General features: G+C 50.3%; 1 protein-coding gene and 3 long non-coding RNA genes across 15 annotated transcripts, besides 2 other annotated features; 1 reads left to right on the forward strand and 3 right to left on the reverse strand.

Annotated features, from left to right (window-relative positions):
• Positions 1-18,113: 18,113 nt before the first annotated feature.
• Gm36033 lies at positions 18,114-26,307 on the reverse strand. Of its 11 annotated transcripts, none has more exons than XR_870858.2 (4): positions 25,992-26,307; positions 23,478-23,669; positions 19,505-20,108; positions 18,114-19,395 (listed from the first exon to the last, which is right to left on the reverse strand). It is a non-coding gene; the product is annotated as a predicted gene, 36033 (long non-coding RNA). The 11 variants fall into 11 exon arrangements; XR_870859.3 differs by lacking the exon at positions 25,992-26,307 and adding an exon at positions 24,283-24,460; XR_870860.1 differs by lacking the exon at positions 25,992-26,307 and adding an exon at positions 23,736-24,270 and having other exon boundaries at positions 23,478-23,600.
• Positions 26,308-35,281: 8,974 nt separating this feature from the next.
• Smad6 (SMAD family member 6) lies at positions 35,282-104,291 on the reverse strand. Of its 2 annotated transcripts, XM_006510822.3 has the most exons (5): positions 103,838-104,291; positions 102,411-103,753; positions 94,421-94,477; positions 89,737-89,814; positions 35,449-36,262 (listed from the first exon to the last, which is right to left on the reverse strand). In XM_006510822.3, the coding sequence occupies exons 2-5, from the start codon at positions 103,228-103,230 to the stop codon at positions 35,730-35,732; spliced, it is 1,488 nt and encodes a 495-aa protein (XP_006510885.1). In that variant the 5' UTR covers positions 103,231-103,753; positions 103,838-104,291; the 3' UTR covers positions 35,449-35,729. The 2 variants fall into 2 exon arrangements, with proteins under 2 accessions (NP_032568.3, XP_006510885.1); NM_008542.3 differs by having other exon boundaries at positions 35,282-36,262; positions 102,411-104,265.
• Positions 40,521-43,757: an enhancer, noted in NCBI's record as "VISTA enhancer mm1518". NCBI's record gives its function as "enhancer in: limb[6/8]" and the evidence as "EXISTENCE:transgenic organism evidence [ECO:0001131][PMID:17130149]".
• Positions 104,292-120,670: 16,379 nt separating the features above from the next.
• On the reverse strand, positions 120,671-123,671 carry 1700055C04Rik (RIKEN cDNA 1700055C04 gene). Its single transcript, NR_040726.1, has 3 exons — positions 123,513-123,671; positions 121,086-121,125; positions 120,671-120,826 (listed from the first exon to the last, which is right to left on the reverse strand). It is a non-coding gene; the product is annotated as an RIKEN cDNA 1700055C04 gene (long non-coding RNA).
• Positions 126,990-129,155: an enhancer, noted in NCBI's record as "VISTA enhancer mm69". NCBI's record gives its function as "enhancer in: heart[17/17]" and the evidence as "EXISTENCE:transgenic organism evidence [ECO:0001131][PMID:17130149]".
• 1110036E04Rik (RIKEN cDNA 1110036E04 gene) lies at positions 132,035-136,306 on the forward strand. Its single transcript, NR_040713.1, has 3 exons — positions 132,035-132,101; positions 135,395-135,500; positions 135,703-136,306. It is a non-coding gene; the product is annotated as an RIKEN cDNA 1110036E04 gene (long non-coding RNA).
• The last annotated feature ends 6,231 nt before the right edge of the window (positions 136,307-142,537 follow it).

A 142,537-nucleotide genomic window follows, 5' to 3' on the forward strand; every position in this document is an offset into this window, starting at 1 on the left:
GGAAGGAAGGAAGGAAGGAAGGAAGGAAGGAAGGAAGGAACAAGGAAAGAAGGAAGGAAGGAAGGAAGGAAGGAAGGAAGGAAGGAAGGAAGGAAGGAGAGATCTGGCTCATGAAAACTGTCCTCTGATTTCCACACAAGCACTTGGGCATAAGTGAGCATGCACGAGTGCCCAAACACACGTGTGTGCTCACGAGCATACACACACTAATTAATTAATTTTTAAAAACAAGCATAGGAATTGGACAAATGGCTCAGTGGTTAAGAGCACTGGCTCCTCTTCCAGAGGTCCTGAGTTCAAATCCCAGCAACCACATGGTGGCTCACAACCATCTGTAATAAGATCAGATGCCCTCTTCTGGTGTATCTGAAGACAGCTACAGAGTACTTATATACATAAAATAGATACATCTTTTTTTTTTTTAATAAAATAAAAGCTGTAAATGTGAGTGGATCAGAAGTTCAAGGTCAGCCTCAGCTACACAGAAGCTTGGAGGCAAGCCTGGGCTCCTTGAAACTCTGTCTCAAAAACAGTTCATAAGTCCACACACAGCCCCCAGCCAGTGGCCTCCAAAGTGTGGCACAGGCTCAAGCCTTTCTGGTGGCTAGCCTGATCTCCACATGACCACCAGAGGGAGCCCTGGACAGTGTCAGACCTTGCAGCCTGGCTCACCCTTGCTTGGTACCAGTTCACCACAAGACAGGCCCATAGACTATCTTCTTCATCCGGCCTCCATGCTGGGCTGCCACAACCAGCCCCACAACACTTTAAGCACTGCAGTGCTGTAAAGGCCATAGTTACATTGGATAACGCGCATCTATTGCTTCGCTGGAACTCAGACTTAACTGAACAATCTCTATCATATCTGGAAGATGACCTCTACCTATCTTACCAAAAGAGACATGCCATCTCAATGTCCCCCAGGGCCCCCACTATACAGAGGTGCCCCTTCCCAGCAGAGACGCAACCTCTGACTGAGTTTATACCATTGCCTGCCAGCAAGGATTTTAAGCTTGCTTTAGAGGACAGATGTCGGTGTGTGGTATGCAACCTGCCCAGCTCTCCATGACAGTCCCACAAGAGGCCAGACAAGCAGGTACTTCCTGAATGAGGAGGCAGCCTTCAAGCGAGTGCTTGCTTCTCCTCAGCAGGGTGCTGGGACTGGAAGTGTACGGCCATGTCCAGGCCTCAGCTGGCAATCTGCTCTGGGTGTTTTTGGACTTGGGCCCTATCTGCTATGCGTCCCATGGTAGTGGGGAGAGGAACCCGGTGCCAGGCGCCGGCTGCCCCATGGCCCGAGGGTGTCCACTGCAATTATTACAAGTAATCAGTTGACCAGCCCGGCCCCGGCCCTCCTCCCACGCCAACACTTGGCCCTTGTTCCTGGACAGGCCCCTCTGTGTCCCGTCCTTTGTGGCTGACATTTCATTAGGATCATGCAGCACTGGGGTAACCCCGAGCCCCAAGCCCATTCTAGGGAGAGGGGGGCTGGTCCTGGCCATGTAGATACTTGGCCTGGGGAGTCTAGGCAGACTGGCTGTCGCCAGCCAGGCAGCCGCCCCCTCCCGCCCCCAAATATCCAGTGTGGGCCACTGGCTGATGTGGAGCCACGGGGACGCCAGCTGACTTGGATGCTTTTGTTCTGGGCCTGGAGTGGTCTAAGCATGGTGGCTCTTTCACTGAGGAGACACAGATAACAGGCGGCAGGGCCTGATAAGGTGTCTGCCGGTGGTTTCCTCCCAGACGGGTCCCACTGCTCTCACAGGCCCAAGAGGACTTGGCCCACGCCTGTCACCAAAGAAAAGTTACCCCTCCCCAGGGTTTCAGCCTCCCCACACAGGCCAAAATAAAACCCAAAGGGGGTTTGTATGGAAAAGTCAGCAGAGTCCCCAGAGGCGCCAGGCCCAGAGCAGGCTGGGCTGCCTCAGTTTCCTTCCCATGAAGAGAATGCCAGGGAAGGCATTCTCCCTGGGTCTATAATGCACTTATAATAAACTGGAGATCCTGGGCTGGGGTTGGGGATCCCTGGACTTGTCTAGGTCCCCTCAAATGGCATTGCCAAGGATACACACAGCCTCCTCTATGTCAGACTCCGTGAGAGGGCTTAGGAAGAGATAAGACACGGCCCAGGGCTCCTGCCAGGAGGAATCGCCTGAAAGATCTATCACCACTCACCAACCTAACCCAGACCAGGCCTCCAGCCCCAGGCTCACAGACTGGAGGGGCTCTGGGGTGAATGTCAGTACAAAAAGACCACAGCCCTGAGAGCTGAGGTGCCCAGGAGCAAGGGGTCTCTAGTCTGATGGAGGAGGCCTGCCTGGCTTCTTGCTTACTCCTTGCTACTGCCTAACGAAGGCAATGTAAGACAGGAAGGGCTCATTTTTGACTCAGAGTTTGAGGAAGCAGTCCACCGTGGTGGGAAAGACGTGGCAGCGAGGCACGTGGACTGTGCCACAAGAGGACCTGACACGGAACTGGCAAGGTAGAGCACGGTCAGACCCCAGACATCTCTAAACTTGAGACCAGCAGGAGCAGACATAGCCCCATCCCTGTTTCTGTGCCTGTCTCGGAAGGAGCACATGACCTGGAGACACCCCCTCTGGCCTCCCCCACCCCCCAGCAACCAGGTAGGTACAGGCAGTCACAGTAGCACAGCCTCTGGAATTCTTCCCCATGCAAATGAGGCATCTCTGTAGGCTTAGCCATCAGCCAGTGACTTTTTCCCTCCCTGAATATCCTCAACCCAAAACCTATATAACCTTTGGCTCACCCCAAATAAAGTGTATGCATCCAAAACAAGCTATGATTCCCTCAGAAAGCTGCTTCACCAAAGCTCGTCTGAGAAGGCCTTTGTCTAAAAGAGCCGTAACACTAAGATTCTCAATGAAGGTCCCCATCCCCCATCACTCGTTCCCAACCTGACCCGGATCCCGCAGACCCCACCGGTTCCTCCAACTTGAGTCCAGACACCCCCCAAGAGGGGAGGTGAACCCCAGAACTACAGCTGATCTCTGTGCATCTGCAATCAGGAAGCAGAGACACAAACGCTGGGACTCAGCCCAAATCCCCCTCCCCCACACCTCCCCACCCTATCCCCAAGGAATCCCCAGCCCATGGAATGACAGACACCTCGCTCATTTAGAGTGGGTCTTCCCAACGTAGTTAACCCAATCTAAAAACTCCCTCACAGGTGCACCCGGAAAGTCTGGGTGGTTCTCCATCACATCAAGTGTCAATCAATATTAGCCATCCTAAGGACTCAAGGAATTCTTGAGAAGACTGTTGGAGTGATCAGGCAGCCTCAGGAATTACTGGGAAAGGCTTTCTGACAGTAGTGGGTGTTCCCCTCAGCCTGCATCAGAACCTTGAGCTCCAAATTTACCTATAGTAAGCGGAGGTCAGAGCTGGCCAATTGTCATGTGGCAGCCAGCATGGACATGAGGTGTGGGAATGAGGTTAGGCAGCGGAGGGTCCAGGTTTTCCCTCACCCTGACGCGTGTGGCTTTGGGCACACACATGCTCTCTCTCTCTCCTCTCTCTTTGGCTTACAGGCTTTCAGGAGCTTCTTAGGGGTGAAAGCCACGGATCAGTGCTCTGGATGATTGGAGAGAGTGGCCTGGGCTTCTCCCTGCCAAAAAGTCCCAGGGGGAATGAACACCCAAGTCCCTGCACCTGTAGTCTCTCCAAGGGACCTGACAGTCCCACAGCCAGGCCCCACGACCTCTTCTCCAGCTCAGAAAAGAAGGCCTGGAATTCTAGAATTCCACTGCCCTAGAGAAGCACATGAGGCCTTATGCTCTGACCTTCAAATTCACCCACCCAGCTCTCAGAGGCCTCCCCAAGCCAAGCCCAAACCAGGATCCCGCCTCACCCACCCCATGTGCCTCTTCCTTCATAATCAAAGCCCACTTTTGTCCCTGGCACCATCACACCCTTACTAGAGCAGTTCTTACAATGCATTCATCAGCCGCCACCATACACCTAAGTACCACAAGCCAGGATGGCGGTGACAGAGCCAGCTTCTGCCCCAGATACATATATAGCTCTGTGAAAGGCAGAGAGAGCCATAGAGCCACAGGAACAAGGAAGGAAGGTCAGGTCTTGGGCTAGACCAGTGTCATGGAGTACGAATTCTAGAATTTTGATTTCCTTAAAAAACACAGAACGACTATAAGAATATGCTTTGTTTTAATCCCAGGTGTGAGAATGTGGGGCTGTGTTGCACTGTCCGCAGCAGCTGACTATGATTTGTCTCATGCTCTAGCAGAGGCATGGTTTTGCCAGCTGCAGAGAGTTTCTGTGATTATGTGACGTTTGGAATTCTGGGAACTTTTCAGGGGGTACATAAATACTAGAGCCGGGGCTGGAGAGATGGCTCAGCGGTTAAGAGCACTGACTGTTCTTCCAGAGGTCCTGAGTTCAAATCCCAGCAACCACGTGGTGTCTCACAACATCTGTAATAAGATCCTACCCTTTTCTGTAGTGTCTGAAGACAGCTGCAGTGTACTCGCATATAATAAATAAACAAATCTTTAAAATAAATAAATAAATAAATACTAGAGTCCTGATAGGTGGGGTTGGTGGTTGTTGGGTGGATGTGGGGCTTGTGGTTTGTTAGTAGTTGTACTCAAAGAAGAAATAAAAGGAAAGAAATTAGATTCAGATCTGTCCCTCGGTCTCCTTCTGTCTTTCTGTGTCTCTGACTCTCTTTCCACTATCCTTTCTCTACTATCTAGTGATGGGAGTGAAACTGGGGGAATCGGGGAGTGGGAAAAAGAAGAATCCTCAAAGTAGCTAAGTCAAGCTCCATTGTTATCTCTGATCCTTTCCCCAGGCCACCTCCTCACTCCTAGTAGAGCACCAGGCTACTCATACCAAGACGATACTAGGATACAGGGAGACTGTGGAGATAAAACAGGGGGCTAGGCGAGGAGGTGGAGCTGGACTGTGAGCCTGAGGGAGGGCTGGGGTGGCAGGGTTCACCCTCTACAGCACCTGGTAGGTCATCATTAATCCACCGGGCGTCCCCTTCAGAGCAGGGGATGCAGACAGACGCCAGCCTGCTCACAGGATGGGCCTGACTTGGCCTCTTGCCCTCCCAGCCACCCAGAGCTTGACCTGAATCTGCTGCATACGACTCCTCTGACCTTGGTCAAGTCACTCTTCCACTCTGGGCTTGGAACATTAATAGGGAAGGATGGATGGGTAGTGAAGGTACCTTGCAGTCACATGGGTAGGGTTTGGCAACTCCTTGCTTGGCCAGCCTGAGACATGCACACCCTTCCCCCGGCCTAGCTTTGGGGAACTCTGACCAAAGTGTCACCCCTAATTCCGAGATCTTTACTGCCCACCAAGCCTGGAGACCTGATGCCAGTGGATGGTGACATATGATTTTAAGTACTTTGTGCTCAGCAGGAAGCAAAACAACAACAGAAGAAAACAAAATCAAAGGAACCCAAAGCCCAACAGCACAGCACCGGGCAACCCAGAGCCACTCAGCTGCCAGCAGCCATAGCAGCGACAGCAGCTAATGGGAGAGTGGACAGGGCAAGGGACAGCTTTCTGGAAGACAGTGTGGAGTTACTCTGGAGTGGTGCCAGGAGGCAGGAACGTTCACAAGCACCCATCCTGAGGAAGGCATAGCCGCAGCCTCCCTCACGCTTACCCGCCCACACGGGTTTTCTGGATTATCCTCTTGTTCAGCCTTTGTATGAACTCCACTGTGTATACAGCAGGCATGCAAATGTGTACGTGCATATCCATTAAGCCATTACATGATGCCAATCAAGATAAAACACTTCCAGTGTGCCTGACGCTTCTCTTGAGCCTCCTTCCAAGCAGCTCCCTAGAGGAGAACCACAGACTCAGCTCTCACCATAAACTGCCTTGTCTGCTCTGGAAAACACTGATGGAGGCTTGCTACCTAGTCCTGTGTCTCTGGTTCCTTCACTCAGCAAAATGTCAGACTACTGGCTCATACTGCTGAGTCTATGCTAGTGTCTTTCATTTATTTATTTGCTTGGGTTTTTGGTTTGGTTTGGTTTGTTTTTTTGATACAGAGTTTCTCTACTTAGCCCTGGCTGTCCTGGAACTGGACCAGCCTGGCCTCAAACTCACAGAGATCCATCTGCCTTTGCCTCCTGCATGCTGGGATTAAAGGTGTGTGCCACAGCACCCGACTTGGTGGTTTCTTTTAAAATGTTGACTCTGTTTAATATTCTGTTTCGGGACCTAACTTCTGATATGACCTTTCTGGTTTCTTCCTTCTCATTTTTCTCCCCCCTCCTGCTTCTCCCTCCCCCTCCTCAGTTACTCCCCCCTCACCTCTTGTTTGTTTTGGTTTGAGAAAGGGTCTTTCTAGCCTAGCCTAACCTCAAGCTAGGTAGCCAAGGATGACTGAACTTTTGACCCAGCTGCCTCCACGTCCTGAATGCTGGGATCAGAAGCATGTGACAACACGTCTGATTTATCCAATGCTGGGGATTGAACCTGGAACCTTGTGCATGCTAGGCAAACTGAGCTGTTTCTCCAGCAACTTGATTTTGTGTTTTCAGGGTCTTACTTTGTATCCTTGCCTGGCCTGGAACAACTCATTAAACAAACCACTCTGGCCTCAAACTTGTGACAAGTCTTCTGCATCAGCTTTCTTGATGCTGGAATTATAGGCATGAACACAGCACACTAAGCTCTGTATATGTATGTGAGTGTGTGTATATGTGTGAGAGTGTATGTGTATGAGTGTGTATGTGTGCTTATGTGTGAGTGAATGTATATGTGAGAGTGTGTGCGTGTGTGTGTGTGTGTGTGTGTGTGTGTGTGTGTGTGTGTGTGTGTTTAGACAGTGAGACAGTGTCTCCCATGTAGCCCTGACTCTCCTGGCACTTCCTATGTGGCCCAGGCTAGCTTCAAACTCACAGTAATATACCTGCCTTAGCCTCGTGGGAGCTGGGATTACAGATATGTACCATAATATCCTTTCTTTTGCTGAGAGGCACCAGGGTGGATCCCACTGGGAGCTGTTGTGAACACTGTCAACACCCTGCCTGAGCCTCTGGGCCATGTGCATCTCAGTCCTTCAACTCACATGGCACCCGAGTGCATGCAGGCTGTCCTGGATCCAGAGATTTCTGCTTCTAGCATCCGTTGGGATCGTTGGCTCACTTATCCACCTTTCTGATTCTATTGTGTTAAACAGCTGGAGAAGCCCCAGATGGTGGGGGTACAGGAGTACCTTTAGCGGCCACTCCATTTGGAGTAAGTGGAGCTATCATCTGGCTCCTTCACTCTAGCCACAGAGTCTCCCCTTTTCCCCCTGCCCTTGCCACAGCACTAGGCATGCTCCTGCCTCTAAGCCCAGACCCTTGCAGAGCCTTCTTTCTGAACTTGTCATCCCTGACATCCACATTTCGAACCAATTGGCTGTGGCGCTTGCCTGACCCAGCCTGGCAGATAGCTTACCCGCAACATACACAGTCCCTTTCTGTCCCCTTACTTTTGTCCCACCGTGTCTGACTGGCCAGCCGGCTTTGTGTTTTGTACATGTTCACTTATTGCCTGTTCCCACTCAGTGATATGAACTGTGAGGCTGGGCAGGGCCCCTTTCTGCTGCTCCACTCCCACAGGATGACATCTGGCAGCTGGCACATGCTTCAGAAGTAACTTCTGAGTGCAAGAATGGATAAATAAAAGCACCAGGCACGGGCACTCAGTGCAGGCACACACTAGAGAGGTAGAGGTAGGAAGATCAGGAGTTCAAGGTCACCCTCAGCTACAGAACAAGTTCCAGGCCAGCCTGGGCTACATAAGACTGTCACTGGGGTTAGGGGTGGGGGTGGAAAGCTGCCCTGTGGAGCTGGGTGGCAAGCATCACCAGTCAAAACAATCTCTGGAGGCCATTCTTAGTATTCTTGGTTACTGACATCCACGTCTCAAGGAAAGACTCCAGAACACTGGTGTATGGCCCTGGGGTAAAGTCAGGAACTACCCCGGTGACCTCTACGTACTGTCACAACTCGGACATCACAGTAGGCTCTCAGGAGACCCAGAGCAGCACCTGGCCCCCATGAGCTGACTCTTTATGATAGGGTCTTCAGGATTCCTAGGTGAGAAGAGGAACCTAGGCTCCCCCAAATGACTTTCACTTATAGGGGAATAGACGCCTTAGTTTCCCCCACTTATGAAGTGGGTGGAGTTAAGTCATATAATACACAGAGAAATGGTCCCAGATCCAACACCTCCTAGCCCAGCTGGTAAAACCCTGCCCTCTCTGGTCTTCAAATTTCCCAGAGGTCGAGGATCGAGCATAACCCATGACTGAAGGATTGAACAGTCCCTTAGTTGTAAAGTCAAGTCACAGATTCCCCATGTCTTCTCTTCAGGGCTTTCTGTCTGCTGGAGTGGCTAGCTTGTGTTTGGTATTTTGAGACGGTGTCACGCTCCAGGTTGTCCTTGAACTTATGATCCTCTTGTTCCCACTTCCCGAGTGCTTGGTTTACAGGTGTGCCTTCCATATCCAGACCCCTGTCTTTTTTTTTTTTTTTTTCTCAAGAAAAGCCATATTTCCTGCAGGGTCTAGGGAGAGTTTGCCAAGGGAGGAGGTTCAGGGTATGAAATATTAGCTTGGCCAGTGTGCCAGGTTCCAGCCAGCACAGGTTTACTGGAGAGCCCCTCTGAACTACACTAAATGCTGGCTGAGACATAGAAGCCTGGTTGAAAAGGAAGGGAGCTGGCGTTACAGCTGCGGCACACTCCTCTTACAGACTTGGCGCTGAGCACCAGAGGGTGACCAGCGGCTGGCTCCAGCTGGGCCTGTCTCCCACAGTTTGTCCAAGTTGCTCAGATTTCCTCCAGCGATCTCCCCATCACCACAGAGTAAGGAAAGGTGACTCCGCCCATGACTTCTAGTCAGGGAGACACAGAAACTGGGATCCTTCGGGGAACCCCACAGTGCATTCTTTTTTTCTTCTAATTTTAATTTTTTAAATTTTATTTGTTTGATTGTTTGCATTGTTGTTGCTTGTCTGTGTGTTTGGAGACAGTGTTTCTCCCTGTAGCCCAGGCTGTCATGGAATTGGCTCAGTAGAAGGGGGCTGACCTTGAAATTACAGAGATCCACCTGCCTGGGTGTCCCAAGTGCTGGGAAGGAAGGTGTGCGCGGTCACTGGGCAGCCATTCCACATCAAGCATGCCTGAGTTCCAGCCTACAACAGGCAGTACTGCCTCACTAAGCGCAAGGATCGCAGAGCTCAAGGATCGCTTTGCCTAAGCATCACTCTCCTGCCCACCAGTCAGATGTGAGACTTATTTCATAAAGGCAAATGATTTGTGCAAGGTCACAAGGCTGATGAATCGCGGAGCCGGAGTCTGAAGCCGGGTCTAGGGCTGAAGGTACAGCCAAGTATTGTGTTCAATTTGCCAACCTAAAATAAAAGAAATAGGAAGCAAATGAGGACTGCTTTGCATGCTACGCTCTGAAGCTGAGGGTGACCTTCATCTCTCTCCCTGCCTCCCAAGTGCTGAGATCATAAACATGCCACCACAGTCTGTTTTATGCAGTGTTGGGAGATAGAACCTGGAGCTTTGTGTAGGTCAGGCAAGCACTCTATCAACTGAGCTACATCCCTGGCCCCTTCTTCTGGCTTGCCACACCATTCTAACCTCAAAGCTGGACTCAAGGCCTGGCCTGTGTCCCTGCTGGGTCCCACGGTCATTTTGGCAGAAGGCATGAACAATCAATCGCCCGTTGACCTTGACCAGTCAGAAATCTGAGCATCAGCTCCCTGAGAGACGCACTGGTCCTTGGAGTCGGGGGCGGTCTGGCTCTCAGCCCAGCGGGGACCGCGAGCTGCCCTGACCCCCGCCGCGGGCCCCCAGACTCGGGGCGCCGCAGGCCCCGCGGGCCAAGGGAACCGGCAATTTCCAGGGCCGCTCTGTACTTATCCTGATGAAGGGTTCCGTGGCCCTAATGGCCGGGCGGGCTTGGGTTCAGGGCGGGCACAGCCGGCCCAGCCGGTCCCGTGCTTCTCTCGCAGGCGGCCGCCTGGCCTGTGTCATCCACCAGGAATTTCTGTTTTCCCCTCCGCGGGGTTGGAAGAAAAAACAATAATTAGGTCACTGGGCAGGCGGCAGAGAGGGTGTGGGACAGGCCAGTGGCGCCCTGTTGGGCAGGGAAAGGGTCTGGGAAGCCCCAGGGTGCTGCCTCACCCCCTCCAGCACAGCGGGATGCAGGAGGGAGCCCTGCTGTCCCCACCCCATTCTCTGGCAGCTTCCACCGCTCCCCACTGCATTAACCTGCTACTTTCTGCACCAGCCTTTCTGACCCTGGAATGAAAGAAAAGGGAAGTGGGGTGAGGTAGAAGAGCCAGAGAGCCAGAGACTGATAGTAGCTAGCCATCCTTAGGTAAACAAGCCAAGGAATTTCCTGGGAAGGGGGATTTGGTCCAGGGGCACTGGAATTGTAAGACCTGGAAGAGGAATGAGCCTGGGCAGTCCACGAGAGGCTGGTGGGAAGCAGGTAGGGTGCTGTGATGGAAAGAACACAAATGATGGGGGGCTGGAGGAGAAAAGGTAGGTGTGGGGCAGACACGGATGCCCACCAGAGATACACAGCAGGTACAGTTGAGTGTGGCTGCACTGACTAAAGACAGAGTTTTGGTGTGACGAGTCCCTTAAATACAAGCCAGATACTTTAGCTGGTGCCCAACCAAAGAGAGACACACTAGAGGCAGTCAGTGTGGACTGGTAGGGAAGTTGGTCTCAGCAGTGTGCCTGTAAGGAACTGAAGGACCTTGTGAGAGGGAGTCTGGATTTAGCTGAGTCCTCTGCTGTGTGTGCCATTCTCTGAGCTCAGAACCTCCCCTTAGACGGGAGATCAGAATGTCTTCATCTGCCACATTGTTGCAAGCGCTGAGCTGAGGCTAGGAGGTGGGCAGGCTGGGACAGGAAGGGTCGTACAGGTTACTTCAAGGAGTTCTTCAGACTTCAGCTGAAGGGACCATGAGGAGCAGTGGTTTAAAGCAGGGTGGAGGGACAGGATTTCTGAAAGCTCATTAACTGGATAATAGCTGCCATTTCCTTAGCACTCGTTAAAAGCAGGTGCTGGCCCAGGTGTTACACTGGAGCTGATAGCAATCCTGTAAGAGTATTGCCAGCCCTCATCACCGGAAGGGGAAGTAGGCAGGGTCTGGGAAGCTCACCTACCAATCTCAGAGCCAGATCTCTGATATCCTGGGCTCTGCCTTGCCTGGAGGCTCTGGGGAACTTATCTGCAGGTGAAGACTCACTCCAGTCATCGCAGCCAGCTCTTGTTTGCTGTTATCTCCTGGCTATATCTCCCAGATAGAGATTGTTCCAGGCTGGAACAGGGCTCTTACTTGGGGAGGTCCTCAGGGCATCTGGTCAGCTTTTGCCATCTTGGGGTACTCAATGGATTCCCCTCTGTGTTTATGTTCTGGGCAGAGAAATAGTGATGGAGAGAACAGGGGTTCTCTCCACTTAGAGTATATCGCCTCTGCTCACAATTCACTGGTATAATTTAATCACATGGTCACACTTTGGTGCAGAGGACATTGGGCAATGTAGTTTTTAAGCTCATGTGCCCACCAAAAACAAAACATTGAAGGCTGAGGTAGCTCAGACTACCATGCCTGAGGCCCTGGGTTCCTCCCCTGGGAGGGAGGGAACAAGGACATTAGACACCACAGGAACAGGAATTGCTAAGCCTTTTCTCTGTGAGGCAGTTTTTGTGGGCTGTAGTGTTCTCTTAGCCTTGCTGGCTTTTACACCATGAGCCCCAAAATATATTTCTCTGGTGTTTCTCTCTCTCTCTCTCTCTCTCTCTCTCTCAGATTCATTTATTTATTATGTGAGTACACTGTAGCTGTCTTCAGACACACCAGAAGAGGGCGTCAGATCTCATTACAGATGGTTATGAGCCACCATGTGGTCACTGGAATTTGAACTCAGGACCTTTGGAAGAGCAGTCAGTGCTCTTAACCGCTGAGCCATCTCTGCAGCCCATGTTTTCCAGTTACTTAAAATGGAAAAATAGTGTCTAATAGCCGGCTGCTCTATCTAGTAAGACCAGCAAGGGCTATATAGCAAAACCCTGTTTCAAAAAAATTTTTTTAAATAAAATAAAATGTAACTGCAGCCTGGAAGATGGCTCGATGGTTAAGAGCACTGGCTACTCTTGCAGAGGACCCAGCTTGTACATGGAAGCCCACAACCCTCTGTAACTTAGTTCCAGGAGAGCTGTGGTAGTTTAAATAAGAATGGCCTCCATGGGGTCATATACTTGAGTGTTAGCCATCAGGAACTAGAACTACTTGAGAAAAATTAGAAGGATTAGGAGATGTGGCCTTGTTGGAGGAAGTATGGCACTGGACGATGGGCTTTCAAAGTTTTAAAAGCTTCGTCAGACCAATCAATCTCCCTCCCTCTCCCCTTGCAGAAGACCAGGTTTCAGTTCCTACTATGCACATGGCAGCTCACAACCAACCTGGAACTGTATCTCCAGTTCCAGGAGATCTGTGGTGGCTTGAACATAGGTTTATACATTTGAATGTATGTACTAGTGAGTGTGTGCGGAAGTGTTATACCCTAAGGAGAGAGAACCTGTCCTCTCCTTCCCCATTCCTCTGCCCAGAACATAAACATGGAGGGGAGTCTATTGAATACCCCAAGATGGCAAAAGTCTCCTAGGTGCCCTGATGAGCTTACCAAGCACTTGCATGCCATCCCGGTGTGAGAAAATCTACATCTAGGAGCTACATTCAGAAGAGAAAACTCAAACAAGAGCTGGCATGGGGGCTGAGACATCTTGAGAATGCCTCCCATTCCCCAACCCCCAAACGACTAAGTTCCCCAGAGCCCCTAGGTAATGCAGGCAGGCCCAGGGTATCAGAGATCTGTTTCTGACCTTTGGTGGCAGATGAGATTCCCCACCCAGCCTGCAATCAGGAAGTTGTTCTCAGCTACCACTCTAGAGCCATGCCTGGGGTCATGCTCTCTGCTGTGATGGACTAAACCTCTGAATAGCAAACTCCTGGCCAAATGCTTTCTTTTATAAGAAAGAGATGCCTTGGTCATGGTGTCTCTTCACAGCACTAGGACAGTGACTAAGAAAAAAATCCAAATTCTTCTACTGGTTTCTGCCCACTCTGCAGATATGGTGCATATATACACATGTAGATAAAATATAAAATAAGCAAATTAAATAGTTAAAATATATTTGGGGGACTAAGAGCTAGCCAGTGGTGAAGAGTATTTGCTGTTCTTACAGAGGAACCAAGCTTGGTTCCCAGCATCTGTATCAGGAAGCTCACAATTGCCTATAACTGTCACTTCAAGAGATCTGACACCCTCTTTTGAAAACCGTCTGCCTAGCTTGTCCTGACAGGGACTCATGTCTCTCCAACTGGGAGTCTCAGCACAGTCCTAAGGACAAGGGACCTTGGATTAAGCTTAGCAAGGAAATAACAAGAATTATTATCTCTACCCCCTTCCAAGACTTTTTAGATTTCATAGTTCTGGCTCAAACCCTTGTACCCCCAAAGAGCAGTCTTTAGCTGATCAAGCGTCTTCTGACAGTGCTTTCCCAAGTCTTGAAAAGGCCTAGACAGGGGCTGGAGAGATGGCTCAGAGGTTAAGAGCACTGACTGCTCTTCCAGAGGTCCTGAGTTCAAATCCCAGCAACCACATGGTGGTTGACACCTATCTGTGATAGGATCCTGCCCTTTTCTGGTGTGTCTGAAGACAGCTATAGTGTACTCATATACATAAAATAAATCTTTAAAAGAAAAAAAAAGGCTAGATAGTAGCCTTTGTGGTCATGTGTGCCTGCCTTTCATGCATCCCCTGTCCCAGGCAGACTAGGTGGAGGAGCATATGGTGGCTGTGAAGACTCTGAGCATTAAACTTGACTCTGAACCTTGGATTTCAGCCATGGCTTGGAGCTTCCATATTCTCCTGAGAAAACAGAACCCTGCCACCTGCCTGACTTAAGAGCTGAAAGCAGAGGGCTGGCGAGATGGCTCAGTGGGTAAGAGCACTGACTGATCTTCCAAAGGTCCTGAGTTCAAATCCCAGCAACCACATGGTGGCTCACAACCACCTGTAATTAGATCTGGTGTGTCTGAAATCAGCTAAGAAATCAGCTACAGTGTACTTACATATAATAATAAATAAATCTTAAAAAAAAAAAAGAAAGAAAGAAAGAGCTGAAAACAAAGTAGGTAGGTCTCAGGCAAGTGTCTCCCAGTTTTAGTAGGGACTTTGGTCAAAGAGACCCAGTCTGGGGATTTCTTCTATTTCTACTTCCTTTATCTTGTCTCTCATGAGCTGACCCTCCATAGACAGATTAGAAAGGATGACAGAAAGGGGGCCAAGCCACAGGGAAGGCACTTGGCTGACATGCTCTGTATTAGCAATCAGTTTTACTTAACACATTGCCCCAGAGGTCAACAACAGTCACTATTTATCATGGCGCTTTTGTGTTTCAAGGGTCTGGGCATTGCCTGGCAGGGTCCTCTGCCCCAAACTGAAGCTGCCATCAGGCTGTGGCCAAGCCTGCAGTCTGAGACAGCTGTCTTAAGAATGGAGACTTTCCCAACGCTCCCTCACAGGTCACTGGCCTGGAAGCCTGGAAGCTTCTCTCTGGCCTTATTGGCCTAAAGAATCTTGGCTGCAGACCTCTTCTTTCCCCAGACCCTTACCACTTGATCGTCACTGTGCAACTTACAACTCTGGTTTCACTCAGAGAGAACAAGAGAGTACCTCATATGAAAGCCATGGTACCTTCCCAGTGGCCCACTGGGAGAAGCCGATACTTTTGCTGTGTTCTTGGTGTCAGAAGCAGGCAGGTACCAGGTTCTGCCTATCTCAATTGAAGAAGGACTACACTAGGCACTAGGACCAGAAGTGGGGTTATCGGGATCCATCTGAGATGTTCCATAACACAACAGCCCTAGAAGCCTTCCAACGTGGAAGGGGGGCACATGGGGAGGAAGGAGCCACAAGCATGACATTGGTGAACAGAGGACCACAGAGGGCAAAGTCCAAAGCCTGTCCACCCGATCTTTATCACTGCTGTGTCTGTTTGATGGCCAGGGAATTTGCAGCCAGCAGGGGCTGCCTTCCAGAGCTGGCACTTAACATTCCAGAGGCCTTCAGCTAATTAGTGCTTTGCCTGTCCCAGGCCTGGACCTCCCAGCTCCCCCAGAGTTCCCATGGTTTGCCCCCAGGGACATCAACCCCCACCCTATCCCTTCTTCCCCATTTGACAGCTTGGGACCACGATGACAGGCTCCTGGGTGGGCAATCTGGGTCACACGGTCATGAGTCAGCGGTAAGGTTGTAACTGAATTGTAGGGTTATCTCACCCATCGATTATTGCCAGAACCTGGGGACTGGCCCTCCGGGGTGAGGGGTACTCCAACAGACCTCAAATAAGTGAATCTCCACTTCCTCACTGGTAGAAAGGGGAACTCTCTCAGATCCTAGAGCCTATGACAGAGTCACTTTTCCTGACCAAACTTAAGGCAGGCTCCTCTAAGCTCTTTCTCACTGGGTTTCATTCTGTGGCCTTCTGATCCTCAGCCTGCCTGGGCAGTTTTAGAAGAAATGCCCCTCTAGGACTCTGGAATTTTCAGCCTCTTTTTATTCACTGGCTACCAAAGCCCCAGTTGGTCTGCGCTGAGTGGGGGTTGAAAGGAAGCCCTCCGTTCTAGTTTGCTTTCACGATAAACATCATGACCAATAGCAACTTGGGGATTTATTTCAGGGTATCGCTTATAACCATAATGAAGAGAAGTTGGCGCAGGAGCCTGGAGGCAGGGACCGGTACAGAGGCCATAGAGGCGTGCTGCTTACTAGTTTGCTCCCCTTGGTTTGTTCAGCCTGCTTTCTTAAACAACCCAGAGGTGCATATGCACCACAGGCTGGGTCATCCCACATCTATCATCCATCAAGGAAAGGCACCACCGACTTGCCTACGGGCCGATCTGAGGGAGGCATTTTCTCAACCAAGGTTCTTCTTCCCAGATGATGCTAGTGAGGCAGGTTGGCAAACAAACAAATAAGACACAACCAAAACCAAACCCCTAACCATTGCATCTGCTCAGAAGTGCCTGCTTCTCCCACGGGTGACAGCGGGTAGGAGGGAGACCAGAAGAATAGGAGAGTTGAGGATGAGGTGTGTCTACGTAGTGAAAGTCCACATATCTGTAGAGCATGTCTACAGAGTGGCTGGGCTGAGCCAGCTGAGGTCCCAAGAGAGGAGTGGAGGCCTTCAAAGGCACCAAAGAGAGCAGCCACCACTGTGTTTCAGATCCTGCCTGTGCACAGGGCTGTCTCTTCCCCTGGGACCACTGTTTCCACCTTTCCTCAATGTGGCCAGTTTTCCAGGCTCTGTTCCCATCCTCACAATTAAAAAATGTATTTCTACAGGATGAGGCCTTGCCATAGCTTGCAAGTGGAGTGTATATGTCAAGGTGTCCCATCAAGGGAAGACAGAAGCTGGGGCCCCAGCAGCCACCCTGAACATAGAAGGTCATGGCACGGACAATGGAGAAACAATGGAGTCCAGATACCAGTCACTGTGGCATCCTCTGTTAGCCCTGGGCCTCTTGGAGGCCAGATTTCTATCCCCGTCAAAAATAAGCTTCCACATAGTGAAACTATTGTAATTTTTGTGTTTGATGTTTTTTATTTTGTCACTACTGCTTTTTCTCAGAGATGAAACCAGGAAGTGTCCTGTCAGGCTACAAAAATGTGGCATCCCCAGGTGTAGCATCCCCAGGTGTAGCATCCCCAGGTGTAGCATCCCCAGGTGTAGCATCCCCAGGTGTAGCATCCCCAGGTGTAGCATCCCTAGGTGATAATTCCCAGCTTCTCAGCTTCCCACTAGATAAACTGACCATTCTGCTCTCTCTCTCTCTCTCTCTCTCTCTCTCTCTCTCAAGAATGGATGAGGAAACTGGGGTACAGAGAAGCAGTAACCCAAGGTTACTAGATTGTCTAATATGTTCACCCAGAAATTTCATCATTATGTTTTTACATTTGAATGTGTTTTTCTTTTTCATAAAAGATGGCCCACTCCTTTAATCCCTGCTGGAGAGGCAGAGAGGCAAGCTGATTTCTGTGAATTTGAAGTCAGCCTGGTCTACAGAGCCAGTTCCACAACACCCAGGACTACATGGAGACACCAAAAAACAAACAAAAGGTATAACATCTGTTTGTCTGCACATTTTTGTGAACATAGATGCCCAATTCTCCTGGTACCATCTGTGGAAAGTATTATCTTGTCTTTTCTCCCCTGGGAATGTCAGAGAGAATCACGTGGGTCTATTTCTAGGTCTCTCCTTTCTCTTTCTACTCTGTGGGTCTATTCCGTCACCAGTATCACAGAATACTGACAGCTGCCACTTCACAGTGTGCTCCAAGGCTGATAATATCAACCTTCTTTGTTCCTTGCTTTTAGGATTTTATTGGCCTTTCTTTCCATATCCACAAAGTAATTCTCTGGGTTTAATTGGGGTGTGTTGAACTTTCAGGACAAACCCAAAAGAAATGACATCGCAGCTTAGAGACGCAGCTCAGGGCATAAAACCCTGGATTGATCCACATGAATGGAGTGTGGTGTCGCACACCTCTAATTCCAGCACTCAGGAGGTGGAGGGAAGAGGGTATTAAAGTTCAAGGTCATTCTCAGCTACATAGGGAGTTTGAGACCGGCCTGGAAGACATGAGACCCTGTGTGAAAAAATAAAGTCTAAACAAGGCAGAAGGTTCCTATCTGTGAACTTGGAAAAAAACTAGAACAGCTTGTGTGTGTGTGTGTGTGTGTGTGTGTGTGTGTGTGTGTTTGTGTGTGTGCATGTGTGTGGGTGTTTGTTTGTATGTGTATGTGGTTTTGTGTGTGTGTGTGTGGTTTTGTGTGTGTGCATTTGTATGTATGTGTATATGTATGTGTGCATGTGTATGTTTGTGTGTGTGCTTGTGTGTATGTGTATATGTATGTGTGTGTTTGTGTGTATGTGTGTATGAGTGTGTTTGTATGTGTGTTTGAGTGTGTTTATGTGCATACATGCTTGTGAAGCTCAAGTGCACTTGTCTTAATCCAAGTTTGATATTTATTCCAGATGAAACATTAGACTTACAGCTAAGAATATCTCGAAGCCATAACTGTCATTGTCATTGCTACAGCAGCTGAGCAGCAGAAGGAAGCAGACACATGGAGTCGCCAGCATACTTGGGAGCTGGGGCTAGCCCCAGCCTTCACTCCTGCAGCCCTCTTCTTATCTTCTCCCCATCTCACACCTTTTCTTCCTTTCCTGGCATCGCCACAGTCCCCACCTGGACCAGCCTAGGTCTATGAGACCCTGAGGGAGTCCTTCGTGTTAATCGTACAGTCTCTGCAGGTGTGAAGGTCAAAATGATCAGCCCGCTTTTCTGGAATGTGCTTGGTTTGTTTCATGGCCTTGATGCTCTCTGTGATACTGCCACCACTGTCCCCTACAGGTGAACCTTCAGCTAAGCCCAGTTTGCCTCTGGAATGAATCCAGTCACAGATAAGCTATTTGCCCAATCACCTACAGCGCTTCCTCTGTGAGCTTCTGGCTGGCGTTGGATTCTTCCATGTACAGTCTTGGCCAGCTCAGTCTTGATCTCTTGCCAGTCCTCCCTGTGTCCTGCATGGCCCCCTCAGCTGCAGTTCCTCCTTCTCCTTAGGGACTCCTGCCGCCTCTGCTTAGAACACACACAAGCATCACTGAGATGTCACCTTCCTTTTTCGGTCCCTTCTTCTTCCTTTAGGATCACGGAGGGCAGGGTCCTTCAGATATGCTTACAGATCACCTCCCAGGGGCAGCTTCTGCCATTGGGAGGGTGTCTGCAGTTCCCTCTTTAGAGGCTCTCTCTGGGTGGCCTCCTGCAGTTGGGACTCCAGTTTCATCCTGCTAGCCACCTCACGTTACCCTCAACCTGGCTCCTGTTCACCGTGGCTCTCCTCAGCAGCCCCTGAAATGTTCTGAATGTGAACGTGAGCTAGCGGGCAGGCCAGAAGGTTAGGAAGTGAGAGGTTTAGGACAGCAAGGACAGTACTGTGGGCACCTCCCAGTGTGGGTGAACAGCTAGCCAGTACGTCAGATGTCCCTGTGGCACCAGCGTGGCCCACTGATGGGCTGAGTAGAATTCTTAGACTTTCAGGCTGTTCCCTGTTCCCTCATCAGTCCCCTTGATACCTTACCTTTATGGCCCTTGGTTTCATGCAGAGCTAGAAGCACAGGGAACTGGCGGTGCCGATGACCCAAAGCTTCATGGCTTACACAGTACCCTCGCTATGGCCCTCAGCCGCGCTGTTTAAGATCAGCCAGGGGCCAGCTCGTTCTCCAACACCTTGGAAAAAACGCAGGCTTTCCTCATTGCTGCCTCCACCCTTCTTGAACCCTCTGGGGAAACAAGGAAAAGCCTTGAGCAGCACTCCTCCTGCCTGCCTTGTTCTTACCAGGCAACGCCTCGCAGTGCCCTGTGGGAACCCAACCAGCTCCCCGGTTCAGGTATCCTCTGCAGCCTCTCTCTCCTCTTCAGCTGGCTCTCAATCTGTGAAGACAGCGTGGTGAGGGAGCACAGGCAGAGGTGACGACAAGATCATCCCTGCCACAGAGGCCAAGGGCAGGGCCACAGGACAGCGCCCTCCATTCCTGGTGGCCATGGAGGATCTCTGCTTTGCCATCCTGGTGTCCACAGGAGGAGGAGGAAGCTGCTGAAAACTTCAGCACCCCCTCCTTTGGGGACCTGGCCCTGAGAGTCTTTTCCTCCAGCGTTTTGATCTGGTTGGTGTTCATATAGCCCACCAGTGTTACACTGCCCTCTGGGATGGTGTGAACAGGCAGACACTCAGCAGTGAATAGTGCCATAGCAAGATAATGCCACGTGCCTCCTGTGGCTGTCTCTCCCTTTGCTCCCTACCTTTGCTTCCTTAGAGTCCCTGTGGCTCCGGAGCCTGCTGACAGAGAGCAGCTGACAGTAAATAGTTCCCAGTGTAGGCTCAGCTTTCAGGCCCTGCGCTGGTGGCTGGGTAGTGGCTGTCACTGGGTATAAACATCTTTCTGCAGGAAGACAGAGGAAAGGTAAAGGCTCACCTCCAACCCTGAGCCCCAGGGGCGTGATGCTGTTGTCTCTGTAACTCGAACCCAGAGCCTTCCACACGCTAAGCAAACCTCTATGGCCAGGTCCGACCCCAGGCTCTCCCTTTTCTTTGTGTTTGTGGCAGGGTTCCTGGTAAGTGCTCAAGCTGGCCTGAAACTTGTTCGACAGTACAGGCAGGCCTTGAACTTGGGCTCCTCCTGTATAAATATACAGGCTTCTCCCACTAGCAATGTCTTCAAAGCTTCCATGTCCTCTATTCTTTGCACACAGTTATGTTCGTATCTAATTCTTTCTTTTTTAATATCTGCCTGGGCGTGTATGTCTACCTGTTTGTGGTGAGGTAGAAGGTCAGAGGTCAGCCACATATGTCAGGATGCCATCTGTGTTCTAGTTTTACAAGCCAGGGCCTTTCACTGTCTGGAACTGGCTTACTCGGGTCTGGCTGTATTTGCTGGCCATGGAGCTCTAGGAGGTCTTGTCTCTCCATTCCTGGCTTATAAGAGTTTGTAACCACACTAAACTTTTAAAAGTTATTTTAACTTTTCATTAGTATGTATGTATATCTATACGTGTGTGTGCATGTATGTACCTACTATGTGTGAGTATGTATAATGTGTGTATGTGTGCGTGCGTGTGCGTAGCACTTCATACCACACATTTCTGTGGAAGTCAAAGGACGTCTCTTTGTATTTGGTTCTCGCCTTCTCCTGTGAACCCTGAGAGTTGAACCTAAGTTGCCAGACTTGCTGCTGCAAGCCCCTCTACCTGTTGCACTCACCAGCACATTTTTTTTTTTTTAATGTCAGGTTTGAGGGATTGAACTCAGGTCTTTTGTGCTTGCCTGGCAAACGCTTGACTAACTGAGCTATCTCCCCAGTCCTTTCCCCTCAATCTTCTCTTTCATGTAAGGTCTCAATACAAAGGCCAAGCTAGTTCTGAAATTCCTCTGATCCTTCTGCGTCTGCCTCTCCAGTGCCTGGAGTCCAGTCATGGTACCATGCAAGGCTTACTCCATATTTCTTGAATTTGAGTGTGCACAAACTCTACATGTCTTGTTGACATGTAGATTATTCTAACTCACTGAATTTTGGTGAGGTTCCAAGACTGCATTCTCTAACAGGCTTCCAGCCTTTATCAATGCTATCAATAAAGAATCTCATAGGGGCTGGTGAGATGGCTCAGTGGGTAAGAGCACCCGACTGCTCTTCCAAAGGTCCAGAGTTCAAATCCCAGCAACCACATGGTGGCTCACAACCATCTGCAACAAGATCTGACTCCCTCTTCTGGAGTGTCTGAAGACAGCTACAGTGTACTTACATGTAATAAATAAATAAATAAATCTAAAAAAAAAAAAGACAGCTACAGTGTACTTACATATAGTAAATAAATAAATCTTAAAAAAAAAAAAAAAAAAAAAGAATCTCATAGTTGGGTCCAGCCAGTGGACCAGGATCGCTATGAGTACAGCCCAACACAAAGTCACAAACTTAAAGCATTACCAGGGACTTTGTTGTTGTTGGTTTTTGTTTTGTTTTGTTTTGAAAAAACAATGTTTTAAGCTCCTCCATTGGGTGGTCCTTCAGTGTGAACCTGTGTTGCAGTATCACGAGGCTGCACATGCCTGGAGCGCGCATCTTTTCTCGGGCTTTGCAATGCTCCATTTCTCCTCTTACCTCTACTTTCCTTCTTATCCCTCCAGTTCTAAGAGAGCACTGCCTACTAGAGGCCTGTGAGGTGACAGACGCTCCTCTGAAAGGCATTCTAAGAAAAGCTACCCAAGGGCCATTGAGATGGCTTAGTGGTTAAAGGTGCTTGCCACCAAGCCAGATGACCTAAGTTCAATCCCTGGGCTGCAGATGGTAGAGGACAGAATGGATTCCCACAATCTCTGTCTCTCCGTCTTTCTCTCTTTCTCTCTTTCTCTCTTTCTCTCTTTCTCTCTTTCTCTCTCTCTCTCTCTCTCTCTCTCTCTCTCACACACACACACACACACACAAGAGAATTCAGGTGCCATATATCTCCAGCACTTCTTAGGACCGAGTAGCACGTATGTCCCTTGTACAACACAGGAGTGACCACAGCAGCTGACCTGGAAGGTGGACCCATGGACTGAGTATAAACACATAAAGCAGGCAGCTGGGGACTGGAGACCTGACACATAGCATCAGGACTTAAGTATCACATCTTACATTGTTGAATATATTACCAGCAGATGCAGGTTAGAAGATATGGTGGTTTGAATAGGAGTGGCCCCACAGACTTATGTGTTTCAATGCTTGGCTGTAGGGAGTGGCACTATCAGGATGTGTGGTCTTATTGAAGGAAGTGTGCTACTATGAAGGTAGGCTTTGTGGAACACACACACACACACACACACACACACACACACACACACACGCTCAAGCTAGGTCCAGTGTTAAACAAGTTTCCTCCTTGATGCCTATGGATCAAGATGCAGAACTCTCAGCTCTGTCTCTAGTACCATGCCTGCCTGCACGTTGCCATGCTTCCCATCATGGTGATAATGGACCAAATCTCTGAAACTATAAGCCAGCCCCAAACTAAATGTTTTCTTTTGTGAGAGTTTCCTTGGTCATTGTGTCTCTTCATAGCAATAAAACCCCAACTAAGACAGAAGTTGGTACCAGTGACTGGGATATTGTTGTGATAGGCCTGACACGGTTTTTGTTTAGAGAAATGTAGATTTTGGGATGCTGGATTAGGAAAGCAGTGGAATGCTTTAAGCGGGGTTTAATGGACAGTCCTAGTAGGAATATGGAAGACACTGGTGTTGTGTGTGATTTGAACTGTGGGGTCCTGGCTCAAGAGGTCCAGAGGAGAAAAATTTTAGTATGTTGCCTAGAGATCATTCTTGTGATATTTTGGTGAAGAATGTGGCTGCTTTTTGCCTTGCCCTGTTTGAGGCTAAAGTGAAGAGATTCAGATTAATTGCATTGGCAAAGGAACTCTCAAAACAGCCTAGTAGAGACTCTGCCCTGTAGTTCACTCTTCTCAAGAGTGTTTTGATGAAACTTAGCAAGAAAAATAGAAAATGTCTGGTTCAAAGGTAAAAGGGGCACCAGACCTATTCAAACCACCACATCCCACTCCCTCATTTCCATAGGTTTGTAGCCATAACATAGTACAAAATGCATTTAGTCCAACCTTAAAAGTCCCTATAGTCTATCACAGTCTCAACAATGTTTAAAAAAATCTAAAGTTCAAATCTCTACTGAGACTTAGGCAATCTCTTAACTGTAATCCCCTAGAAAATAAAAATAAAAAAACAGACCACATACTTTGAACATATGGCGCAGAATATACATTACCATAAGGAATGGCACTATTAGAAAGTATGGCCTTGTTGGAGGAAGTGTCACCGTGGGTGGGCTTGAGGTCTCATATATACGCTCCAGATATGCCCAGTGCTGAGCCAGTCTCCTCATGGCTGCCTGTAGGTCAAGATGCAGAACTCTCAGCTCCATCTCCAGCACCATGTGTCTCTTCACAACGCTAAAACCCTAACAAGACAGAAGGTGACTTATTAAGCATTGTTGTCCCCCAAAGTGAGCATTGCATATAACTACTTGCTAAGGTACTAGGCTCCAACTCCGTTAGAGCCAATATCCAGGCACGTGTGCTACCACTGAGGCATGTATGGCCAGCCTCTGCTTTTCCCAGGACATCAGGGCTTCTGATCCTTTCTCAGGTGTCACGGATGATGCTGGCTCAGGGATCAGCTTTGAGAATCTCTGATCCGGGGAACTTCCTTCCCAGAAAATCCTGAAGACCAGAGCTGGCAGCTCCGGCTCTCCTCACATCAGGAGGCAGGAGCCTTATCAGGCAGCCGGGGTGGCAACAACATGACATTGTCCAAGGCCCAAGGCCCCTGTGCAGGCCTCTCCCACAGGCCTGCCGCCTCCTGCCTGGCCCAGCACCCTGGCCCTCAGGAGGTCCCTCCACCCAGCTCTGTTTGCATTCCTGGAGCCTGTGTCAGCCTGGACAGCAGGCGTGTCGATTGGGGCCTGGCCTAGCCTGGCCTGGTGAGGCCTTGATGGCTGGCGCTGCAATCCAGGCCTCCTGGGCCAGGCGAAGGTGGCCACACAGGACTCCCTTAGCAGGCTAATGACTCACGCTTCCTCCCAGATTCCAGGAAATGCTTTCCTGCCACCACTGCCACTTTCTTCTCATTTAATGAAAAATTATCTCGTTTCCATGGCAACCAAGGATGGGGAAGATAAGGGCAGGGATGGCCAAATCTATTCCTTAGAAGGGTTCCTGCCACAGAGTGTACACACACACACCACACACTCATACATATTCACACACACACTCACACACACTTACAACACACACTCATACACATTCGTGCACACACTCATACATGCACATTCACACAGGCACATTCACATAACCACACACTCCACACACATACACACACACACACACCCTCCCATCCTCATACCAGCCCTAGCCTTAGTCCCCAACCCACTATAGACCTCTGGTTCAGGAAGGCCAGTCCCAGAAATGCTTGCTTTTATTGAAAAGGAATGGTTTCACAAAGGCACAACTGTAGGAAAGGTTGTAATTTGCCCAAATAAAACTTAATTCGATCCATGAAATAGCTGTGGTCTATTGTGTAATCAATGTGCTATGTGTTTCGATTTAAAAGAAGCCAATATAATAGGGGTAGGCAGGCACCTCTGGGGGTCCACCTCTCCCCTTTATACACAGTAGGGCCATATAGCCTGCCCTGATAGTCGACCTTGCCCCAGGACAGAGTAGTCTAAGACCTCTGGCCAGAACCACAGAGGCTCATGGGAGACACAGCCTGGAGATATCAGTGAGAACACTTGAAGCTGGTGTGTGGGGGAGGGAAGAAATGAAAACCATCCCCCTTTTCCAGAGTGAGTCTGTGCTGGGTGCCTGAGGAGGGGGCTGGGCTGAGTCGCCTTCCTGTCTTCTGAGGGGCTGGGTAGGGCTGTGGGAGAAAGAAGCTGGCCCTGTCACCTCCTATTCAGAGAAATCCCTCTGGAGGCTCTGGAAGAATGCAGTGATACCAGAGTGACAGACTGTGAGTGGCCTCTGCCCATTTGTGCCCTGGCTCAGAGTGAAGGAAGTATAAGCTGGGAGTAGGAGTGGAGCTCAAAGCCGGAATGCACTCTGATCTGGGGAGGACTCTTGTAATGATGCATGCCTGCATCCCTGCCTGCATCCCTGCCTTCCCCTGCCCTGGCCATCTAGATGAAGACACTGAGAGGTTGTCTTAGTTGGGCTTCATTCTAGAAACAAACAAACAAACAAACAGTATCTCAAATAGACCACATACCCAAGGGTGACCTTAACCTCCCAATCTTCTGCGTCCACCATCTGGCTGTTAGGATTGCAGATGTGTAGCACCATGGCCAGTTTTATGCAGTCCTGGGGACCAAATCCAGGCACTCTACTGGCTGAGCCACATCCCCTGCTCACTCTAGAATCTTAATGTTATTACCCTGACAGGGAGGTTTGGTACCGGTAGGATGCCAGGCCAGATTTATAGTCACATCTCCTTGGGAACAGACTGACAGACACCACTGAGAAATGAAAGTATTCTTGCTCCGAGCATGCCCTGTGTAGCCTGTGCATCTAGCAGCCCCACCCCATTTCTCCTCTCTCCTCTGATTACGGAGTCATGGTTCAGCATGGCTTTCTGTGACTCAGTGTCACCTTGGACAAGCCTTGAGCCTCAGTTTTCTCAACTTTTCAACATGAGGACAATTACCCCCCCCCAACACACAGTCAGAGACCATCCTGAAGATTAAAAGAGAGCACCTGAGACATAGCTCCAGTAGAGCACTTACCTCATCTGTGCAGGGCCCAAGGTTCAATTCCCAGCACCACATGTTCAGACAGAAGAGTCCTCATTGAGAATGCAAGCCATGAAAGAGCTTCTAGGTATTATCTTGAAGGTAGAACACCTCAGATTTGAACTTCCAGTTTGCCACCAACTCACTGGGTATCTGGATAGGAATGGATTTTTGTCTTACATGGCTGAATCTCACTTTTACCATCTGTAAAATGGGTATAATAGGGATGGTGAAACAGAAGAATGCAATGACAGACACGACGGGAGCTTCATAAGCAGTCACTGTTTATCACCATCTTTACCACCACCACCGCTGCCGCCACCACCACTGCTCTTTTGAAACATTTTTGTAGGGTTTGGTCTCAGGTGTTAGGACAATTTGTGAGACTTGCCTCACACACTTGTTTGTGCTGTTCTACTCTCCCAAACAACTTGTTGTTGTTGTTGTTGTTTTGAGACAGGGTTTCTCTGTGTAGCCCTGGCTGTCCTGGAACTCACTCTGTAGACCAGGCTGGCCTCAAACCCACAGAGATCTGCCTGCCTCTGCCTCCCAAGTGCTGGGATTAAAGGTGTGTATTAAGGTTATATATGCCCATCCCGTGCTTTTCCTCTGAGTCAGGTCTGGAGTGGACCCAGAGTATCTGTGCTGTGGTTCATTCTCGGGTGCTACTGATATTGTTGGCTCAGGAACCAGCTTTGAGAACCTCTGATCCAGGAAACCTCCTGCCCAGAGAAGCCTCCTGGCTCTCCCAACTTCTTAATCTACACTGTGCTTCCGTCCTCTGCATACTGCCTCTGAAGCCAACCACTTATGGGTCCAGTGACCAAAAGGCTGGAGAGCAACTACCCACAAGCACAGGCCTCGCCTTACTTCTTCCAAGAAGGTGTCAAGTCATGGCCAGCTCCACTGCTGGCTGAGAAGGGCAGGCTGCGGGGCACTGGGAAAAACACCACCTCATTTTTCAGGACACCGTGTCCCAGACAGAGCAGCCAGGAGGCTTCCTGTGAAAGTTGGAGATCTGCTGTGCTTTCTACCACCCCACATGGATTGTGGAGGCTTTTGTCCCCTGTTGTCTGGTCAGATCCCCTGATGTCCACTGAACCACAGAGCAGAAGGTCAGATGAAAAGCCACGCTGTGGCCTGTGCTTTCAAGGATGTCACATACAGCCCTGGAGGACAGAGACGCACCTAAAGCCACAACAGGTGTGCACGGACTGGACTGTCCCCGTTCTGTTTGACTGATATCCAGGAGTCTCAGAGCCTCAAAAGAGTGCTGCAGGGAACACATGTGTTCCATCGTATGTTATTCAGTGTCACCCACGGGAGGATTGTTTATCATCACTTCACACAATAAACGTCAATTAAGCAGAAGAGTGGCAGTTAAAAGTGTTTAATTGAGGTTCAACACCAGCGCTTCTTGGTTGGCATTTCTCACAGAGAATCTCTGCTTATGATTATGATGTATAAGGAAGATTATTGTGATAAAGATAATACACGGTTTGTGCGGGAAATTTGAAAGAAGCGATGAAGCATGAGAGGAATGGATCTAGCCATGCTCTCTCACTGCAGATGACACGCAAGCTCACGAGTTCCACACTACATTCCAATACTCAAGCCTTAACGTAATGAAGACATTTTACAAACAGTTAACACAAGTGACAAGCAAGAAAAGCATACAGTCTCAGGGCTGGAGAGATAGCTCAGGGGTTAGAGCACTTGCTGTTCTTGCAGAGGGCCTGGATTCAGCTTCTATAGGCACATACACACACAAACACACACACACAAATGCATACACAGGCACTCATAACCACACAAGCACCAGCATTCGCACTCACACACACATACATACACATGAACATACACAGGCTTTCTCACACACACCTATGCAATGTGCCCGCACAACTTACATGCATACAACTCTCACACTCTCTGCCTCTCTATCTCTGGCTGTCTTTCTCTCATACACACAACGGATAATTAAAATAAATCTTAAAAAAAAACCAACAATATCCCCATTTCAACGGATACTTATGTTCTTAAAAAAGTAAAATTTTCCATTTAGCTACTTACTTTTTTTTTCACTTGCTGATTTTTTTCTTTCTTTCTTATTTTATGTAGTTCTAGCTGCCCTGAAACTCACTCTGTAGACCAGGCTGGTCTTGAACCCACAGAGATCTACCTGCTTCTGCCTCCTGAGTCCTGGGACTAGAGGTGTGTGCTACCATGTCCAACTGATGTTTATTTTTATAAAAGTTGCATTTATGCTGACTCTCTATAAAGGCTGTACCCAGGGCAGGTAAGAGGGCTTAGCAGATAAGGTAGTGCTGCTAATGTCTGGCCCTCTTTTTTATGTCCCACAAACAGATCAGAACATGATTCCACTAAAATTCACTCTGCTCTGTAAGACACCTGGGAAGTCTACCCAACAGGGACGAGAGCTTCCCATATCCCTCGGAGATGGTATAACATAACCCTATCCCCTCCCCAGGCTTCTTGCAATAGGCAGAGTTGCATTCTGTAGGTGTCAGGGAGCGGCTGGAAGACCAGATGACGGTTTTCTAACCTTCTCCACTGTCCACAAGGGGATATAAACAGTCAAGAAAGCTCGTGACTGTTCTTTTGCACAGGCACAGCCAAGCTCTCCAAGGCTGTGGTTGTCTGGCTCAGTATAAGCACGTAGGACGGATTCCTCCGTCATGGTTCCTGACGTCAAGGGCCTGAGTCGGATTCCCCAGAACCCGTGTAAAGATGGGAGGAGAGAATCAACTCCACAGAGCTGTCCTCTTTACCCCCACAAGCACTTCATGCCAGCCCCGATCATGCACACAATAATGATAATTTTTAAATATTATGTTTTTTTTTTTTTTTCTAAAAAGTTTGAGACAAGGCCTCAACTTGCCGTGCAGTTGAAGATGACCTTGAAGTCCTGATCTTCCTGCCTTTCTCTCCCAAATGCCAGGATTACCGCTGCGCACCACCACATCCAGTTACGCAGTGCTTGGTACCTATGAAACCCAGGGTTTTCTTACAGTAAGCAGATACTCTACCAACTGTGCTACCCCCCAGCCCAAGGATCTTGGTTTTTAAATGACAGAAAGAAGTTAGTTAGGAGAGGCACCTCACTGTCTGCCACTTGGGTATTCTATGCTTGGTGGAAGATTCTGGGGTCACTTCTGCTCAGGTCCAGCCTCAAAGTCTTGGCTTCCCTGGAGACAAAGAGTTATTGTATAAAAACTTTAGGAGCTGAAAAAGAAGTCATGCCAAAAGAGCGCTGCCTCTGCCCCTCACCTCCTTAAGCAAGCTTCAGCAGCCTGAGTGAGCCTCCTCTCTCCCCATCTGTAGAAGAAGGTAAGTCTGGTGTCAGTATTCCCTTTGAGAACGGCCTCATGCCTTCTGCTAACTAACATACGTGCAAAGCCCAGCGCTGTTTGTCTAATGCGTTTTTTCTAGCCTGCAGGGAACCTGGGCCCAGGCTGTCACGTTGCTCACTCCAGGCCTCTCAGGGACCTCTCATTCCCTCCCGGGTCAGCCTCAGGAGCCTTCTATCCCTCGGTTCGTTTGTTCTTCACAGCCAGGCTGCTGAAGCAGGCAGGCGTCAGACCTCAACCCTCTTAGCCACCAAGTGTACAGTCCAGATCCAAGGTCAAGGCTGAGCACAGAGCAAGTGCTCCCTCAAGGCAAAATAATTGTCCTCATGGCCAGGACTTGTTAAACTCTCTGTTCTCCCTTAGAGAAAAGGGCCTGCCTCCAACACGTAAAAAAGACTTGATTTAGAGCAGCGGTCCTCAACCTTCCTAATGCTGTGACCCTCTAATACAATTCCTCATGTTGTGACCCCAACCATAAAGTTATTTTCATTGCTACTTCATAACCACAATTTTGCTACTGTTATGAATCACAATGTAAATAAAAACCTGTGCTTTCCAATGGTCTTAGGTGACCCTGTGAAAAGATCACTCAAACCCCTAATGGGGTCTCGACCCACAGGCTGAGAACCACTGACTGAGACCATCTATGAGGTCCACAGCGAATGGGCTCTTCTGGAAGGTTTTAGTTTTCTGCCATACAAATTTATGAGCAAATGTATTTCCATTAAAGTGTTAATGAAAGTGTATGTTGGGCCATTGACAAGTACATACGTGGTGGAGGTAGGGCATGGTGTGTGTGTTGTGTATGTGTGTGTCTGTGAGTATGTCTGAGTGTGTGTTGTATGGGTATGTTTGTGTGTGTGTATGTGTGTTGTGTGTGTGTGTTTGTGTGTGGGTTGTATGTGTGTGTGCTTGAGTGTACATTTCTTGACATTCCAAGAGCAGCATTTTGTTTGTTGCTCATTGATGGGAAACCGAAAGCAAAACTGTTAAAAATAAACATTTACAATAAATATGCTATTTAAACAGAACTAGCAAAAACAAAACCCTGACGGTAAACAAAAACTTTAAAAACAAATACTAATCACTGTTTGCTGTGGCCAGGACTGTCTCAGCTCTTCCCAAACACCCACTCTGGTAAGCACGCCCCTTCCGAGCTGCCCTGGGCACGAGGCTCTGCTCTTCTCCCTCTGAGGAGATAGGAAACTGAGGCTCAGGATCTTGAGTGACTCGCTGAAGGTCGCCTGGCTGGAGGCAGAGCTTGGCCTGGAGTCCCAGGGCCTGAACCAGAAGGCCTGAATATTTAGCAACAGCAGAAAGTGGAGTTCAGAAGTGGAGTTGCAGGGAAGAGATAAAGGGCGGAGCAGCAGTCTCGGGACCACTATGATGCGGCTGTGAGTCCTCTGCTGCTCCCAAGCTATGTAAGATTCTCCTGGCATCACACTCTAAGGCTGTCTAGGACAGGCCCCACAGTGCGTCCTCTGACCTCCACATTCCCTACCTGAAAAGCAGAGCCTGTGCACACATAGGGTGATGATTACCTTAAAAATAAAGCGGATGGCTCCTGAGAAATCACACCTGAGACTGACCTCTGACCTCCACAAATACATGTATGCATACCTGCCTGCACAAGTGCACATACACACACATGTGTACACACACACACATGTATGCAGGCATATGCACAGTCACACATATATGCATGTATGCATGTACATACATGCACAAATGCACAGACACCATATACATACACATACATATGCATGCATACACCCACACAGAGAAAGATTTGCTACATATATTTTACTAAAAGTAAAACTCAAACACCTGACCTGCCTTCCTTGCCTTCCTTGTTGGTCCAAGGCCCTGCTTAGGTTGGTGCTGGTCTCACCTGTGCTCCAGGTTTGGCCTTCCTCTGTCACTGCCCTGCTGTGTGGTCCCTGTGAGCACTTCACCCTCTCTGATTCTCAGTTCTGTCATGGGAATAGAACTGGAAGACCCTGGGGACCTTCCCAGCACTGGCATGACCCAACCTGCATTCTAGAGTCCCATCTCCACGGACTTCTAAAAAGCCAGAAGGTTCTGAGTCCCTAAGCCGGGGGCAGGGTGAGTAGCCTTAGTAACTATAGGGAGAGCCAGCTGGGGGCTGTCACCATCTTAGTAAACAGACCCCTCTGGAAGCTGCATGTTCTCATAGAGTTTATTAAATACACCCACACCCATGCTCTCTGTGACCCTTTCGTTCTATAAACATCCCAGATTTGTCCCCTGTGCCCAGGACTGGGCTAGCCTTGAGCCATGGGGGAAGGGAGATGCTTAGAGCCAATGGTCAGAGCATTGGATGGGGTAGGCTGGCTGGAGAGATGAGGACAGGGCCTGAGGAGCAGGCAGCAGCTGGTGATGGGGGAATGTGAGAGGCAGGTAGTGCCAGGTTCCCTCCCCCAGCAAGCCACTGTAAAGGCTGCTCGACATCTTTAGGGAAGGGAATCAGCCCTGAACCACGGAGGAAGCACACTCTGGCTGCTGGTGGGACCTGGGCATTCTGGGTAGAGAATGGACTGGAGGAAAAACAGGCTTGCGTATCCATGAGTAGGCACTGGCTGGGGTCACCAGAAAGTGACAGATCTGGCTTCAAGTTCTCCCACTTGCTGAGTAACTAAACCCAGGCTTTCCTTACCCCCTTGGGTTGACACTCATGTTCCCTGGTAACACCAATGAACCCTCAATGTGTGCTGGCTCTGACTGTCACTAGCATGAATTCACGTCCCCCTCACAGTCCCCATCCCCACCCCTGTACTAGCCAAGCCCACCTTTACAGATGAGGCAACCAAAGCAGGGACACTATGTCACTTGCTCCAAGGTCACTTAGAATAAGGCAGCTACAGCCAGAGGCAGCTGGAGTGTTTAGGCCCCTGTGTAGGCTGGAGGAGGGTTGGCTGGGGGACTGAGAGCTTTGCAGTACTAGCAACTCCCTAGAGATGAATGAAGTGTGCATATGCTGTGTGACCTCAGGCCACTCATACTCCCTCTCTGAACCTCCCACTGACTCACTTAGGACACAAAAATATTCACAATGGCCACTACTCCCCATACCCGCCTCCAGTGTGCTCTTCTCATTCCTAGTGGTCTAACCTTAACTCTCACATATATCCAAAGACAGAGGCAGATGAAGAGCCAGACATGATGAAGGGGTGTGCTAAGCAGAAAGAACCCTCTGAAGGTATTAGCCCTTTTCAAAAACCTAGTCCATTTCAGACGTGCCCTTGGGGCATAGGCTGCCTGAGCTTCTGCTTGCAGACAGTACCTCCCACCTACCTCACTTCCTAGGGCCAGCAGAGACCAGGCTCCCAGTGCTCCCGAGGACTTGGGCTTTGTTTACAAGTGTCTCCTTGGAGCATGCGTCACCAGATCCTGGGTGGTCTGGGGTGGGGGTGGGGCAAGCAGGATGTCACTGCTGGGTACTGAGCTAGAGGGAGCTGCTGCCCAAGATGGCCAACCTAACAACTCAACCAGCTTCAGGACCCTCACCGGGAACCTGAGGGGCAGGAGCAGAACCCAGACCCTCAGGAAGAAAGGCAGGCAAAGAGCAGGTGAGATGGCTCAGCTGGTTGACAATACAGTTGTCAGCCTTATGACCTGGAACCTGAATGGCCAAAGATGAGTCCTGGGCCTCCACACATATGCACATACACAAAACAGACAGATGTAGTTCAAAAGGAAAAGGCAGCTATCGGGCCTCCTTGATCTTTAAAGCCACTGAGGACTTAGGCACTGTGTGAGCTCAGCTTCCTCAGCCATGACACGGAGGTGTCAGTGTGCCTTTTGTCCCCAGAGGATGGAGAACAGTGACCGTCATGTCCATTTCCTAGCATGGGGAGTAACCAACTCCTATTTTCTCTGAAAGCCCGAATGTGATGGGTTGGACTCAGTCCCCTCCTGCAGCTGGGTGCCTACCAATGATCTTTAAGAAAGCCCAGTTCAGCTGGGCGTGGTGGCACACGCCTTTAATCCCAGCACTCAGGAGGCAGAGGCAGGCGGATTTCTGAGTTCGAGGCCAGCCTGGTCTACAAAGTGAGTTCCAGGACAGCCAAGGGCTATACAGAGAAACCGTTTCGGAAAAAAAAAGAAAGAAAGAAAGTCCAGTTCAGGGCCAATGAGATGGTTCAGTAGGTAAAGGCCCTTGCTGCCAAGGCCGATAACTCAGATGGCTGGGATCCATATGACAGAAGCAGAGAACCTCCTCCTGAGAGTTGACCTCTGACCTCTACATGGATGCCTCAATTGATACACTGAGAGGCACACACACCAAGGTAAAGAAATGCATCGAAAAAATTAAGTCCGGTGCTGATTACCTAATGGATCTATTTAGAACCCAGCCACCTTCCCACTATCCATAGAGTATCAACCTGGTACTTTGTGTCATTGTCCCAGCCTCCCTTTCCAGGTTTGCTGTCTTAGTTACCCTGGCTATGAGCCGGCAGCCTCTCTCCAGAGTACAAGCCTATGAAAATGCCCCTTCCCTGCTTCCTGATCTCACCCACTCCAAAGTCTTGGCTCCACCTCTCACTGCTATCTTGGCATTTGTAGAGCTGAAAGGAGTGTCCGATTTTATCTCGGCACCCCACAGAAATCATTCCTGGATTCACTAATGGCCTACACTAAGCAACATCAGGTCAGGGCAGCACATGAGAGAGAGAGGCTGGAGTCTCTAAGACAGGGCCTCAGCTGAGAGATCCTGGAAGAATCATCTGTGGTCAGCCTAGGGGCACGGGTGTGATCTTTGACATGGGGACAGGATTACAAGAGGTAGAGACAGTCAATGGGCAAATAACACTGGGAAACAAAGTTAAGTGATCTATGACACCTGTTACCTGCCCTGTGCCACCTGCATCCTCTGGCAGCCACCACACGTACAAGTAGAAAGGGTTTATGTGATCAGTAGGAAGTGTAAGAGGCCTGGTGATTGTGCAAGTCAGGAGCTTCCAGCTAGGTCAGTCCCAGGAACGGTGGGCTCTGGGAATGCCTTGTCATGAGAATTCCGAGGGGCAGACCCTTTATAGAGGAATCGGCCCTGTGGGTGGACATGGAACAGATCTCGTAGCCCACAGCCATAGTGGGCAGTGAGGAACAGTAGTGACTTAAAGCTTGATGCAGTGTGTTAAGTTACAGAGGTCTCAGAGCCCTTCTGTGAGGGTATCTTTCAGAAAATTGCTCTCATATAACTCTGGTCCTAAAGTGTGATGGATCACTGGACCACCAGCTCTATCATGACTTAGCCATTCCTCCATCTAGAATGGCAACATGTCCCATTTTTGAATCAGAAATATACTCCCTGCCTTTCATATACCTTTAACACAGCTCGTGTGGCAGATTCTTGAGTGTGGTATGTGCAGGTGTATGCGTTTGTATCCTATTAAGGTCCTAAAAGAAGCCTCACTCCTGGGTGTGAGATTGGAAAGTAGGCCTCCATTCTTTCTTCCCCAGACTGTGGGGAGACATGGTATTTTCTAGTTTGCTCAGAGCTCTGAGATGGGCTGCAGGGACCAGAGCCTCCCTAATCCAACTGGCATGCACTTCCTCACCCCTCCCCCATCTAGTGGACACACCCCAGCCATGGGCAAGGAAGAACAAACCCTTATCTGGTTCTTATGTATAAATATATCCCCCACCCCCACATCTCTCCTTTGTTTTGTAGCCCAGAACTCTGACATAGCTGGGATAGTCTTGACCCTACTGGTCCTCCAGTCCCCGCTTCCCAACCAGTTCTGGGATTACAGGCGTATCCCACCATACCCTGTCAGCTCCCTTTCCTGCTGACTCCCTCTGCTTCAGACTCAATAAATACTGAAACCAAGTTCAGTTTGGCCCCAAAAGCCCACTGAAGCCCTGAAGGTTCTTTGTAAGAAAGAAAAAAACTATAATGCAAACACTTTATTATCAAGAGTGACTGGTATTAGTTTTTTTGTTTTTTGTTTTGTTTTTTTTTGGTCTGGGCATTAATATTTTTTAAAAAAGCCATACACCAAACCTAGGCTTTCCACCTAGTTCTACTGTATAATTCTCTTTAAAAAAGGAAAGAGGGAAAGAAAGAAAAAAATATATCTGTATTGAAAGAATTACAAGCCAAAGTGCGTCTTTCTTGTTTCTCCATATACACACATTGCACCATATATAAATAATTACGTTGTAAAAATGACTCCATAATTACAAGTATAATATATATTTCCATATAATATATAAAACTTTATATTAAATCTAGGTAGATGATATCTGGGGGGAGGGCGAGGTTGTCCCTGGGGTGGTGTCTCTGGGCGCTGGCCCCCCAGAGGTTGGGGGACGCTGCGGCACAGTGGCAGCCGCATTGCTATCTGTGGTTGTTGAGTAGGATCTCCAGCCAACAGGGGCAGGAGGTGATGAACTGTCGCGAGTAGCAGGGTCCCCAGCCCTTGGCGAAGCTGATGCGCACACTGTGCGGGTCGTAGGGGCCGTGAGCGGCGTCTGCGTGCTGCAGCAGCCCTGAGCGCTCAAAGTCGAACACCTTGATGGAGTAACCCGGTGGCACCTTGCGCACGACCAGGGCGCGGCCTCCGGGCGCATCCAGCGTCGGGGAGTTGACGAAGATGGGGTGCTCGCCCCGGTTGTAGGCCCACACGCCGTCTGGCTCCTTGCTGAGCAGTATGCCAAAACCGATCTTGCTGCGCGTGCGCCGCACCGACTCACTGCGCTGCTCCAGGTTGAGCTGGCCCAGGCAGAAGCCGCTGCCCTGAGGTAGGTCGTAGAAAATGCTGACAGCCTGGTCGTACACCGCATAGAGGCGGCCCACGCGTGTCCGGTGCTCCCAGTACGCCACGCTGCACCAGTGGCTCGGCTTGGTGGCATCCGGAGACATGCTGGCATCTGCAACGCAAGCATAGGATATGGCAAGGTTATTGCTGGGGGAGAGGGGGGGAGGCTGGGCAAAGTTTTCCAAGATCAACCAGTATGTGAGCAACCACTGTGTGCCAGGCTGCCAAATAATTTAGCACACAGTGGGAATTTCTCTCTCTCAAAAAATACGTTTTAATGGGGGGGGGGGGCGCGGTGAGAGCGCACTGAGAATCAAACCTCTTCAAGTTTGGCAACAAGCATCTTTACCATCTCATTCCGCCCCACATAGGATGATGAATCTACAGTATGCAAACCAGAGTGCCTACTGTGTGCTAGCCCCTGGGACACAAAGATATGAACCACATCCAGCTCCTGTCCACTATAATTTTACAACAACTAGGAGAGATAAACACCAACAAGCACAATCTACCAAGCAAGTGTAGCAATCTTAGAAGACCCCATCTGCAAGGTCATCATGACCTGCCCAAGGTTCACAGAGGCCAAACTGGAATGTGATTCAGACCCCTCAGTCCAGGACTTTACCCCAACAGAGCTCCCTCAAGGGGCTGGATCCAGCACAGGTCAGAAGTGAGGTTGGGATCTTACAGGAAGGTTTGGTTGCACACATTGCTAGCCTTTGATACATAACGCTATCTGGCACGGTGGCATGCACTTGCTGTCCCAGGTACTCAGGAGGCAGAAGATGCAGGATGTTTCAAACCAGCCTGGGCAAGCATCCCTCCCCCTGTTCCCCCAGAAGAACACTGATGGCATTCCCCTGCCTCAGACTTCCTGTGCTCCTTAACCAAGTTGACTTTCAGGTTTCCTGAGGCCCACAACCACCACCTTACTTGTGGCTGCTAAGTGCTATTTTAAAAAGTGGGCTTTGTCTGGGTGATGGTGGCACATGCCTTTAATCCCAGCACTTTGGGGTGGGGGGCAGAGGCAGGTGGACTTCTGAGTTGGAGACAGCCTGGTCTACAGAGTGAGTTCCAGGATAGCCAGGGCTATACAGAGAAACCCTGTCTTGGAAAAACCAAACCAAACCAACAACAACAACAACAACAACAACAACAACAACAACAACAACAACAACAAAAGAGGGCTTTGTTCTCCAAAGGATGTGCATGGATGTCTAGTTCTGGGATGTGTCCTGCTCCACTCCGGATCTCAGTTTCCCCACTGTATAGCAAAGCAGTGACCTGCACTTTGTCTAGATGGGCCTGAAACATGGCCCCACTCCACTTGGGGGGTTTTCACACATGTGGGGACCTGATATAGCCAAGTCTGCCTTGGAAGGCAGTCTCGGAGCTCTTGTTGTTGGGCATAGCCCACTTCTGAGATGAAGTCTCTGGCATCCTATCTTTGCTGTGGGCCCCCACCTCACCATGGCTGTCCACTGAAATTATATGATCTGCCATGCTTGCTTCTGGCCGGAGCCTTCTGAGCACAGAACCCACGTTCACCCAGCTCCTCCCAGGGGACTTGTCCAACAACCAACCTAACCTTGGATGAGTGGCTTTGTTCATTACCAGTGCCATGAGGCCAGCTCTGCAGCCTTCACTTAAGTCCTGAGTCTCCAGAGGGCCCTGGACCCTCTTTTCACACAGAGAAGGCTGCCTGGCTGCTACCTCGGACTGCACAGGGTCTCTACGAACAGGCCCGTTCATCACTCAGGAGCCAGCCACAGGTCCCTCAGTCTGAGGACAGTCAAATCTTCACACCAGGCAAAAGCTAGCTACAGTTGAGGAGGGGAGTCAAGGGGATCCTGGCTATCCCCAACTAAGTGCCCTTGGTGAGTGCACATACATAGCTCAAGCCCACGGCAGGAGAGCAGGATCAGCGAGGTCCTGAACTCCATCCTGCCAAGCCACTGTTCCTCTCAATACCCATCCACCTGGCGCAGGCTTGGGAAACTTGAGGGCCAGAAAAACAAGGCCGTGCCCACTGGCCATGAGCTTCCGGTACTGCTCGCAGCCAGGGAGACTTCCTCTAGTGAGCCAGGCCAAGTGAGGTTAAGAAGCTGTGTGCAGCACCCCGAGGATGCTGGGAGCAGAGCTAGGGTGGGTACCAGGCATCGCTGGGCCCCTCCTATGAGCTAGGCACTGCCTTCACGGGTGAGGGAACTGAATTCCCGATTGCGCACCCCAGAATTCTGGAGCCAGCCTCACGGAGAGGGCAAACCTTTGTGTGTGTGGTGCCAATGATGAAATGCAGTACCCTTTCTCTCCTGCTGAGCTACACCCAGGTCCCAAGCCAGCCACACTAGAGGGCGCTCTCCTCCATCCTCAGGCCAGTAGTTCTTAATCCTGATGCGAGACCCTTTAACCCAGTTCCCCACGCTGTGCTGGTGACCCCCAACCATACATTTTCATTGCTGCTTTTTAACTGTAATTTTGCTACTGTTATGAATCCTAATGTAAATATTTTTTGGAGATAAGAGGTTTACCAAAAGGGCAGAATGTCAGGCAGGCGCCTCATTAAAACTTCACTGGGCCGGTCACTTCCCTTCTCTGAGCCTCAGTTTCCCTATCTGTAATAGCAACTGCTGTAAGGACCTACGAGTCCCGTGGGTGCTTACTTCACTGTCTCACTGAGGAAAGGGACTACTAGTTTCAAAGTAGCCTTGTGTCAAGGTCAAAATAGCAGCTTCAAGTCAGAGAGTGTGCATAGGAGCCATAGGCAGGGAGGGAACACTTTCTTCTTGCCAATGTCTAGAAGGCTTTGCAGCTAGGAGTCCAGTGGGGCTTACCGTTTCTCTCAGGTACCTGTTTGATCCCTAGCCTGGCCACAGGATCCTTCACAGGGATGTTGCCATATGCCTCTGATGTCCAGGCTAGACCTATCTCCAACCCTATGGAAATTAAGCTGACTGGCTTCCAAATTCTGCTGCCCTGTAAGGCCCTCTCTTTACAACAGCATCCTCTCTGGGTCTGGACCACATGCCTACTGTGGGTCAGTGGCTCTGGGGATAGCCTACTCCCCACATATGAACAAAGGGCCTCAGGCCTCTCGGGGTCCTTCTCCAAGGCTGCAAATATCCCGGGGACTCTGAACACACTAAAGCAGGGGAAGAAAAGAAATAAAACTCATCTCAAATGTCTGTGTATCTTACACACAGGAAGCCTGATCTGAAGGTGGGCTCAGGTCTGAGGACAGTGGAGGGGTTGTGGGCAAGGACTTAAAGGTAACCCCCTCAGCTTTAGAGCTCCTCAGGATCACCTCACCTGGCAGGGATACCCAGGGCTCCCTAGAGGGAGTATGTCTCTCCCCCGATCCCGTGTGTGTGTGTGTGTGTGTGTGTGTGTGTGTGTGAGAGAGAGAGAGAGAGAGAGAGAGAGAGAGAGGGAGGGAGTGAACCCAGGCCTTTAGGCTTGCTTGGTAGGAGCTCTACCACTGAGCTACACCCAAGCCCAAGCCACACGTTTAAATGGGAATAGGGTGGGTAGCCATGGCACTGATGCCCAAGCCCCACGTTTAAGTGGGAATGGGGTGGGTAGCTACAGCACTGATCAATCTGCTTGGTTTTGTCCTGTGGGTATTTGTTTTCAAACATTTCCTCCTGACACAAACTAAAGAAACCTTGGTCTAGAGAGGACCTGTGGGTTCCACACGTGGACCTCAGTGGCCTTATCTCTGGAAGGTGGCACCCGGGTTATAATGATTTGCCTGAGGCCACCCATCAGAGATGGCAAAGTTGGGACTAGGACTTAAAATCCTTGAATGAGGTAAACACATGGCTGCAGCCACCTGACTGGCAAGCTTCTCCATGTACCCAAACCTCGCCTCTCTTCCTTTGTAAGAACTTATCAGTCATCGAGGGCTCTGCTCACCGGGGGCCACTGTTGGACTCTCTAGAAACTCAAACAGTAAATCAAGCATACACAGAAAGAGACCGTCATCTCGCTCACTGGCTCCAGGCCTGTTGCAACAACCCAGGCAAGGGGACTCAAGCTTCGAGGTGCTCCAAGAGGACTGTGAGTGGGAGGGCCCTTTACACTCTCTGTAAAGCACCTCGGTTAGTTCCTGGACTGGCACCTGTGGTGACCGACCTGCCCTGTAACAGAAGGGATGGAAAGAACACTTACGATCTAGAATGAGCCCAGCTGTGGCTCCATGCTCAACGCTCACAAGCTCCAAGAACTCAATTTTGTGGAGACCTGTATGCTGTGCGCTGGTGTGCTTCAGTGATGTAGAGCAGGCAGGCTGCACCCATGAGCCCACATGGCCCTACTCTACTCATCAGGGACAGTGTCTTGTAGAAAGAGCCTTCTCTCTTTGGGGTTCCAAAGCTCTGGCCCTGTCATCTTCCACAGCCACCAGCCTAATTAGGAACCATCTCTTTAATTGCAAATAAATACCGGGGGAGTCAGACCAGAGCAACATCAAAGGTGACCGAGGTCTGACCGAAACTCACGCTTCTCCCTCCTCCCTCCCCTCCCCAATCCCTGGCCTGCTCAGGGCCTGGCCTAGTTCCCAGCCAGCAACGGGTCCCGCTGGGAGGGGTGGGTGGGAGGAGAAACGCTGGGAGCCCTGCCTTCTAGCCAGGATCAGTTAACTGCCTCCTTTCTCAGCCTCGGTCCTCTCCGAGGAAGTAGCTATAATGTGCAGCTCTGAATTTCTATGTCCCAGCAAACTCTAGCCAGTCCCTTGCTGGGAGCCCTGCTCAGCCGGTCTCCAACAGGGGGATGGTGTGGCTCTCTCAGGGACACGGGTTAGCAAAGAAAGGAACCAACCAACTCCACAAACACCAAACGCACAGCAGAATGGACCACCCTTAAGTGCGCCTGCTTGGAGAAGGAAGTCACACACAGAAAATCCACTGAAAGGCAGAGGCGGGAAGTTCTCCATAGGCAGAACAGCTGATAAAACATGCAATAGCAAAGGTGGGCGGCAGCTCTCAGTGAGGAGTTCTGGGCTACATGTTCAAGGCCCCAGGTTCCATCCCCTAAGACTGCAGTAAATACATACAAAGAAAAGGAAGGAGGAAGGAAGAAGAGGAGGAGGAAGAGGAGGAGGAGAATCAGGGCAGTTGATAACCTGAGGAGTAGGTACACAGGAAGGAGAGAACTTCCAAGACAGGAACGATGGGAATCGGGGTGTATATATACACCCCAGAAGAGTCACCACAACCTAAACACTAGGCTAAGCAGGTTTTGGCTGTAGCTACTGACATCTACAGGAGTCTCAGAAGGTCCCCCAGGTGACAGCCCCTCGCCCCCATTGTCTCCCAGAGGTACCCACATTCCTGCCACCAGAGGGTGGTGGCAGCCTTCTCTGAGCACCAGGCAAACAGCCTCAACAAAGGCCGTCTCCCTTGCTCGGCCCAGCCACAGTCTGCCATGCCTTCCTCCAGAGCTCTCTGCCCAGCCAGGGTGCCTAGAGACCAACATGTAATTTTGTGTGTGTGGGAGGGGGGTACTGGACCTCAAGGGGGCTGGCTGGAGTCCGGAGGAGGTGGAGAGCGGTGGAATCCCAAGAAATGTCTTTAAGCTTATTCGAATCAGCAATTTTCTGTCAAAACAAAGTGCAGGAGCGCGGTGGTGTGCTCCCTCACAGGATCCAGCTAAAGCACGAACACAGTGAAATGTCTTCTCCTGCCCTCTCTCCGCCTTCTGACCACAAATGCCCAGGGTGGGCCATCCCAAGAAGGGACCAAAACATGTCCCAGTCTGGCGAGAAGACAAAGCACTCCCGGGAGGTTTGTGGGGTGGTCCGTCCCCACCGTATCCCTAATATCTGCTGGGCTTCACATCTCCCTAGCTTATACCACCGTCCTTGCCACCAATTAAAAACAACCAATAAAGACTGCTTGGCAGTAAGCTTCAGACAAGAACCAAATCCACTCCCTGTGGCGTGCCGAGAAGAGAAGAGACCAGCTCTCTAAAATCCAGAAAGCAACTAGCTCAGGGGTCACACAGCAAGTTGGTGGCAGAACTGGAAATCAGCCTAGGGCTTTCTCTCAGCCCTTTGCATGGGGGCCTCCCACTCTCCTGGAAAACTACTTTCTTCTGTCCCAAGTCATGCCTGTGGCTTCAAGTTCCCTTCATCCAACCGGCAGCGTTTCATCTGTGGCTCCAGAGCCTGGGAACAATTACGCAGGCCCTGCATCTGGTTAACCTAACACCCCTTTTAAAGCCTTATTTGCCCATTAGATAAGTAGTTTTTGTTATCAAACTGAGGGGAAGAAACGAGTTTCCAAGGAACTCTCCTTTGTCCTTTGGGGCCGAAGAAATGGCTTCAGGTTTGCAGCCAGTCCAGCCAGCAGCATTCATTAATGGTCCTGGCCTTCCTCACAGGGGAGGGAGGGCCTGTCCTTGCCCCTGGCTGCTTCAGAAAAGCAGAGAAAGAATGCACACAGGGCCACGTTAATGGTCAGCAGCTCAGAGCCAGCCGAGCGAGCCTCTGCTGAACGCGGGCTGGCCCAGCTGACAGGAGTTTCCTCCTCCTAGCTCCCCCCCACCTCCCCAACCCCCCACCTCAGAGCCAGCACCTCGGGCTCCCAGAGGAAGCCTGGCTTCCAAGAGGAAGTTCCTAATCGCTCATTACATCACAAGAGATCTGGCCACCGCTGCTGCGGGCCTGCACCGGGCCCACCGCAGGGGCTCTTTTAACTGTGGGTCTCCAGTGTGGAGACCGTGCTGTCCTCCCGCCCCACATGGCTACTTGGTTGCTCTGCTGGCAAAAGCGAGATGGGTACAGAAAGGGAGAATGCCAGCAAGAAGAGAGGGGAGCCCAGGAACAGGAAGTCCACTGGACCGACGACTGAGGGGAGGTCCAAAGAGGTGAAGTGACTTATACATGTCACAGTAGAAACCGCTCAATGGAGCTGGGACCAGTGGTATCTCCGCAGAGGGCATGGGTTTCACGCACTGGATCAGGAGCAAGGAAGCCTGTGTGCAAAGTCCAGCCCTGCCACTCACCAGCAACGGTAACAATCCCTACAGAAAATATTCTGAGAGACACTTGTGACCCTCCCTTTGGCCATCAGACAATTGTCCCCAAGGAATTGGAATTTCCCCAGGAATCTCATGCTGGGAGCAGGAAAAGGCAGAAGGCTGGTGTCAGCAAGAGGGAGAACAGAGATTTCACACTGTTCTGACAACTTGTCAGGCCACCTTGCAGGAGGGACTGGATCCTAGGCAATAACAAGCCAATGATGCTCGTGCAGGATCGCCCCTTGGACGGGGCTATCTATTTAAACCTGAACGTCGTATGTCAGTCCCTAATGATGGCCTTGGGGGGGGCGCTGTCACTGGACCTATTTATTTGTTCCTCTTCCCAGGGCTGCCACTCTGAGTAAACCACCGTTATCTGCTTCTCATTACTCCTTGGCTTATTGGGGGTGGACAGTGAAGCCCAATTTGTACCCTAAAACAGTAATAACACTCTTGCCATCTCAGGCAAGTGACTTTTTGCTCCTCTGGGCCTCAGTTTCCAAAACTGCACAACAGGGATACAGTCAGCAGCTACTTCACAGGGCACTGGGGTCAGCTGCAGTCAGACGATGCCTTGCCTGGAAATGAGCAACCTGGAAATTAACAGCGATCACTGACTCTTGTTAGCAGATTTCAAAAATGTAAGCTATACAAATTATTTACAGCAGTTATATAATGCATAGTTCACAAGTATATTCATGTTGGGTAACAACAACACTCGGCAAAGATGTGCTAATGGACTAGAGACTCAAGGAGAAATAATAATAATAATAATAATAATAATAATAATAATAATAAAACAAATCAGTCAACACTGGAGAAGGCATTTGTGAATGCCAGGCAGAGTGAAACAGGTTAAAGACACTCAGAGGACAAACTGCTAACCCTCTCAGCTCCTCTTGTGCTTTTGGGCATCGTGCGATGTCTGTGTGTATGTGTGGACATGTACGGGAAGTTCAGAGGTCAACCTCAGCTGCTGTTCTTCGGAAGTACTATCTACCTAATTTTTTGGAGACAGGGTCTCTCCGTGAATCTGGGGCTTGGCAACTAGGCTGCTGGCCCCAGGGGTCCTGTCTCTGCCTCCCCTGCACAGGGACCCCAGGTGTGAGCCACCCTAACCAGCTTTGATGTGGACTCCAGGTGTGAGCCACCCTGACCAGCTTTGATTGGATCCTGGGGTTTAGGAATTCAGGTCCTAATCCCTGGGTGGGCGGCAGGTCTATTCCCTACTGAGCTATCTCCCCAGTCCCACCCTTCCCGTTGTATGATAAAGAAGCTGTGTCAACCTTACCAAGCTTGTGTCCAAAGTCAGAAGCCAAGAAGTTTCAAGATTAGGATCTGATCTCCTGTCTACATAGACTTAGAGATATTATTTGCTATTATCCCCATGTGTGCTGCCAACCCCAGTGGCAGCATGGATAGACTCACAGGCCCAAACATCTAGCTCTGCCGGCTCTAAGATGTATTGCCAGGGCCACACAAAGATGGGATGCTAAAAGGGGTCCTGAGCCTGGGATGCAGCATCTTTGGTATAGAACGAACGTCTGCATGCTGACTACCTTCCTGGGAGGACAGAAACACTTCTCAAATGCAGCCTCCACCCACCATAGAGAGGGCCTAGTGCTGCTCTGAAAACACATGCCCTTTTAACTTCCCCCTCACATCCAAACAGCTCCCCTTGCCTGAACCACAGTAGGGAATGTATTCTAGGTGAGCCACAACAATGAACACTGCCCAAGGAAGAGGACCATCCATCCAGCCTACACCCAGCCACAAGGCGGGAGGAATGAGTGTTGCAGCATCCCATTCTCAGGGCAGGCCCCACGCCAGAGTCTCCTCAGCAACCACAGAGAGGAGCTCCTACCCTGAGTGACCCTCTCTGCTGGGACCTTCCTGCTGCTCCTCAATATGACAGCCTGAGTCCTTAGAGGCACCATCCAGGAGGGTGCCTCAGGCATCTGGTGACCAGCTTCTAAGAGGTCAAACAGACCTGCAGGAAGGCCTTTGTTGTGTCCTGACCTTGGCTGCTCAGCCTCTGGTCTCTGGTGGAACAGGACGGCAGCCTGGGCTGAACTAGGTAGGGTTCCACTCTTTTATCTCCTGCAGTATTTAAACAGACTGGCAGTCCTGACCCAGAATAAGTTTCCCCAGGTCTGCTCTGTCGTTGCTCCCAGCAGAGCAATCTTCCCAGGAGCCCCAGACTCAACCGCAGTGGGAAGCGGGACCAGTCAGGGCCCACATCCATCACACCTTACACCTACAGCACCCCAGCATCCCCTGCCAGAGACTACCTCCCACCCAAGGAGTCTCTGCCCAGGCCCCAGCACTGAGCTTGACAGCACACGATCAGTGGTTCCAAAGAGCTACAGGGAGACCATAGGGTCAACAGAGCCAGATCATCTATGACAGCAAGTGGCGGCGTGGGCAGATGAGGACCCAGCAACTTCAGTGTAAGAAAAAAGACACCAAGCCCCAAGGAAGCAAGCAAGTCCTCAGCCACAGAGCAGGAAGATCCCAGGGGATGGAGGAGGGGGAGGGAGAGGAAAGGAGAAAGGGAGGGAGAGAGAGAGAAGAGAGGAAGAGACGGAGGGAAGGAGAGAAGAGTTCCAGAGTAACCAGGAATCCAGCAGGCTTAGGGAAAGGACCAGTTCTTGTCACAAAAGACTCTAACCTTGGCCCCCATTCCAAGGCCTCTTCTGCTTATTCCAAAGTCTGATGCTAAGCCTCTGCCTACTTAGGGACAACCTAGGGTGGGAAAGCCTCAGTGTTCCTACTGTCCCTGGACAATCTGGCTAAGAATGGGAAGCTGGGGACCTCCTCCAGAAATGCTCTTCTAGGGCCTGCGCGGGAACTGCGGTATGCTGGATTCCCAATAAACCAGATGTTTACCAGTCCACCGGGCTAGGCCTGGGTTATCACCTCAGACTTTTTTATTTGACCCTGAACCTCTGACCTCCTTCCTCCACCTCACCAAGTGTAGGGATTGCACTTGGTGTAGCATGTCTACCTTACAAAGTGCTGGAGATGGAACCCAGGGCCTGTGCACGGCAGACAAGCACTCTGCCAACTGAGCCGCACCTCCAGCCTGTCATCTCAGGTTTTCAATGACCACAGATAGTCACCCTCCGAACCCAAGCCTGACTTCCCTAGTGAACCTGACATCAAATGACATCTACCTTTAGGGGTTCAGGCAGAGGCAGATGGGGCACGTGGCGTACTGCTCCAAGTTCCCATCTTTCAGGTTCCCAGAGGTGGGGGTGGGGGTGGGGTCGCAAGCACTGGGGCATCTCCATATTGCTCTTCTTTTCTAGGAGCAGCCTGAGGTTTACTGGCACACTTCCTTCTATCTCAGACTTATACTTGGGCCCACACAATAACTTCCTCGAAACAAAGTATCTAAATGTCATCCGCCATCACCTCTTGCAGCTGGCAGAAGCCCATCGCCTTGGGTCTCTGCTGTCAGCTTGACTCCTGCATTCTGAACTACCCAGTGCATCCCACGTCCATCCCACATCTTATAGTCATGTAGCCAAAAAGGCTGTGAAAAGTGAAGAGATGCCAATCTGAACCGAGCCTTACTCCAGTGACTGTGCCATCCTGAGGTGGAGTGGGGCACAGTGATGCTCCAAAGGCACAGAAAGGGGTCTCCAAGTTCACTAAAGCACACAGGCGCCTTACCTGGCAACAGGGAAGCTTTGATTTCTCTGTGTTGTCAAGCTACCAAGTGTGGAGAGATAGGGACAGGGCTCTGGGTGGCAGAGCTGACTTCCTTACTTGCAAGGCTCCACAACGCAACTGGACTTTATGTGTGACTTGAACTTGCATCTACCTTGAGTGTCACTATAAGTGAACTTTGTGTGAAAGGAGAAACACCTCCAAGTACCAAAGGCGGGACAAACAATTTTAAAATCCAAGATGGCTCAGTGGGTAACGTCGACCTGAGTTTGATTCCCCAAAATCCACATAAAAGTGTGTGTACTTTCCCGCCTTTATGGAGGTGGGGCAACTCTATAAGGTAACAGTGATAGCCACGCCCATACACAGTAAACAAACAAGCCATCCTTTCATCAAATCCTCCCCTTCCATCTCTCATCAATGCCTCCACCTCCTTAGGGGGACTCTGCAAAGCTATTGACTGCCATAGTCAGCATGCGTGTAGGCAGGAGGAATCACAGGAAACTGGAGGGGCTCAGGCCCCTGCCAAGCATGGCTGACACTGAGTGCAGATTCCGTCATTCCTACAGCCGTGTCCTCCGTCACCTCAACTCTCTACTAAGGGTCCGGTGTCCATACAGCCCACCTAATTTATTTTTTTATAAAAACTTAGTATATTTACTACCTTACTTGAGCACATGTACACGTGTGTGGGCATGTGTGTGCCAAGAAGAACCTGCAGAAACTGGTTCTCCTCTTCCACCATGTGGGTCTCAGAGATTAGACTCAATTTGTCAGGTTGGTGGGAGGTACCCCTACCTGCCAAGCCATCTTACTGGCTCCAACCTATCTAACCTAATACCCAGTACAATCTCAGAAGGCAGGTAGGGACCAATGTGCAGGGTACTTACGTGTAGAAGAAACGGAGGCTGAGGGACGTTAAGTGCCCCACCCCCACCATAGTTCCAGCTGGAGGTCAGCACAGTCCCTCTCCCCTGGTTCAACTATGGGTACAACTTGTCCCCCCTCCCCCCAAGACTGGTGCCTGCCAAGCCACCAACAGACCTTCCTCCTCCCTCCCACGGGCACCTAGTGGCCTGCAGGCTGCTGGCGTCTGCATTCCTAGAGCCTAGGCCCCATTCAGCCACTGAGGAGGCTCCCAAGCAAACCGGGCTGTAAATCACAGCCATTGTGTATTACCCTCTTAGCCACAGGCAAAAGCGACCTTCTCTTTCCCCCTCTGCTGTTAACTATCCCTGGTTTCACTGTGTGTTTCCCACCCTGCTTGGGAGGAGGCCAGCTCTCAATTATTAATCTGGGAGGTGGAGGCTACATTCCTGGTTGCCTAGCTGCTTCCTCCTTGGTAGGCAACTCACCGGCCTTTGAGTGACATCGAGCCTTTCACTACACCCCAGCCACGTCTTGTGGAAAGGGTGTTTAAAGCCAGATCTAAATACAGACAAATACACAGTGGAACACTCAAACACCCTGACATCTTCCCCTTCAGCCCACCTGGGTGCTATTGCAAGATGCCTCCGTTTCTCAGTCTGTGAAATGGGTCGGTGTGTTTGTAAAGATAGTGGGTTAATATAAAAGGCCTCACACCTGGTCATCTTCACTGGCCAGAACGGTCACATCGAACTTAGAGCCCTGCTGAAGATGCAGTTCAGTTGGTCTAGCATGCTCAGCGTCCCCAGCACTTAAATCCTGTCACAGTAGCAAATCCTGTCACAGTAGCACACACCTATAATCCCAAAATTTAGGGGACAAAGGCAGAAAGTTCAGTAGTTGAAGGGCACCCTTAGCTACAGCTCATTCAAGGGTAGCCTGGGCTACTCGATGCTTCTTAGTTCATCCGCTCACTTTACTATTTGCTAGATGATGAAGGGACAGACCTTTGGGGGACAGCAGAAAGCTGGAACACAGAGGCAAGTGACTGCACTGTATGTGACCCAAACCTCTGTCCATGTCAAAAGAAACAACGGGTGGGCTGGGAATGGAGGTGTCATTTTTAATCCCGGCACTTAAGAGGCAAAGATAGGTCAATGTCTATGAGTTCAAGGCCAGCTTAGACTACATTGTGAGTTAGACACTTTCAAAAAAAAAAAGGAAAGAAAAAAAGAACCTGGGTGACCAGCAAATAAAATAAAATAAAATAAAATAAAAATCCAAACCCATGTGGTTAAAATCCTCAGAGCACCCTTGCTTGGCCCAGCTCCACACACAACCCTAGGGCCACCAAACACTGTCTTTAATGGCAAGGGACATCTTCCCCTCCAGTAAGCTACAAGTTCAAATGGCCACTCCGTGCCACCAGGAAGGCGGAGGTTTGGGGTCACCTTCCTCCTCTAGCTTACACCACACGATGGTACCCTGATTTCACTCACAGGGGTCAGTCTATGGCTGCCAGAGACTCAGCACCTTAGGAGGGCAGTCCAGAGAAGGTTTCTGCATTCCCCTGCTTCACCTACCATGGGCCTTATGTCTGTTCCCTCCTGCAGTACTAGGGGATGAACCTAGGAGGCCCTGCATGCTCTCTGCCACTGAGCTACCTCTTCAGACTTTTTACTGTTTATTTTGACACAGGTTCTCACTTAAGTAGCTCAGGCTGGCCTGAACTTGTGATCCTCCTGCCTCAACCTCCGGGAGTAGCGGGTATTACTATGTCCCCACACCCAGTTCATGATTGGACCCCAAAGCTTTCTATAACTCTGATGGCCTTGGGTGTGTTTGTCTAAAAGGAGACTTTTGTCTTCCCTTCTCCCTATGCACGAGGCTTCCGGATATAAAGTGTGCATTTGCCAAAATAAATCGTCACATATATACAATCAAGCATCAGTATTTAGAACCCATAAATCCAGACTTTGTAATAATTCTGAAAGTAGCAGGGTCGAAGTTGAGAAAAGGTTCTGATAAACAAATGCAAAATATAAATACGATTTAGAACAACTGTTTATCTTCCTAGCACTGTATAAACAGTGCACTGCAGTTACGCACTGTGTTCATCTATCTATAACGCAGTTCGCCAGGGATCTCTCCCAGGGAACATTCCCAGCCAGCAACAGTCTAGGACGGTTGAAAAACCGCAAAACCTGGGTTCTTAGTGTCTCTTCCTGTCACCCCCATCCTGAGCTGGTGAAGAGCCCCTGCACTGCCAGAGTTCTATATTAGGAAAAGAAGCAGCCGCGATGGCTAAACTTCCCTGGCCCTCCTCTGGTACCCAGTGGCCACCCGGGAAACAGTGAGAACTCTTGGCTCTACATGTCACCCAGTTCTCTGTGCCAAGCTTCAAGCAGCAGCACTTGACGGGGTCTCTGGCCAGGGGCCCTTGCCAGCTCAGGCATTCCCACTGAGAGCGGACAAGGAAGCCCCTCAGACAGCGGCAGCAGCAGCAACAGCAGCAGCAGCAGCTAACAGCCAAGATGTCCTGTTGGTGGCCACCCCCCCACTCCTGGGTGATTTACAAATTAGATCTGCTGTCCTCCCAGGGAAGCCATGAGTGGATTACATAGTCAGTAGGAAGGCTGAAGAGGAACTGAGAGACAGTTCAGTCAATACACTGCCTGTTCTGCAAGCTGGAGGACCTGAGTTCAATCCCCAGGACCCACGTGAAAAGCCACATGTGGTAGCATGCACTTGTAAGCTCAGCACTGGGGAGGCAGAGACAGAAGGATCTCAGAGCTTCCTTCTCTGAGGATTGCCAAGTCAGCCTAGACTAATCAGCACGCCTAAGCCAGTGGGAGACTCTGCCTCAAAACAAACAAACAAACAAACAAACAAAGATGGGCAACTTCTGAGGAACAATATGCAAGGCTCACCTTTGAACCTACACATTCACAGACACACAACTGCAAACCTATCACACACACACACACACACACACACACACACACACACTACAACATACGCACAGGAAGTTCGGGACGCTCAGGACCCCACAGACAAACAGGGTGTAGGGCAGTAGGAAGAGACTCTGTGAGCCGGTGAAGCAGTTGGCAGATATGGTGCCTAGGTCCTGCCTTGAGAGGGACAGACTGTAAGGCCCCAGAGATGTGGGCAGGAGGCCAAGCTGGAAATACCGAGAGCTGTTCCAGCTTGGAGAAGTGGCCCTGCCAAGTCGGGAAGGCAGTGCTGACGGGGATGGGGTGTTTGTGGGGGGGAGGATAGTGGCAGGTTCCAGACAGGCCAGTCCCTAAGGGCACAGAGTCAGGAGCAACCTCTTGTGTCTCGAGGCACGTGGGAGCTGGAGTCCAGCCAGGGAGACCCAGAGCCGCCAGTCTTCCCAGGGTACCTCTGTCCTGGCGCTACCCCACAGCACTGTCCTTAGAGACACGGGTTAGACTGTAGTACACAGGACCAGTCTCTCCTCACTTTCTGGCTCCTGATTCCAGGAATGCTCACTGGAGCCCACCAAGACCATCTTGTAGGCATTTTGGAATCTTCTAGCTCACTAACACCCAGACAAGATGTAGGATGAAGGAGCCGCCTTGTGATGGATCACAGGGCTAGCCAGGGCCTCTCTGTTCCCTGTGGGGAAGCCTGGTGTATGGAGGATACTCCCCACCCCCGCATACAGACAAACTCCTCTGCCTCGTTCTGGTGGGCTTTACACACTGCTGTCACTTGGGATGGTGTAGAGTGGGTCCCTAGCAGGCAAGAAGTCCTGGCTTCCATCCCCAGCCCTAGAACATACATGCCTCAATAAGACAATGAAGCACAGCTCATCACATGCACACGCCTTACCACAAGATAGACATTTTCCACAGACACCCTGGGGACTGTGACCCTCATCAGTCAAGCCATCTGACTCCAAGGTGAGCATCAGGACAACGCCTCTCTCTCCTCCTCGACATTCATACTAAAACTTCATTGTGAACACGAAATTAGCAGGCCACTCTCTGTCAGAGTCCAGCCACCTCTACCTGCTGGCTCACAACACAGCGAACAGAAAACCGCCCAAACCGGGCCTTGAACACGTGGAGCTCCACTCAGAAACCACGGATGCACACTCCCTGAAGGGAAAGAGTGGGTAGGGTGTTTTCGAGAGTCACTTATTGTGGGTTTGGGTTCCAGCCAGCAGAGCTGCCACTGAGATGCAGGGAGAGAGAATTGGCTTAGGAGGTTGGGTTTCGCTTGTACCAGACAGATACCTACTGCACGCAGGGGCAGGAGACTGAAGCAAGAAAGTACTGGGGTTGTCAGAGGAAACTGGGGAGACGTTTGTTTATCCCTTCTAGTCATCTCAGAGTTATTTAGTGGCTTATACACATTTTATTGTTTCCCCCCACCAAAACAACACGAATAATTATTCTGTTCCAGAGTTGCCGGCAGAAAGTCCCACAGGCAGGCAGTTAGAGCCACCATCCTACTTCTGCCCCCCAAATGGGTTCTGTGGACTGAGGAGACTGACCGCCACCCCATCTGGTCATGAGAAGGTTTCAGGGCAAGGGGGTGAAACTCACCTCAGACTGGTAGAACTCTGAAAACTCCAGGTGGCTGGCTTTGCATACTACTGTCAAAAGGCATGGTCAACTGTCCCAGGAACATGCGGGGGAGGCTCTAACGGATTTGTGGAGAACTGTTATAACTTCAGGGTTGGAGCTTTACTGAACTCAACCTCCTCCATTTAGAGAAGAGGAAACGGAGGCAAAGAAGCAGAAATCCCTTGACGTCCCAGGCAGGACACTATCCTGGATACCACGAGCGAGCCAGAGAAACTAAAACAAGTATCACCAACGAGTCCATCCAACATGAATTATTTTTGCAAAACGGTCTGTTTGTTTGTTTTTGTGAGTAGCAGGGAGCGCCCCCACCCCCGGACTCCCCAATCCCTGGGCTGTCGGAACAACTCCCTGCCTGTGCCTGAGAAATGACCCGCCCCGGCTCCGCCATGGACTCTCAGGCAGAGGATGTGCGTTGCAAAAATGGGGCAAAGTTTCCTATTCTGAAGATAACATTGTAAGACACAGGAAGTCTGCGAGCAAGGCCTGTGTTTCCAGAAAGCCTGTCTCTGCTCACTCAGTCACAGCCATTCACAGTCACCTCCATTGTACCAGACAATCTGAGGCTTGACCGGGTACGTGCTGTTCAGGACAGGGACAGTGTGGCGCATGACAGTGGTCACAGCCCAGGTAAGAGACCAGAGAGTGGCTTTATGGGCCATAAGCTCACTAGGTCTCCCAGCAACCAAGCCTGAGACGGCTCTCCAAGTCCTGACTTCCCCTACCACAATAGAAAAGGGATGAAAGAGCCCAAGTTTCTTCTACTCTGGTGCCCTCAAGTCAAGATTCCCAGGCCCCACCCCTGGAGACTCTGATTCATGGGTCCTGGGTGGAGTCTGATATTCTGTGTGTTTTGCACAAGATTAGGAGGCCCCTCTGCTGGCCCCGATGGGTCACGATCAGCAGCCTGGCATAGAGGTAGGAGAGCTGACTCCCTCGTAAACAGATGACCAGGGTACAGGGACCAAACCAAATCAACTTCCTAGCACGAGACAGATGCAGCTGCTCTAGTGCCAGGCCTGGGAGACTAACTGGGAAGGAGGCGACACTCTGGAGCCAGCACGAATCAATCTGACTCAGTGGCTCTGGGTGTGTTTGATGACAAGCCCTTGGGAGAGTGTCTACCTTTCCTGTGGGATTTGGAATCCAGGATGAGGGTTCAAGTCCTGCCTCTACCGCTGGTCCAGATGACTACCTGGGATGAATGGTCTTAGTGTCTCTGAGCTTCCGTTTCTGTAGCTAGGTAACGGGTCAAGAACACTTGTCACCAAGAACTGCCAGAGGATGAAAGCCCTAGGGCTGGTGAGATGGCTCAGTGGGTAAGAGCACCCGACTGCTCTTCCGAAGGTCCGGAGTTCAAATCCCAGCAACCACATGGTGGCTCACAACCATCTGTAACAAGATCTGACTCCCTCTTCTGGAGTGTCTGAAGACAGCTACAGTGTACTTACATATAATAAATAAATAAATCTTTAAAAAAAAAAAAAAAAGCCCTAACAGCTAGCACGGCCTGTGAGCTCACCGTGTATCAGACACACCCAGTTCTCAGAAGGATGCTGAGAGCTCGGTTATTAACAGATGAAAAGAAACTAGGGCCTCCTGGTCCATTCAAGGTCATGACCAGAGGGTGGCTCAGGACTCACACATCCAGTCTGAGGCTGCTCTCCACACAGGAAAGCACCCCACTAGGCTGCCTTCCTTCCTCTGCACTGAAATGCACAAGACTTGTCCAGCACGCCTCTGTCTGTAAGGACATGACCTGAGCATGACAACTGAGGGGCAGTTATGGGGTGAGAGAAAGCAGAGATTCTGAGGTGGCTGTCAAGGAGATGAAGTACGGGGTGTCACACTGTGGAGCAAGACAAAGCAGGGCACACAGGTGGAAGACAAGGCTACAATGGCCTGCTCTGACCTGACGCCTGGAGCTGGAGTTACAGATGGTTGTGAACTGCCAGATGTGGTTGCTAGGAACCAAACTTGGGTCCTCTGGAAGAGCAAAGCGCTCTTCACCACTGAGCATGCCTCCAGCCCCAGGAGCCACCCGAGTGACACTACAGATCTAATAACAAAGCAGGAGTTCAAATGTAGTTCATTTGGTAGGGGGCTTGCCTATCACGCACCACTATCACACACCTGAGAGGTATAAGACAAAATAACCGTCCTTCCTTCCCAAGTTGCTTTTGGTCACAGTCTTTATCACAGCAACAGAAACCCTAACTAAGACAGCCTCACCCTGCTGGGGACATGCCTTTCATGGAAGTACTCGGGAGGCAGAGGTGGGAGGATCTCTGTGAGTTCAAGGCCAGCCTAGTCTTTTAAGAGGAGGAGGAAGAGGAGGAGATGGATGGACAACATAGACACCACAAACGCAGCAACTCGATATAAAGGGGATCCGTGTGGCATATGCTTCCGGGAGGGTCCCCACCCTGTCCGTGACACCAGTCACACTAGTGTGGCTGTCTCTCTCTTGTTCTACCCTTGCAGAGAATCTGATGCCTACCATCCAGACTCTGGACTGGACCTCCCAGTCTGTCTCCCTGACAGCATCTCCTTCTTGGTCTGTGTACACCTAAGAATTCATGGCAGTGTTCACACTCAGGGCAGGACAGGCCCCTCGGGGCCCGGAGCTACTGTGGCCTTGCTTGCTCTCCAGCCATGTGGGCAGTGCCTCCTACAGCTGAGGGACATGGCCAGGACCCAGAGGCCTGCCCTGACTTCTCTAGCCATCTCCTGGGGTTTCGGCAGACTCTCCATCTCGGTCTTTACATTGCTGGGATACATGGATATCACCTAAGCTTCGAAGATGAGCTCTACCTTCATAAAGAAGAGTCCTGATGGGTGTCCCCAGGAGCAACAGGAGGGGGCAGCAGGTCCACCAGCCCGGTCCTGTCTCTGGGCTTCTGTCTGTTCCACAGGCAGTCTGTCCATTCCCTCGGCGTCCAAGGCCTCTGCCCTTCTGGCAGCTCCTAACTAGAGCAAGGGTAGCTAACGGATTCCCCGAGGAAAGGGCATTTCCCACTGTGTGTGCCAAGCATACCAGGGCTACTGGCACCCCCAGACCTAGACTCGCTACTTCTCAGCTAGGTCTAGGGTCACACCTCACTTCCTTCCTGGGCTCTAACACATTATGGGGGCCCAGTGGTTTGAGTTTACAAAGGCAATCCCTAGCCATCTCCTGGGGTCTCAGCAGCCTCTCCATTTGGATCTTGACATTGCTGGGATACAAGGATATCAACTAAGCTTCGCAGATGAGGAACTCAAGACCCGTCAACAGTTGGGCCCTTTCTCTACCACAGTACAACTGCCTCAAATAGACACGAAGGTGGATAGATTATTTATTCACTTATTTGGGTGTTTGTTTGTTTGTTTACTTAGAGTCTCTCTCTATAGCCTTGGCTATCTGTGAACTCACCATGTAGACCAGGCTGGCCTTGACCGGGAAGAAGGAAGGTGCCTTCCCAGGGAGAGGAATCAGCCCTGTTCCCACTTCAGCCTGTGGTCTCTGATCACTCCATTCCTGATTTACTGTGTAGCTCTAGATGAGTTACTTCCCGACTCCGGCCTTCATTTGTTCAAACCGTAGGGGCTAGATTATGGGCAACTCTGCTGCCCCGGCTAGAGCCACTGGGGCAGCCCAGCTTTTGGGTGGAAGGTTCTGCTCTGTAGCAGGACCCTCCCCTTTGTGGGTATGTGGGAGGGAGGAAGGAGGGCAGGCAGGACAATGGAAACACGCATTTCAGAGCTCGAGTAAACAGCCCTGTTGGCATAGCAGAGCCGGAGCCGATGAACCAGAGTCCTGAAACCGTTAAAAATAGGAAAAGAAATGGCACAGTTCACATATTTTTGCAAAGCTAAGTCAAACCAACATCTGCAAAAAATATCCCCGTTAAACAGAATCGCAGGATTTCATTAAGTAAATTGCAAGTTGGCAAAAATTCTGAAAGAAGGGGAAAAGCCACGGGCTGGCCTGTGATTTAAACCTTATTTTAACTGTGACAGCGTGACTGCAGAAGGGCTCCTTTTCCAAACGAAAGGAAAAATAAAATAAAATAAAATCTAAGAGGAAAAAAAATAAGTTTTTCCCCCCCAAAGAGGGCCTCCCTCGAGCCGCCCCTCCTCCAGCCTCCAAGCAGGCAGCATTTTGGGTTGTTGTTGGTTTTTTTTCCCTGTAATTGCAGTGGTACCTAGTTTCCCAGTTTTCCCACGGATACAACAAATGGGGGGCGGAGGGGGAGGTGTGGAGGGAGGGAGGAAAAAGTGAGCGCACAGGCGGAGTCACCTCTAATTAGGGTGTTGGGTTTTCTCCTTACCAAAATGGCTAGGAGCACAGACCCCTGGGACTCCCTCCTTTCCCCCTCAGGCCTTCAAGTCCAGCCCCACAGTGGCTTCCCCACCTCCCCACGAGGTGGAGGCTGGGCCCAAAGGGGTGGTCCCTACTGCTCCCCAGCCTGGAGCCTCTATCATTCATCTTTAAAGTGAGGTACAAACAGCAACCACAATCAGGGTTCTGGCGGGGCAGTGAGTGGCAAAGAGGAAAGAATCCTGTAACATGCCAGGGGCCCACAGAGCCCAGGGAGGGCTGGGGACCACGGCTGCCAGGCTTCCGGGCTGGGATAAGTGACCAGTGTGGCCTGGTGGTAAAGCCACTAAGGAAGATGTGGTGAGGACATCTTGGGACTCGAGTGTGTACTGTGGGGGATGAAACTGAGGGCTTAGCCCATGATAAGCACATGTTCTAGAGGAAGTTACACAGGACCTCAGATCCGCCTTGACATTTAACAGTGACACACACACACACATACACACACGCACACACACGCTGCCCTCCATCCTCACCCCAGTGCAACCTCTGGAGGAGTCCTCCAGTCACCGATCTAAAACAAATATGTGACAGCTGCCTGTCTCTCTCCATCCTGCCTGAGAGAATCTGAACATCATCTCCTGGTACAAATGGGAAACTGAGGCCTAGCGAGATGGTAGTGAGATGGTCTTTGCCACGCAGCAGGGAATACAGCCCTGTTTTGATGATGGGGCCTGGAAGTCCAGAAAGACCTGCTTGTTAACATCCTGTGGGCTATGAGAGTGTCTGCTGGATGACTCTTGAGCTCAGCTATAACCTACCCTAAGTACTACCCTGTACTACTTTACAGGGCCAGAAAGGGAAAGACGTTTATCCAAGGTTACACAGCAAATGAGCAACAGAAGAGGGATTGTGAGTAAGGCGTCCTGTATGCCCAACCCTGTGAGCCCCATCCTCATCCTCGCCCCAGTCCATCTTGATGCTGCCAAGAGTTTCCTCAGGAGTCAGAGTCTCATCGCAACCCTCGCGATGGAGTCTTGAGTGAAGTTCTGAGCTCTAATACCACTGTCTACAGCGGCTGGGCTTCCTTCCCTTTAACATAGTTCCTCATGTTGTGGTGACTCCCTCCCATAAAATCATTTTGTTGCTACTTCATAACTGTAATTTTGTTACTATTAGGAATCACAATGTAAATAACTATGTTTCCCAATTGTTCTCATGTGACTCCTGTGAAAGGGTTGTTTGCTACCCCAAGGGGGTCATGACCTACAGGTCTAGAGTCAAAAGGTGTGTTTTTCTCCGAGAACCCATTTGTAAAATCAGGATGGTTAGTAACTGTACCCCACCCTCAAGACAGGCATCAGAACTCCGGGAGATCACACTGCAATGGCCCTGCCAATCAGCTAGCAGGCTCTCATTTCAGAGTCTCACCTCCCGCCACAGAGACTCTGAGAAACCCATACAGTGGACATGCAGCAAGGAGGGCAAGTGTTTCCTCCACTGGACAGTGGAGGACAGCCGGAGGCGGCAGAGACGGGTCGGCACGGCTCGGACAAGACTAGAGTTCAGTCAGTTCCCAGCACCTGTACCTGCTGCGCTCCCAGCTGTAGAGGATCGGACAACCTTCTGGATTCTTCAGGAACTGCACTCCCATGCACACAACTCATCCCCACCCCACACTCCCTACAGACCCTGCACACATAATTAAATTCAAGGCGGTTCCCGCGGTGTTAAGCTCCTCCCACCCAGGAGAGTTTGCAGAGCTGCACACAGGACTATGGATGGCGTGCCTGCGTGTCCATAGGCAAGTGCGGGAGTCGGAAAACACTGCCTGGATAGAGGGAGTGTGGCTGACTGTGCCAAAACAGAACAGTCCTTCATCACAAAACAAGGTCGCCCCTCCTAGGTAGAGAGTCACCAGGCTGCAGAATACAGGCATCACGAGACACAGGCCAAGAACAGCCTGCCAGTGACAGTGGCTGTTTCTGCGATGACAGAATTAGGAGCCTTAGAATGGGAGGGTTGAGGGGATGGGAGCTGGCCCTTTGTCTCTGACACTTAAGGACGGTACATTAAGGACATGCCAGCAAGGGGCTGGCAAGGATAGGGAGCCTGGGGAGACCAGCTGTGGCACTCCTGAGAGGTACCGGAGGGAGGTGTCCTGAGCCCCCATATGTCACTCTTGCCCTCAGCAACACCTGCTTCCCCCCAAACTCCACAGAGTTATGAAGCCTTTAGCCAGGGCTTTGCAGCTGGGAAGGCCTGTTCCAGGCAAGGCAGAGAAAGCTGTGAATCGCAGGAACCAGTCTACCATGGTGGGGGCAGGGCAAGGCACACTCCTGCCTCTAAGTGAGGGTCACCACACATTGTGGCCAAGTCTCTGATACCATTGACTCTGGCACAAGTCTCTTCCTTTCTGGGAGCCTAGTTTCCCCAGCTATGGAAGGAATCTTTTAATTTTTATTTTCTCTGTGTGTGTTGGGGGTGGGGGTGTATGTCTATGTATGTGTTCCCATGTGTGCATGTGTGTGGACAGGTATGTGTGGGTTTGTGTAGAGGCCAGAGGTCAACTGTCACGTGTCTTCCTCCCTTGCTCGCTTCCTTATTTTTTGAGGCAGGGTCTCTCATTGAACTAAGAAGTCTCTCCTGTGGTGAGACTGGCTATCCAGAAATGCTCTCTGTCTCTACCTCCCCAGCACCAGGATAACAAGCATGAGCCACCGTGCCCGGCTTTTCACATGGGTTCTGGAGTTCCAAACTCAAGTGCTTGTGTGGCAAGCTCTTCACCGACCCAGCCGTTGTCCCAGTCCCCTGGAAGGGACACTTGAGAGCTGAATGACCTCTGACATCTCTTACAGAGGGCCACTGAGGGATTTGGGAGAGAAGCCCCAAGCCAACATTGCTTGCCTGCTTAGGTATGGCCAAGGTCACCCGAGGGAACCAAACTCCAGGAGGGATTGGGAAGTCATGGAGCTCAGAGCAGTAGTACTACAGAGAAGCTATGGGACTCAGCGGAGATGGCCACACTCACCCACAGAAGCTGCCCACTGCCAAGATGACACCAGGCCAGGTCAGGGACTCTTCCCACCCATTCCTGGCCACAGCCTCAGCCTTACCACCTGCCCCTCATCCCAGATTCTACAAGTAGTGAGACAACACCAGCTTCCTGGGCCTTGGTGACTGACTTAAAGCAAAGCTGAGCGAGCGAGGGAGTGAAAGCTCGTGCCAAGCCTTGAGAGTCCATTAGCAGAGTGCTGTGCTGAAGTGTTTCACACAAAAGGGACAAAGGAAAGGCAAGATGGCCATAGAGCTCCAGGGGTCACCAAGTCACCAGGAGACCTGAGAAATCACTAGTGTATCTGAGACTTTTTTCTTCTCCTCCTGGGTTCTCCCTGGGCCTGTGAAAGTGCTATGCATGCTGGTTGAGTCAGAAGCCAAGGTCCCATGTGTCCAAGCACCTTCCACAGCGACCCGCTAAGACAGGCTAGGAAAGACCACCCACCCAGAGTGGTCAAGTGGCTTCCTCCTTGGAAGGCCACCTCCCCCACCAGTCAGCTTTACGATGTATTGTCTTTGACCTTGACACATGACTTTGATATTAAGAAAGCGGAGGCTTGGGAGATGCCTGGACTTTGGTTTCTTGTTGTGCAGCCTGTTTGGAGGGCCACGGAACGGTGGGGTGGGAAGAGAGTACCCTTTCACATGTAGCTCCAGGTACCATTCAGGCTGCCATCTGAGGCTAACAATCAGCAGGTGAGGAGACTCTAGGCCCCTTGCTCTGATTCTGTCCCAAGAAATGTCTCCAGATCTGAGTCACCAGCACCTCCCCCAGCATCCCACAGAATGGGCCAACCCAGGTGGCAGAATTCTTTCTCCAGAGCCCTCACAAGTACACAGATGCACAGACACACAGCGCCCTCACTAAGCGTCCCTGTAGGAGCGCGGTCTCTCTCCCACCAGGGCTTAGCACATGGAAGGAGCCTCAGCAGACGTGAACTGGATATATTAAACCAATAGCACTACCACTGAATGTGGTGCCTTCACCTACTCAGGACAGATGACCACCCAGTTCCATCACCCCAAGGAGGTGATGGAATGTACATTCTATTGGTTCCCAAAGTCCCAGCAGGACCCAGATTCAGTTGTCCACAGAGGCAAGGAGCTCCAAGATGTCCCCATTCCCACCCCAGGCTGCTAATCCCCACACTCTGGCTTTTCTTGGGTCACACTCCTTTCCATCTCAGACCCTGATCTTGCTAACAACCTCCCTCGGCACTGAGCACATGGAGTGGTAGCCAAGCCCTAGTTCCTTGAGAGCCAGGGAGGGCTGACAGACTCAGTATCAATTCTTGTCTATCTGCTCAGTGCCCTGATGCTAACATGGCCCAGCTCCTGGGAGGTGCCCACGAGTGGAGCCTGTCAAGTTTGGTGAGTCACTCTGGAACGTCCACGGGCCACAGGGATGTCCCAATCTTCTGAGCATACAGAAGAAAGCCTGCCCCTGTCCTTAGGGAAGCGCCAGTCTATCTGGGAGATAAGGGGGAGAGAAAGGGGCGTGTGCTACCCCAGGGTCTGCCTTCACCTTCCTGTGGACTGGTCCAAGGCTACAGCTTTGCTATCTTTCACTGAAAACTGATTTCAAGCCGGGTAGTGGTGGCATGGGCCTTTAATCCCAGTACTCTAGAGGCAGAGGCAGGCGATCTTTGAGTTTGGAGCGAGCCTGGCCTACAGAGTTGGTTCTAGGACACCAAGGGCTGTTACACAGAAAAACCCTATCTCAGGGGAAAAAAAGAGGAGAAAAGAAAAGAAGAGAAGAGAAGAGAAGAGAAGAGAAGAGAAGAGAAGAGAAGAGAAGAGAAAAAAAGAAGGGAAGGAAGAAGGGAGGGAAAGAGAGAGGGAAAAAAGAAAAAAACTGACTTCAAGCCTCTCCAGGGTCAGGGCTAGGTTGTGAGAAGGCCCTCTGTGTGGCCCTGGCAACTAAGAGGGAACAGCCCTGGCCACCCAAGGTTATCACCTAAGGTTATCACCAAAGTTCACCTTTGAGAGGACACACGCCCAGGGCCATGTGCTCTCTGGTGAGCACATAGTAACGTTGAAGGATGAAAAGTGGCTGAGGCTGGCCACCCTGCTGCAGATACAAGACCTCACTGGCTCCATACCCCAGTAAGTGGGCACTTCCCATTAAATGCCAAGCTCTTGGGCAGGCCACTGGATGCCCAGAGATACTTTGTCCCTGCCCCTTCCTTTCCTAGATTTGCAGAATTTCTACTATTTTTTTTTTTTTACCAAATCCAGACAACAGAAGCAGACAGACAGACAGACAGACAGTGCCACAGACAGCCTGGGCCTCAGGCATTCAAACTGACAAACTTAGAAACAGAGTTGGTACATGAAAGTCCTGAGTTTGAGCACTGGTACTGAATAAAACAGGTGCACTTAGGATCCCAACACTGGAAGCAGATTACAAGTGCAATCATCCTTAGCTACTTAACCAGTCTAGGCCAGCCCGAGGAGATGCTGGAGCCCAGAGCAGGGAAAGGTTTAAAGACAACAACAACAACAACAAAAACCAAGAAACAAAACAGGAAGGGGGTGGGGAGGAAAAGAAAGTGAGTCTCAAAGAGGGCCAGGGACTAAGAAAACACTGGGGACACTTAGGAGAGTAGACACCTCTTCCAAGTCTCTACTCCAGGGCTTTACAAGGAAACTCCTGCGGAGTCTCCTTTTCCCGATAATCCTGAGCAAAGGCAAGTTAAGGAGCTGAGCAGCGGGGAGGGGGAAGCAAAGGAGGGTGTGTGAGTGAGCGAGCTAGCGAGCGGGCCCCCTCCCAGGAAAGAGCCCCGAGAGCTAATGCAGAGAGTCAGGGCAGTTTCCAACTCTGGCCTTCAGATGAAAGTATACCCTTCAATTAAATGTTGAAACCGTGTTTTCTCATACTAAATCACCGAAGCGTTTGCGCATTCCTCGAATATCTCAGGGCACTGTTCATTTTTATTTATTGTTGTAACCCAATGCCCTTAGCAGCGTGAATGGTGCTATTCGAGGGAAACTTGTTTTGCAAAGGGGAAAGCTGTCCCAGGTCTCTTAAAAGGTTCACTATGTGCAGGGTAACTCGGCTCTATTAATAATCCGGACTGTATGGGCAGGGCTTGCTTCCCAGCGAGCATTATATTTTCCACCCTTCTGTAAACAGGTTCTCTGCACAGATGCTTTGATATTCAATTCCTCCCCGGCTCCCCCACCTCCACCACACCACTCTGCTCTGCGCCTACTCCTCACAGAGGAGGGGGGAGTGGTGGAAAGAAAGAAACCACCATGCTCACATATTTTTTCAATTAAGCCATGCTTGGTGCCAAAATATATGGATCCCACTAATAGCCATAAGTAATCTGACGGTCTTTTCCCCCAAATATTTTGATTATTTTACAAATCCCCCAAGGAATGTGCTCTTAGGGTGATTTATGGTGCCCAGGGAGGCTTGTGATTAGAGGGAGGGACCTGGCTGCAGTGGGGCCAGGTTAGGATGTAGGGCTGGCTAGGTGCCAGGGTCAGGAGAAGGGGGACTCTCAGGGGAGATGGCAGGTCACCCCCTCAAGGGTGAATCCATTGAGGGGTGAGGGGCAGTGGGTCTGAATGGGACAGATGGCTGTAATCAGTGGGTAAGGAAATGATGGCTGAGGAAGAAGCGACCACCACAAACGGTCCCCAAGTCCACTAATTCCAAAGCTCTTGGATTAGTTTCTTTGTTCCCTTTTTGCTTTGAGACAGGGTCTCACTAAGTTGCCCAAGGCTGGCCTCAAACTGCGTATCTACCTGCTGCCTCACTCTGTGGCAGATGCCACCATGCTTGCTCGGACGTGTGTGTTTGTAAGTGCATGCATGTGACTATACACATGTACGTGTGTACATAGAAGCCAGAGATCAACGTCAGTGTCCTTCTTCAGGAGCCACGCACTTTGTTTATGTGCGTGTGTGTACATGTGTGTAGACTGTATGCACGTGTGTGTGTGTGTGTGTATGTGTGTGTGTGTATATACTTGCTTGTTCATGTCTTCTTCAGCTGCTATCTCTCTCATGTTTGAGATAATGGTCCTTCACTCTACCTGGAGCTCACCCATTGGCTAGCAAGCCCCAAGGACCGCCCTAGTCTCCGCCCACCAGCACTGGGATTGCAGGTACACCCATGCCTGGCCTTACTTTCATGGGTGTTGGTCTTCATGCATGCATAGCAAGCACTTCTCCCACTGAGCCACCATACTTATATGAGTGTTAGGGTTTTTTGCTGAAACTTTGTTGAATTAAGACCTCTCACTTTCCAACTCCTTAAAAAATTATATATGTGTGTTATATATATTTATATTTATATATCTATTTGGAGGCCATAGCATGTGCATGAAGCTCAGAGGACAACTTGCTGACTTGGAATTCAAACTCCCCGTTTATAATCTTCACATGAACAGCGATGCTGGCACACAGATGAGGAGGTGCCCACAGCCAGGAGGCTCTGCCAGCACCTGCCAACTCCCAAGGATCCCTCCACCTAAGCAGCAGGAATTCCTAGGTGAGAAATGTGCTGGGACCCACAAAGGCCAGTCTGGACAAGTAGTTCCCACCATGAACACCTTATCGGCCAGAGGCACACAGTAACCCAGGTCCCAGAGGGCTCACCCTGTGTCCCCTCAGACCATTCAATCTCTGGCCAGGCCACGTGCCAGACACTTGCCAGACAGAGCAGAAAGAATCTCTGTTCTGTCCCCTTGGCTGAGGGCTGTCCCTGAAGAGCAACGGGACCGGTTATATTAACTAGATTACTCTGTGAAATGAAAATTAGCCAGAAGGAATGTCACATGTTAGTGTGGTTACCCCAATAACTGATGTGCTAAATATCCCATCACGCAGCATCCTGGAAAGGAGCTTAAACATACCCATCCCTTACACAGACTTCAAAATGATGTTGACCCTGAAAACCTATGTGCTTTGCAGCCCTGGGTCCACACGGCAACCTGAGGGCTTCAATTCTGACCCATAAGTTTAGGGAATCCAGGCGGGGAGCTTGCTGCACTCACAGATGGTCACTGTCTGTCAGATTCACAGGCAAGCCTCTACTAAGATGCCAGTCAAATTGAAGCTCTTCTTCAACTGACCCCTGAGCTTCAAGTCAGTCGTGTGGCCAGGCCTCATGGGACAAAACCCAAGATCTAAAAACCAAGGCAGTTAGTGTATCTCCCTCCCACACTCAAAGGATATCCCTAAATGCCACCTTCCCCAAAGGAAGTGACTCTGTGGTAGGTCTCTCTAGGTAGCTTTGGCTATCCTGGGATTCACTCTGTAGGCCAGGCTTGTCTGAACTCACAGAAATCCACCTGCCTCTGCCTCCCAAGTGCTGGGACTAAAGGTGTGAGCTACATACCTGGTAGGCAAACCTGGGCTTGACCTTCAACCTCTGATCCTCCTGACTCCGTATACCCAGCGTTGAGATTACAAGTATATACCTCCATGCTCATCTTACGTGGTCTGGGGACAGAACCTAGGGCTTTGTGCATGCTAGGCAAGCACTCTACCAATTGGGCTACAGCTCCAGACTCAGAAGTGACATTTAAAAAGTTACTTATTTGTCTCTGCATGTAGGGGTAGTTTGCCTGCTAGGTCTTATGCACCATGTGCATGCAGTGCTTATGGTGGCCAGAAGAGGGCATCTGATCATCTGGACTTGGAATTACCTTTAGGTGGCTGGGACTAGAACCCGGGTCCTCTGATCTGGACACGGCCCTATCCTAGCGCAGGTACCACCCCATCCCAGGGCTAAGCAAGAGAGGAACAGCAACTGCGTGAGCAGCTAACAATAGGCTGCCGGCAGGGACCTTGACGATGTAGAACAAAGAGCCAGCTTGCAGGGAGGAAGACCTTTACTCCCAGAAACTCACGTGTCAACCTAGCTGCATCCTACGTGTAGCCCCACAGGCCTTTTTGGAAGGTCCCAAGTTAGCCGGGGACAGAAAGTCTCCAGCCTTGTAAACATGCGATAGGACAGGGGTCATAGGCTGTATGCCTGCATGTCCCCTTCTCTTACCAAATGCAGCTGCTCCATTGACCCCCTGAAGGCCACAGCTCCTGCTTGGACCTGGCCTTTGACTCTGGCTCCAAACCGGGGGCAGGAAGTGGTATTCCAGAACAGTGCCACCGGGCCATGGAGGGACTTCAAGGGGCCTTCCCACCAGTCGGCATGAGATCATCACAACAAATAAAAGCAGATGTGCAAAGAACTCAGGGAGTATCGGCTACCAACTGTTCCCTGCACTTCAGCATGCAGGCCCAGAAAAGGAAATGGACTCACCCAAGGTCACACAAGAAGCTGGAGGCAGAGGCTGTACGGCTGCTGTACTATAGTGTACTTGCCTGGCCTCGACACTGTGTCAAGTGCCATGAGTAAGGGCAGGTGACACTTTGGGGGGAGGAGTAGGAAATGAAAGGAGGGAGCCTTTGAGAGCTGCTCTAAGGGAGGCTACTGAGTGGGTGAGAAAGGGGTCCTCTGGGGAGTAGGGACCCTAGGCAGAAGGCACAGCAGCCTGGAGGTTGTAGAACATGGGTCTGGGGATGGGGCGAGAGCAGGCTAAAACTTTAGATTTCAAAAGCAGGATGCTTGGCTGGGGCCTCTCTTCCCAAACATAAACAGCACACGATCTTATTCAAAAAGAGGGATGGGGGGAGGGGCTGGCTGTCATGCTCTCTGGAGGTGGAGAGGCGAGGTACCAGGAACCAGGGCTGGAGAGCAAATGACCCTCACTCATCCTGGGTCACCTTGGGAGTTGGGGGGGGGGGGGAGCGCTTGAGTCTTGCCAAATCAACTCTTTTCCTAATGTCTCCTGACAAAGGCATCCAGACTCTTGGTCCCAAAACAAATCAACAACAAAAAGTAAAGTCTCCCTACCCCAGAACCAAGACTAAAGCACTTAAAAATAAACAACAAGAAAATAAGCAAAACAACTACTGCTTAGTTACCTCTGGGCTCAGCACTCAGCTCGGACCATGACCCCGGGACAGGAAACATAGCATGCAAACAGCCCAGCTCAGTGGTCCACCCGTGCTGTGCTCGCTCCTTCCCAACCCAGACCACTTCCCTTCCTGGGTGCCCACTCACTCAGCCATCAACTGTGGACAGGGACTGGACTTCTGGCTTGGTGAAGCCATGAAGACATCCTCTGTGGCTAGGGAGCTCGCCACAGGCTATTGATGCTCTCTGTGCAGGCCTAGCCAGATGCCAGGGACAGAGGCTGCAAAATGGCTGGCTGTCTGTCTGTCCACCTCCTGCAGGCAGGTGGAAGCCACCTGAGGACAGAGGCTGGGTCTGAGCCCTTTGGTGTGTTCCCAGGGGCCTAGCCGGCTGCAGGCATTCACTTAAAACCTGGGAGCGGACTGTTTACCTAACACCTCCCTTCCTCTGCAGGAAGTCGCTCCCAGAGCATGGGTTTTTAGTTTTTAATTTTTTTCCCCAACTCTTTCTGGGCTCCCGGGGTTTGGAAATCTCAAAGGAGTTGAGAATTATGGGATCTGGGTCCTCTCCTCCACTGCTTCCGGGAGAAAAAGGCGGATCTGGATCTGGCCTTTCCAGGGGGGCACTTTGACCTTACATGGAACGGCCTCTGACGGAGCAATCCATTTCTAGGAATTTATCCTAAGGAAATTGCCAGTGGTTTGGATTTAAGTGCAAGTATGCTGTGTTCATGACTGGGGGTAAAATGGGGGAAAAAGAGGTAAAAAGAAAGGAAAGGAAAGTCTCTCCTAGCATGTAAAGGCCCAGGGCTTGGAGGATTCCCTGGGTAAGCATGCTGGGTCCAGAAGAAAGAGTACCAAGAGGCAGTGAAGGTCACAGGGAGTACGTGTTAAATTAAGGAAATGTCCTCAATGTGGCTGAAAGGCGCCCCAACTGTTACAACATACAGAAAATAACATACCGCCCCATCTCGTGTCTTAACGTCCCTTTTTAACTCCTTGATTCACTGAGAAACAAGTTGACAAGAAAAAAATATTCCAAATGATTCTAACAACAGGACTACTTGCTCTCAGGGAACAAGAGCTGAGGGTGGGTGGGTTCCCCCGGGTGAGTGGGTTCCCCCTAGGCTTTTCTTACTTTCTAAATGGTCCACGTTAGTCAGGAACTACAAGAAAAGAAAGAAGATGGGGTGGGGGAGGACCAAGGAATGGAGCATTGCTAACATGCAAGGATAACTCCAGCACTTAGGAGGTCGGCCACGGGAACAAAGTTCAAGGTCATATCCAGCTACATAGTAAATCTAAGGTCAGTCTGAGCTACAAGTGACCTTGATTTAATATACATATATACATACATATGTACATATATACATATATTCATAAAGGTTAGGGAGGAAAGAGATGGCTTAGCTGTTAAAAGCTCTTCTGGCCCAGACAGGGAACTAAGGTCGGATACCCAGCACCCACCTGGGGGTACATGCCACATCTGTAAATCCAGTTCTGGGGGATCAGATGCCCTCTTCTGACTGCCTGGGGTCATTGTGTGCTCACCGTACACACACGTACCCTGGGACTCACGTACCTACTCATAAAAATAAACAGGGCTAGGGTGACAGTTCAGTGGTCAAAAACACTTTGCTAGCCAGACCCTGGTGGCGCACGCCTTTTATCCCAGCACTTGGGAGGCAGAGGCAGACAGATTTTTTGTGAGTTTGACGGCAGCCTGGTCTACAGTTCCAGGACAGCCAGGGCTACACAAAGAAACCCTGTCTATTATAAGGACCAGAGTTCAGAGCCCCAGGAGCAACAGAAAAAAAAATCCAAAGCAGAGTGGGTATGGCAACTCACCTATAAAGCTGGGACTCAGAAGACAGAGACAGGAGACCCCTGGAGACTAACCATATCACAAGCTCATGGTTCAATAGAGACCCTGCCTCCATAAATAGTGTAGAGATCAACTGAGGAAGACCTCTGATATAAGCTCCAGACTTCCACACACAAGTAACTCTATCTGCATATGTGCACATGCACATGTGCGCGCACACACATATATATATACACTCACATGCACCCACATGTGAATATACATGCACACACATACAGTAAGGGAAATCTATAGGTTCGTTTGCTAACTGAACATATAACAAGGGCTTCAGGGACAATGACAGACAATTCTTATAACACAAGGTTTGTCCTATGTCATTACGTTTTATACTCACAAAGCCTCTCCCAGTACACACCCATATAAGAGATGCAAAATCGGACTTGGTGCTACTAGCCCAGAGGCCCCTGTTCATCACCTGAGCCATGACACCTACCGGTCCAAGAAGACACAGCACAACAGACCTGTGTGTTGGGGGAAGGGGAACTACTAATTCTAGGAAGAAAAGTGCCCACAGTCATTCTCCCCACTGAAGGCCAAGGGGACTCTCAGAACTCTGGGGGATCCTTCTGGCTAGAGCAGCTGTCCCTCCCTCCGTCTCCCCTGGGCAACATCTACCCCACAGGCATCAGTGACTCCCAGAAGGACTGGGAGAAAGAAAGGACTGTTATTGTGCAGATGTGGCAGCTGATACCCCAGGAGGAAAAGGTCACACAGTCAGGGGTGAGCCTGTACCAAGGCTGAGGTCAGAAGTAAAGGGAAAGCTGGGGGCCTGGCAGAGAACCCTAAAACACAGCAGATAGGAGAGCCATGTCAGGAGGACCCCAGAGCTGCAAGGACAGGCCAACCCTCCAGCCCCTCATAGGGACAGGGTCTGCTGATGTGCACGGAAGGCCAGGTCCCACTCTGGGAGCTGCCACTCACTATAGAGGGGACCAGAGCACTACTAGGGCTGCCTTATGTGGAGGTCACTGCTCAGAAGACCAAGGACACCTGAGAGGGACTGTCTTGGTCAAGAGCACTGTATATCCTAGGACAGGACACATGATTCCATTGTGCGCTGCATGCTAAGGGTGCATGAGGTAAGACCTTTTCCTTTTCACTGACAAGCTGGGAGCTAGTGACTTGTCTCACTTGGTGGTGGCTTTCACCTTTAATCCAACACTCGGGAGGCAGAGGCGGGAAAATCTGAGTTCGAGGCCAGCCCGGTGGTCTAGAGTGAGTTCTAGGGCAGCCAGGGCTACACAGAGAAACCCTGTCTCGAAAAATAAAAAATACAAGTAACCTGTCTCTGCACGTCAAGATTCTGTGGCCCTCACGGAGTCCCCGCCTGCTAGGAGCAAAGTTTCTAGCCATGCAGGCTATGCTGTTCCAAGGGGCATTTTAAAGATGTGATAAGGTGGGATTATGAAGTCTAGGCTCTTGTCTCTTGTGCCTTTTCATGGAATATACATATACGTGCTTTGTGTATATGTATGTATGTGTGTGTGTGTGTGTGTGTGTGTGTGTGTGTGTGTATGGGGGGGGGGGTTCAAGATAGGGTTTTTCTGTGTAGCCCTGGCTGTCCTGGACTCACTCTGTAGACCACACTGGCCTTGAACTCACAGAGATCTGTCTGCCTCTGCCTCTGCCTCCTGAGGATGGGATTAGAGGTGTGGATCATCATACCTGGAGACAAAGCCTTATTTTAAAGCCAGAATTATGCAAAAGAGAAAGGGGAAGAGAAAGAGAGCCCAGTGCCTAGCAGGCTACTCCACCATTCCAGCGAGATGCACCGAGGTTCTGACATTCCCTCCTGGGGGCTCAGAAAGGAGGCTAAACCCCCACTATGTATCCCAGTTAGAGTTATCTTCCTGGAAGGGCCACAGTTCAGGACTGGGGCTGCAGAGGCTCAAAGAATGGGCTGCCTGGTTAGATGCCTTGTTCTGATAACCAGGCCCGAGCAGGGTAGGGCTCAGCTGAAAAACAGATTTTGGCCAGGGCAAGAGCCTCATCACATGCCATGTATAGAGGTCCCACCCAGCCAGGGCTCCTCTGTCCGCCTGGAAGCTGGGGTGAGTCTCAGGCTAAGCCTCTCTCTCTCTCTCTCCCTCTCTCTCTCTCTCTCTCTCTGTGTGTGTGTGTGTGTGTGTGTGTACATGTCCATATGTGTCCAAGTGTATGAGTGTATATGTCCATATGTGTCCAAGTGTGTGTGTGCATGCATGCGTGTGTGCATGTGTGTGTGTGTATACACGTGACCTATTCAGGCTAAGCCTGTGTGTGTGTGTGTGTGTGTGTGTGTGTGTGTGTGTGAACATGTCCATATGTGTCCAAGTGTATGAGTGTACACGCGTGCAAGTGTGTGAGTGTATGTGTCCATATGTGTCCAAGTTTGTGTGCGTGTGCGTGTGTGTGTTTTGTGGGGTGTTTAGAACTTTCATTTTGTTTGGGGCTAATGATCAAACCGAGGGCCTCCTGCATTCCAGGCCTGTACCTCTGAGCTACACCCCTAGCACCAAAACTCTGTTTTTTAAAAAACAGGGGCAAAGTTAAGCAGATTAAGTCAAAATACCCCAAGAACAATGATGCTATTTCCAGAGTCAGATTCTGGGAGCTCCCAACATCTTCCTGCTCGGCCACTTCCTCTACCTGCATCTTTAGGCATCTTCTAGGCCTCCCAACTTTCTGTACTGAGTAGTGAAAGCAGACTCTTGTGGAAATGGCACCGTGCACACACTTCCTCCCTGGTAGGCCCTGCCTGTGCTCCCAACCCTCCACACACCCCAGTGGCCACAACGCCTGAGCTAGACTTCCCAGGAACTTCAGGAAGATGGAAGCTAACACTCACAGTCACCTCCAGGGTGACCCACTCCTGGGTTTCACCCACAGCCAGGTGAGGGACTTAGCTTCTCCAAAGCAACCCAGGATCCAAAGAAGGATGGCTGCGAACACATTACAGTAAACTCACGGCTCGTGACCTTGCTCCAAAAGGAAAGAGCCTCCGAAGCTGCCAAATTGTCCCGTTAGGCAAACATTCAACCAACTGAGCTACACCCAGTCTACGGCTGATCTCTTCCCACCCCAGACAGTCATCACCAGGCCTTACGATGACGCAAGCAGACATCAGGAAGTTTCAATCTCTTTGCAGTCTGTAAGGAGACCATGCACGCGATCCCATTCCGAGCTCTGTGAACTCACCATTCTTTTATGCTTGCCCTCCTGGGCCACGTGGTCCTATCTGTCTGCTCACAGGGGCTCACTTCCTTTTTAAATTTAACTTTTTTAAATTTGGGGAGGAAGGGAGAAAGAGAACACATACATTTGCAAGGGGGGAGGGGGACCTGAGAAGAACTCTTTTTTCCCTCCTTTGCTTTCGTTTCTTGGGGCAGAGTCTCACTGTGTAGCCCTGGCTGACCTGGGACTTGCTATGTCTGGTCTACAGAGATCCACCTGCCTCTGCCTCCCAAGTGCTGGGATTGCCAGAGGAAGACGTGCAATGCTTTTTACCTGTTGCCAGCCATGTATATAAAAATTGTCTCCCTCCCTCGCTCCCTCCCTCCTCATTTCCTCCTCTCTCGATAAGATAACACGTGATTACACAGGATGGGTTGGCAGATTGTCAAGAGTCTGGCAGGGCCCTCAAGTGTTGGTTCCAAAGACAGGGAGACGGCAGGGAAGCCTGGCATCCTGGCAGTCTGAGGCAAAGTCCACGTGCAGGGAGCCCCGCTGACCTTTTCCCTCCTCTTCTTGCCTAATTGTTGGGATGATGCTAAGTTGGGGAGGGAGTGTGAGTTCCTAAGGGGCTGGAGCTCCAGCCTGTCCCTCCCATAGTCCTGGGCACAACCAAGGCAAGGGCTTCAGGAAATTGCTAGAGGTTCCCTTTCCGACTCCAAGTTCCCGTCCTACATTCCTACACGACGAAATCTGAATCCCCCGGCTAGGAACCCTTAGCCTAGGCCATCCTTGGTCCAGGTCACCCCTTAGAGCCTCCTGCAGAACTCAGAGCCACCTGAGAGGTCAGGGGCAGGGAGCTATGCTGAGATGTCATTTTCACAGATGTCTGGGCTGAGGCCCAGGCATGGCCAGAAGACCTTTGTGGCTTCTGCTGCCAGGCAGTGTGCTCTAGGTAGGCATTAGGAGACAAGAGCCCATAAACCAGGGTCTGCATGGGTCAGGGTTACATCTTAGCTCCACCCTTTATAAGTCAGATGGTCCAGGAAAGGCTGTCAAATAACCACAGGGTGTGCAGGCAAAATGTGAGTCTCCCATGTACAGTGAAGAATGTTCTAGGATGACAGTCCCAAATACGGTTAGGGACATGCCTATGGAAATTATTTTCACTGATTATCTTAGATTCGAATGACAGTGGGGAGCAGGTTGGGGTGGTACAAGCCTCTAATCCTGGCACTCAAGAAGTAGAGGAAGGAAGAGGGGTTCAAGGCTAGCCTGGGCTACAGGAGACACTGTCTTAAAACAGGGTGGGTGGAGGGAGTTCCTGGAGAGGTGGCTCAGTGGGTAAAGTGCTTGCTATACAAGTATGATAACTTGGATTTGCATCCTCATAACCAAAATAAAATCGGAGCAGTGAGGCATGCTCCTATAACCCCAGCACTAGGCTACCAGGCTAGAAACAGCGAGCTTTAGGTTCAGTGAGAGACTCTGCCACAATAAATAAACAGTCAATCAAATTGAAGCATGATTGAGGAAAACACCTGACTACCGACCTCCTAGTGTGCTTATATGTGCAAGCACAGCCTCCCTACACCACACAAGAATACACACTTAAAATGCAAAGAGGCAGCGTGTTTATCTGCCAAACCTACACCCAGGACCAGTTACTTCAGAACTCTTTTCCCTTCGGTGGGAGCGGGAGGAGGGAAGCGAAGCGCTGTGGAGTTGCCTTCAGGAGAGAATTTGGTGTTTTGAGCCAGGGTATCCTGTAGCTGAGGCTGGCTTTGAACTCACATCCTCTTGCTTCAACTTCCCAAGAGCTGTTTTTACCAGAGCGAACACCAAGCCCAAAAGAGAATGAGGTTTAGGTGTCCTTCCTGAGTTTATTCCAGTCTCTAGTAGGGAAAGAAGTCATGGCTTCCAGCAATGTCAAAGGTCAAAGAGCAGAGGTCAACAGGCAGGCACTGTGCCATCCACTCTCACTCTAGTCCAGTCCTGAGTCGTGTGGCCGTCATCCTTAGATGAATCAAAAGCTCTGGACAGAGTCCTGACTTCCCACAGTTTTTTGCTCTGGAGAGGCCATGCCAGCATGCACGCTATCCTGCTAGTTAAAGCCCCCATGGCCTTCTGCCTGCACCCTGAGGCAGGAGGATCTACCCTCTACCACACAGTGAGATTGTACCATCAAAAGGCAGCCTGGGTAGTACAGACAATTATGGAAAAATAAAAATACTCCAGGGGCTAGTGAAATGGTTCAGAGGTCAAGGGTATTTGTTTCTCTTGCAGAGGACTAGGGTTCAATTCGCAACATCCCATGGTGGCTCACAACCATCTGTAACTCTAATTCCAGAGGACCATATGCCCTCTTCTGACCTCTGTGAGCACCAGGCGTGCACATGGTACACACACAGGCAGGAAATCACTCATACAAATAAAATTTAATAGTCTAAAAAAAGAAAAACACACCACGCACAGCTGCCAAGCTGGTAACTCAGTGGGTAAGAGCACGTGCCACTGAGCCTGACACCCTGAGTTCCACACCGGAGAAGGAGAGAGTTGACGGCCACAAGTTATCTTCTGATTTCCACCTACATGCCATGGCATGTATATGCACACAAAAATAAATAAATGTAACCTAAAGGCGATCTAAACAGACCAAAGCTTACCAATGATAACCACTTTAGATTTTTAGTCCTGTGGCAGTAGGTATATTAGAAATTGTACAGCTAGCAGCACTGTCTGGGTCCAGATCCCCCTGCCCTGTTAGTAAGTAGTCATACTCCACTTGGCAGGTTTGGAGTTAAAAATTGGGGGGCTGGGAGACAGTCCATCAGCAAAGCACTCGATGTGTCCAAGAGGGAAGATCTAAGGACCCATGTAAAGAGCCCAAGACAGAGGCACACACTTGCATTCCCAGTAATAAGGTGGGACACACAGGCAAGCAGAGACAGGAGGGCACAGGGGGATTCACGGAGCTCTCTAGCCAGCTAGCCTAACTTCCTTGGCAAAGTTCCAGGCCAACCTTACCTAAAACAAAAAGTCGAACCCTGAGGGGTTATCCTCTGACCTCCCCCCCACACATATATGTGCACTCACGGTCCTCTTCCCACATGCAAATACACACATGTGAACACACACACACACACACACACACACACACACAATTGGTTTTGAGTCACAGCTCCTTCAAGTGTTTCCCGGAGTGACTGGTAGGTGAGTGAACCCTTTCTGGGTTTCCGGATCTTCACCTCCAACACTCAGAGGTTCCAACGCAAGTCAGGACTAATAATGGGCTGTCAGTAAATGCTTAGAGCCCATTCTGGCTCTCTCCGAAGGCCTAGCTAGGGCCCTCTCCAGACCTCTTCTCCCTCTCCAAATCCTGTCTGTCAGGTTCCTGGGACTTCTGTGGTAACAAAGAAAGAGACAATTGCCTCCTTCCAGAGGTGGAGCAACGGAGGCCAGTACTAACAGGTTCCAGTGTTTTCCCCAGCCCTGTCCAGAGCCCCATTCCAAACCAAAGAGTTACAAAGGCCTTTAAACCCCACACTCATCACCTCAGGGTGAGGTCAGCCAAAAGCTGCTCTTCCAAGCCCCGGGCTTTGAGATTTTGAAAACAGTCAAACATGAACTGGCCACCTCTGAGTGTCGGCAATCCTGGAAGGGCCCTGAGCCTCCTGGCTGCCAGCACCTATGGCTGCCTCTGGCCTTAGAGCTTCCTTCTGGCCCCACATAGTCCAAAGCTCCTCCCATCAGCCACTCTGCAACCCCAGGCTAAGACTCTGCCAGTTTCTGATCCATGAGAAAAGGAGGAAAATCCCCCCAAAAGGCCTTAGCCATCCTCTAAACCAAATCTGTACCTCAGCAGGCACAGATACTTGCTGCCTCCAAGCCTGACAGCCTGAATTCCATCCCTAGGACCCACATGGTAGAAAGAACAGACTCCCCACACGTTGTCCTCTGACCTCCACACATGCACTGTGGCATGTGCATCCCCACAGGTACACACAAAATAAATACCATTTTTAAATTATATTTCTTCACCTGCAACACGGGATACCTTCTAATGACTAATGGTATTCATCTAAAAATGATTGTGGGGTTTGGTTTTTTTGGTGGGGAGGGGGTGTTGGTAGGCTTTGTTAGGAGACGGGGTCTCATGTAGCCGAGCTGCCTTTGACTTTGCTACATACAGACAGTGATCTCGAACTTCTGATTCCCCTGCCTCCACCACCTAGTTTTGGAATTATATATGTGAACTAACACATCTAGCTTATGCAGTGCTAGGGACTGAATACTGGGCTCTGTGTCTACCAGGCAAGCACTCTACCCACCAGGGGGCATCTCTGGAAAGTATAAAGTATCACTTTACGATAACTCTAGGGTGGCCGTGGCACACACCATTAACCCCAGCACTCAGAAGGCAGAGGTAGGCAAACCTCTAAGTTCGAGGCCAGTCTACTCTACAGAGTAAGTTCCAGGACAGGCAGGGCATCGCAGACAAACATGTCTCAAAAAAGAAAGGAAAGAAGGGAGAGAGGGAAAGGTGAAAGGGGAGGGACAGAATATGGAAGCCCTGTGCACACACTTAGCTGGGACACTGGTGGAAGACGTGGGGAAAGAAGAGTATTCATTAGCTAAGGAGTCAAACGACAGGTCTTCCATATTGATCTTCAGAGTCCAGGCAATCCCAATCCACACCCCCACTGGCCTTCCTGTGGCAGTCAGCAGGCTGATCTAAAACACACAGGCAAATGGGGATAACCTGTGGAAGTCAAAACTACCAGAACAAGGTCGAATAACTCACAATACCTGGTTTCCAAGTTCATCATGAAACACACACAGTGATCAATGCTCGGACATACTGGAACGAGAAAAGATACACACCGAAACATGTAGAAGAGCCCAGAAGGAGAACCTCACATGGGTCATAATCATGAACGTTTTTAAAAGGCAGGGTCTCATGTAGCCCAGGCTAGCCATGAACTCACTATGTAGTCAAAGATGGTTTTGAACTCCTTCCATCTTTACCTCCTCAGTGCTAGGACTCACAGCCCTGTGCCACCACAGCTGGTGGATACAGCACTGCAGGCTGTGTGGCTTCCTGGAGACTAGATAAACACTCTGCTGAGCCACATCTCCAGTCTCATCAATTAGCTTTTTTTTTTTAAGATTTATTTATTTTATGTATATAAGTACACCGTTGCTGTCTTTAGACACACCAGAAGAGGGCGTTGGATTCCATTACAGACAACCGTGTGAGCCACCATGTGGTTGCTGGGAATTGAGCTCAGGTCCTCTGGAAGAGCAGTCGGTGCTCTGAACCACTAAGCCTTCTCTCCAGCCTATCAATTGACGTTTGACAAAGGTACCAACCAATACAATTCCCAAGAAGGGAATATTTTTTGGATCAATGGTAGGAGACCTTCATTTAAAAAAAAAGCTGACAGCCAGCCAGTGACGGCGCATACCTTTTATCCCAGCACTCAGGAGTCAGGAGCTAGCAGATCTCTGAGTCTGAGGCTAGCCTGGTCAACAGAGCAAGTTCCAGGACCGATATATTTTTACTTTTTTTTTTCTTACACAAAAAATCAATTCATCATAGATTATAGAACTAAAAAAATCAATTCATCATAGATTATAAACCTAAACACAGGGCTGGAGAGATGGCTCAGCAGTTAAGAGCACTGACTGCTCCTCCAGAGGATCTAAGTTCAATTCCCAGCGACCACATGGTGGCTCACAACTGCCTGTAACTCCAGTTCCAGGAGATCCAACCCCCTCACACATGCAGGCAAAACACCCATGCATGTAAATAAAAGTAAATACTTTAAAAAAATAGCAATTTAAAAATCTAAACCCAAAACCCCAAACAATCAAGTTTCCAGAAGAAAATCTGGTGACCTTGGAGTTTGGAAGAACACCTCAGAAGGCGTGACACGGAACAACTGAACTCGTGACAAAATGAAAACCTTCTGCTCCTCAAAGACTCCATGAAGAAAATGAAAAGCCAAACCATAAGCAGAGAGAAGATATTTCCAAATATCGTCTACATGGCTGATACCTAGAATATATAAAGAACAGTCTAAAGTCAATAAGCTTAGAGCACATCAGAAAAGCCATACAAAAGCTGGTGGCAGTGGCACGTGCCTTTATTCCCAGCCTCAGGAGGCAGAGGCAGACAAATCTCTGAATCTGAGGCCAGCCTGGTCTACATAGTTCCAGGACAGCTAGGGCTACACAGAGAAACCTTATCTCAACAAACAAACAAACAACAAAAAAGCCCTATAAAGATCTGTGCAGCTACGCCATCTAAGAAGAAACACAGACAGGAAGCAAGCTGTGCAGAGAAGCACTCAATACGTTTTGCCAATAGGAAAGGGGTAAATTCAAACCCATCTCATGCAGCCCAGGCTAGCCTAAACTTGAGACAGTGGGTGATCATATGGAACTGATTCCCCTGCATCTGCCTCTCCAGTGCGGAGATGGCAAGCAGGCCCCTCACGCCCGGCCAGTCTTACTTTGTGTTTTGAAATGTTGGGATATCAACCTCACGGCGTGATACACGCTAGGCAAGCACATACAGGAGCTCTCTACTGCTGGGCTGCCCTGCTCCCCAGCCCTCCTCTCTATGGGAATTATGTGCTAATAGTTCCAAAGGGGCAAACTTCATGCGGCGGGATACTCAAAAACAAAAATTTCAACAACATTCACAGTATCTTACCTAGGCCAAAAACCAAACCCTGTCTCCTCCTGAGATCTTGTCTTCTTTTCCTAGCTCCTGGTGAACTGACTGACTGACAGAGCCTGAGGCCGTGCCAGCCTAGAGAGGTACAGCTAACTCTCCAGGTTAACAGGCTCTGGAGTCAGGCTGACCTGGGTGCAGGTAACAGTGACCCGATTCACTTGTTAACCCTGGGCACCTTACTTCTCTATTCTAAGCCTTGGTTTTCTCATCTGTAAAATGGACACAAATCACCACAGAACCTACATTATTAGGAATGAAGCATATGGAATAAGAAACATGTCATGTACATTCATCTTGTACTTTGGCCACTATTATACACCCGCCATAACTGTCATGTGCTGCCCAAGAGCAGAAGTAGATCCAGGTCCTGACCAAAAGTCATGCCTTGTCTGGCAGGGGGCAGAAGGTCTATAGAAAGTCTTCTACATGAAAGAAATAGAGAGATGGTAGCCATTAAAAATACAGGAAAAAAAAAAAAAGAAGTCGCTGAGGGCTGCAGTCTCTGAGGGCTTCCTGGAAGAGGAAGGCTTTTAGTAAAAGCTCAAAAACAAATTGGGCGTTGTGGACATCTCTCAGCAGGTAAAGCGCTGACTGTGCAAATAAAACACAAGGATCTGAGTTCAAATTCTCACACTCAGGCAGAAACTGGGGGTGGTGCACGCTTGGAACCCCGCTTGGGAGTAGGGAAGGGGACAAACCCAGGCAAACCCCAGGGGCTTGAAAGCCAACCCCACAGAAACAGTGAGCTACCGGGTGTTTGTTCAGTGAGAGACTGTCTCAAAAATAAGGTAGATGCTAAAGCAAGAGAGGAAGACCCCCAAACCTAGTGCCCACCTCTGGCCCTATGTACTTCAGGGCATATACACATCAGGCACAGGTACTGGGAGGGGAGGAGGAAGAAAGAGGAAGAATAGGAAGAGGAGGAGGAGGGGGGGGAGGAGGAGGAAGGAGAGGAGGGGGGAAGGAGGAGGGGGAGAAATGGGGAGGAGGAGGAGAGGGAGAAGAGGAGAAAGAGGGGAAGGAGGAGGGAGAGGGAAGGAAGAGGAGGAAGGGGAGGAGGAGTTGGTGGCAGCAGCAGCAGCAGCAGCAGCAGCAGCAGCAGCAGCAGCAGCGTGGGGATGTAGCTCAATCAGATGAGTGGCTTGCATTGTATGCACAAAGCCCTGGGTCTGATCCACAAGTAAATCTGGGCACTGTGGCACAAACCTGTATTCCCAGCCCTCGGGATGTGGAGGCAGGAGGATCAGAAGTTCAAGGCCATATATAGAATGTTCATGGCTAGCCTGGGCTACAGGAGACCACTTCAAACAAACAGAACCAGCCAGGATATTGAATCAGAGGATCAAGCACCAGGGAAGGGGAGGCCTACAGGATCCCTTTCCCAATCCTCTCTTCTCCACCAGATGGCTCTGCCCATCCTCAGAGGGCTGGCGCCCGGCACTGTGCATCTTTGGCATTTCCTCCCCCAAACAGCCCTGTGCCAAGGGGCATGACAGCAGAGCTTAGGCACTGCATGTGTGTCCCCATTCCTGGTGGGTGGGGCTGGCCTGGGACCTTGGGCCTTACCCACCCCACCCCACCCCAACCCATACAAACACGCCAGCACACTCGTTCCTTTCCAATGGCTTGAATTTCAGTTTGTCTGAGGTGTTTTCTTAAGCCTAAGTGTTTTCTCTGCAGCCCAGTCACCCCCTGCCTGTCCTTCAGAGGCCCCCGGACCCCTCGAAGCTCTGACTGCCAGGCCCCAGTGCCGCCTTTGATGCACACCACCCGCTAGACTTCAATGCCGCTGTGTGCACGGCCCCTTTAATAAGTTATTTCCGTGGAAAACCCTGGTAACTGGGTCGTGAATCAAGCCCATGAACACCTCTTACCCATCAAAGCGCCCAAGAAAGGGAGGCTGGGCAGGCAGAGGAGCCCCTTAGAGTAAGTAAGCGCACACTACTCCTCCCGAGGCCTACGAGAAGCCCTGGGCACCTGGGCCACAGCAAAAGCCCGGCGAAGATGATGAAATCGCCCCCAAGCCCGGCATCATCAAACGGCCGAAGGACACACTGCCTGCCTCTGTCCCGGGGACCATCTCAGCCCAGCTCCTGGCAAGGCTGACAGCTCAGAGAGGCCAAGCTGGCTGTAGTTCCCGGGGTACAGGAATGTCATGTTTTGGCTACCGGTGAAAGGCCTGGCTCAGTGGAGACACACTTCTTTTCCAGTGCTGAGTTTCCTTCCACTCCCATCTCCTTTATGTTTTTCCCAGAGTACACTCGCTGCCCAGGGCCCTAGGAGATGCGGAGCCCTGGAGCTCGAGGCCCAGGACTCAGATCTACTTGAGTGGTCGGTTGGGCATTGCTGCCATGTAGGCAGGAGTCCTGAACCCAGAGGAGAGAACCCAGGTCTAGGCCCAACTCTGCCACTTAGAACGAACAACGCCTACCCTCCAACGCCTGGGCTGAAAAGCCTGTGGCCCTGGCAGAAGGACACGTGAGAAACTGTCTCCAAGCTTCCGTTGGTAAACTGCTTCCCTTGTGAGTATGAAGCCCCGAGGTCAATCCACAGGACCTACATTAAAGGAGGGGTGGGGGGAGCCAGGCATGGTAGTATATACTTGTAATCCCAGCTCTGGGGAGGTAGAGAAGAGCCAACTCTCTGCACGCTTGCTGGCCAGCCAACCTTGCCTACTTGGTGAGCCAGTGGGAGACTGTCTCAAAAAAACACGATAGATAGGATCTCAAGGAATGACACCTAAGGTTGACCTCTGGCCTTCAAATACACCTGTATATGCATAAACACATGTGCGATCACATGTACGCACACATTAAGGCTATGACCCTGACGACGACCCCCAGATCCTTTAGAAAGAGGTGACAGGCGATGGATACACTCAGGAATGCGCCCAAGAGAAGTACGTCCCCGTGAGTATGAGAAGGCCAGCTCAGGAAGGTTTACTGTTGCATCATGGGTAAGAGAGTCCCATACTAGGGGCCACAGATTCCTGAACTGTGATGTGGATGAGCTAAAAGTGCAGAATTCACAGATCCCTCACACAGCCTACAGAACTCCATCCAGAAATGAGAACGGCAGGCAGCTGCACGCAGCAGCAGCAGCAGCAGCAGCAGCAGCAGCAGCAGCAGCAGCACAGAGCACTCGCCCACACTGTGCTGAAGGAAGGAAGCTAGACCCGGGGACCGGATAGACAGCTCAGGAATGAGAACACCTTGGTCCTCTGCAGCCATGAGGACCAAAGTTCAGAGACCAGCACCCACGTGCCAAGTAGTCGGGTGTGGTCCTGCACACAACTGTAACCCCAGCCCGAGTTGGACAGAGGCAGGAGGATCACTGGGACTTCAGTCTAGCTGAGGGAACTCTAGCCTCTGGTCTGGAACAGGGACCTGGGCTACGCCACCTCCAGGACTCCACTGTAGTCTGAGCTTTTGAATGCTGAGGAAGAGTGGAAAAGATCCTGGCTCTGTCCAAATTCTACATGGCTGCCCATCTGGGGCTAGCTGCCCCCTTTTCCCTCACTGAGCAGAGAATATTGACAGCCCAAGGGGCTTCTGAAGTATAAAAGGAGCACCACCCAGTCAGGGGTCCAGGAGGCCCTTCTACCCTTTGGTCATCTCAAACTACCACCATATGGCCTTTCCATCCATAAAATGGGTCTGTCAGTGGAACTCAAGTCTCAGCTTTGCACATAGCAGAGCCAAATCAGTCCTTTCCAGTCTCACGCTGAGCGACCTCCCTGCCATCTCACCTAACTGGCGCCAATGCCACCTGGCTGGTGGTTTGTTCTTCCAGCCCTGTCCGCGCTTACCTGATCCTGGCTGACTCAGGGAATAAAATCATCTCCGGGTTTTCTTGAGACAGGATCTCATGTAGCCCAGGCTGGCCTCCAATTCATTATGTAGCTGAGGATGTACTTGAACTGATCTTCCTGCCTCCACCTTCCAGGTGCTGGCATCACAGGTAGGGACACCGTGTCCAGTACATGAGGTACTTGGGGACTGAACCCGTGGCTTTGTGCATGCAAAGCAAGTCCTCTGCTAACTAAGCGATGTCCCCAGCTCGTCAGTCCTCTCTGGAAAGGTCACTACCATGTAGGCAATGACTCACCTCACAGTCGGGGCTGGTGGCTTTGAGGCCAGCTCCAGACACAAGACCTCTTGTTTTTCCAAATTCAGAAACTTCTACTATAAGGTGAGTGGGGCCTTCTAACACAAGGCTTAGGGTAGGGTGGGTGATGGGCTACTTTGTGGACTGCAGTCCCTCAGGCTGGGGACCAATGGGGACAGGCCATAAATCTCATGCATTCTTTCCACAAATTGGAGACAGGCAGCCAAGGGTCATGGAGGGAAAACGTTTCCTATGAAAACGCCTGGTCAAGTACCTTCAGGAGATATTTTCTGCATGAAAGAAATGCCACTCAACCCAGACAAGGAAAGGTTTGAGGGTGTTCCCCTGAGTGCTGCTGATCCCAGGGAGACTGAGCTAGAGGGATGGTGTGAGGGAGGACCAAGGGTGCACGCACATGGTCAAAAGTAGATAGGAGGTAACTAAGGGCCCCTCTGGAAGGTCCTCAGAAAACCTGTGCCAGAGAACAGCCAGCACCCTGGGTAAAGGCATCCCAAGATGTCCGTCCTGAGAGTGGCTCTGATTCAGATCACCCCAGAAGGATGCGCAGCAGCCACCTCAGCCCTTCCACTATCTCCCCGACTCCTCGCTCCTTCACCCACCGCCAGCCAAGGAGCAGAGAGGCGCTGGTGCCTATGCTGTACAGGTTCACTGCACTGCCATCTTGGGGTGGATATACCTTGGCCTGGTAGCCATGGCAACTAATTCAGCAGAACAACACAGTGACAGCTAGGTCTTCGGTGATAGCCAAGGAGCTGTTGACACTCCCTAGTTAGAGAGAGAGAGGTAAGGATCGCAAAATCCTGGCTTGGGAGGCCAGCCATTTCTTCCCTGGCCAGCGTGCTCTGGGAGGGGGCTGGGGCATATGAGAGACAGGAGGACTCCGTGATGCAGCTTCCATGACATCACCACGCATGATGGGGTGGAACTTGGCAGTGATGTGGTTGCTCTGGAGCCACAGAGGCTCCTGTGAGTAACCCTTTGCCCACGTTCTGCAAGCCAACCAATACACACACTGGCTCTCCAAGCTGGACTTTGAAAAACTCCTATTGCTGGTCACCGGTGCCCTATCTGGGGTGATACACATTTGTTCATGGCTGAATCTTGGTTCCCTGAAGGCAAAGAAACCACAGAAGCTCAAAGACCACTGTTTGGATCCTGTACCGTCCAGAGGGCAGACAGGGTACCTGGGAGGCCCGCAGGGGCCCCAGCCAAGCTTTCCAGCTGAGTGAGCTTAGGCAAGCAACTCAACCTCTCTGAGCCTCCGTCATTTCTTCCTTTAATTTGGCTAATAAAGTGGCTGTCTCATAGAGGTGTTGGAAAATTCCATGAACTCATAGATGTATGGCACTTGAGAAAGCGCCTGGCACAGGGCTCTGTGCTTCCAGGGTCATTAACTATAGTGTGTGTGTGTGTGTGTGTATGAGAGAAAGAGAGAGAAAGAGAGAGAGAGAGAGAGAGAGAGAGAGAGAGATGGGGGTTGGGGGTGGAGTGCTCTGTCTTGATTGCATGAACTCTCAGGATTTCTCTGCTTACAAAAGGGAACCCCTGCTGTGGACTAGCTTAAATGCTAGGCAATGTCCTTTAGGACCGAGGATGTCCTAGGGTTCCCTGGCCCCAGGGGCCCTAATCCCTCTGTTCTTAACCACAACATACAGGAGAACCACTTAGGACTCTCCACACCCTCCCATCCCTCCCACATCTACCTTCAGCCGTTTCTGCACAAGCTGTTTCTTTTACTTGAGAGAACACTTGCAGTCTGTTCTTAGCGAGCGCTTAGTCAGACTACAAGACCCAACCCAGAAGGCCTGTGCTGTGAAGCTTTCCCTAACACCCACAATCTCTTCCTCTTCGATGTAGCTTTGTCTCAAGCTGTGTATCGAGGCAATGAAGAGAGGGTCCGCTAAGACAGTGTACGCCATAAAGGCCAGCCTTGAAACCCATCCACCTCCTACGGTCCGAGAGCTGGAACCAGCATCCAGAGGCACATTGGCACCATGGAGCTAGAGACCCTGACCCAGTGGGCTCCTTGCAGCACCACAAACTGAGGTGCTGGAGGCAAGGGTCTTGCTTGCTTGGAGCCACCCAGCAGCAAAGAGCAAAGCTAAGCTTGGAACCCATCCTGGCAAACTGCCTTATCCCATGATGCTCCAGGGCATACCCCTGAAGGTACCCCTGTGCCCGTCACCCCCAGCAACCAGCCTGGGAAAATGGAGCGTCTGTCAGGAGCATAAAGAAGAGAAAATGAAAATTTAAAAAAAAAAAAAAAAGAGCCCAAGGAAGGGGCTTGCCACTAACACTGTCCATGGGAGGACAGCACCGGCTGTTCCCCCACTATCCCAAGATGCCTCTCTTATCCAGGGCACCCCCATGATCAAGTATGAGGCCACCCGCCCGTAGTCTCACTCCAAGACCTAAGAAAATCATCTTTTCAGCTCGCGCTTCCTCCAGGCCCTGCTGGCCACCAGGTGTGTCTGCTACTGGAACACTCTGAGCTGGCTGGCCCTGAACCCCTGCCTCCCCCGGGGAGACGGTTCCACTGGGTGAGGTGCATGCCACAAAGCTGACAACTGAGTTGGATCGCTAGGTCCCACATGAGTGGGAGGAGAAAAGCAACTCCCATGAAGCCGTGCTGTGACACTCAAGCTCACACGCGTGTGCACATATGAACAGCCCACAGTGCACATATAAATGCATCACATATTCACGTATAAAGAGACAAACAATGGCAGACACTTCCAGCCATCCGTTAAAACCCCACCTGGGTACCCCCTCTTCTGAGACTCCTGGCGGCCTCTCAACAGGAGGCTCCCAATTGCCTCCTACCACAGCACCTGACGTGGGCGCCTGGAGGGGAATTGATACAGGTCTTATCTCCAGGCTGGGGACCTTTAACAGCTGCACCCTCACACAGGACTAAACCTTCCTGGCCAGAGCGTATTACTATTGCCCCCCATTCCACAAGTAGAAAAACTGAGGGGCAGATTGGCTAAGCAGCTGCCTCCCCCACCCCAACTAATCAGGAGGCAGAGCGGGGACTTGAACAGAGAGCTAACTGTGATGAAGCCTCTGCCTGCCACTTACCTCGGCTGCAAGAGTAGATGTGTGCTGGCTGAAGCTGACAGACCCTTAGGGACACAGAGACACAGAGAGCCTGGGCTGAACAAGCCCTGTGACCCCGGCAGTCAAAGAGAGGCAGTGACACTGTCACATCTGTATGCACTTGAAGATGTGGGCAAAGAGCACTCAGCTGAGAGCCAAGGGCCATGGGACAGAGAGCAGGTGAACAAACAACACAGGGCTACTTCTTGACGACTAACTCCAGCTACTAACTAGTGCTTGCTGTGTGCCTCACAGCCAGCCTCAGTTTCTCTGAGCCTGTCTCCAAACTGTTAGCTTGAATGTAAGCCCGGATAGGAAGGCCTGGGAGGGACCCTAAGGAGCTTCAGATTAGGCAGACACTGATCCAGCTTAGCCCCAACCCCCACAGCAGTACTGCCTGCTCCTGAGGAGGGTATGCCCCAGTGACCCAGCTGGGGCTGAGAGGCTAGCCAACACAGTCAAGGCCAACAGAAGGGCCTAGTAGTCTCCACTACAGCAGCTTATATGGCATACGGACATTGCTGGATTAAATAAACACCTGGCCAATTATCTGTGAGGCTCCTGATTAGTTACCAAATGGTAATTGTGGGGTGTACAGATGCCAGCCGGGTGCCCCAGCATGGGATTGGGCAGGCCTATGTGTTCAGCAGCCTGCCACCTTGAGTTCTCATGGGATAACTATAGTTCTTCCTTCTCTCACCCATCCAGGGCACTCTCTTCTTCTAGGTTGGAGTAGAGGATGCTGGAAGAATCTTGCCCATCCCACCAGCTCTCCTCAAACCACCAGTTCCCACTACCCCCTCACGCTGCACTTCCATGACTGACAGCATAGTCTGCCTTCCAAAAGAGTACAACCCACAGCCACTCACTCCCACCAGAGTGAGTTTCTTCAGCTGATCATGCTTAATCCTCAACATGCTGATGTCAAGGAAGCAGGAGAGAAATGTCAGGGCTGTTAAGACGCCACCCAAAAGGACAAGGGGTCCTTAGCTAGCCAGGGGACAGTACCCCAGACCCAAATGAAACAAGAAAACCATAACCCCAGAGGTTCGAGAACACCCTCAAAAGAGACCTCAAGGCTAGTGATTTTACCCAAATCCCACTGAAGACACTGGAAGTGAGGATCTATGGGAGCTGGTTGATGGTTCACATCTTGTCTCCCACTTGAGTGACCTTGGTGGAGTCACCTGTACCCTTTGACCTTCAGTTTCCTTCGTGGATCACAGGACCTGACTGAGGGCCCATGCTGAGAGTGGATGCCTACAGGGACTTTGGATAGCCAGGAGACAGGACCCCAGTCGTAAATGAAGTGACAACACCATAGCACCAGAGTTCCAAGTGCATCCCCCAAAGAGACCTCATTCTGTCCAATTAAAACAGGAGCCCCCATTCCCTGCAGATCCTCACGTGTCCTTATCTGCCTGGGCCTGTGCCTGATCCCTAAATCCTGCCATCCTCCTATGTGGCCTTAGTCACAGGATGGGAGAACAGAGAAACAAAAAAGTTTGGCCAGGCTGTGATTGTCATCGTGTGCAGGATAGTCTAGATGTGAGAATGACCAGGTCGTCAAGGGCACCAATCCATCAGGACACAGAACAGAGGGATAGCACAGTCACTGTTCGGTGGGTCCCTGTGTTCTCCAGGAGAGTTCCTCCCTGGTTGCACAGAGAAGCACGGTGTCCTGTGTTCCTCTCACCCCAGCCCTGGCACTGAAGTTACTCCACCCAAGCCTCCATGGGTCGTCTGGGAACCACAGCTGATCACTCAGCAGCGAGAGGGAGTAGGGCAGACCAGACAGTCTGATGGGGCCTTACAGAGACTGTTCCAGACGGGGGACAGTGGGAAGAATGGCAGACTGTCTCCCTAGATGGCCAGTCGAGGAGATGAAGAACAGTTGGTAATGATCTTAGAGTGGGGGTCGAGAGACACCAGCATCATCGCCAGCACGGCAACCACCCTATTGGTCCCTGACCATCCAATGTCTTGGCCTGACCCACTCTGCTCCTGGCCTTTCCAATTCTGAATCCCTCAGTGCTCTCCTGCTCACCACTCAACCCCACAGGATGAGGAAGTCATGACTCTCCTATCCACCAAGGCCTGTCATCCATCCCCTGGGACTTTCCCCTACCTGCCAAGGACTCCCTTTCCTGAGTCTTCCCTCTAGCCAATACCAACACAGCCCAAAGCTCAGGGGAACACAAAAACTGTTCCAATTGCTTACGCGGGCCATCTAGATCCCAACTCACTCCCTCCTCCCACATGGGAAACCCCAAACTTTCTTCCCTTATCTTTTAGCCTCTCAGAATGCCAACCACTAGACACTTTTCTTTTTCTTTTTCTTTTTCCTTTTTTCCCATTTGTTTTCAAGGTATCTCTGTGTAGCCTTGGCTGACCTGGATTTTACTCTATAGACCAGGCTGGCCTCAAATTCATAAAGATCTGCCTGCCTCTGACTCCCAAGTGCTGAGATTAAGGGGTGAGCCACCACCACCACCATCAGCCAGCATTCTGCCTGGTTCTTCAACATAGTTTTTGGTGTTTGTTTGTTTGTTTTTGTCATTTTTTTGTGACTGGTCTCTCTCTGTATCTCCAGAAGGCTGGAACTATAGAACAGGCTGGTCTGTATCACAGATGTTTGTCTGCCTCTGTGCTCTTAAAGGCCACCGCACGCAACTACCTGGGCAGATCTTTAAGGGAGGGAAAATATACCAAATAAGAGGAGAGAGTAAAGTGGCCTGAGGAGGGGACCAGGGACCAGAGAGCAGACAGGAGCTGGAGACGGGAGATCTGTGCCACATGAGCCACAAGCTCACTGTAGGGTCTCACCTTCGGCCTCCATCTCTTAGAACAGCCATCTTCCTGTGGTCTCTTCCCAGGACCTCGGGAAGACCAGGAAATGGGCAGGGAAGGGCTCTAGATTAGGGAAATGGATAAGTGTCTGGGAGCAGCCAGTGCTGTCACCTTAGAATCACAGGAGCACAAGAAGTGACAGGCAGAATTCTGGGAATATAGTCACCAGGGTGCACTGAACTGTTACAGAACAGGGGAGGGCAGCACAGTAGTTGGAAGGAGCTGAGGTTCCTGTGGCCACAAAGACTGCGATGTGGCCCTGAGGGATGCAAGGAGTCACTACGCTTATAGGTTGACAGCCCAGCTGCCTTGACGTAATGTAAGGTGCTGGGGTGGAGCCTGGCTCACCCTGGCCACTCAGCCTCACTCTTCTGCTCTTTTGTCTTGAATGTAGAGTCAGAAAAAGATGCAGAGGCCCAGCTAGCTATCCCCAACTCCAGGCCATAAGCCGGGCTGCCACACAGTACACTCTACCGACCATGCTCCCAGAAGGCCACACAGATCTCAGACACCCAAGTTCCCTGGCCCTCCTGCCCCAGTTCCTCCTACCCAGCCTCTCACATAAAGAATTTCCTTGAATCTGAGAGGTCTTAGGGCCAGCATGTGGGGATTTCAGACAGTTAGGGAACAGCAAAGCCGGGGTTCCTTCCTCCTCCTGATGTGGACAGGGTACAAACACCACCAGCTTTTAGCAAACTCCCCCTTGCCAGTGTGCCCAAGCTATTCCCCTTGCTTACCCATGGCCCCTCCCCCAGAGCACAGAGGGAAAAGGACCCATCCACCCTGAGGTCACCTATTACGGAGAAGCATCCCAGGCTACAATGATGGAGAGACCTTTCTAAGCCATGGAAATGGCAGAGACACGGAGAGCCAGATTAAAATCTGGCGAGTTATCATCTTCAGGTCCCCATCAACACAGCCCACACAGCTTTGGAGCGCAAGCTGGCGTTGAACATCTCTGACTTCAGCCTCCTGAGTACTAACTAGGCTGACACACATGTAATGCCACACCCATTTCTCCAATAACACTAGCAAAACACATACTCGTGCGCGGAGCGCGCGCGCGCGCGCGCACACACACACACACACGCGCGCGCGCGCGCACGGACACATGCACATGCACACAGGCCACCTTCCCATTTACAGAGTAGGCAAATAAGTGCACAAAAATCACAAGAAATCAAAATTCGTTCCACCAAACCCCCTCCCACCCCACCCCCCATCTGAATGGCCCACAGCGACGAGTACGGAGAAATATGCCAACCTGAGAATTCACCCGGAGCAGTGATGAGGGAGTTGGTGGCCTCGGTTTCAGTGTAAGACAATGTAGAATCGGACAGATCTGTTCCGGGAGGGAAAAGAAAGAGAACTCAGTTGGCCAAAAGGCACCAGTGCACACGCATACAAAAAGCAGATGTCCCAGGGGACCACATGTTTATTAGTGATTTGTTCCTGTAGCCCAGGCTAATTTTGATTCCAATATCTAGCCAAGGATGGCCTTGAACTTCTGACTCTCTTGCTCTCTCTCACCTCCTAAATGCTGAGATTGCAGGCCTGAGCCATCAAAGCTGGGGGCATGCAGTGCAGGGAACCAAACCCAGAACTTCATGTATGTTAGGCAACTGCTCTACCAACCCAGCTACACCTCCAGCCCCCTTACAAGTTTCTGATGTCACTCTGGAACCCAGTCTCAGAATCACTCCAGACCAGGTCAACCATCTAGTCCTAGAACCCTTCTGGAAAAATGCACACCGCTGTGACCCTGACACATGGAAGAGTCTCAGATGTCCTGACCGCAGAAATAGTCAGTGATCAGGGGACTGAGCAAGCCCCAACTTGAAGCCTGTTTGGGTAAGGTTAAACTAAGTCCCTGAACAATTCATAGCTGCTGACCTTATTCACAAACATTAAAATTCTTGAAGTTGTTGGTTCTTGCTTCCTTCCCTCCCTCTCTCTTCCCTTCCTTCCTTCCTCCTGGAGCTGGGGAAGCTTAAGACAGTCACTAGCCACTTCTGCTCCCACACGCCTCTCACTAAGGCCCAAGTGTTCGCTCTCAGGTTAACTTTGCTATCTCTCTCACCTCTCCCACTCCCCAACATCCACACGGCCTGTGGGGCTTTGGCTGGGTTTTGCGCTCATGCTTGTTTTTAAAGGCAGGCTTAATTAGGCGCTTCATATGGCGAGCATCATTGGCCAGCCCCTGCCTGCAGTGCACCGAGATGGAAGGGAACTTTTTCTATCCCACTGGGTTCAAAAACTGGTGCTCTGGGGAATAGGAAGAGTTGGGGATTTTTTTCCTCCGCAGTACAGGCCTCTGCTACCAACAGTACGGGGTTGTGCCCAGTAAAGGACCGACAGGTCTGTCCAGGAGTTGAGCAGCATGGACCAGGAAGCCCATAAGCTTTTCAGCTCACCCAGCACAAGTCAGCTCTGGCTTGACAGGCCCAGCAGCCACCAGGGGCTAAGAATCCTGGAACAATTCCCTCAGCTTAGGCTATAGCTAGCTAGGATTCCATCTCATTTTGCATAATTTTTTTTCTTTTTCCCGCACGGCTTGAGGAGTGGGTAAAGATGAAACAGGAACCAATTCGGCCTTCTTTTCTTCATTTCCTACTGGCCAGATGCTTAGCTTGATTCTGGTTCTTGGTCTCATGTCATCAGAGAAGCACAAAAATAAACTGACTTTGTGTGTTATATTATATAATATATACTATATAACAATTGTATAAGTAGTAGAAGGGGAAACAATGCAAGGTACAGGAAATAATGATTTTTTAAAAATATTGTACTATATATTCCAACACACAAAAAAATTATATGCTGTGTTGAAAATAAGGACTTAAGAAAATCTTCAAAATAAACCCTTAAGTGCTAAAGTGGAGGATATAGAATTTTGTACTGTTTGTACGTATGTGTGTTTGCATGTTTGTGTGTATACAAGTGCACAGTGTGTGTGTGTGTGTGTGTGTCTACACACCAGAGGTCAACTCTGGGTATCAGTCCTCATCTTGCCTTTTTACTTTTTTGCTTTTTGAGGCAGGATCTCACTGGCCTAGAGTTCACTAAGTAGGTTAGGTTAGGCTAGCTGGCCAGCGAGTCCCAGGGAGAACTCCTGGCCTGGCCTCCTCGGTAGTGGGAAAGGCATGCACCACCACACCCGGGGAATGAACTCATGTCCCAGCACTGTACTGGTTGAGCTATCTTCCCCACCTTGAGTTCACATTTAATACCTAACGTCTCCAGTGCGGAATGCCTGGAGTCTCACTGAGGCTCGGTGACGCAGCCATGTAAGGGAGCCACTGTGAGGGAGAGGGCTATGCCTGGAACCTGGGGTGTCAGCTCTAGCTTCCCTTCAAAAAGTCAATAGATCAGATACACAAAAGGCATGGAAGGTCTTGTTCTTTAAAATGTCAGATATTGCTAGTACTGAGCCTTCCACCAATCATCTGAAGATTGGGTCAGCGGTTAAGAGCACTGACTGCTCTTCCAAAGGTCCTGAGTTCAAATCCCAGCACCCTTACCAAGCCCACAGATCTAGACTTTCCACTGAGGCAGCCTTCCTATGGTGGCTGCTATCGAAAGAGATCGCTCTCCTAGCTGCTCGCTATCATGACCTGAAGCCATGGAGGGAACCTGGGTGGGATCTGGACCCCCAGTTCAAGATGCACCTCGAGAAACAGCTGGTGGCTCTAGGAGTCACCACCCTTTCCACCACCCTCCACCACAAGAGCCTCACAACCTGCCCCGCTTGCTCAGTTCCACAGAGTCGTATGAAGGAGTAACCGTGGGTAACGTATGGAGCATGGCCTTCCCACCATCCACATTTTGTCACCGCTCCCGTTTGAGGGAGTATTCTTGTAACTACGTCATTTAAAAAAATAAAAACAAAACCGGCCACCATGATGCACATCTGTAATTCCAGCAAGCAGGACGAGGAGGCTGAGGCAAGAGAATGGAAAGTCTGAAGGGAAGCCGACTAGACTACGTAAGGAGATCCCGTCTCAATCAATTTGATTCGATTCCATCAGTAAAAGTCATTCTTGGCTCTTATGCTAACCCGACGTCCTGTGAGCCCCAGCAAGAGTCAGCTTTGCTTTCTGGGACTCAGTTGTCCCACTGGGAAGCAATGCAACACACGTCAGCATCCTTTTCTTCCTTTTTTTTTTTTTTTGGTTTTTTTTTTTGGTTTTTTGGTTTTTGTTGGTTTTGTTTTTGTTTGCTTGCTTGTTTCAGACAGGGTTTCTCTGTGTAGCCCTGGCTGTCCTGGAACTCACTCTGTAGACCAGGCTGGCCTCAGACTCAGAGCTCTGCCTGCCTGCCTGCCTGCCTGCCTTTGCTTTCTGAGTGCTGGGATTAAAGGCGTATGCCACCAAGCATGGCTTCCTTTTAGTTTTTAAATGGTCACTCTTTAGGGCTGGTCTGCTTCTCCTCAGGCTGATTGACAGACAGTTCCTCCAGCAGTGAGCCTGCCACTGGTTATGAACTTTTGAGGTTTTCTCTCTCTAATGAAGCAAGGCGCCTGCTATAGGGCTTCGAAGATGCCGAGGCTGGCCTGTGGCAGGAAGACGTAGAAGCCATGGCCTGAGTGGTGGCTGCCCTGGGTTAGTCTCTCAGCCCTGCATCTCTTCAGCTAGGGGTCTCCCTCTCCTCTCTCAGCTGGCTCCCCCTCATCTCCCAACAGACCGTAACCCCACTGCTTCCCAGATAAGTAAACAAAGCCCCCAGTGCACAGGGCTCACAGGGAACAAACATCACTGTCTCCCACACCCGTGAGAGACAGAGACAGCCTTTGCTCGATTCTCCATGGATCAAACTCCTCAAGCAAGTCTAGGGTGACTGTATCTCTGACTCCACTGAAGATGGAGGGCTGGAAGGAACTTGGAGTGACTACCTGAGTCCATGACCCAGGGAAGTGACCTTCCAGCCAGAGCTCACACACTCAAGAGTGGAAGTTTCTACCATAAACAGTATAAACTTAGTATTTGTGGTCACTTGGGAAGGTTCTAGCACCCATACCATGCCAATGTACTTTTGAGACCTGGTTCTCGCAGAAACTACTGGTCACAGAGTTGCCGTGTTGGGACTCTTGAGGCCAGCTCACCTCCTACTAGAACTCCACAGACCATATAACTGCCCTAAATCCACAGAAGAGACCCCAAGGCCCAGGGCATCTCTGCTTTTAAACAGTCAGTTAGTTAGTCAGTTAGTTAGCTGTGTATACATGTGTGTGCATCTGAGTGTATGCATGTGCATCATGTGTGTGCAAGTACCCTTGGAAGCCAGAAGAGGGCACTGGACTCCATGGAACTGGAGAGGCAGGCAATTGGGAACCACCTGATGTAGGTGCTGGGAACTAAACCCAGATCCTCTTGGATGAGCAGCAAGTGCTCTCAAACCATGAGCCATCTCTCCAGACCCTCCTTTGCTTTTTAAAATGTACGTGTGAACCCCAGAACATGAGCTGACACTTAGCCTCCAAGCTATACAGAAAAAGACAGCTTGCCACAGCACAGAACTTGACTGGAATGACACACCCTCTCCCCTAACCTCCCTCGGAGACCTCGAGCCTTCTGTCCACCTGTCCAGGTAGGGGACAAGGACAGGTAATGCTAAACAAAGACTCTACACCCTGTGTGCCTGTCATACTCTCAGTTAACACACTAGTGGACACCCAAGGCTGGGGGAGGGAGGAAGGGAGGGAGGGAGGGAGGGAGGGAGGAAAAGAGACCCAGAAATTCTAACCTACCTCCAAAGAACAGTTTAAGTCAGAACCCATTCATCCCCCACAGGCCCATGTTTAAAGGTCACAGAGAGGTTAGCGAGGAGCCTGGAATTTGAAGATGTAAATAGTCTCTCTGCAGCAGCCCAACCGTAGGAGTGTTTGTAAAACTTCCCCCTGTTTGAAGGCACCCAATTCAGCCCACCCCTCCAGGGGAGGGCACACTTACCCAGTGGCTTGTACTGGTCAGGAGGAGACAGCCGAGAATAGGGGGGCGGCGGTGATTCTAGAAGATAGGATACATACAGCATGTCACACCTGGTGGTCCACGTGCTTTTTAACCATCAGTTTCCTCAAACCCCAGGAAGTCTTCCATGTCTCCCAGCATCTCTGCTGCCCAAATCTAAGGGCACAGACAGCCTGGGGCTCAGTCCCTACTCGTGACACCTATGCTTTGTGAGCTCCAGCAAGTTCCTTCACCTCTCCAGGTCGATTCCTCGACTAAAAAACCGGGGGGGGGGGGTGATAATCACAGACCTCTTGGTTTTGCCAGAAGGGCAAAAAAAAATAGCGTATGCAAAATGCTTAGCCCAGCTCTTGGTCACACTCCTGTAAACAGCACCTTTATTATCATTACAGCTAGAAAAACACGGGTGCAGAAGTCAGCGCACATGGGCAGCCGGGTAACATACAGGAGGCTCAGTTCTGTTTGCATCAGGGCTAAACACAGCATAGAGCCTCTTAGCATTAGCACAACCCTTACAACATACCTTGAATACATTTATACTGACAATCGCGTGGCCTGTGTGAAATCAAACCTGAATGAGGGCTTCCTCAATTTTCATTTGCACAGCTCAACAGGTCAAATCGGGAGTTCAGAAGGTCCACACATGGAAATGTGGCTGGTGACAGGGGTGGGAGTGGGGGTCGGGGCAGCAGGGGCTGGCGAATTGGCTCAGCATGCGGAGAAGCTTGCTGCCAAGGTTAAGGGCCTGAGTTTCATCCCCAGAACTCATGCGGTGGATGAGGAGAACAGGTGGTCTGGAGTTGTCCTCTGATCTTCACGTGTGTCATGCTTCATGTGTATGCACCCTCGCTACATACGTAGTAACAATAATAAAATGTTTAAAGATGATCTTTACCCACGTTAGAACCATCATTCCTGGTGTGGGGATGATGGTGGAGCTACTGGGGCCCTGGAACCCCCCACAGTTTAGGCCAGTTACTTCCAGCCTCTGGTCTCAGGCTCTCGTGTTTTTGTAAAGAAAGGGCAGGAGTGGGTCCCAGCCTTCCAGCTCAGCCTGATTCTGGGTTGTCTATGGTGTTTGCCTTTGGGCCGCTGCTGCTTTGCCCAAAATACTCCTCCTTCAAAACATATACTTTGCCATCTGAGGAATTTCTTAGGCTCTTGCTTTACCAGGGAAGTAACAATTTGCTAAACTAAGTAACAATCTGGGTGAATGAAATGACCCTCCATTTTCTGTAAATGAAACCAAACCCCATCAGATCGCCAGCTAAAGCAAACTCCACGGTAATAAAGCAGTAATAACTATTATTAGGTGGCTATCGGGAATGACACAGGAGTAATGAGTGTTTTCGCAATTATAATAAGGCACCATTAGTTACAGGAGCGTTAGTTATGTGTGCTCCATACACCCAAAAGAGGCTTCCCTCTCCTGCCCCAACCCTGTCCTCTGCATCCAGAAGTGACTTCCTCAAAGTCAAGACTCAAGAGGCTAAAGCAGGGACTCTCTGTGGACATGGGTCAAAGAGGAGAGGTCAAGTAGGGCAAAGCCACCGAAGAGACCAGAACAGTCACCTGGTACCAGCTACTTCCATTTTATGAACTGTTTGTTTGTTTGTTTGAGACAGGATTTCTCTGCATAGTCTCAGCTGGCCCAGAACTTGTTCTAAGAGCGAGGCTGGCTCTAAACTCTGCCTCCCAAATGCTGGGATTACCTGGCTTCGTAATTTTTAAAATATGATTTATTTATTCTTATTTTATGGCACTGGTGTTTTGCCTGCATGTATGTCTCTGCGAAGGTGTCAGATCTGCTGGAACTGGAGTTACAGGCAGTTGTAAGCTGCCATGTGGGTTCAGGGAATTGAACTCGGGTCATCTAGGAGAGCAGCCAGGGCTCTTAGGCACTGTCTCTCTAATTCTTACAGACCTCAAGTACACGATGGTTGTTAATCATGCTCGTTGGACACCAGTTTCAATTTAATCTTTTCTCAGAGATCAAGACAAATATATAAGATGGTTTCCACATTCCTATTTTGCTTATGGGGAAACTGCCTGGCTCCTGACACCCAGGACAATCAAGGCAGAGCTGGGATTTGCACCCAGGCCTAACTTCAGCTTCACTGTTCCAAGAGACTGAGAACCAAGGGCCCCTCTCCACCCAGTGCTCGCTCAGTGTTTCTAGGCCAAGACAAGAGTGGGAGAGAGAATCCGATGGCCAAAGGGGGCCAGTGAGTGACCTTAAACAGCACATGGGGAGGAAGACTATGCATGTTCAGGTGAGAGCTACTTCACTCGAATTCATTCCTCCTGAGCCCAGAGGCCAGACCCGAGAGAGGCCCAGCATGGAAAGGCACGAAACTCTCAGGGAGAGAAGATTGAGCCTGGGTTCCCACTGCATAGAGGAGTCTGAGGCCTGGTGAATGGAAGTGACTCCCAGGGAAACTGGCTGTGGAGCCAGACCCAGAGTCTGTCTGGTGTGCACACCCTTTTTTACAACCCCTGAAACCCAAGGCATGGTTAGACATCTGCCCCCACACCTGTCTCCAGCAACAGAGGTGGTAGCTGGAGCGCAGCAAGCACCGGTCACCATCCCAGTCTCCCCCCACCGCCGTGTGTGTGTGTGTGTGTGTGTGTGTGTGTGTGTGTGTTGAAACAGTATCTCTTACAGCTCAGGCTGGCCCTGAATTCAATATACAACCAGGAATGACCTTGAACTATTGGCCCTCCTTGTCTCCACCTCCTGAACACATTACAGGCATATCCCTGGCCATCCCTAGTCCCTCTTACAGGGACTTTACCTAAAAGCAAAAAAAAAAAAAAAAAAAAAAAAGGCAGAGGAAAGAAAGTGCTCGCCTGTTTCCCCTAAGGAAGCAGCTACTGCTACAATCACCACTGAGGTAGGGTTCCTAACAGAAAACCGGTAAACCAGAACTGCAGACCTGCAGCCATCGAAAGACAGCTAAGCTTCCAGAAGGGACTTTTGCCTACCCACAGAACCTTCTAGAAAGTGCGAGGTTTCTAGTCAGCAGCCCACAATACAGAACTCTAGCTCATCTGATTCAAAGGAGCCCGGGCTTCACTAATTCACTGGGTCTCAATGCAATAGCTCAGGCTAGCCTCAAAAGTACCCCTGTGCCTCCTGAACACTGGGATTACAGGCATGCCGCCCCGCCCTCCCCCCCCCACCCCCAACAAAGGCTCTTCACTCCTTTTTATTGATGGGGCATCTGACATCCCACCAGGAAAGGACCTGCCCAAAGCTGTGCTGGAAGGCAACTGCATAAATTATCCTGTTGCTGTTGGAGACCAACACTAGGTAATCTTTTTATTTAAAAAAGGAGGAGGAGGAAGAGGAGGAGGAGAAGAAGGAAGAGAAGGAGGAAGAAGAAAGAAAGAAAGAAAGAAAGAAAGAAAGAAAGAAAGAAAGAAAGAAAGAAAGGAAGGCAGGCAAAGCAAAACTAAGCTAAGCTGGGTGGTGGTAATGCACACCAGAGGATATCCCTGGCCATCCCAAGTACCTCTTGGGGATGGGGGTGAGGGGGAACCCTGATCCCTGAGAGTTCAAGACCAGTCTGATCTGCAGAGTGTGTTCTGGGACAGTTAGGTCTACCCAGAGAAATGCTCTCCAAAAATCATAATAATAATAATTTTTTTAAAAAAGGAAAGAAAAGAAGAGAGAAAAGGAAAGAAAAGAGGTGATATAGGATACATAAACTCACAGGTCACAAGACCCACCCTCCTAGAATATACAGTTTAGTGGTTTGGGGTGCATTCGAAGAGTTGTGTGACCATCACCATGATCTAATTATAGGAGATTTTCATCACCACAAGAAGAAATCCTATCCCCATTAACTTCCTATACTCCAACCCAAACCCCAGGCAACCACTAATCTACTTTTTGTCTCTCTGGATTTGCCTACTCTGAACGTCTGACATATGTGGAATCACACAGGCCCTTTGTGTCTGTTTCTTTCACTCAGCACGACCTTCTCCAGGTTCATCCCCGCCATGGCATGTGTGAGCACTTCACCCTTTTTTATGGCTGGATGATATTCCATTGTGTGGCTACGTCACGCTTTGTTTATCCATTCATCAGCTAATGGACACTTGGGCTGGTTCCACATTCTGCTGTTATGAACGATGTGCTGTGAACAATACCAGTAATTCTTACCTGTCGCTTCCACTCCCTCCCACACAGCCTCCAGGATTTGGGAGAATAGGAGGTGAGCCCTCCACTAGCTGAGACACAGGCTCCCTAGCTCCTTGGCCACTAACTAGAAGATGTCCGACTTCTTCTTAAGAACTATAATGATTTGGAAATTATTAACATGTTCTATACTCTAACAGAACACTTCTCAGGTCTGCAGATTCCTTTGAGAGAACTGGACACGGTCAATAGAAAAAAGAGGAAGACATCAGAAACTCCAAGCCCCTCAGACCTCCAGCCCCGGGGAAACACTAGACGCATCTCCCCTAACTTCCTCCAGAAGTTGAATAGTCAGTCAGCCAGGAGCCAAGAGCATCACAACTCAGTCCAGGCCTGCCCAACCCAGCCACCCTCTGGTCAGCCCTCAGGGGCTACTTAGCCTTCTGGGATCTAGACCTTCATTTGAGGCCAGAAAAAAGTTCACAGCCTCTCTGCGCCTGGCGGGGGTTTCCATTTGATACTTTCCACCCATCTTTGCAGGGCAGCTCTTTGCTGTAGAACAAGATCCACATGCTGGCCTGGACCTCCGACTTTTTTTTTCTCCCGGGGGTGGGGGGTTGGGGGGGTGACACCTCCGGCGGGCTTGGAGGTGGGCCCCTTGGGCGTTCTGTTTCTTCTTCCTTCAGAACCTATGGCTCGGATTCCAAGCTCCAAGATCGGAGGACAGAAAAAGGAGCTCCTGGCGCTTTAAGGCTGAAGGAGCCTAACTGCCCAGATTCCCCCAGCAGCCAGATAAACAGCGCAGCCGGCTGGCGCCAGCAAGAGGCAAACTGGGCATTATCGCGGCTTCCTCACCTCCAAGAGAGGAGCGGGGAGCAGACAGGCAGGCCGAGGGGCCGCGAGGGGGCGGGGCGGGGCGGGGCCGGGAAGCCCAACTTGAAATTGATCTCATTTCAAAGGGATAATGCCAGGCCAAATAAAAGGAAAAACTTTCTAGCCCATTCTAATTCCTCCAGGCCTGGCCTGGGAACCCTGTGTTTTCCTAGGCAGTCTTCTCCAGCCCTTCAGAAGTGCTCGCTCTCTCTTTCCCGGGCACAATTTGGATAATAGTAATTTACCGAATATAATTACAGAAAAAAAAAAAAGTAGGGACGCAAAGAGCAGGAGATTCATTCCAGAGTTAATGGATACTTGCAGGAGAAAGGAACTCTATAAACAGGTCAGAGCTGTGATTAAAGTATTTCTCCACATTTCCGTCCACATAGGCAGCCACCAAACTCAGTGCTGCCTTTAGTCCTAAACAGAAAGGCCCAGGAAAGGTAACTCCCAGGGGCCCCCAGACTAGATCATGCACTGAGACTGGTCCTCTGGGTGAGGCTTCTGTGCATAACACCAGTTTCTGAGACGAAGCCCAAGGAACCTATAATCTACCCATCACCACCTCTTCACCTCAGTCGTTCAGGCTAACTCAGAACTTTACAGATGGGAGGAGGCCAGGGTCATCAACTTGCCACACTCAGAAGGGGACCAACCACACTTCCCACAGGTCTTGACACTGGAACTCCTTGAGGGTGGAGGCAAGGCACGAACGACTGGTGCTGGGTGTTCCCGTGCACTTTACTCTAGTGGTATGCCCAGTCTGTCTGTCTGTCTGTCGTCTGCCTGCCCCATGCCTCAGCCTTCTTCCCTGAGCTGGAAAGTTGGGAGGAGCCGTCTCCTTATCAGGACGCGCTCGGCTGAACCCCAGCTATGTGCCCGCCCATTTCTAGGAGCCAGGCTGGCGGCCAGCCCCGGGGGCGGGTGGGCAGCAAAGGGCTTCCCCGGTCCTTAGTCCCAGGGAAGGGAAGACGGTCAACCAGGATACTGGAAACTCTTGCTTTTTTTCCACAACCAGTCTTCAGAGATGCCCCCAGTTGGCTGACTAGGGTCCTCCTAGGTTTGTAGCTTGTAGAAGCAGGGAACAGACACATGCTACATGGCGCCGCCCTCCCAACGGGGAAGAGCTTCAGTGGAGGGAGGCAGGGTATTAAGTTCCAATACTCAGTTCAGTTGAACATGTTTTCTAGAGCCCTCCTACACTAAAACACACTCTTCCAAGGATAGTAAGCCTAGGTCTACAGTTGATCAGGTCTCCCTCAACTTCTCCGCTGTTAAGCAGGGCCAACTCAAAGGGCAAAGATAGGAACTTAGTGGGTCCTAAAGCCTCCAGCTTTTCACCCCTCCTTTTCCGGTCCACCCACCTGCGCAAGCCCTCTTTAGGTCCACCCCCTCCTCTGAGGCTGCTCCAGGTTAAAGGCAAGGCACTCCCCGAGGTGATCCAGTTACATGCACGCCCACAGCCCTACTGGTGGCTCAGACCACTGACCTAGCCCCACCCCCTTACCTCCTTCTCCTTTCTTCCCACCTCCGAGGAAGATTTCTTGACAGTATGACTCCGACTCTGTTCCCTCCCCACCACACACAGAGTACCTGGTACTGAGTGATGCTTAACAAACTGGCTAGTACTGTGACTTGGTGACAGACAAATAATTCACTAGGGCCTTATTAGAAGAGTGTAGTAGGTCCCACCATCGATCTCCCAAACAAAAATACAAGGGAGGCAATACAACCACAAATAAGAGTCCTCCTCCCCAGAGAAAGAGGTAGCAGTTTACAACAGGGGAAGCTGTCAATGAGCCTCCAGGCACAGAAAGCCCAGCGCAGACACAGGCCAAGGTCTACCCAGAGTGTCTACACTGTACCTGGAGAGACCATGAGGGAAGTACATCAGGAGCCAAAATAATAGGAGGGAAACTTCCTTTCTCGTCACTAGGCCCTCCTCTATACAGGGGAGAAGTCAGGCTTCCGATGCTGCCAGCCCACACTGAGGAGACCCAAGAGCTGACCAGAGCCAACAGCCAGCCTGTAACTGCCTGTTCCATTTTCTCCTGCAAATGCAACGCCATTGGATGCATTCACCTACACCTACAGCGAGTGTTCCTCGTGGTACAGAAAGTGTGTGTGTGTGTGTGTGTGTGTGTGTGTGTGTGTGTGTACACTTTCTGGCCTGTCAGGGCCTTTCAGCTCTCCTCACCTCTGCTCCTGCACCTGAGCCTGCCTAGCTAAGCAAGGCTAAGTTAAGGTAGGGTGTGTGCAGAAGATCCCAGGAGAACAAAGGGGCCAGTTCTCAGGGTAACAAAAGAGCTAGCAGCCTCTGACTCCCAGATGCCTCAGGTCCCTCAGAGGTAAGCTAAAGGCCAGAATTAAGAGCCTTGACGATGGAAGAGCCTGGCATTCCATCCCAAAGGATGTTGCAAACAAGAGGGTTTGCCCTGCAGAGTCTGGGCTAAAACTACAGAAAGGGACAAAGTCAAACATCTTTGCAAACACTTCTGACGTTAGGCGTGATTTCCCTACTGACAGCTTCACAGCCATACCTACCTGGGTGGGGAAGAGCAGATCAGGGGTATAGGATATGCTTACAAATGCTAAAAGCTATGTACCGACTGAGGTGAGTCCCCAAAGGAGAGGTGGCATTTCCACCTTTAGCCTCTCCATGGCTTACTATCCCGTTTCACAGAGCTGCAATCTTTAAATCCCAGAGGCTGCATATGGAAACCCGAACGTGTCCCTTTCTCACTTCGCCGGCGCCACAAAATAAAGTTACCATCTGAAACTGCAGACATCTAGCCCTCAACTTTCCTCAATCCCCTGCAGGCTCCCAGTACCGGGGGAGGGGGGCGGTCGGGAGGGGGGGAGCATCCCTAGTGTATCCAACAAAGAGATTGGGAAAGGGAAAGGGAACAGGACGGTAGAGTCGGAGGTCGAGGCGACCCTGCGCACGCTCACCTGGCCCGCAGAGCCGGCTGAAGTGGTAGGGGTTGCAACACACCGTGGGCCCGTCGGCGGCGGCGGTAAAGCTGTGGCAGCCGCACAGGGGTTTCAGCTCCACTGCGTGCTGCAGGTCTGGCCAGCGGAAGAGGCGGCCGAGCAGCAGCTGCGGTGGCGCGGGCTGGCCGCCCAAGCGGAGGTCGGCGCGCGGCACCAGCACGCAGCCGCCCGGTACGCCGCCTCGGGACTCCACAGCCTCCAACAGCGTGTCCAGCGAACGCTCCTTGAGCCTCTTGAGCAGCGAGTACGTGACCGTCTTGAGCTCCTGCTCCAGAAGCAGCAGTCGCGAGCGGGCTTCGCGACTCCGAGGCCCGCCGCCCTCCTCCGGCTCCGGGGACTGTCTGGCTTGGGGATCGCCAGAGTCCCGGGGCGCGCCTGCTGCGTCCCGTTCGGAGAAGAGACAGCAGGTCACCGTCTCGCAGTCACTCTCAGGCAGCCAGCCTGGGCCTCCAGGCTCCGCCACATCCAGCGGGGAGCCCCCAGCCCCGGCCCCCGACTCCGACACGGGCCTCGGGAGGCCCCCTGTGCGCCGGCGCCTGCCCGCGATCGCGGCGCCTCGCGGTCCCACCGCGTCCCGGGGCCGCCGCGGGGCTACCGAGCGGACTTCGGAGCGGCTGCAGCCTCCGCCCTCTCGTGCCCGCGGGGCAGGCTCAGCTCGGCTGCCCAGGCTCCCATCCTCGTCGACACCACCGCCGCCGCCGCTGCCTTCCTCCCGATCAGGGACCACACGACTTCGCCAAAGTCGCCGCACCAGCCCCGAACGTTTAGACCTGAACATACGATACCCTTTGGCGCCTGGGGTGGTGGGAGGGGAGGCGGTCTCCGGTTACCGGGGGTCCGTTCCCTCAACGAGGCGCCGGCTGAGCGGGCCGCAGCCCCACATGAAGCTCTGCCGCGGGGCGCCGTGCAGACCGCGCACAGCCTGTCGTCGAAGGGGCACCGCAGGGCTGCAACATGAGGGAGCTCGCGCCGGGCCAAGCCGGGCCGGGCCGGGCCGGGAACACGCGCGTGTTGAGCCTCAGTCCGCGAGGGACCAGCGGGCTACATGGATCACGATGGGCCGGGACCGCTCAACTCCAGCTGCTTTGGAGCCTTAGGGAAGCCACCAGCGAAACGATGCTAGAGACACCCTGCATGGGCCGGCGAGCCTTCAAAAGTTGCGCGGCTGGTACACGAGCACAAAGCGCTTGCGTCGTGCCCCCAAATGTGTCTGCACAACTCTGCCTTCAAAAGCCAAGCTATGCTACATGGGCTTTCCCTGCAGGATCCGAAACTAAGGCTTGTGGATAACTCCCATATCCCTGCAACAAAATAAAAATAGAAATAAAAGCAAAGCAAGAAAAAGGTCCCAAACAAAACTCAAAATGCTTGGATTTTGCACGCACGAAAAGCAATTCCGTCTCAGGTCCCGGGCGCTCGGTGCACTTGGGGCAAGTCTCTCCTGAACGCGGGTGTCAACACATGAGTGGAAGCCGGAAAAAAAAAATCCCAAAGAGCTGCTAGGAATCCTTAATTAAAAATGCAATCCACCGAAGCAGAGGTCGCAGCCCGCCCCACGCTGCGCTGGGTCGCTTCGGGCGCCGCGGCTGCCGAGGTCGCCCCCCCCCCCCTTCACCAAAGTGCCTCCTGGTGGCCCCGCGGTCCCAGCGAGGTTTGGCGAGGCAGCGCCCGGCGGCTCTTTCTCTGGACTCAGCTCCCTCGCTCGTTCCCCCTCTCGGCGCTCTCTCTCTTTTTTGTTCTCCTCAAACGCACACTGAGGGCCCCCGGAGGAGCGCCGCGGAGTCATTGGCTGCCTCCCATCATATGCCAGTCTAGACACTTTGGCGGCTCCGCGGCGCTGATTGTTGCGCAAACAAGGTTTCAAGTTTCTTAACTCTTAAAGGAGAACACGTCCCATTGCTGAGCCCGAGGCTCCGAGGGGGCTGGTTCCCGGGGCGGGCCGAACGCGGGCCCCCGCCCCTCGCCCGCCCCAGCACCCCCGCCCCGAGGCTGACAGTGCCCGCGACTCACTCTCAAGCTCACGTCGTGCCTTGGGCACGGATACCAGCCGTCCCGCACACGCGCTAACAAACACTCACACCCTGATGCCCAGCTCTGCTGGGTGAACCCACCGCGACCCGGACTCCGAGGCGGCCCTTTGCCTCTCTCTGGCTTGTGCCCAAACTTGCAAACGCGCATAGCACTTTAGAGTCAGTCCAAACCCCCAGCCTCAGCGCGGGCTAATAAAAATGGGCGTGTGTGTGCGCCTTCCTGCCCTCCGTCTCTGGGGAGTTGGGGGGCGGCGGCGAAGTTGGGATAGCGGGTTTCTTCCGTGTCCTATGAAGGCTCCACGCACCCCCTGCCCAAAATTAGGGGTCTCTCCGCCTAGGCTACACTGGGGGGCGGGTGATCGAGGGAGCTCCAGGATAGCCCGAGGTGGGGACTTGGACAGGGTGGGGTAGAGGCAGGAGTGCTCTTGGATGGCTCCTCCTGGTCGCCCCGGCTCTCCCTCCTGGCGTCCTAGGCTCCTCTCAAGGCCAGGCGCTTTCTTCTCCCTTCGAGGATTTACCTTATGCCCCTTCGAGAGTGATAGAGGGGCGTGCTTTCCCCAGTTATGTTTCACTATAAAAACGGGGGCAAGTTGGGGACAGACTTGGGGACCCGGCATGGGAAGGGTTAAGGCCGCTCCTGCCCTGGAGCCGGCGCGGCGGGGTACCTCCTCGGGCGTGCTTGCTAGTCCGAGGGTGGCAAAAGTTCAAGCTTGTAAAGTCAGGATTGGCCCCGCGCGGAGGGGAAAAAAGGCCTGGTTCCCCCTCCCCCTCCCGGGCGTGGCGCCGATTGGCCCAGCCGCAGGGCCGGCCCCGCCCTCCCCTGGCGCGCCGCGGCCCCACCCCCGGCGCAGCACCACGCCCCTTTCCGGGCAGGAGCGGGGCCCCGAGCTCAATGAAAGAAATTCCGCTACTCTCATTGGCCTGGGGCTTGACGCCGCACCCCGCGGGAGGCGGAGTGGGGAGGATGGGGCGCGGACTTGTGATCCCCTTTAGGATACCTGTGCTCTGGACTGCTGTAGCGAAGGTGGTGTGCAAGTCCAGGAACGGGTCTGGAAGTGCGCTGGGGGAAGGGTCGTGTGTGTAGGAAAGATACAGACTACTTCCCTGAGTCTTACCTGGAGCCAGGTACTCCAGTGCTGCAGGGCCGATTGTCACACCCACCCTTCACTATTTTGGCCAAGGTGAATATGAGTAGCTGTCCTGGCCTTGGTTTCTCAAGATTCTAGGAAATCCTTACTAATAAGTGCATACATCAAAAGTGGGCAAGAAGCGCCCACACAAACTTGTCTTTTAGCTTCCGTTCATCCCTGAAGAAGTTGATGATCCTAAAACGCAAAGAGAGCCTACAGGATTGTGCACACCCATGAGTACAGCACTTGGGAGGTAGAGGAAAGAGAATCAGGAGTTCAGTGCTCTCCTGGGCTACACAGAGACCTGGAAGCCAGCCTGGGCCTGCGTAAGACCCTGTCTCCGAAAGTCTCCCAAAATAAAATAATAAATACAAAGAGAAGCCAATTATGTTCTCTCTTACGAAGATTTTGTTGCCTTGCCTCTGGGTTACAATAAGAGCAGATGCTTTGAGCTCTTTACCATGGTAGCAGAAGTTTCAAGCCTAAACAGCTAATGGGTTTTATTTTCTCTGTGTACAGATGAGAAACTGAGGCACAGAAACTTGCTCATTTAATTTGAAACCTATTGAGAGCACTAAGACACCAAAACCAGAGAGCTCCAAGTTCTCACCCCCACTCCCCAACAGCAGGGAGAGGCATGTAACTATGTGATGTCACAACATCGCTTTTAGGTGTGTGGTTTCCCAAATAAGGTGCATGGTACTGCCTCTATTAGACCTGCTGGATGGACATTTCATACGGAGGCCACAACTCCCCACTACAAGACTCTGGAGATGAGGGTAGCTGGCAACCACCATTATATAGAGTGCCAAGGCCTTGGACACAATAGCCTGCACAAGTTTGTCATCCCTGATCGGGTGGGACTTGAACCCAGCTAGAAAGAAGTATGAGTGTCAAAGACACCAAGACTCCTGAAAGAGTTCCCTGCCTGTAGACAATCTGCAAGGCCTCCCTCACAGTAGGGGAGGATCCTTACAGAAGTCTCCCCACATCCCTACTCCTGGTGAGGAGTATGAGTTGAGACTTTCTGTCCCTCCTGCTCCTTACTCTGAGCACAAGCATCTCTCCCTGAGGTATACCAGGCTAGGAGAGACTAAAACAGGACCTTAAGAAGCCTGCTACCTTAAGCTAGGCGCTGGAGAGATGGGATATCACTAAAGTGTTCACCATGACAACCTGAATTGGATGCCCAGTGGTCCCTGGGGGGGGGGGGGAGGCCCAGCAGTGCTGGCTGGCAAACCCAGAATTGAGATATGGGAGGTTGTGGGGGAGGGGCAAACAGAGGCAGATTCCTGGAGCTCTCTCATTCCTAAATAAATAAGGAAGGTGGAGAGTAGTCAAGCAGACAATGTCAACCTCTGGCCTCAGGCATATATATACATTCACAACACATATACCACAAACACACATGAAACGAACAATTAAATAAAGGAATAAATAAGAGGGCTGCTAACTTAAGCAAAATTTAGCCTCTTGGCCCATGTTCACTAGGAGATAGATATAGGGTGGGGTAATGTAGCCTAGAAAGGATGCCCCCTGCACTACAACCAGAGTCTGGTAAGCCTGAGTCTAGGACTGATGCTACTATGGTACTTCTCCAACTGGGTAAGTGTGGGTTATCCTCTGTAAAATGGGAATAGCAATCATCATGCCAGCTAGGGACAGCTGCCAAAGCTGAGGGCTGCTCCTCCTCAGGCCCATCCAGCTCAGGACTTGACACACCTTATAACCACTAGAGGGTGTGTGCAGTGGTGGCCAGCTGCACAGACCTGCAGAGTGGCAGCTCTGACCTCCACCCTACTAAACTGCCAGGCTGGGAGTCCCTGGGATATAAGGAAGAGAGGGCAAAGGAGGAAGGCTGGACTCCCATCGTCAAGGTTCTGCAACTATCGTCAAGGTTCTGCAGTTGCAGGAAGTCACCCAGGAAGAAGTAGCTGACCCCTTAGCTTCACACCTGTCCCCTCCTTCCTCTCTCTCCTCAGAGCACTCCATGATTCCTCATTTCAGTATTGCCCCACTTACAACAGCACAGTTCCATGTTCTTTCCCCTGAAATAAAGGCCCATAAGGGCAGAGATCCCAAGTAGCCAGGCTAGGCCACCCACATCAGTGTGAATCAGAATAAGACCACTGGACACGCTCCTGTCTGAGACAGTTCTTGCCTCACTTCTCCTGGCACCAGAACAACCTGCAGGGTGGCTGAGTTAAAATTCCCACTTCACCGAGCCCCCATGCTCCCCAGCTAGACTTTCCTAGGCACCATCTTCTCCAACTCTCCCAGCAACACAAGGAAGGTCTTGTTCCTAGACTCTTCTTCAAAGCTGGGGAAACAGACGGTAGGCTATTTTGTTTCTGCTCGTATGGCCAGTAGGTGGCAGAGTTGAGACCAGGTGAGTGAGTGTGTGGCTCCTTAGCACCTGGTTCTACAGAGAAAAAAAAAAAGTTGTCTTTTGCCCCTAGGAAGTTTCCACATTAACTAGTAAGGACTATGACATGAAACAGCAGAAGTCACTGAAGCTAGAGTTTGCTTCTGAGTGATGGGAAGGGATCTGGATCTAGGGAGCATGGTTTACAAACAAAGAAGTTATACAGAACGCATAGCCACCTCTCACCATGACTAAATGGATTAACAAGAAGATTCATCATAACCCACTGTACAGAAACTGATTCAAATGCCCAGGCCCTGCTTATTAGCTCTAGGAGAAGAATTTATTATATGCTCAAATGTTATATTACAACCCTAGGACCCACTGGCTAAGGGATGTTGTCTACTCCTTTGGAAAGCAAATCTACTTGGTCAACATAAACCCAAGTGGAAAAGTTGGGACACACTTGAAAGTGATAAACAGCCCTTCTGGAATTCTGATACATGCTACAGACTCTTCCTTGTGGGGTCAGGGGATGCCCGTATACTCTAATGGAGCTCTGTGTTTATTGGTGTTTATTGAGCTCCTGCTGAGTGCCCACCTCCTCCTCCCAGAGCTGGGGAACCTGCAATAAGCCAAGTCCAGTAATTCCAGAGTTCATGGAATCTAGTGAGAAAGAGACAGACCACAACCAAAGGAGCAGGGTGCTCTGCACACTGAAAACGCCACGGCCAAAGTGAAAAAAAGAAGAGGAAAGAGGAGTGTCAGGGGGCAGGGAGGCATATATCAGGGAAGACTTCCCTGGGAAGGTGACATTGGAGTGAGGGAATGACATTTTCTTCGGGACATAATTGGGTTGAGGTCTTGGTGGTGACATTGACGTCATAGTGGTAGTTGGGGCAGGGGGTTTTCCCTCACAGTCTGCTTGCAAACAGCTGCAGGGATGGATAGCAGTGAGCACAAGAGCCCCGAAGCAGATTCATGCCTGGAACGCATGTGTTTAGAACATTCCAAGGCTTCACAGAGGTAAAGAAGTCAGAGAAATACTCGGGGCAGATGTGGGCCCATGCAAGCCATTGGTGGGTCTTTGGCTTGTGTTCCAGGTCAGTTGGGAGCCACTGAAGGTCCTGAGCAAGGGAGAGGCAGGACCTGCTTTCTAGGTTATGTGGTTGATATGCAGGACCAAACCCTGGGCTGTGTGCGTGCTAGCTGAGTGTTCTACCGCTGTGCTAGGCCACTTAGCCCAGGCTGGCTTTCTGTTTTACTAGGTTCCACCTAACTGCATGTAAAGAATAGCCTGCTGCCCAGGCGGGAGCAGGAGCCTGGCTGGGAGAGTCAGAGGAGGCCTGGACCAGGGTGGAAGCAGTGAAGAAAGGGAAGCAGAGATTCATCTGAGACACATATATCCGGTCTCTGCTGTCGCGTGCTTAAGAGTGTGCAGTCACTTTTTGAAGATGAAATGCCAGGCCATTTGGCATTTATTTATAGTTTTTGAGATAGGGTCTCATGTAATCCAGGCTGGCCTCTAGCTTGATATATAGTCAACACTGTGTTCTGTTATATAGTGCTGGAGATCAAAGACACTTTGTTTATTTAGTATTTGCCTGCATGTATATCTGTGTATCATGTACGTACTTGGTACCCTAAGGACCAGAAGAGAGTGTCAGGTCCCCTGGAACTGGAGTTCCAAATGGTTTTAACCTGCCATGTGGGTGCTGTGGGCTGAACCCGGGTCCCCTGCTGTAGGGGCAAGCCTCTTAGCCCCTGAACTATGGCTCCAGCACTCAGTTCCGTTTGTAATTAATAACATCTACAAAGGCAGGACATTAGTTATGTTTATCGCTTTTTTAAAAGACATAGGTTGACTTGTGCATCAAGTAAGTCTATTTCTCTGTGTATCATACCAAATGACCCTGGGATCGCCAGTGGCTATGTGACACCGGGTTGATCAGTATCTAATGTCTCCCTCTTTGGTTTTGTTTCATTTGTCTCAATGTCTCTCAGAAAAGATGATTCCTTTGGTTTTTGCCTCGTAATTGGGGGGGGGGGCGGCCGCAGGAGGTGTATTTCCATAGCACTCCTGAACCAGTTGCTAGTATTATTCTAGCCACCCTGGGTCTGAAGACAGCTACAGTGTACTTACATATAATAATAAATAAAATCTAAAAAACAAACAAACAAACAAAAAAACAGAGTCTCGTGAAGTCCAAGCTGGCCTTGAACTTGTTGTATAACTAAGAACTAACTTGACTTCCTGAGCCTCCTGCCTCCACCTTCCAAGTATTTGGATTATAGGAATATACCATGGCGGATTGATAAGGTGCTCAGAATCAAAGCCAGGAGTCTCCACCTAAGCTAGATCCCCAGCACCAGGAAATGTATCTTTACATGATAGAGCTTCTTTAACATATACGTATACTACACAGATATGTGAAATAGATAATATATTTAAACTTGTAACTGCTTGATACTTCCACACATTTCATAATGACATTTAATTGTCCCACTCCCTACCCTCAACTCTCTCCCTTGACTATTACATATATATTTATTTACAACACATTCTACATTGATATTAAAACTAATCCAGGCCTGGAGAGATGGCTCAGCAGTTAAGAGCACTGACTGCTCTTCCAGAGGTCCTGAGTTCAATTTCCAGTACCCACATGGTGGCTCACAACCATCTGTAATGAGATCCAATGCCCTCTTCTGGTGTGTCTGAAGACAGCAACAGTGTACTTACATATATAAAATAAATATATCTTTTTAAAAAAAATCCCTGATTCAGATACACCAGGCAGTGGAATGAAAATGTTAGAAGGCTTGCCTGCATCTCTCCTCTTCCCTCTGACTCCTGACCTCAAAGAGCTTCCCACACGTTCTCTGATACCCCAGGCTTTACTGTGGGTGCCATATGCCTTTCTGTTTGAACCCCAAGCCTCCCTTCCTTGCAGGACCCTGACATTGGCAGGCCCCTCTTCCTCAGAACTTGAGATAACTTGCCACACCCCTAGCCTAGCACCCTGGGGACACTCCAGTAATGTTGGGAGAAGGGAGGCAGATTGGAATTTCTAACAGAGTCAGCCAGCTTGCCCTCCAGTCTGCATAAGACTTATGTCCATCAGTCCTCACTCTCAGCCTACGCACACCCCACAGATGCACTTGCAAAGGAGGGCTGTGTGCTACTTCTGACATGTGCAAAGTCTCATCCGTAACTATTATTTTATAAGAAAAGACAGGCTCTGGGCTTTTTGGTTTCACTGACAGTGTAACTCTGGCTGTCCTGGAACTCAATCTGTAGACCAGACTGACCTTGAACTCAGAGATTTGCCTGCCTCTGCTTCCTAAGGGCTGGAATCAAAGGTGTGCACCACCATCACCCAGCGATAAATTGTTAAAAATATAAAAGAAATAAGAGAGAAAGCAGGAAACCTAAGGGTTTGACCACAGTGGACATTATGCCACAGGCCCATCCCTGCTGTACAGAGACTGAAGCCATGTCCCTCAACGCTAGGCAAGGTCTCTGCCTTTGAGCAACATAGCTAGCCCACTACATTATTGTTCACATTCATTTTTATTTTTGTTTCATTTTTGAAACAGTGTTTCATGTAATCCAGGCTAGCTATTAACTTACTGTGTAGCTGAGGATGGCTTGAACTTTTGATAGCCCTGTCTCTGCTTTCTGGGGTGTTTTCTAAGACTATAGGCATGTGCCACTACACCCAGCTAACCTTGACTAAAAAGCATGTGTTTACAGATACACAAACTGGAAATATGCACAATTAAAACCAGGCATTGGTGGTACCTGCTTGTCACGGAGACAGGGGGATTAACACAACTCCCAGGCTATCCTAGGCTACCATGTGAGTCCCTGTCTGGGGACAGGCCTGGTAAAGAGGAATGGACTCACTCTTCAACACAGAACCATTTGGTGGTCTGTTCAATTGCTTGTTATTTGGTTTGGTTGTACTGTAGTGTTGTTGTCTTTTGATATAACAGTCTCACTATATAGCACAGATTGGTCTCAAACTTACCATCCTCCTGCCTCAGTCTCTCCTGGGATTACAGGCAGTATCCTCCACCACTCCCAACTTTGTTATCTTTATCTTTTTAGATCTATTTAATAATTAATTAATTTTGGAGGGCTTGTGTGCCCTGGAACAAGTGTGGAGGTCAGAATGCAAATTGTAAGAGCTGGTTCTTTCTCCAGTGTGGATCCCAGGGAACAAACTAAGGATATCAAGCTTGGCTGCAAGTGCCCTTCCCCAAAGCCGTCCAATAGTAAATCGCTAATACTTGTGCTTGGTACAAGGTCTAGATAGTCCTATTCAGTACCAAAGCCACATCCTGCTCTCTGTTTCCTGCACCCTGGCAGGCAGTCCCAGGTGGACACCTGTCAGTTCCCTCCCCAAGCTGAATCCTTAGAAATAGTTAAATCAAAAGCTCAGGAATGACAAATTTGCTGTCTAAATTATTAACAGTGGTTGCAGAAAGGAAGAAAATCAACAAAAGAATTGTTTATTAAAGAATCCTAATCTCTGAAACAGTCCATTGACCTGCAAAGCAGGACATGACTCAAATGACAAATGAAATGACAAGACCAAGCAGAGACAGAGGTAGGAGCTGACGACAGTGGGGCGGTACATCCTGTCTCGCCTTGCTTGGGACTTCCTGTGTGTATGTCTTCCTTTCCAGCCTGGCCAGGGCTGGCTTCATGCTTTTGTTTGCTCCAGAGCCTGGTGCACAGAGGCCATCAGAAACACACCCTATCCTCATTCCGTCTGGCACAAGTCACCTTCAGAGAAGGGACAGAAGACAGAGTCACCCACATCCTCCAGAGCCTGGTGCTGGACACAAGGCAACATTATGACCCCTGCAGACCCTGGACACCTCCATCTTTGGACACATACTTTCATAAATAATTGAAAACATATTTCACAAATGCATTCACATAAGAACCATATCCAGGCTAGACTTGTTGGTCTCTATTTATTTTTATCACGATGTAGGCCTAGTGGGCCTGGAGGTAGCCTGATAAGTCCTGTTCCTCCAGCTCTGGCCTCTGGGATAGCTGGGATTACAGCCCCGTGTGCCTATGATGTACCAATCCTACTTTATAGGATCCTAAGGATCCAACCCAGGTCCTTTGGTACTCTAGGCTGGCATTCTAACCATCGAGTTCCATCCTTAACCCTTGTTTCTTTTGAATTTAAACAAAACTAAAACATTCTGTAAAGGATTGTGGATGGCAGGCACTGCAGACACAGTGCCTAATGGGTAAGTAGACCCCGGCTTGAGCCTGTGTCCTGAGTATGGCTTGTATTTACTAACCAGGGATGCTTCTTAAGAACAGCTGGGTTCAGCCAGGCAGTAGTGATGCACGCCTCTGATTCTAGCTGTGAGTTCGAGGCCAGCCTGGTCTACAGAGTAAGTTCCAGGATAGCCAGGGTTACACAGAGAAACCTCATCTTGGAAAAACAAAACAAACAAACAAACAAACAAACAAAAAACCAGACAAACAAAAAGAACAGCTAGGTTCTGGGGAAATTTCTTTGGTTTTGCATCCCTGAAGACCCAAGCTGCAGTCTAGTCCCAGAACTTACCTACCGGGCCACAGCCAGGCCACCACTAAGGCTGCAGTTTATTAACCCTGGTAATGTGCCATCTGCTGCTGATTGAGTAGTCTCCACAAGAGAAGGGATGATGCTCTAGTGGGTCAGGCACACAAGCGATCAGAAGTCTGGGTCCCTTGGGAGAAAGAGGCAAAAGGTGGCGGTGGAGGCACAGGAAGATAACATTCAGCTCTCATTCCACTAAGGCACTGGGCCTGGCCTATGTTTTCCAGTCACCTGGGTGTTTTGAAAACCATTGGCTAAATAACACACACACACACACACACACACACACACACACACAATATGCGCAGTGTTTCAGGATATTTGATCACACTGTGAACCCCAAGATTGTGTCAGGTACTGAATAAAACCTGTTTCTAGCTGTGGTATGGCTCAGCCCTTAGCACACACCTTTAATCCCTCTATCTGGAATACAGGCATGCCCTTATATACACCTTCTATTCCAAACAACTAAGGTAAAGTTAGTTTATAGAAGGAAGCACCCATGTTTGAAAGTGACAAAGTGATGAATCAGAGAAAGATTTGACAAAATAGGATCTTCCCAACTTTCACAAGAAGAGAGAGGAAAAGGAAGCTACTTAAGTGAGAAGTGCAGAGAGAGGGAGAAAGAGAGGGGGAAGAGAGAGGGGAAGAGAGAGGGGGAAAGGGAGCAAGCAGTTTTACCAGGAGAGTTTTACAGAGATAGGATGGGGAGAGAACAAGCCAGACACTGGTAAAGACAGAATGAGCCAGAGAATTCGAAGGAGCCAGAAGATTAGAACAAATTGCTACAGTTAGTTTAAGGCCATACAGAGCAATTCAGGAGAAGCTGAGAGAAGCCAGATTGACCCAGTAGGCCTGGAGAAGAGTTTGAGCCAGAACAGCTCAGTTGAATCAGCCAGGCAGAGATCAGAAAGAAGGGATGAGCTTATTCAGCAGTAAGTCTGTCTCAGAGGCTAAAAGCATTCTAGACCCAGATTAGATTGTACGGAGGCTGGAAGCATCCATGATTAGTCCTAGGTCCACAGACAGAGGCAGTACGCCTCTGAAATGACAGTAAAGGCAATGTCTACAACCCAGCCCAACCTCATGAGTACTGAGACTTCAGGTAGGAGCCACCAGGCCTGGCTTGAGGAGTACCAGGCAAGCTCTCAGCAGCTGCCAGAGGCAGAATGGAACTGGAATATCTGTCTCTCATGGTCTTTCCACCCTCCCTTCTGCAGTGCTCCCTGGGCCTTAAGTGTGGGAGTGTTTTGTAGATATATCTGTTGGGGGAATGGGCTCCACAAGTCTGCATTATGATAGGCTGTGGTCTTCTCTAATGGTCTCTGTCTGTTGTAAAGAGAAGTTTCCTTGATGAGGGATAAAGACTACACTTATCTGTGGGTATAAGGACTAAAGTTTATAGAGCGTTGTTAGGAATTATGCTGATTTGGTAAATTAATAGTTGTGGATTCTCCTGCAATAACTGACTTCACTAGCACTAAGAAGTTAGCTAGGTTTCCAGTACCAGACATGGTTTGCCTCTTGTTGAGGGGGCCCTAAGTCTAAAGAGTTGTTGGTCACTGCCAAGGTATTCGTGTCACTACTGCACCCACCCTCAGGGTTATCATGCCACACTGGTCACTGATGCACATAGGCGTTTGCCTGCATGTTTGTCTGTGTATCACATGTATGTCTGGTTCCCTCAAAGACTAGAAGTGAATGTCAGAGTCCCTGAGACTAGAGTAACAGACAGTTGTAAACTACCATGTGGGTGCAGAGATCTGAGCCTGGGTTCTCTGGAAGAGCTGCCACTGTTCTTAACCACTAATCCATCTCTGTAGCTTTCTACTCCTTGTATTCTTTTTCTTAAAGACAGTCTCTCAGGCTGGGGATGTAGTTCAATTGGTAGAGTGCCTACCAGGCATACACAAAGCCATGAGTTCAATTCTCCAGCACCAAAGAAACAGGGTGGCATACCCCTGTAATCCTAGAACCAAGAAGTGGAAGATCAGAAGTTCAAGGCCACCCTAGGTTACACAACAAGTTCAAGGTCAACCTGGGCTATATGAGAGTCAGTTGGAAGGGAGGGAGGGAGGGAAAAGGAGAAGGAGGGAAGGAAGAAGGGAAGTGGGGAGGGAGGATCCTGGATCTATCCTGAGTGTCACAGTCAGAGTCTTCTTGAACCCTGAGCTAGAGGGGACAGGGAATACTCTGCCTAACTGGAAAGCTAATTTAAGGGACTCTGTGTCAGTAGTTTCTTCGAGGCTTGGTGTTGTCCCCTACCCACACCTGAAGTCCTGGGCACAAGAAACCTTCAGAGTCCAGAGCCATCTCTGACCTGCTGAGTCAGCCTTATATGGGTTAGCTACAGCCTGTGCTTGTCACACGCGTGTGTCCCCAGAAGACTCTCGGGCTTTGTGACCCTTTTATTGTTCTACTCTTGCATCTTCCTCGGCTTTGTAGCCGAGGCTCGCCTTGGACTCTCTTGACTCTTTCTGCCTCCGCTGCCCAAGTGTTAGGATGACAGGAGCACACCTCCACAACCAGCTCGGAGTGACAATTTTCAGTTAAGGGAGGACCTAAGTTCTCTATCTTACATCCCAGGCTGGAAGGAATTCTGTAGTATACATGAAAATCGACAACAACGGGATTCGTGGTACACAGCTGAAGGAAGGTGGGTCAGTCAAAGAGGTTGCCTAGAAGCGTTCTTTCAGCGGGAAGAGGTAGGTGGAAGAGTGAGGACCAGGACCCAGGTAGCTGGGAAGCCTTGTGGGGGAAGGCCTTGTAGCTGCAGCAGTGGGGAAGATGGTGGGTGGGTCTGATATGAGGTTGGTTCTTAGACTGGCCATCCACTGCCTCACCTCTCACAGAAGAAGAGCATCCTCAGAGGTCCACAGTCCCTGTGGTCAGCAAAGGTAGACCTCAAAATCTGCCAACTTGCCTCCAAGTACACCCAGGTTACACTCCCCAACGAGACAGCATTGTTTGAGACTCCAATGCTGGGCAAGAAAAACAGAGAGTTCAATTGTTCCTGTCGTGATGGGTATATAATTTATAATAATGTTGGCTATTAAGGGATTTTTCATAATTAACTGGCAGTGGTGTGCTATTTCACTGTGTTTTTGCCTGTCATAATGATTTTGAACTCTGCAAGGCGGTTTTGAACTTGTTCAAATTAAGCCCTGAATATAAAGAAGAGCAAGATTCTTCCAAATAAGCAGGACATGCGTTGGGTTGACCCTGGATGGCTGCCTCCCAGAAAGAGGGCTGGGCTGTGTACAGCCAGCTAGGCTGAGGTCCCTGACTTCCTGGGAGAAAACTATCCAAAAGACGCAGGCTAAGCCTGTGCGGTGAGCTCTAAGGCAGCTGCTGTGCGGGCCTCCTTGGGAAGATGGATTTTCCAATGTGCCTCGGCTGCACTTCCCACAGCTGAGGACATAGTCCCCATCTTTATAGAAATAGACTTACTTTAAAAAATGAAATCTTGCCAGGCAGTGGTGGTGCACGCCTTTAATCCCAGCACTTGGGAGGCAGAGGCAAGTGGATTTCTGAGTTCTAGGCCAGCCTGGTCTACAGAGTAAGTTCCAGGACAGTAAGGGCTATGCAGAGAAACCCTGTCTTTCAACACTCCCCCCAATAAAGATAGATAGATAGATAGATAGATAGATAGATAAAAAGAAAAATAAAAAATGAAATCTCTATGTGTGCATGCATGTAAACATATGTGTACATGCACATACCCAGGCATTGAGACAAGAGTTTGACATACAGCACCTGCCTCAGTTGCTCCTCACCTTGGTTTTTCAGACAGGTCTTTCAATAACTTAGAACTCCACACTCCAGCTAGACTGGCTATTGCACCACAGGGATCTTCTTGCCTCCATCTTCCTGGTGCTGGACTACTGCACATGATTCTATATCTATATCTATATCTATATCTATATCTATATCTATATCTATATCTATATCTATATCTATATCTACATCTACATCTACATCTACATCTACATCTACATCTACATCTACATCTACATCTACATCTACATCTACATCTACATCTACATCTACATCTAATCTTTACCTGGATTCAGGTCCTTATGCTTACACAGCAAGAATCTTGCCAACTGCACCACCGCCTTTTACTCTTGAAACGTGAATTTCTCACCAAATCTTTTGAAAGATGACGCATTTCTTCCTCCTCTTAGAAAACAAAAATCTAAGTGCTGGCAAGATGGCTCAGAGGTTAAGGGCACTGGCTGCTCTTGCAGAGGACCCGGGTTTTGTCCCCACCACCCGAATGGTGCCTTATGACCATCTGTAACTCCATTTTCAGGAGATAGGACACTGACTCCTCCCCATGCAGGTACATGTAGAACACTGGTATCCACACAGGTCAGATCTTCTGGGACTGGAGTTAGAGATGTTTGTGCCATGTGTACCATGTGGGTGCTGAAAAACAAACCCCACCCTCTACAAAAGCAACAAGTGCTCGAAATCATAGAACCATCTGTCTAGTCCCAAATACATATTTTTAAAAAAGAAAACAAAACCTGGCATTGAACTAGTGATGACTAGAGGCTGAGAGTTGTTGGTCAAGTACTAAGGGAGGTTGGAGGTTGTGACAAGCTGAGATTGGGCCCAGGGTAAGCCAGGCGCCTGCCTCATCACTCCACCCATCAGGATGGTAGGCTTCTGGCCAAGTCTGCTTGGTGACTAGGCAGCTTCAGTACCACTGTGCTGGTCTGAATGAGACTGGCCTACATAGACTCAAGTGTTTGAAACTTTGTCACCTAGGGAGTGGAACTGTTTGAGAAGGTTTGGGAAAGGCAGCTTTGTTAGCGGAAGTATGTTGCTGGGGCTGAACTTTGAGATTTCAAATGTTCAAACTAGGCCCAGTCTCTCTCTCTCTCTCTCTCTCTCTCTCTCTCTCTCTCTCTCTCTCTCTCTCTCTCTCTCTCTCATGTGTGTGTGCACATGTGTGTGTGTTTGTGTGCACACTTGTGTGTACACACACAAGTGCATCTTCTGCCTGCTGAACTGTAAATCAGGATGCAAAGCTCTCAGCTACTGCTCCAGCACCATGCCTCTCTACTTCCTGCCATGATGGCCATGGACTAAATCTCTAAAACTGTAAGCAAGCCCTCAGTTAAATGATTCCCTATATAATTTGCTTTGGTCATGGTGACTTCTCACAGCAAAAGAGAGTAACTAAGACACATCTTTTTACCCTTGGAGGTGGTGGCATGTCCCTTTAATCCCAGCATGGTCAGGAGGCAGAGGCAGGCTGATCTCAGAATTCAAGGCCAACCCGGTCTACAGAGCAAGATCCAGGATAGCCAGGGTTACACAGAGAAACCCTGTCTGAAATAAAAAGCTAAAGAAGACACACCTTGTCTCTAATAACAAAATAATAATTTATTTTTATGTGGACAGATTTCATAGTATGGGGGAAAACTATACAGGCCTGAGCATCCTCACGTGATTATCCCTATCCTCTTGTGCGTGGCTAAGCCACGTAACTCTTTCTGTCCAGTAAGGTGAAGTTGGCACACTACCTAAGGCTTCTAGGGATGTTGTGTGACAGGAGCTAACTCGGTGGGAAGCACCTTTTCTTTGCCTTCAGCCTTTTTTTCCCATGGCCTAGAGTGTCGTTGTGATGACTGAGTTCCTAGAAGCCATTGCAGAACATGAAGCAACTTTACAGATAGAAGCTGTACACTGGAGATGGTGGAGCAGAAGGAGCGGGGGGGGGGGGGGGGGCTAAGTTCTGAACTTCTTGAATAACATTGCCAGGCCTGGGTTGCCTCTTCTTCTCCTGTCTTTTCACCTATGAGTAGGAAACATCTCACTTAATCGCTGTGATTTTGAGGGTTTTTTTTTCAATTATAATCTATCCAACCAAATCCATTTTAATTGACCAGGATTACTGCAATGGACAGAATGCATGTGTCCCTACCTGTGTTGAAACTTGGTCTACAATGCAAAGAGGACAGAGTCCGGGGGAGTGATTAGGTTAGCTTGTGAAGGTCAGTCCGGGAGCTCCTTTCCTTCTGCCTGGTGCTGACAAGGTGAAAATATGGCGGTCTGCAGACTGGTCAAGCAGCCCTGGGCAGACACTAAATCTGCCAGTCTACCAGGGTTGTGGTTTGTATGTCTCTCTCAGGTCCCAGTTTCCTTCTACAACTCTCTCTCCCCCTCTCCCTCCCCCCCACACCTGCCCCCTACTAGTGAGATTTTTCAGATCTAAGCATCATGGCTTGGCCTATAGTTCCACCACTTAGGATGAGAGACTGAGGATTAAGAGCTCAAGGCCAGCCTGAGTTACCGGGACAGTCTGAGGCCTGCTTGAAGCTATATAAGACTCTGTTAAAATAAGCAAACTTTCACATTCAAAAGCCAGATGTGTAACCAGTACCCCAGAGCTCTTGACTCTAGCTGCATATGTATCAAAAGATGGCCTAGTCGGCCATCACTGGAAAGAGAGGCCCATTGGACACGCAAATTTTATATGCCCCAGTACAGGGGAACGCCAGGGCCAAAAAGGGGGAGTGGGTGGGTAGGGGAGTGGGGGTGGGTGGGTATGGGGGACTTTTGGTATAGCATTGGAAATGTAAATGAGCTAAATACCTAATAAAAAATTTAAAAAAAAAAAAGCCAGATGTATGTGATGCGAGTATGGTATGCCCTGTGGAGGCCAGGCGTTGTGGGTCCCCTGAAGTGACAGTTACAGGAGGTCGTGAGCATCCCACCATAGGTGCTGGAAGCTAAACTTGGGTCTGCAGATGTAGCAGGTACTCTTAACCACTGAACCATCTCTCCAGCCCCTCTCTGGTCTTTCTTGGTGTCAGAAAGGTCAAAAACCATGAAAATATTCGTAGTTGAGAAGGTCACCTAAACCCTGGCTATTGGTTGCAATGCCCCAGTCCTCCCGCTTGGAAACGCCCTCTGAACTCAGTCGTGGTCTGGAAACACAGGCCAATGAAGTGTAAGCAGAACTAATAATGGGGCTAAGCACTTCTGTGTACAACACATAGAAGCAGGGTGGGGTTGACACCATCCCCTTATACTTCTGCTGTCACTGGGGAAGCAGGTCGGCTTGGCACTTCGTGTCATTTATTCATTCGATCAGATGTGCCAATGGCAAACGTGGTAGATGTTTCTGTGCTTCTTGGGACACGTCAGTCCCTGCACGCGGGAGGGCACACTCTTCCTCTGGTGAGCTTGCTTTTTACTGATATCCGTGAGGACTCTATCACTCCCCCCAGGAAAGGATAAGAAGGGGAAAGGGAAGGAGGAGAGAGAAAGACATTATTTAAAAGACTGCCCCTCAGGACCAGAATTTAGGGTTGAAACTGGGTTTTAAACTTATTCAACCTTTATCATGTCTATTGAAAAAGCGTGGCTCAAGGAGACAAGCCAGCTTGCCTATAGTCTCACAGCTATGAAATAATAGTAAACCCGATTACTCGAGCATATTCTAGTAAAATGGCAGGTCCTGTTCCACCTACCTCCACAGAGGTCACCCTATTGGGGTCAGCACTGCCCGGGCTAAGGAAGCAGGATAGGTCAGAGAGGTTAGGTTTCTTTTGTCAGTTTGACATAAGCTACACTGTAGCTATCTTCAGACACACCAGAAGAGGGCATTGAACCCCATTACAGATGGTTGTGAGCCATTATGAGGTTGCTGGGAATTGAACTCAGAACTTCTGGAAGGACAGCCAGTGCTCCCACCTGCTGAGCCATCTCTCCAGCCCCTAGGAAGAGAAACTCTTAACTGATAAAATGCTTCCAGAATATTAGCCTGCAGATAAGCCTGTGAGGCATTATTATTATTATTATTATTATTATTATTATTATTATTTGAGGTGGGAAGTGCTACCACTGAGCAGGGCATCCTGGGTGGTATAAGAAAGCAGGTAGGCCAGGGCTATACAGAGAAACCCTGTCTCGAATAACCAAAAAAAAGAAAAAAGAAAGAAAGAAAGAAAGAAAGAAAGAAAGAAAGAAAGAAAGAAAGAAAGCAAGCAAGCAGGTAGGGCAGGCCATGGAGAGTTCACTGCATTCTTCTACTTCCTCTACTTCTGTTTCTGCCTCAAGTTCCTTCCCTTACTTCCCTGACCATGGACTGTGACAACGAAGTATAGCCAAATAAACCCTTTCTTCCCCAGTTGCTTATACAGCAATAGAATGCAAACTAATGAAACTGGTTAGAGTCCAGGATGTGAAATTAGATGTCCTGGCCCCAGCTGGGCCCTCCTACCTGGATGACTTTAATATACCAAGCTTTGCCTTCATCTGTGGAAGGAGATGATGCTTACACTAACACAAACCAAGCGCCAGGCACACAGACAGGTCCCAGGGATTTAGTTCTGACTAAGCTTCTTTGTCTCTGCTCATCTCAACAGTCGAGGATGCCTAACAGACCTCTAATGGAGAGAAGGATACGGACAGAACAGGATACCAAGTGAGTGACCTCATTTGGAAAGTCAGGAACTAAGCCAGGTGAGGTTGCACATGCCTCTTGTGCTGCCTCTCAGCACCCAGGAGGCAGAGGCAGGAGGATCTCCTGATTTTGAGATCAGCCTGGTCTACAGAGCAAGTTACAGGACAGTCAGGGCTACACAGAGAAAACTGTGTAGAAAAGAACTGTGTGTGTGTGTGTGTGTGTGTGTGTGTGTGTGTGTGTGTGTGTGTATACTTCCATAGACTCCCTGCTGGATGTTGAGAGTTCTCTGCATCTTCTCCCAAGGTTCTCAGTTCTCTGTGGCACCCCCTCCCGACTCCACTCTCTCTGGCTGGGCTTCCTCCCTTTTCTTTTCTCACTAAAATGATATAACAGCATGGACTAGTGCCAGCCTGGGCTACTTCTTCACCAGGATGCAGCTCTCGGGTCTTCTCCAAAGCTGTAGCCAGCTCCCCACCTGGGCCTTCTGATTGAGCTATCCTCAGCCCTTCCCTGACCCTACTCATCAATGATCCTCCAGGAAAAGCCAGCAAGGGAAGGAGGGGAGAAAGAGAGAGAGAGACAGGAACAGGGACTGGAAGAGAGCTCTGTAGCCCTTTTGGTACCTAAAGTATCAGCCAACAGCAGCCAATGCAGCACACTGTGTGTTAGAAATGTACAGCCCATGCTCAGTGGAAGACAGTAAGTAACTGGGCACAGTATTGCTAGGAGCTGTGGGAAGAAGAGTTATTGAGGCCATGTCGAAAGATGTCTGTCCGTCCAGGCTTGGTCCTGGGCTAGAGCAGGTGGTAAAAAACCAGCTGTGGCAGGAGTGTGCAACCTCTCCCTAGGCCAGGCTCCAAACCTACAAATGTTTGGCCAAAGCAGGTTACACAAAAATCCAATTCTAGACTGAAAAGATGGTGAGGGAGACACCAGCTCTTGCCAGGAAGAGGCTCAGCCATTACCAAGGGCACAGACCCTACTGGAGAAATCTGTCCATTTCTTTATTTCTGCAAAGAGACACACAGTTTTCCCCTGTTCCTGATAACTCTGTCCTGGAGTGTCAGGATATGGAGGCTCCTTTGATCCTTCCCAGCTACCCTGCCTGCCTTGGCCTCTGCCTGTTGCCAGCCTGCTGGTGTTCAAAGCTTAATGCCCCTGCTTCCTTTTCTTTCACTGTGGTGACAAATTAAAAAGACAGTGTCTTTACTGCAATCCCAATCCATTTCCTCCCAGTTCTGAGAGTCTGAAATGCACGGGTATCCTTGGGCTCAAATCTAAGTGTAGCCAGAGCTGCCCACCTATTCTTTAACACTACATTGTATCTACTTATTTGGAGTAAGCCTTCCATGACATAACATGCATGTGTGTGTGTGTGGGGGGGGGGGGGTTGTCAAAGGACAACTTGCCAGAGCCAGTTGTCTCCTTTCCCCTTGTAGGTGTGGGGAACTGAACTGTGTTTGTCAGGCTTGGCTGCAAGTGCCCTCACCTGCCGAACTGTCTCAGCAGCCCAACTCTGGGCTTTTGAGGAAGCTTGAGGGGAGAAAGAATTCACCCACTTGCCCTGTCCAACTTCTAGCGGTGGCCTGCCTTGCCTGGCTCGTGTCTCCTCCACAGTGGCCGGTAGAATATCAGTCACACGCCTTCTGACTGTCCTTCTGACGGGGTTCTGACTGTTGCACCTAGGATGGCTCTTGTGACTTCAAGCCTCCCTATGATCCAGGACAATCTCTCTGTGACAGAGTCAGCTGATTAACAACCCAGATCCACCCTACCTTTATTCTCCCTGACTGTGTTACCTTACATATCCCCAGGTTTCAGGGACTCAGTCTTTGGGCCATCATTCAGCCAAACTCCCATCTCCTCCTCACCCCTAGGTCCTTGTGAATGATGTCCACGGGCACATTTATAGGGCATTTACTGTATGCCTTGCCAGAACCCCTCACCCAACTTCTCTCTAAAGTTCTCTAAACAACCATCCTGTCTGTGCATGCCTTGGGGGGAGCTTCCCATATTGAGATCTCATTTTATAAACTCAGAGGCTAAGTCGCTCCCCAAGGCTTCACAGAGAGCACGTGCTGGATATTGAGCTGGTCCTGGCAGTGTATGCCTGTCATCCCAGTTACTCAAGAGTCTGAGGCAAGAGGATAGCAAGTTCAAAGTCAGCCTGCCTAGAAAGTTTGGTGAGACTAGTTAATATTGATTATCAGCGTGACAGAATCTAGAGCAGCGGTCCTCAGCCTTCCTAATGCTGTATGACCCTTTCATACAGTTGCTCACGCTGTGGTGACCCCGAAGCATAAAGTTATTTTCACTGCTACTTCATAACTGTCATTTTGCGACTGCTATGAATTGTAATGTAATAATCTAATATGTGAACCCCACAGGTTGAGAACCCCTGCTCTAGAATCCTGTAGGAGTCAAACCTCTGGTTACACCTGGGAGGGAGTTTCTCGAGTGGGTTCACTGAGGTGGGAAGCCTCATACTAACCGTGAGCTGAACCATTCCATGTGCAGGAGTCCCTGAACTCAGTAGAAGGAAGTGTAGCTGAGCACATTCCACCTCTCTCTGCTTCCAGACTGTGGGTACCACGTGACCACCTGCCTCAGCGGCCAGGTCTTCTCTGCCATGATGGAGTGCACCCTCAGCACCTCCAGACCGAGCCGAAGCGAACCCTTCCCAAAGTAGCTCTTGTCAGACATTTGGTCTCAGCAACAAGAAAAGCAGCTAATACATGAGATTCAGTCCCCAAATAAGCACAAAGAAAGCTGGATGTAGTTCAGTGGCAGTCGGTCCACGGACGACCCTGGGGTCTTCAGCCAGCAGCGTTCAAAAGGGGGTGGGGGAGGGGCTGGATAGTAAATCTAAATTCAAATCCACCCAACTCAAAAGCCAGGGTCTCAACCGCTCACTCCACCTCCCTTGAAGCCACCACTCCTCTGTTTTCCATCGCTGAGTGATGGGTCTCTCTTAACAGGTGCCTTCCTGAAGTTTCCACTTAGAGCCACCTCTCCACTGGCTCTGCAAAGACAACCCGCCTGCTCCTTACCAGATAGATCCTCACCCAGAGCACACACACCCCCCCCCCCCTAACTGCGCGTTGCTGAGACTTTTTTTACCCTGGAGCTGGAGGTACAACCAGCAACATCTACCCCAGTCACAAACCAAAATTCCATTCTACCAGTGTTGCCTTGGGGAAGTAGTTAGGCTTACTTCCGAGAACATTCGGGAGCCAAGGTGACCTTAAAACAGCCACATTGTAAGGGCAGCACCCAGCAGGGCTGATGGCTTCCCTATGGAGGTAGAGACAGATGGAGTCACTTCCTTGGTTGTTCACTGGCTATAAACACTAGCCCTGCCCAGAGAGCCTAGGGCTACACAGGTAATTAGGATGGAATTGTATACAACTGGTGGGGAGGCATGGCTAGCCACTCAGACAGGGACCTGCCTCTTCCTTCTATGAGGAAACATCAAGAGTCCAGCTGTAGGGATCTTTTGTGAGCAATCCAAGCCAAACTCCTGAAGACCTTGGCAATTTAGCTAGGAGGATAAGGGTATATAACACCGCTGTACAATATCCTAGGAGGAAAAGTAGGCTCAGGAGTTCAGTGTCCACTGCAGGATTACCCTAGCGTTGGCCCAAGCAATAGAACACGGGCCCAGCTCCAAAGCCAGTTCTCCTTGAAGCTGCCCATCTCTGCTGTGACCTTGCTCAGCCCGATGGGGCTGTAACCATTCACCTTTGGCGCTGGCAGGGCAGCTTAATGTAACTGAGGCTCTAAATCCCACCCCCACTTTCTTCCTGAGTATGCGCTATTTCACTCAGAGAATTTACCCTGGCTTTGATCCACATCCTCAACTATGTAATAAGATGGTGACCTGCTTCCAAAGGGTTGTCAAGTTCATAAACCTATGTCTGTGTGTGGTATGTGATGTATGCATGTACGTATGGGTGTGTTTGTGTGGAGGCTGGAGATTGATGTCATGTTACAGTCTAGGGGGTCTTGATCGGGTTCATTTTTATTTCTGCCAGCTAAAAAGTTAAAAGGCAAGAAACATCTTCAGGATAACAAATATTGTCAGGGGAAATCCTAGACAGCAAACAGAATCAGCTGGTGAAGAAAGGCTCTTATTAGGGGTGGGAAACACACAGCAATGCATTGAGCGAAGAGCCCCATGAGGGTGGAAGAGGGCCTTGGGAAGCTGAAGCCCAGACAGCTGGAAGATATAAGTAGTTTGGAGGGATCTTCCTAATTTAGGATTGGTCAGTTTGAACAAAGACAGGAAAGCTGATGGCCTCACAACTTTGGGATTAAACAAGTCCTGAGTTAGTCTTGAACTTGGCTAACTGGTCCATGGTCAAAGGGAGCCTGACTGGTGAAAGGAACGCCATGCCAGGTCTTTGTTTTAAGCTACTAGGCTTTTGTCTCAGGTCAGCAGGGCGAGGAAGAGTCAGTTATGCGGGAAGTAGGAAGTCCAACACTTTATCATAGCACAAGATGCTCTCCCTGTCTGTCTGCCTCCCAGGGAATCTGTCTGACTTCTCAGCTCAGTGTCTCCCACTCTCCCTCTCCACGTTGTTTCTGGAGGCAATGTGTCTCTCGCTGTCTGAAGCTTCCTGCTTCTGTTAGACTTGGTGGCTGCGGAGCTCAGGATCCTCCTGTGTCTGATTCTCCACACTGGGTTTGAACAAGCACACTGGCATGGGCGGCTGGGGATTGAACTTGGTCCTCACGGTGGACAGCAAGCCTTTTACCCACTAATCCTTCTCCCTCGCCTGCCCCTGCACCGCTTTTGTCAGTACTTGCCACTCAGCAAACACCCTTTTAGGGCTGGCCATGAATGTCAACTGATCTGGCCAGTGGAGCGTCCTCTGGCCCCTATGTCATCCCAATCTTGCCAAACATCCTACAAAACCCTGTAGGGCTCCTGACTACCTGAATGGAAAGCTGTTTGGAAGATAGGCACCAATCAGTTGGGAGCACATGTCTTAGAAGCTGTGCAGGCATGTCCAGCCTTTGGATGTTGTGACATGAAATTGTCATCTACAAAATTCGTGGTCAAGAAACACATAATAGAGTTACCAAAAAAAAAATCCAAAAAACCACACTTGTGATGTTTTAAGTAACTTTATGTCTTCGTGTTGGGCACTATTCATAAGTAGCCTCAACAGCATGCAGCCCTTGGGCTATGGGTTGGACACAACCACCGGTGGACACTACGGAGTGATGAGGCCAACAGTGGCTGTGAATTCCCTTTGCAAGGCTTTGCAATGCACTTAACAGGCTGAGAACTGAGAATTCCCCCCAACGTACCTCTCAGAACTGGTCCCAGGGGAACAGAGAGGCCTGCAGCTGTCCCCGTTTCCTTCGCCTCTGTCCACCCCACCCCCACCCATTCTGGGGTGGCCTCTGGCTGCAGGAATGTGATGGTATCTTGGCAAACAGACAGCCTGTTCCCAGAGGAGACAGGGCCGCCTCTGGGAGGCCTGCCTCTGCAGACCGGGCCACAGTAAACACAAGGGTCTGTCCTCTTTATCAGCTTCTCTCAGCAGCAGCGGAGACAGTCTGCCTGCTGGGGAGCCTGGAGGTGATAAGCTCAGAGGCTTCGCCCAGCTCCCCGGCAGTGGGAATCTAGAGTCTGCCCTGGCTTGGGGCCCCTTAAACACTTAGTACAGGGTGGTTAGCTGGCTGCCTATTCACGGAAGAAGCCAAGCAAGGTCAGAGTGGTGTCATAGCCTATAAAGCCCTGTTTGCTCTCAAAGACACAGGGATCTGAACTTCATGGTTTTGCAAGACATCATTATCACCAGCGTCATCTCCACAATCAGGGGATGCTCTTCCCTCCAGAATGTTCCAGTCCACACCCCATTAATTGAATGCAGTAAAGAACTTCCGGCAGGGCCTGGAGGGAGCTCAGAGAAAGCCACTGCAAGTAGGGTCGAGAGGACAACTTCCTTGTCATTAGCCCAGTGTGGCTCACAGTGTCATGTCTTTCTAGGTCAGAGCCCACGTTAAAATGTTTGCATTTTATTTATTTGGGAGGGACATGTGTGTCATGACGTTTGTTTGGGGTCAGAGGACAACTTGTGTCACTCAGTTCTCTCCTTCCACCGTGTGGTTCTGGGGAATCAAACTCAAGTTGTTAGGATCAGCAGTAAGTGTCTTTTTGTTTTTATTTTTGGTTTGGTTTGGTTTGGTTTTTCGAGACAGGGTTTCTCTGTATAGCCCTGGCTATCCTGGAACTCACTTTGTAGACCAGGCTGGCCTCGAACTCAGAAATCCGCCTGCCTCTGCCTCCCAAGTGCTGGGACTAAAGACATGCGCCACCATGCCCGGCTGGCAGTAAAGTGTCTTTACTCACTGAGCCCTGTCACTTGCTCACAGCTAACTTTTATGTGAGAGGTCTTGTCCACTGTGGCCTCAATTTTGCAGCTTGCTAAGGATACTAGAAGAAAACTAGAGAGAAGGAAAGAGAAGGAACATGTACTGGCCAAGATTACAGAGCCGGGCAGAGGAGCCCTGAGATCAGTTCCGAGACCTGGGATTCAAAGTGGAGCATAGCCGTCTTTCTATGCTGGGCACTACCTGCCCCACAGCAAGCAGTGAAGGGCCAAGTACATCTCTAAGTCAAGTCCTGGATCTTCTCTGGAGTCTCAAGGTAGATTATTACTCAGGGAGTGACACTGGGGAGACAGCTCCGTGGGTAAAGTGCTTGCTCTAAAGGCATGAGTTTGATCCCCAGGAGCCACAGAAAGGCCAGACGTGATGGCAAGTGCCTGTAGTCCAAGCACTGGGAAGGCAGAGACAGGAGGAACCCTGGAACTGGCTGGATGATCAGCGTAGCCCAAACAGCAAGTTCCAGGTTCAGTGAGTGATCAGAAGCTAATGTGGAAGGAGAGATGGCTCAGCTGCTCAGAGCGCTTGGCTGACTTCACTTCTCAGGACCCATGTGAAACCACTCATAGCCTCCTGGAACTCCAGCTCCAAGGGAGCGAGAGCCTTCTTTTGGCCTCCACAGGCACCTGCGCACATGTATAAACACACAGATGGAGACACATAAGTAAAAATAAAAATTCTTTTAAAAATAAAATGAAGTGAAGGAAGAGGATATCTAATGTTGGCCTGTGGCATCAATATGCACAGTACACACACACATATACACAGAGAGACCAACAGACATCCATACATACACAAGAGAGAAAGAGAGGGAGAGGAAGAGGGAGGGAGGGAGGATCGATCCTGGGGATTAGCTGATGGGACATATCCATGAGTGAAATCCTGGATTGACCCAGCTGCTCTGAGTTCCAGCCCCAGCCTGCTCTCAGATTGGTGGCGTAGGATGGATCCACCCCTCTCTGTGTTTAGTCACAATATCATCATTTCCTTTGCTGGACAGTAAGTCGCTTTCTCTACCTACGACGTCTTCAGAGCTCTCAGGTGAATGAAATTGAAGGATGCGTGTTAAGATGCAGCTTCTGCATCTAGACCCTCTTTACGATCAGCTTCCAAACCCCAACCTCCCCTTCCCAGAAGCTTCTCGGGCCTTCAGCTAGGCACAACCACAGCCTGGAGAGTTGGCACCCCTCTCCAGGGGCACCTTTTCCTTGTCTGAGATCATAATTCAGGACTGATTTCCAAGATGTTCCCAGAGCCCTGAGTAGTCTCAGGCACTGGACCAGTGAGAGAGGGACCCAAACAACCAAAGTGAACCAAAGTCTCTGTCCTATGTCTGCAGAAAAGGCTTAGGACACCTGCTCCTCCTGCCTTCTGAGTAGTTGGCGTAGTGATGACCCCTGAGACACTCCACAAGACAGAGAGAGCTCACTTGGAGTGGGTGTTTTGAAACCTCAAAGCAAGTCCATAGCGACATGCCTCCTCCAATAAGGCCACGTTTTCTAATCCTTCCCAAATGTTTCCAGCAACTGGGGCCAAATATTCAAATAGATTCTACGGGGGCCATTCATATTCACAGCACCACAGTAACCAAGGACGATCTTATCTTGGCATTTCCGATGCTTTTTGCCTACTCCTCCTCAGTGCTCTGATTAGAGCTAAGGGCATCAGGCACGACGTGATGCTGGGGATTGAACCCAGTGAGGGCTTTACATATGCTGGGTAAGCATTGCACCAGCCAAGCTGTACCCTCTGCCCACACATATACATTTTAAAAATAAGTTGTGGGGTTGTGGGCCAGAGATACAGCTCTGTGGTAAGAGCGCTTGCTACTCTTCCAGAGTAACCAGGTTCAGTTCCTAGCACCTGTGGTGGGTATCTCACAATTATCTGTAACTCCAGCTCTAGGGGATCCAATGCCTTCATCCAACCTCCATGGGCACACTCACAAACATGCAGACACACAGAGAGACACAGATAAATATACAGGAAATAAGTAAATAACGGATCAGATGCAAACAGAGCACACAGTTGAGGATGTGAAGAGCAAGCATCTTTCTAAGCCCTGGGACCCTACTGGCACTTCACCTAACTAGAGGCTGAATCCCCTCAAAGATCCTCCCTTAGGGCAAGATGAGGGGCCTGGGCCCCACAGGAAGCACATGCTCTTTGCACCTTGAAACAAAGCTGCCTGGGGTCACTTAGTCTCTACTTGGCTACCCCCAAATAGCCAAGGTTACTACATGTCTCCCATGTCTCCATGTATCAAAGTCCCCGGCAAGGTCTTCTGCCACATCATCTGAACACTCCTGATCTAATCCGATCCCAGAAGCTAAGTAGAGCCGGGCCTGGCTAGCTTGGATGGGCCACGAAGTCCCTGGGAAGAGCCGCTCTTCCTGGGGAGCTCAGTAAGAGATGTGACCCGGGGAGAAAAGAGGCAGAGTAGACGCAGTGTGAACAGGAACCTGGGCAGCCAAGGAAGTAATGCTTCACAGAGTTTCTCTGCAGAAAGGCCCCATTGGTTGCCTCCATAGCCTTCCTCGGAGCCTTCACAGCTTACATACTGAGTGTTTAAGTGCTTACACACACACACACACACACACACACACACACACACTCACATTGAAATCCCAGTGGGACACTACAGTCTTGATGGTATCTCTCTTAAAGTGAGGAAGAAAAAAAAAAACAAAACAACAACAAAAAGAAAAATGGAGCTTAGAGGATCCCAAGCAGAGAGACTGACATATATAAAGAGCATGGAATGGTTAAGAAATTCCAGGGGACACCTTAGTCTTGGTGGCAGACACTAAACAGGAAGCGGCAGTGTAGGTCGGGCGTAAAAGTCCTGAGCATGAAAGCATGCATCTGGATTTTATGAGAGAGAAGGAGTTTTTGAAGCCGTTTACTGCAGGAGCCAGCTTGTGTTCTGCCTGATCTCTCACTTCCTGTGAGTGCTTAGGTAGGAGATGATACGGGTAGGAGGCAGAAATCCTGGCCTAGAAAGCCAGGACGCAAGGTTTGAGGGCCTGGTTGAAGCTAAGCAGACACTGTATACTGTATTTCTCTTAAATTGGATTATAGTCTCTCTCTTTTTATTCTGAATTAAGCTGTAATGGAATTTTTTTGTTTGTTTTATGTCTTTCCAAGGCTGAGTCTTTTTTTGTTTGTTTGTTGTTTTGTTTTGTTTTTTCTCTGTGTAGCCCTGGCTGTCCTGGAACTCACTCTGTAGACCATGTTGGCCTCAAACTCTGCCTCCCAAGTGCTGGGATTAAAGGCGTGCGCCACCAGTGCTCCGCCCCCAAAGCTGAGTCTTAAGGGAGTGCAGTCTGGCTTCAAACTACACAGCCAACGCTGGCCTTGAACTCACAGTTCTCCACCATACCCAGTGTGGGTAAAAATCAATAAAGCGTGTGAGGCCGGTGACTAAGCCACTACAAAAGAGCAAAGGTAAAAATAATGAGAGCTGTTAATGCAGCTTCACGTGCCCGTTGTACTGTTTTGTAGTATCCGGGGGATTTCCAAGTTCACCCTCAGTTACTCCTCCTAGCAACCCGAGGAGGTGGTGTCTTACTCCCAAACTTCAGGTGAGGGTATGACTACAAAGGAGTTGAGGATCTTCCCCATGACCAGCAGGAAGGGCAGCAGGACTCCAGGGACCTTGCTCTTCACGAGGTAGCAGGTGAGCACAGCCAAAGGCAGAGAAGGCCAGCTTGGACTGGAGTGGGCGTGGCCGGAGTAAAAGGGCCAAACCAAGCGGAGCCAAGACGAGCTTAGACTCAACGGCCCCCAGCTTGAAAAGGAAAGTATCTTCCGTAGAATTGTTCTGCCGGATACAAGCTCCGGGAAGTTTAACTATTTGGTGTTTGCTTCCAAACCAAACCAAACAAACAGAAAACCCCGCGGCGCTGTGGAAAGCGCGGAGGCCAGGTGATCACCCTATTTCCGGCGGGGGAGCCGGATTGGCCCTCCTATGCAGTGCCGGATGCCATGGCAACCAGACACAAGATGACTCTCCAGAACTGGCGCCACCTCCCCTGAGGCCTTGGCCTTGCTGTCCTCCAGGGTGATTGCCTAGTCAGGAGGGGAGAGGAGCAGCCACACCTCTGCCTGCCGGGACTCTGCTCTCTCTGCCTAGTAAAATTCCGGTGCTTCCTAAATCTCACGGGCCATCAAGAGTAGCAGCCCTGAGAAGTTGGGCGAAGGGAAAAAAAAAGCAAAAAACAAAATCCAAAATACGCTCAGGGGCTATCAAGGCACTTTGAATCAAAAACTTGGTGGCGACTCCAGCCGTGTGTAATCAGCAAGCCAGGGGCTTCTCTGTCGCATGCTCTAAATGGCAAGCCTGCTCCACACAGCGATTTCCCTGATTCTGGCCCAAAGTACAACCCTCCTCTTTCTTGAGCTCAGATGTTCTCAATGGGTCCTTATTGAAGCAGAATCAAGCCCCGAGCCTCTCCAACATCCAAGGCATTTCACAACGTTACCTTCTGGGAGACTCTGCCCGTGACTCATCCAGACAGTCACCAGCTTATCTTTCCTGAAACGCGTCCTGTTTCCAGGCTTGTGTTCTTGCTGTTTCATTTGCCTGGAATTTCCAGTCTTTCCTTCTGATTCCCTTTTGACCAAGATTTGAAGTTTCCCTTCCAGGAAATCTTCTTGGAATGCTTCCAGCTTCCTGGAAGTTCCAAGTCTATCCCCTCAGCCCAGGGATGAGCACTGATAGCCGTTGGATTTTGTTATAAGCAAAATTGTGGCATCACCAAGTTCATGTTGACTGACTGGCTGGCATCTAGTACTTCAGAACTGGGCTGTACTTGGAAGTAGGGGCTGTTTAGAAGTTGTTATGGAGGCTGGGGAGGTGGCTCAGTTAGTAGTGTTTGTCTTGCCTGTACCTTGAAACTGAATTTGATCCTCAGAATACATGTAGAAGCAGACATCATCATGGTGGTACACACATGAAACTCCTCCAGTGTCAGAGGCAGAGTCAGGGAGATCCCTGTGGCTCTGTGGCCAGCAGTCCGGACAGTCAGTGAGTTCTTAGCCAGTAAGAGACTCCTGCTTTGGAAAACAAGATGAACAGAGCCCAGGGAATGAAATCCAAGTTTGCCCTCTGGCTTTCACAGGTACACACATGTGCATCCCGAAAACACACACACACAGACAGACAGACACACACACACGGTCATTAAGACAAAATGAGGCCCTTATCATGGACTCCCATTCAAACTGAGTAGTGTCCTTGGACAGGAGGGAGTTTAGATAACCAGAGAAGTTATGGGATGAGTACCCATAGCAAGGATCTCATGGAAGGATAGCAAAAGGCTAGCAAAAGGCTGGCTACCTGCAGCCAGGGAAATAGGCTTCTAAGAAAACCAGCTTCCCTGCCCTTGGGCTTTCAGCCTCTAGTATTGTAGGAAATTTAAATTGCTACTTAAACCACCCAAATAGGTAGTATTTCATTATTACAATTCTAATGAAAGTATGCAGCTACTGTACATATTTACTGTGTCTCTCTTGAGGTCCTTGGCTCCCCAGTCCAATTGATTCGTCCTTACACCTCTGTGGCAGACGCTGCTGTTTTATCTCCTACATGACATCATCCATCAGATGGGGAGCTCAGCTCTTTCGAGGCAGAAATGGCCACAAAGACAAATGGTCATGCATTCTTCTGCACTTGACCCTCACCCAACGTATGCCCCGTATGAAAAGCCCAATGAATACTTGCTGCTTGCTTCCTGATCTCTTCAATGTTCTTAGAAGTTATTGGACTTCTAAGTACTACCTGTTTTGGGTTTTTTTTTTTTAAGATTTATTTATTTATTATATGTAAGTACACTGTAGCTGTCTTCAGACACTCCAGAAGAGGGCGTCAGATCTTGTTACAGATGGTTGTGAGCCACCATGTGGTTGCTGGGATTTGAACTCTGGACCTTCAGAAGAGCAGTCGGGTGCTCTTACCCACTGAGCCATCTCACCAGCCCCAAAGTACTACCTGTTTCTCCTGAGTGAGTTTTGGAAAATAATGCCTTTCAAGAAATGTTGCATTTGTATTGACATGTGTCCAGCAAAATATGCCTTAATCTTTTTAACATGTTTAGAGTCTATAATGATGTCTTTTCTTGCTGGTATGATTTTTAATATCTTTATGGTTTTTACTCTTATAACTTGACTTTTGAAATATTAGCATGTGTATGTATGTGATGTGTGTGTGTGAGATGTGTGTGTGCAGGCACTTGTATGTTGTGACATGTAGAGACCAGAGGTCAACTTTCAGGAGTTGTTTCTCAGTTTCTACCTTGTTGAGGCAAGCTCTCTCATTGTCTCTTATGGGCTACACTGCACACTCCAGGCTAGCTGGCCTATGAGCGTCCTGTCAGTTCTCCTGTTTCTGTCTTCATCTTGTCACAGGAATGCTAGCATTAGATGCAGGCCACAGAATCTGGCTTGTGGGGTGGGATGAAGAGGGGTTCTAGGAATTGAACTCCAGGAGTCAGGCTGGCACCACAAACACCTCTACCCACCAAGCCATGGGCTCTGCTCTGACCGGCTCACTTCCCATCCTCTACTTTGTTCACCTTGAACTCCAGATCTCCCTCGGCCTCCCTAGTGCTGGGATCCCAAGTGTGCCCTGTGATTGGAGCAGTGGCTGAGAATTAAGAGTACTTACAGACCCCAGTTTCATCCCCAGCACCCACATGGTAGCTCATCACCATCCAAAACTCCAGTTCCAGGTGATCTGCTCCTTGTCTTGCTTTTTTTTTTTTTTGGCACCAGACACACAGTAGAGCACTTACATGCAGGCAAAACGTTGATACACATAAAGTAAAAATAGATGATTTAAAAAAAAAGTGTGTGTCATCACACACATTTACATGTTTTTACACTTGTTTAATGTGTGCGAGGGGCATGGATTTCACCCCTGTGGAGGTCAGAGGACAATTGTGTGCAGTTGGTTATTTATCTCTTTCAAAGACGTAGGTCCTGGGGATCAAACCTGTATCCTAATAAGGCTTGGTGAAGAGCTCCCTTACCACTGAACCACCTCGCCGAACCTGCACAGGATTCGTGAAAATGCAAGGTAACCAATGTCTAGTTACAGGAGGGCCACTCTGTGCTGCCATGGGGACAGGGTGGGGTGGGGTGAGTTGCAGGGAGGACAGGTCGGATTCCAGACTGGCATTGGGGAATGTGGCAATGCTGGGCATGTCAGATTCCCTGATCATAGTGATGACCTCATGAGCACAAACATACATCCAAACGTATCGCTTTGGACATTCCAGGTCACACATCCACCGTCAGAGTATGTCAACTGCATCTCAGTGGCGCTTCCTATTTATTTTTAATGAGAGAAACAGAGATGAATCTGAGTCAGGTTCCAGGACACTGGTAGACAGGTCGACGAGAGGAGGGGAAGGTGGCTGCGCCCAAAATGCCTGAGGCTGAGTGCCCATGGTCATTGTTCCATTAGGCTGGGGATGAGCTGAAGGAGATGGAGCTGAAGTCTTCAAATCACCTTTCCCTCACTCCCCACCCGCCACCCCACCCTGTCCCCTCCACACACTAGAAGCCGCTGGCTCTGCTCAGCCTTATCTCTAAGGCTGTCTCCAACATTCCTTCATCCTGAAAAGTTTCCATAGCCACGGAGATGGCTCAGCTGGTGAAGGCACTCCTCACCAAACCTCACAAACCCAGAACCCACAGTGGAAGCAGAGAACCAGCTCCTACAAGTTGTCCTCTGACCCCCGACCTGTGCACGGTGACAAGTACACACACTGCCCTCCGCTCCAAATGAAGTAAATAATTGCTAGGGGGTTGGTTTTTGTTTGTTTTCAAGAAGACATTTCCAGCCAATAAAGGGCTTCCTGAAATTGGGCAGAGCAACCTAAAAAGACTCTGTCAATGGAGTGTCACTGGACTCTGAGTGGATCAGGCTCTTTGAGGCTTTAAAAATCCTCTCCCCACCCCACCTCCCACCCCCCAGTGTGCTTTACCCTCTACCTGATTTAAGCAAACCAAACCGTTACAACTCCAATTTACTACTGAAGAATCAGAGGCTCAGTGAGGTCAAGTGATTGGTTCAGGGTCACAGAAACACCAGTCCAGAAAACCTCTCCATCACAATTCACCACACAGGTACTCAGAAGGCATCCTGCATCCCTCACCCACTCAGAATGAAGTGGGCTATACCTACCAGTCCTGCAGCAAATGGGATTTTTAGTCTGCTTATTAATTTGATGTACAGTTTTCTTGTTGTGTTTGTGAATCGAGACCTGTCCCTCCTTCAAATTTCAGACTTTTTTTTCTTTAGTCCCTGGAGTTGAACTTCAGGCTTTTTCTATGTTAGGCAAATGCTACATCATCCCCTGTCTTCAGACACGTTCTTCAACTCTGCTTTGGTGACAAAATAGCCTTATTTGTTAGAGGTCCTTTGTTTTGTTTTGGTTGGTCTATCTGTCTGTTTGCTTTTGAGATGGTGTCTCTGATGGCCCAAGCTAGCCTTAACTCTCTATGTAACCAAGGATAACCTTGAGGCTCAGACCTCTTGCTCCTTCTTCCCAAATTTTGGGATTAGAGGCATGTGCGACTATGCCTAGCTTGCTGGGGATCTTTGGAGGAGGAATGGTGAGGGGTGGAGATGCTGGCTTTGAAGGCAGCAATCTAAGGCCCACTAAGAGGCCCTGGGCGTGAACACAGGTATATGTAGGAGTTGCTAGGAGTTGCTAGGGGTATTACTGCCAGGCAGAAGGCCAGAGGTGACAAAAAACTGTATCGTCAGACTGGCTTGTGGCTTATCCTGGCTCAGCCATGTCCCTAAATAAATTAGCTGTGGCATCTCACTTTTGTGAGGTCAGGATCATTATACCTATGACGACAATTTGGGGGCCACAGTGGGTTGGTCTGGTCCTGTTTAAGATCCTGGCTACAGTAGGTGTGAGGATTCCAGTACTAATGGCTGACCCTGTCCTGGATTTCCCGTATGATATGGGCCACTTGGCTCCTCACTGGTCCAGTTTTCTTTGTGGTCATCTTACCTTATCAAGTCACAGTCCCAGAGTGACCCCCAAGCCCCAGGCAGGCTCCGCTCCTGGCTGTCCCTGCCCCTGCTTCCTGTGGCCCTCCTCCACCCTCTCCATATTGTTCCCTGCCCCACCATGCTCATGCACGTCTTGTCTCCCTGGGCCTGGCGACTGTGAGCCGCTGGGAACAGGAACTGCACAGAGGCCCTGATCCTTCCCAGGAAGTCCTTGTGGAATAGAAGGGACGTGTTGAGCCGCAGGCCTGTTGGCCCAGTCTGGAGTCTAGCCGCCAGCTGCCGCCCCCATCCTATGCCACAAAGCAAGGGACGCCAGCTCAGTCTTAGGGATCTCTAGCCCTGTTTCATGACAATCACGATGTGCATTCGCAGTTTCAGTGGGGTCCCTGGTGTGCCCTCAGATTGGAAGATTTTTATTCAAATGTGTAAGTGCTAACATGTTTATTACCCCTGATTTGACCATACCTGTATGTGCCCTGCCGGGCAGCCCTGCAAGCTGAGCCCCTCCACCACTGAAATGCTACCCTCTCCAGGAAGTCCTCCCTGACCTCACTGGCCAGTGCATACTAACTGAGCTTACCTCCCTGCACTTGGCCCACACCATGTTCCTCACCTGTGTATCCCCTGAGCTTTTCTGGTCAGAGGAGCCCAGAAGGACCACTATGGCTTGTCAGATGAAGAAGCAAGCCGCATGGTAGGGGGTCCCAGGCCCCATCTGCTATGCTTATAAGCTCTTTGTGCCTCAGTTTCCAGCTCTGACAGAGGCATCCTCAGAAGGCTGAGGCTAAAGCACCCTCCCTTCCTACTACCCCTCCAATGGAACTGGAGTTGCCAAAGGCCCAGAGGAAAAGCTCTGGCTTCCTGAGAAGGAACCATAATGACCTGCCTATCCCCAGCCTTCCCTGCTCCCCTCAGTGCTCCAGCTCTCCAGCAGTTCTTGCCCATCCACCTGGAGCAAAAGTGGGCAGAGCTGACCCTGTGAGTGAGGGGACAAGCCTGGCATGGCATGGCGTTTGCACTAAGCTGCTTCTGGCCCCATTCATTTCTGGACTCAGAAAGCAGAGGTCTTGAGAAAAACCTGCTGCAAATTAGAACATCTTCTAGCTGGTGTGCGCATCATAAAAAGTTTCAATAAAACTCTGCCTTTTGGGAGTGTTCTCGCTCTCCTTGTGGGCGTTTTCTCCCCCAAAGAGACCCGACTACAGTGGAAAACACATCCCCACATCCTCCCAAGTTCCCCAGCAGAGAGAAAAGCCAGTACCAATAAGAAGTCCCTAAGTTGGTTATAAGGAAGTGTACTCCAGCCTCCTGCTGCCATCATGGGTATCCCCTAGGGTCCACTCTTCTATCTCTCATTCCCACCCTTGTGGGGAACTTGAGGAGGAAGGTTGTGCCCAACCAATGCCTGATCAGACCAGGAATAGTAACATACAAAATCACACATGTGTACACACACATGACTACACACAACATACCACCAGACAGCTCAAAGTGTACCCAGACTCACATACACATGCCCCAACAGAGATAAACTGTCACAGTGACCCCACAGCAGATAGAGTGACCTGATCTCACATCACCCTCATCTGTACAGTGAACTGACCTCACATCACCCTCAGCTTGATCACACACACTTGTACATGCAGTCACCCACACTCACTCTACACACATAAATTTACGCCCAAGCACTCACCTGTCTCCCGCACAGCTCATGACACAGGCCACTCAAATGACCCACAGACTCCTAATTGCTTATGGAGGAATTGTCATAGCACATTTCTAAATATGCATTTGTGCGTTTGGTGTCTTCTATCACAAACACCTAAACTCCTTTAGTTCCAGCACTTGGGCTGCTAAGACAGGCACATCATGAGTTCAAGGCCGGCTTAGGCTATATAGTGTAACCCTGTTTCCAAAACAAAGCAAAACAAATGAACAAAACCAGTAGGGAAACCGAGGCTCAGAAAGATGGCCTGAAGAACAAAATTAGCTCATGTCTGCTCACCAACCTATACATCCTATACATCCCAACCCTGGGAGGTATATAAATATTGATCTGGGGATCTGGGCTAAGAGTAGGCAGGAGAGAGGCCCGCATCTGGAGCCCCCAGAGACTACTAGTTAAATTTTCTTAGCAAAAAAAAAAAAAAAGGTCAACATCAGGCAGGGACCTCAGCACCTATGACTTCTCTCTGTCTCTGCCTAATCTGGAGAGAATGGTAGGCTCTGGAAGAAAGGTGATGGCTTTAGTGAGGAAATAGTCTTTGACCATGCCATTCACTTGCTGGGTGGCCTAAGGTAACGTACTTCACCTCTTTGAGTTTTAGTTTCTCCGTTAGAATATGGAAAAAAGAATCGGCCTTATGGGACTGGCAGTGATGCCCATGCCTTTAATCCTAGCACTTGAGAGGCAGAGACGGGTATGTCTCTTTGAGGCCAGCCTGGTCTACATAGTGAGTTCCAGGACAACTGAGGCTGTTACATAGGGAACCCCTGTCTTGAAAAATAAATAAGAATTAGCTGTATAGGGGCTGGAGAGATGCCTTAATGGTTAACTGGGTCTTCTCCAAAGTTTGATTCCCAACCCCCACATGGCAACTTGTAATCATCTATAACTTGATACCTCCAGTCCCAGGGGATCTGACACCCTCTTCTCTACTGGTAGCACACATGCATGCGGTACACATACATTGCTTTTACAGGGTTAGTCTCCAAGGACACCAACTCTATGTCCGGCAGACAAGTAGGTACTCTATTAGCCCTCCGTTCCCCCAGTTTGGTGCCCTGTCACACCAGTTTTGCTGTGTGCCCTATGACTTCCTTCTCTCTCTGAGCTCTAACCTCCCCAGCTAAACAAGCCCCTAAGGCCACATAGCAACGACTGTCTCAGTGAGAGCTGGTAAGCAGAATGGGCCTATGGGTAATCAAGGTGATGGTGTGGACCATTTTCCAAGATCCCGTGCCTACAGGCTTGAGAGGCTCAGGCCTGTGGCCCCTCAGAGAGCAGAGTTTGAGAGGGATGAGCCTCTGTTAGATCATGCCCATGGAGGCTGGGATTTGAAATATTCTTTTGAACCACACAGAGTCACAGAGGCAGTTGCTGGGAGGTCTCAGGGAAAGCAGGGAGGAGGGATGTGGTTGCCCAGGAAACCATGTGTTTTCACTTTTCTGCAAGAAAGGGAGCCTGAAGAGGAAGGGCCAGGGAGTGTGCAGTGCAGGGGGCGGGGAGTGTGTGCCTTTGGGGTGAGCTTGAAAAGAGTCTGCAGGGCCCCAAATGCCTGGGGGTGAGCAACAACCCAGACCAGCCAAGATGCTTGCTGATAATACAGACTCCTGGCCCCAGCCCTGGCCCCGTGAAGCAAGAGTCCTGGAGGACAAGAGAAGTCTGTGGTCTTAACCAGCTCCTGGCCTGGGAACAAGCAAAGGGTGTCGTGTTAGGAAGGAGGAGAGTGTGGCCAAGCCTGGCACCGCTTAGGACCTCTAACTCTGTCCATAAAAGCATAATTGAGGCTGGGGGTGTAGTTTGGTTGGGAGAGTGCTTGTCTAACATACATAAAGCCCTAGGTAATCTACTCAGTAACCTGGACGTGGTAGGTGTGGTGCATGCCTATAACCCCAGCACTCGGGAGGTAAAGAATGGGAGATTAGAGATGTAAAGTCATTCCTGTCTACATAGAAAGTTCAGGGCTATCCTTATAAGGTACATAAGATCTTGCCTTAAAATTTTTTTTTTTAGAAAGAAAAGAAAAAAGGAAGGTGGGGGAGGCTCGCACCGCCACATGTCCATTCCCAGCAGCTGGGGCTTGGGCAGTAGGATAATTCCTGTCATGCTCATGTTCCCAGTTTGGGACACATTTGCCCAACTGTAAAATGGGCATGCCACTGACTGTTGTGATTTTGCACTTCATGGGATATAAACTCCATTCTCCACACTGATCTTGGCTGTAAGAGTCTGCTCTGCAGGGCCCAGCTTACCCTTTGCCACACTCCCCAGCCACCTCTGCAATCCTTCTACCTAAACCATCCACCCTGCCCCCAGGCCTGAGTTACAGGTACGAACCACTGCCGCCATACCTTAATCTTACCCCTGGTCCCCACCCGGGGGTCACCAGCTCCTCTCCTTCCCTGGGACTCCCACAAGGCCAGTTCTAGCTTGTCCTCTCAGCTCTGCACCCTTGCTCTATCTGACACACCAGAAACCAACCTGGCCAGGGCTGCTGATTGTGAAAGTATTCAGACTCTCCTGAGGGTCAGGAGCCCTCGTGGGTTCACAGGATGAGAGGAACTTCAGCATCATCATGCCCCCCTTCAAGGAGGGAGCCCTAGGTCCCACCCAGCACCCTTCTGTGCTGGTGGGTTCCTGTTTTGCTTTTACAGAGCTGAGGTTGACTCTAGAGCCTAGTAAATGCTCGCCTAAGAATACTTAGCCCTGTTTTTAACTTTTGTTTCAAGAAAAGGTCTCCTAGGCTAGCCTTTATCTTACTTTGTAGCCCGTGCAGGCCTTGAACCTGCCTCAACCTTCCCAGTGATTGAGCTGCCAGGCCTTCACTAACACACATGAGTAACATCCCTCTTTAGTGGTTCCATCAGTGTTGGAGGAGAGGGTCCAGGGCTGTGTCCTCAGGGGCTGCAGATCTCAGGCTGGGACCCTGTTCCTGAAGGCTGAAATGGAAGACATTTAGTGAGGTCAGAGCCACCAGACCCAAAGTGGTGAGTGAAGCTGAGATCAGAGAGGCCAAGGGGCATGTGGAGACCTGGTTGTCTTCATCCAGCCCAGAGGGTCGCCAGTGGAGTCCAGAGTTCAGTGGAGCCTAACCTGCAGGCTAACCTCAGAGCCAGACACCATGGGGACTAGCTGGCCTCACTTCTGCCACCTTTCCAGGCATGGGGTTGGGGGCGGGGCGCAGGATCTTTTGAGAACAAGAATGGCTTGGTCAGTGAACTCCAAATATCTCTTCTACGTGCCGGGACTGGACACTGTTCACCCACTCTATCGTCCTCCTGGTCCTTCCTAGGTCTCTTCTGGTCCAACTCTGCTGCTTCCAGGTCGCACAGCGGCGGGACAGTGAGCCAGTTCTCCC

The sequence above is a fragment of the Mus musculus genome, chromosome 9, assembly GCF_000001635.26.
Source record: "Mus musculus strain C57BL/6J chromosome 9, GRCm38.p6 C57BL/6J".
In the NCBI taxonomy this organism is placed as follows: domain Eukaryota; kingdom Metazoa; phylum Chordata; class Mammalia; order Rodentia; family Muridae; genus Mus; species Mus musculus.

Bases quoted from the DNA above. Each gene is read 5' to 3' on its own strand.
- Smad6 (NM_008542.3), bottom strand. From the start codon at position 103,230: ATGTTCAGGTCTAAACGTTCGGGGCTGGTGCGGCGACTTTGGCGAAGT. The intron at 94,478-102,410 runs GTGAGCGTGCGC...CCTATCTTCTAG, and splicing joins CAGCCGGCTCTGCGGGCCAG to AATCACCGCCGCCCCCCTAT. The intron at 89,815-94,420 runs GTAAGTGTGCCC...CTCCCGGAACAG, and splicing joins TGACCAGTACAAGCCACTGG to ATCTGTCCGATTCTACATTG.